We start from the raw sequence: 144,179 nt of genomic DNA, 5'->3' as shown, positions 1-144,179 counted from the left end.
TCAATGTTTTTCTATGAATGATATTTAGGTCAAATAGGTGAAATATGAGAATTCAAAGTACAAGACATAATACCTGCCTGAACGCTAGTCTTCACTATGTATTAGTGCTTAGATAGAACTCTGGTGTCTCTATATGTTCTAGGTGCTATGTGTACATACATTTCCTATTTTAAACCTGAGTTGTGTTGTTTTTCATTTACATATAACACTTGGTGACTTCCCATAAACGATATACACATTTTACTTTCACTGATCAAACATAGATACTTTAGGGAGCCACTCTGTACTACGTGCATGTGTCTAAATATGTGAATATGGATAATGTATACATGTACACACAACCCAAATGCAGCCGTAAATGACAGCACCATTACAGTAGGGGTGCACGCTTCTTAACCAGGCATAATTAGCCTTTACAAACATGCTATGCATTTTACTATACTCTTGAGCATTGCCTGGCAACACAAAATTACGGGAGGGATCATGTGTCCAAGCAGCAACCGTTGACTTTCCAATTCTAATTGGCTCATGTGGCCAACGCCCACCATTATCCAGATAATATACTCGAAATGCGCTCATAGAGTATGGAATTGTTAAATGCATTGTGATAAATGCTTAACGTGCTTGCGCCTTTAATACATTTAGAGCAGGTATATTATTTAACAGGCTTGCCCAACTGTCTACGTTTTAGACCAGCAACCTAGTGTTGCTATGCAACATGTGGTCACATGAACAATCACGTGACAAATATATTATGCTTGCCCTGAGTTATTATAGGTCTGTTCAGCCAACGCCCCTGTGGACAGCACTTACAATGCTACGGACTGCTACTCAGCAGAAATATCTGTGAACTCGCAACCTTGCGATTTTTTTGGTGAGTTCGTCTAAGGTGACACCTATTTGTTTAATACAACTAATCTGAATGCCCAAATGTATTAGATCACTCTATTTTTAATGTAATCAGCACTGCACTCACCCATAACGTTTATTTTCCAAACATCAATTTGTCAACTTGACTAATCAGCAGTATACGTTTTAGCTTGCACCTACTGAAACGTCCATTCCTCTTTTTCAGAGACCATACACTCAATCCACAAACCTACAGGTACATTTCAACAAATGTTCGGGCGCGACTATTTGTGGCATTTTACTTGCATACTACACAAAAATACGATTAGCATACCAACAGGCTGGTAAGCCAATAAATTGTTTGCTTGGCTATATATATAGATTATGGTAATAGCCACATGACATTTATGAAACATATACATGCTGGCCCCTAAACAACCCGTTTCTGTTTTCAGGAACCCCAAATTATTGATTTCGTAACTCCAAAGAGAACATGCTCTTAACTTTTGTGTTGGAACATACTCTAACGTACTACCTCACCTAAATGTGCCCGGTAAATCTCTTTTCCGTTTCACTAAAGGTATATAAAATATGGGTATGTCTACCAAGTGTTATGCACTTTGGGTATTTTGCTGGAATCATGAGTGTTCAATTCAAGTGCAAATTAGGCAAAAATGTATTCATCTGGGGTACCCTCTCATAGGGTTATATGTCACCCAGGTTTATTAAGTGTTACCTTACGCACTTTGGGTACTTTGCTAGAACTATGTGTATTCAACCTAAGCCAAAGTTAGGCAACCATGTATTGACCTGTGGAAACTTTACTTTAGGCTTATATGTGTTACTTATGACTACAACGGCACACAAAATTATTAATGATATTCATTCATTTGTTTTCTCTACCCCCCCTACTTTCCTTTTTTCTTCTTTTTACTTACCGTGTTCCTCCCTTTATTAATTGCACAACCATCATGTTATTTGGTATTATTGAATTTGCTTCATGTTTCACGCTCTTACTGGCCCTATATTAAAAAAAAAAATGCGATAGGTATAGAGCTTTCAGGTAACTTATATGCCCTGAGGACGACCCAGCACGTCTTTTCGGTCATTTTAGACCTTCAGGAATTTGTACATGTGATTGTATATACTATCATTAAAATTTGAAAGTCAAATGCTGGCCAATAACAGCACCGAATACCATAAGTTATTATGTCTGTTAGTTTCCTTAAAGTTGATCACGACTCGACATTTGTTGGAAGCACAGCTAATGAGGATATTTTGATCAATGAGGGGCTTGTGCTTAAGCTCCCGACCGGAACGGACGCATCCTGCAGAGCTCCTGCCGACGGGGATCAAGCGAGGGGCCACGCCCCAAGGAACCAGCATTCCGGCCCCTCGCTCACAACAGATAAGTGCATGGGAATCAGAAGCGCAGCAGCGGGGGAGAGCGCAAATCAAGCAGAGGAGCATTGGGATATCCAGTCCGTTGAGGGGCTCGCGCAGGGGGCACCGCCCAGACATATTACGTCCCCTGCAAGGGACAAAAGCTAAGTGCCAATCAGCGCTCCCCAGCGTATACCCAGCACCGATTTTGGTTACCAAGACCCATTACCATTAACGCGTGCAGCGTTTAACTCCTAACATGTTTTCGGCCACGTGCGGCAAACTTTGGCAGCACGGAGAGCATTTCGGACCACAGCCACGTGCGGCAAAACTTTGGCAGCAGGTAGTGCTTAATATGAGCCAAGTGCGGCAAAACTTTGGCGGCACGAGGGATCTTGTTCCTTTTAAGCTTTAAGCCACGTGTGGCGAACTTGAGCCACATGTTCTGAACCACTCGCTATTGTTGGGAACTAAGAGGCTCAGAGAGCGTGTAATGTGCATGTGCTAGCACTGTATGTGTGTGTGATGTATTATGCCTATGTGAGTTAACACAGGTCACTAATACCAAAAACTCTCTTGCAGCATTGGAACTGCTCCGAGCTCCGGACCTGAGAGTGCGCAGGCAGGAGGCAGGCCAGCACTCAACCACAGAGCTAAGTGCCTTTTGCATCAAAAGCAATTGTAAACACTGTGTGTATGTTTGGACGGTAGTGTAAATGTTACTGTTGTTTTTTCCCATATGTTCCCTTGCCTGTCCACTTACCCACTCCTAACCCACACCGCAGTGGGGGTGGTTGGTTCCCGCCACTCCTGCACCTGGACTTTGGAGCCGTGACAGCAATTTTCAGAAGGTTGAAAGCGAACTAGTGATATGTCTGCAGCGTCACAATTTGGTTGTGAGAGTGGTTCCAAATGTACATAGATTTTCTAGGCCACACTAATCATCTAATATAGTAGCAGGTACAGTCTTATGAAGTGGATCAAGACAGGATGAATTACATGGGAAAAGCAGTACACATGCATAGTTTCGCCTGTCCTCAGGACAGCTACACCATTACACCAATTGCCTCCTGCTTTTAAACACTGGGAAGTTAACCAGTGTGTCTCAATCTCATCTACTTCCCCAGAAATCAACTACATCTCATATCTTGTCAAACCCTTCCATAAACAATGTGTAATGCTGGTGTTTGGCATCAGGTGGCTGCTCTCCTAGATTTAGCTGCTGAGTTGTATCAGGGAGGGTAACTCAGTGCCCAGTGACAGCAATGAAATCCACCCCTTAAGCACTGTTCTACATGTCCAGTGTCAGGTGGGATTGTTGCACTAAAAGTGTGCTTGTCACAGTCCCTCTTCTTCTAGTAGATTTTATTTATTTATTTATTACATGTATTACACGCCCAGACCCTCGGGTATCACGGCATAGTTACAGACATCTTTGGCATTAATATTACGCATATTTACTTACATATTTGATGTTAGAGACAGCTGCAGCATAAAAACATTATGTCATAGATAGTTACTGTACATAGGCGAAGGCAATACACATACATACATACATCTTATAAGCAGTAGATATATTGCAAACAATCATATTTATTTACAGTGATCATATCAGGCAACAAGCAGGAAATGTTGCTTTTTGGCCCTAAAGCAACTCGCAGGACCTATGGTGTCTGATTAATGGTTACTAATATTGGTTTAATAGCCACGTTTTTAAAGATTTTTTGAATCCCAGAAAGGATACTTCATTTTTGAGATTAGGTGGGAGCAAGTTCCAGTATTTGGGGGCCAAGACTTGAAAGCGGCTGCCTCGAGCTCTAGAGCATTTATGTAGCAGTATCTCGAGGAGTGATTTGTTGTTGGATCTGAGCGCCCTACTGGAAGTTTTCTTCTTGTTGGTATTGTTCATGTAGATAGGTGCTTTGGTGGCGAGACATTTGTGTATGATGCATAGAGTTTTGAATATGATTCTGGCCTTAATGGGGAGCCAGTGTGTTTCCTTCTTAATATTAGAGATATGATCAGATTTTTTTTATACCTAGGGCTGCCCTTAATGCTTTGTTCGGCATCAGTTGTAATTTGCTAATGTTGCCGTTGGAGGTTCCTAGTAATAAGGCATTCCAGTAGTCCAATTTTGATAATATCAGGGCTCTAGCCACGGTTATACAATTTGTGGGTGTGAGGAACTGGCGACTTAATGCAGTTAATTTAGATGTGTAGGAAGTGGAGAATGAGAGAGCTAATATGTGTTTAGCCATAATGAGGTTGGCATCTAAGTACACTCCTGGTGTTTTGACTTATTTAAGTACTGGAATCATTGTGCCATCAATGTTGATTAATGCATAAACTTGGTGAAGAGTACCTTTTTTGGTTTGGGATCCTACAATGAGAATCTCTGTCTTCTCATTGTTGAGGAAGAGGCTGTTCAGAGCCATCCAGTTTTGGATACTAGAATACACGTTATTGATGGTCAGAGTGTCCTGTACATAACTCCCTGTGATTGGTATGAGGATCTGGGTGTCATCTGCAAAGTTGGTGTAGATGACACCCATATCTTCTAGTGCCGAGAAGAGGAGCTTCGTGTATGCATTATAAAGGTTTGGTGAAAGGCATGAACCTTGGGGTACACCGATAGGGACTCCTATAGGGTCAGCCGCATCTTTGCCGATGGTTCTCTGGACATACGTTCAGAGAGAAAGGATTTAATCCTGTGAGTAGCATTATGGGAAAAGCTGAAATCATTGGCTAGCGTGGTGCAGAGTTTATCATGATCTACAAGGTCAAACGCTGCAGATAGGGCTAGCAGCAAAAGTATGCACAGTTTCCCTGAATCTATGATAGTATCCATTTGAATTTCAAAACAATGAGAGACGTTTTTGTACTATGGTTTGGCATGAAACCAGATTGTCTAGCTCCCAATAGCTGGTATTTTTTTAGGTGGGTTTGAATATTTGTGAGTAAGCTTTTTTGTCTATGATTGTGAATAGCAATGGGACTGTGGTTATAGGTCGGTAATTTGTAGCTACTGTCGGGTCTTTGATGGTAGCTGGGACCATATTAGTATTAAATGAAGCATTGACAAAGTTAGTAATGTTTGGGGTAAGGGTAGATGCGCAAGATTTAACTAATTCGGCGGGGAAGTTATCCCCCTTATAGTTAGAGGCTTTCATCTTGGCAATAGTGATGTTCACTAGTTCTTGTGTCTCTGGTGTGAAGTGGAATAGTGGAATCTTGCGGTTATTAGGGTTAGTGGGAGTGTTTAGTGGGGTGTTTTACCTGCTAGTATTTTTCTTTTGGTGACTATTCTTTTGTAGCAGCACAATTTTGGAGGCTGAAGCCTCTTGAATGGCAGCACACCATTCTTTACTAGTGTTGACTAGGGTGGCAGTTGGGATAGGGTTTTCCAACTCTTTGAGGATGGAGAACAGTTCTTTTGAGTCAGAGGAGGCGTTGCTAATGCAAGTATTATAAGCATTTGCTTTGTGATTAATAATAGCAGCTTTGTAAATTTTGTAAGAAGTATTAAAGGTATTGGCGGAGTCTATGGTGAGCAATTTTTTGTGGCTATGTTCCAACAAACATTTAGTACGCCTTAGCGAGACTAGCTCTTTATTGAACCAAATCAGCTGGATTGCAGGCATGTCTCACTCTGTCTAGTTGAGACTGGTTCTGGGCACTTGCAGGGGACAATGCAGGTTCTGTGTCGTATTCAGTAAACGGTCCTGATGCTGGCCCCTAGTTGCCGGAGAGGTCAATGATGCTGCGGTCAAGGAGGAGGGCACCGGCCCACTCCGCTGCTGGTGGAGGTGCTTCTATGGGGAACAGGAGGCAAAACGGGGCCTTTGGCCTTTACCTTGGCCTTCACCGCAGGCCAGCTACCGCCTTACGGTCAGGCTCATTGACTGATGTTAAATGTTAAAGGTATTTGTATCGCACACCGTCACCAACGGAATTGGTCCCCAGGCGCTCTGGCGGATCTGTAAATGATAAGGTGGGATGGGTTAGTAAGGGGAAGAGGGAGTAGGATTCTGAGAGGAGTGCTGTTCTGTTGGCAGCTTCAACTCGGTATACACTGGGTGCTGAGATTTGGTGCGGTTATTGGATCTGTGTCGGTCCGCGTGTGCTGTTGCTCTGGCTTATGTGTTGTTGCAGTGTTGTGAAGTGCATGCGGCTTGTGGTGCGAGAGATGGTTGTGTGAGTTTTTGAGTGCGATAAGTATGCAGAGTTTGAGGTTATATTGGTTAGTGGGTTACCTGACCTTTAGCATGCTAACATTCACAGTTTTCTCTAAGTGTGGCACTTGTTGGCCTTCACAATCCTATCTAGAAGTGGCGCAGGCCAATGTTCAGAATTCTATCTAGGTGTGGGCATGCTAACATTCACAATCCTATCTAGATGCGGCACAGGCTGGTGTTCACAGTTCTAAGTGTGGCACATGCTAACATTCAGGTTTCATTTAGGCGCGGGCATGCTATCCTTCAATCGTAGTCTAATGTTCACAATTCTATCTAAGTGTGGACATGCTAATATTTACAATTTCTATCTAAGTGTGGACATGCCAATATTTGCAATTCCATCTAGATGCAACGTAGGTTAATGTTCACAATTCTATCTAAGTGTGGACATGCTAATATTTACAATTCTATCTAAGTGTGGTCATGCCAATATTCACAATTCCATCTAGATGCGATGCAGGCTAATGCTCACAATTCTATCTAAGTGTGGACATGCTAATATTTACAATTCTATCTAAGTGTGGACATGCCTATATTCACAATTCCATCTAGATGCGACACAGGCTAATGTTCACAATTCTATCTAAGTGTGGACATGCCAATATTCACAATTCCATCTGGATGCGACGCAGGCTAATGTTCACAATTATATCTAAGTGTGGACCAGCTAATATGTACAATTCTATCTAAGTGTGGACATGCCAATATTTACAAATTCTATCTAAGTGTGGACATGCTCATATTTACAATTCTATTTAAGTGTGGACATGCTAATATTTGCAATTCTATCTAAGTGTGGACATGCCAATATTTACAAATTCTATCTAAGTGTGGACATGCTAATATTTACAAATTCTATCTAAGTGTGGACATGCCATCTTTCACAATTCCATCTAGATGCGACACAGGCTAATGTTCACAATTCTATCTAAGTATGGACATGCTAATATTTACAATTCTATCTAAGTGTGGACATGCCAATATTCACAATTCCATCTAGATGCGACGCAGGCTAATGTTCACAATTCTATCTAAGTGTGGACATGCTAATATTTACAAATTCTATCTAAGTGTGGACATGCCAACATTCACAATTCCATCTAGATGCGATGCAGGTAATTTGTTCACAATTCTATCTAAGTGTGGACCTGCTAATATTTACAATTCTATCTAAGTGTGGACATGCTAATATTTACAATTCTATCTAAGTGTGGACATGCTAATATTTACAATGCTATCTAAGTGTGGACATCCTAATATTATGGCACTCTATGTTATTGGGAGGTAAGATAGAGTGGCAGTGGTTTTCTAGAGTAGAGTAATTGCTCTACTCCCCACCCATGCCACACTCACATTTTTTGTTGATGTCTGTTAGCGGCAGACTTCCATGGCGTCCCCTGCGGACACCTGAAGACCCATCTTGGAGCCACCGATGTCGGCGCCGCCCTTGGCCTTTGGGCCCTTAGCCACAGGGGCTGCCGGGCAGAGGGCTGCCCTGGAAGGGTTCATGATATATGGCCAAGAGACCAATCAGGATGCCGGGGGAGGGTTGGGAGGCGGGATTGCGCTGGGGAAGGAGGGGAGAAGGAGGAAGGGGACTCGAGCGCCGAGCGTGCTGGATTGCTAATTTAAACACTTTTACAGTGTTTAAAATTGTACATGGGGCATCTGGGGGCAAACTCACCGTGTCCAGCCTCATAGAGAGTGATGGTGGTGGTGAGTACGCCACACTCCCAAGTTTGTTGCCTTTTTTTCTTTTTTTTCCCTTTGGCCAGGAGACCAATCAGGGTGCAGCGGGGAGGTTTGGGAGGCGGGATGGCGCAGGGGAAGGAGGGGGAAGGAGGAAGGGGACTCGAGCACCGAGCGCGCTAAATTGCTATTTTAAACACTTTTACAGTGTTTAAAATGGTACATGGGGCATCTGGGGGCAAACTCACCGTGTCCAGCGTCATGGAGAGTGATGGTGGTGGCGAGGACTCCACGCTCCCGAGTTTGTTGCCTTTTTTTCTTTTTTTTCCCCTTTGGCCAGGAGACCAATCAGGGAGCCGGGGGGAGGGTTGGGAGGCGTCATTGCGCTGGGGAAGGAGGGGGGGAAGGAGGAAGGGGACTCGAGCGGCGAGCGCGCTGGATTGCTATTTTAAACACATTTACAGTGTTTAAAATGGAACATGGGGCATCTGGGGGCAAACTCACCGTGTCCAGCCTCATGGAGAGGTAAGCACGCCTGCAACCTAGTAACCAATTACATGCCTATAGAGGCTTAGAACTGCAGCTTCTGACTCCGAATTTTCCAATGGTGGTCAACCATGCCAAGGAGCTACCTGCAGCTTGGGTTTTCCACAAAGAAATAAAGCAGCAAAAATATTGCCACTTTACAGAAAGGTTTTCATTTAAGAAACATAGCATTTCATGCTTTTGTTATAGTTCATAACATGAGCAAAAGCCCCAGGAACCCTCAGCTGGCGAATTAAGGGGAAAATAAGTTGTCAGGGTAGTGAAAGAACAGCTCGCAAAAATGGTGTTCCAAAAGAGCATCAGAAAATGTGTACATTTGCAAGATTGTTTACTTTTAATATAATTGAATGTTAAGTGGTATTACTCTACTGCCAATAATGTTGCCATTGGTGCACATTTCTCTGTAAGGAAGTATGGAAGTTTGTGTGTGTTTGTCGGATAGCATGAAGGCAGTACAGAACCCTTTGATGTTGATGGATTCAGGTCAAATGTACCTGTTAACTTTGTTCCGAGATGAAAATCTCTATGTTGTTTGTGGTTGGCACCAACATAGCTGCTAATCCATATGGGCAGCATACGAATTGTGTATTGCAAAAATGTACAACACGTTGTTGATAGAAGATGCTTATGTTCTAAATCTGTTTATTACAGTAGCCCGGGAGGTCGCCTGAAAGAGTGTGGGAGGTGTAAGGATGCAAGATGTTAGTGGTGAGGAGTTAGATTAGGTATGAATGGAGTGAAGAAAAGGGTAAGTGAGGGTATTGTTTCTTCCTATCTCGTTTGTTGATGTCACTGAGATTAATGTGCAGACCATTGTCATGCAGCAGAGGATCCATTGATCAAATTGGTTTCCCAGAGATGGCAGTGCGAAGAGTTTTGAAAAATCCTTCAGAAAAATTAGTCCAGGAAACTGGTGCACATTTTTTAGTCAGTTTCTATTTTATTTCATTTCTTTGAAGGTGGCTGGTTGAAAAGTCAAGTCTTGATCAGTTTAGAGAAAGTCAGGTGATTCAGAGGTTTGGGGAGGGTGTTCCATGGTTTTTTAAGCAAGAACTAAATACTTTCAGTTTCTTGTTGCAGTTGTGTACCTAAGTGTTCTGAAGGGAGTATTGTGTTGAAACTTACTTCTGAAGGAGGCAGGCCTCCTTCTGTGGTATAAATGATGGACAATGCACAACGTTTTGAAAGAAACCCTTGTTTCTGTTGATAGCCAGTGGATAATATGTTATTCTGGAGTGATATGTTCAAATAGTGTTGTTCTGAGAAGTAGCTGTGCTGCTGCATTTTTAACTCTTTGAGTTTCCTCATTATGTAATCTGTCAGTCTGAGATCGATTTTGATTTGATTTGATTTGAGAATTTCTAATGCGCACCAAACAGAATCAACTATATATGGGCGCTGATGTAAACTAATGGGTGGACTTTCAGAGTATCAGTTCAATATGCACTTTTTGTTTAATGAAAGCAGCATATCTGAAAAGAAACGTTTTCAGGCTCTTCCTAAAAAGTATTAGGGATTCAGAGGATCTAATCTCTAATGGGAGTTGGTGCCACAATTTTGGATCAAACACACCAAATCTTCTGTCTCCCCCGGGTATCAGGTTAGACCTTGGTGCCAACATCAAGAGCTAATCTCTAGACCGGAGATCTCTAATGGGACAGTAGTGAATGATCTTATTGGCAAGGTATCCCGGGGCAAGACCATTCAAACATTTATATACAAGGCATGCCATTTTAAATTTGATTCTATCCTCTATCTTAAGCCAGTGTATGGTTCTCCAGAAAGCAGATACATGATCCCTTCTATTCAGCTGTCTGACTAACCTAACTGCTGCATTTTGGGCTCTCTGTAGACTGGCTAGCTGCTTATCTGAAACTCCTGCCAACAGACTATTGCAGTAGTCCAGGTGGGGACTAGTCATGGCATCCACCACTACTGCATGGTCTTCAGCTGGGATGAAGGGGAGTACGTTACGCAGCACCTGAATTGCATAGAAAACTGCTTTAACTTTCACCCCACATAGGCCTCACTGCTGAGGTTCGATTGCCACACACATCCAAGGATATTGTAATTGTTCTCCCAGGATCAACGGGGTCATTTCTTTTTCCCTTTAGGACTAAACAGTATCAGCTCAGTCTTGGCGGCATTGAGCTGGAGCTGATTATCTGCCATCCACTCGCTAAACTCATCCATACATAGTTTAATCTTCTCAAAAGCTTCCTCCATATTTTTTATTTTGATGTAGACCTGCGTATCATCGGCGTAAGAATGGAATTGAAGACCATACTCTCGAAATCTCTATAACATTGGACGGAAATATAGATTAAAAATCAGCGGGGACAGGGATGACCCTTGGGGTACATCACAGTCCAAAGACATCCAATCTGAGCTAAAACCTTCCAGAACTACTCTTTGCATCCTGTCCTTTAAAAAGGAAACAAACCATTCTTTCACTAGCATAAATGCCTTTCCTATCTTCATAATCCGTTGTGTCATAATGTGATGATCCACTGTGTCAAAGGCCGCGGACAGGTCCAGCATTAATAAAATCATAGATACCCCTTTCTCCGCGGCCTCCAACAAATCATCGTGTACTGCCAAGAGTGCAGACTCCGTCCCATGATTGGGGCAAAATCCAGATTGAAGTTTATCTAACAGTTTTTCTTTATCCACAAATGTTTGGAACTGTGTGCAGACTATGTTTTTTGGGTCCAAATTAGACTTTTCTAACAACAGTCTTACTAGCACCTTTTTCAGCGCTTTAGGGACCTGACCCTCCTGTAAAGATTTATTTACAAAGATCGTCATAAATGGTGTTAAGTTAACAGCCAAGCGTTTAGCTTTGCAGGCTGGCATCGCACAAGACAAATCATTTGTAGGTTTCAATTGGAGCAATAGTAAGTGGATAGTCTCCTCATCTACTGATTGAAAATGGAAACTCTTTTCCATTGCCTCCCCTACTGTATCTATATCATACACAGAGTCCCCCCTCCCCAGCTTCATGGTCCTCCTCTTAGCAATATTCTCCTGAAAAGGCCATTTGCATATCATAGTTTGGAAGAAATATGGTCATGGCCTTGTGGTGTTAAGTAAGGTAAGATGTGACATAGAATGGTCATCTGGGAGAATCCACTTACAATGGATCTAACCTATGGCTCAAGAGTGAGGGTTTTTTCCATTTTCATTCAAAGATTCCTTACCATGGTTGACAGGTTTGGGCGAGGGCCACCTCGTCAGGCCCAGGGATTGCGGTGGAGTTAGAAGATGGAGGATTAGAGAATGACAGTTTTGTTTGCTATGATTGAGTTTTAGTCTGTTTACTGTTCACATGTACGTCTGGGGGTGTGCTGAGATGTGTTTCAGAAATTGGTAGATTATTTGTTGGACATCCACATAGTTGTCGTTTATAGATTATATCTTGTAGGGGGGTCATGCAGATGTTGAAAAGTAGAGGCAAAAGTGTGTATATTTGGGGTTCTTCACAGCTAAGTTAATGTGGCCGAAAATGGAAGGGGCCCAAGAAAGTTATTTCTGTTTTACCGGTGAGGAAAGAGGTAATTCAGTCTAGAGCTGTATCTTTAATTCCAATATCTTTCAATCTTTTTAGAAGGATCTCATGACTAATGGTGTCAAAAGTGGCTGGGAGGCCTAGCAGGATGAGCACACTCTCAGAGTTTTCATCTGAATTGTTCTTATGTGTATGGCAGATGGACTACACAGACGATTCTATACTCCTCGAATGTCTAAAACTGAGCCATGCCTCATTCAGGAGTTGGCTTGTTTTGATGAAATCTCGGAGTTAATGATATTCATTTTTCCAGACAGTTCCTGATTAAAGGGGTGTTTAGGATGGGATCAGCTCTGGCCTTTTTAATCAAAGGTCTGATGAATGCTGATTTCAACTGAGTTTGGTATCTTCCAGTGCTGATTGAGTCATTGAGGTGGGATAGGAAGATGGGTCATAAGTCTGGAGATTTCATTATTGACTTGTAAATATTGGGGGGACAAGGATCCTCAGGATATCCTGATGGGTTGCATGGGTCAAAGGTAACATGTAGGTCCTATGCAGACAGAAGGCAGTAAAACAATAAAGAGGAGGTAGCTGGAGATATATGAGGTGCGTAAGTGTCCATTGCATGTTGCAGAGGGACAGAAAGTGTTGATGATGCCATTGGATATGAACCCATAGGGAAATTGCACCCAAATTGTTTGTTGGCTTCTCTTGCACAATACTCTTTTGCATGTGTGGCAGGTGACAACATGTAGTTGTGGGTTTTCGGCTGTGAAATAACTGGACACACCAGACATTTATGAGAGCTCAGATAGGCACTAAGCTCATCTCCTTCTTGTGGTCTCATTAGTTAACGTTTCTGTGTATGCTGTATGAGTTCTGCTGATCATGTGTGCTTTCTAACTGTCTTTGTAAAAGACAATACATAGAATCAAAGGAAAGATCTGAAGGTTGTCTTCTGTGCACAATGCAAATCTGTGTGTTTGTAAATTCCTGCACGCACTTGCCATGTCTTCTTGTCTCTCTCCCTATCAGTATTATCAGAAAATGTGCCTGAATCAGAATGAGTAGAGCATAACTCTTGGCAAATTCCACACTGATTCCTAAAAACAGAGACAAGGAATCCATAGGAAATCCTTTCTTGTTCATCATCTGTGTGCAACTCTCTTTTCTCCAGAGGTGACATACCCTCTTCTCTCTCTTGCGCTTTGGATGGTGGGGCTCAACTTCCCCAATCTAAACGTCCTCCTTCATCCCTGATTGGCAGGGTAACAATGGTGCATTCATGATTTTATTCCTGACCAATGCTCCTGACTCCCTTGAGGCAGATGCCACTGTTCTTTCCAGAGAAAGAGATCTGTTCCGACATATCGATCAGTGTGGCTGGCTCACAGAACCGCCTCATCAGCAGTTAAAGGGTGGATAATGTCATTTTTAAAAATAGGACATCACGGGTTCACTGGGGAGACACATATTCGACAGAAAGAGAAATTCTTTGCGGGGCCCCACAGGGATCCAGCATGTCCCCCCTGCTGTTCAACCTATATCTTAGATTTCTCTGCCAGGTACTAGATCAGATAAACATCTTTTAAACCAACTACGCCTATGACACTCAGCTAGTGATGGAACTCAGCGGAGATCACAAAAAGGACAATGACAACTTACTCAATATCTATTCTAGTATAGAACAGTGGATGAACACAAACTGGATGTGCCTAAATGGAAAGAAGACAGAGTTAATGATCTTCGGCTCTCAGCAGGCTAGAAACTCTCTTTCTCCACAATACAGCATATTTCAGATCAACAATACACAGATCAAGGTTCTCAACAAAGTGAAAACAGTGGGCATGATGATGGAAGCATCATTAGGAGCTGAAGCGCAGACACAATATATAAAGAAAACTTGTAGCTATTATCTAAGACTTCTTAAAGCTATCAGACCATATATATCAGAGGACAATCCCGCTACCGTGGCTAGAGCAACCATTTTGTCCCATCTGGATTATGGTAATGCCCTGTTGGTAGGAGCTAATAACAAATGTCTCCAAGTTTACCAGAACATGCAGAACAACGCAGTTAGAATTATTAAGTGTATACCCACATTTGATCACATTAGCAACGCTACGAAAGAGCTGCATTGGCTTAAAGTGGAAAATAGTATTCAGTTTAAGGCCCTCACCATAACACACCGCTGTATTAAGGCCCTCAACATAGGACACCGCTGTATCTATGGCAAGGCACCAGGGTACCTGAAAACCAAAATATACACTTACGTACCTACCCGCACTCTAAGATCAACAGATCAAAACAACATTGCGGCAGCTAAGCATAAACGCATGCTAGGTCTAGGTAAATCCTTTCCGATTATTACAGCAGGATTATGGAATAACTTGGCCATTAATATAAGAAAAGAAACAAACAATTTACGATTCTGTAAGGAGGTGAAGACTCTCATTTTCATTTAAATGCCTACTCCAGCCAACTAGATGCATACTCCTGCGGTCTTGTTATTGTGTGTTTGTTTTATGTTGTTCATGTCCCTGCGCCCCGAGACTTGTGAGTTACCGGCGCATTAGAAATGAAATACAAATAGAAATAACGGACATTGTGAAAAGCATTAACCAATACCTATTGATAGGCCTAAAAGAGAAAATGTCTTTATATGAAATCTTAGGATTTGGGCAACGTACATGGTTTGATGCTCTAAGGTAACAACTGATTGTGAAAGTAAAAATGTGAGACTATACACCACATATGACTGAGGTGGACAAACACAATGACATTCAAGAAGGTATAACGGTTACTTATACTTATAACGAAGCACAACACTACTTAATTAAATTCCCATCAAGGAATCTGAGGAGGACGTTTCTTCTCCTACGTTTTAACTGATTACCTTGTTTTGTGACAATATGCCCCAGATGTAACATTCCTAGAGAATTACTATTTTACTCACTAATTAGGAACAAAGACATGATCGAATTAACTAGGCACTTATTAACACTTCTGCACTGACTTGATTAATTGATTAATAGGTTATTTATAATGTGCCTATGCACAAGTGTTTCAAGGCGCAACCAGGCAGTGAGGGGGAAAACAGGGGAGAATTAGACAAACAATCTTACTAGGCCTTGTATCATTCAGCTTGTTTAAGTGTGCAGACAAATAGTGCAGGGGAGGGGAAGGGGGAGAAGTGAACCCAGTAGAACAGTGCCCTGGGTTAAGTGCAGGAAGGCAGGCCTCAAATGGGAACATGCCCTGGAAGTGCAAGGAAGGCCCGAAGACAAATGCTAGGCACTGGGCGGGGGCCTTTGGGGGTGCAGGTGTCCTATATGACTCAGAGGGCAGGGGCCTGGGGGCTATATGACTCAGAGGTGCATCATGTATGCAGTCAACATAACAACGGGAGGAAGTGAAGGATAGCAGAGGGATGGCAGAGAGAAAATAAAGGTGGGGAAAGGTTATAAGGGGAAAGGCAGAGAGAAGGAAGAGGAGAAATTAAGGTCTTGAGGAGATTCCAGAAGGAGGTCCGGCTCAAGGCAGAAAGTGGCAGGAAGGCCATTCCAGAGGGAGGCACCAGCAGAGGAAAGTGATCTACCACCAAGTCTCTGCTTGGAGAAGCAACTCACCCATAGAAAATGGGTGGTAGATAAGCGAAGGGCTCTGGAAGGAAAGTACTTAGGAAGAGAGCGTTGGAGAAATTGTGGGCCCTGGACTCAGAAGGCTTGTGGAGGATGCAGGGGGTCTTGAACTTGATTCTTGCAGCCACCAGGAGCCAGTGTAGGATTTTCAGAGCCGGAGAGAGATGCAGTCCCGGGGCGTGAGGCCAATGATAAATCTTGCGGTCCTGTTTTGGATGAGATGCAGAGGGTAAAGGGTAGAGTTAGGTAGACTGAGAAAGAGTATGTTCCAATAGTCAAGCCTAGAGGGAACCATGGATCTGGAGACAGTGAACTTCTTTCTGAGGGAAGGTGAGAAAAGGTAGAATAACTCTGAGAAGGTGCACTTGTAAATGGGACTTTTTCAGGATGTCTGTGATATCTGGAGAGAAGGGGAGCGTGGAGTTGAAGATGAACCCAAGGTTGTTTGCCTCAAAGGAGGGTGAGGGCGCAGGGCTAAGGGAGGCCGGCCAGAGTGAAAGGGATAAAGCAGGAGCATGGATCCTGATGAGCAGGATCCCTGTCTTACTTGTGAAGATGGAAGGTTGAAATCTGGCCTGTTCCCTCGTGGGGCGTGAGGTGGTGGTCCGAACCTTAGGGCATATAAAGCTAAGGGTAGGCAGAATAGCCATCCTTTCTTCAGTGTTAACTTAAGCTTAGCAATCCTCTCTTTAAGAAGGCCGTTGAGTCCCTCACATATCCCATTCACTTGTGGGTGATAAGCAGAAAAAAACGTGTGTTTAATGCTCAACAATAATCCTATTTGTTCAAACACTTCATTAACAAAATGTGGCCCATTATCGGATCTCAGCACCTCACACACTCCCCATCTTGGAAAGATTTCACGTACTAAAATCTTCATTGCACAAGTGGCATCAGGGTGTGTACAAGGACCTGTTTCAATCCACCTAGAGAAGGGAAACACCACCACTATTAGATACATGTATCCAGTACATACTTGCAGCATATCAACATAATCAATATGTAAATGCTGAAAAGACCATTCGGTTGAGAGATTAATCCTCTAATTGTTTGCAGTGTAAGCCCAGTGGTAATCCTTTGACATACAATGCAGTTTACTACATAAAATGCAACATGTTCTAACAAATGTGGCACAAACCAGTCTTCTACAATTGTTGCAGCAAGACTTTCTCTAGTTACATGCACAGGGTAATGCAGCTGTTCAAGCTCTGCCTTCAACAATGCAACTGGCATCACTGGCTTTCCAGTACTGTCCTGTCGCTATAACGCTACTGTGGGGGATTAACAACACCCCCTTCATTTCCATAATTCCTGCTCTTCCTGTGGTGCACTGCCTTAAATCTCCATTAGCTAGGCTCTTGGTAAATGATAACATCCTTCATTCATTACCATAACCATAACTAATTTCTCCTTGACATCTGGAGCATCAGCACTTGAAATAGCTGGTGAATATGCAACCTGCTGCACATTTAACTATCACTATGGCTACTGAGAGTTGTAATGCCTTGATAAGCCTGTCTAATAATGATGCATGTTGTACTGGAGGGCAGTTCGCTGGAAGGTAAACCCTCCTTTTCCAACGTGCTAGTCCTGCGTGCACAGTTGATGTCACGTAGGCGGAGTCACTTCCGGGCCTGCATGATTTTTGAGCGCAACAATAAGCGCTACCAATTCTGCCAGTTATGCTGAAAAGTGAGACAGTAGTCTTGCACTTGCTGCAACTTCAAATTCGCCACTTGCTCTATGCCTCACTACAGCTGCACCAGAATGCCTTTCTCCACTTGTTTGATCAATTTATGAACAATCACCAATAAAAAACAATCTCCCCTCCTGAAAACGCATTCTCCTTTACACATGGTATTTAATCACAACATTATGTGTAATTTGCACAGTTATGCACATGCTTACCCACGGCCACTGGCTCAGCTACAAAGGTGGCAGAGTTCATGATTTTACATCTGACCATTTTAATTGCTGGATTTGATGTTATTATTTCATTTCATATGCAGAATCTCTCAGAGATGTCAAACTACCCCCTGAAATGGCAAACAAAGCAGGCTCTACAGAAAACGCTACAGAGCAACCCATTACCATACTATAGATTTCTCATTTGTGAACACAGCAGCTGCCAATGACTGTTTGCAAGAGAAGTGTCCTTTCATTACTGCATCTAAAATCCCACTGTAATATGCCACAGGTTTATACCCTAATGTGGTCCTCTGTATAAGCACTACTGTCATAACTGTCCCATATGTGTGTGAAAACAAGAAAAACTCCTCAGCATAATTGGGAATTCTTAAATCAGGAGCTGTACAAATTGCTTTCTTCAACTCTTCAAATCCTCCCTCCATTTCCTCAGTCCATTCTATTTTCTACTTATTGACATGTGCTTTCTTTAGAGCCTGCATAAGGGGTCTTATGTATGAAAAATAGTCAAACACCCATTCTCTCAGATAATTATATAGACCCAAAAACTGTTGCATCTGCTTCACCGTATGTGGTTTTGCAGTTTTCTTGATTGCCTCAGCTCTTTCTGGGGTTACCCTCTTTCCCTCATGTGAGATCAACTGGCCTGTGTACAACACCTATTATTGACAACATTGTAACGTCTCTTTGTCTATTTTGTATGCCTTGTCTGCTAGAACAGTCATTAACTGAATCGAGTCTTGCCTACACTCATTTTCTGTCGTGCTACAAATTAAAATGTCATCCATGTACTGTATCACAGTGCTCTTCAAATCAACATTGCCTAGGTCTATCTGTAGGACTCTGTTAAAGATTTAAGGGGACTCACAGTACACCTGAGGCAAATGAGTGTGTTTCAGAAGGATTTGGCAGAACGAAAAGGAAGTCAAGTCTGGTGAGTCCTTGTCAATGGAATTGAGAAAAACTCATTTTTCAAATCAATCAGCGTGAAATATTGCGCTTCTACTGGGATATTGCATAGTATCGTTGCTGGGTTAGGAACTAAAGGAAACTCTTCCTACACAATATGGTTAATTGGTCTCATATCTTGTATAAATCTCTATGACCCTCCCTTTGCTTTCTTGATTGGATACACTGCGGTATTGAACAATGATTCTGACGGTACCAGGATACCTTGTTCGATCAGTGCCGAGATAGTCTTAAAAATGCGCTCATCTGCCTCTCGAGACATGGGCTACAGTCTTGCTCGAGGTAAAATTGATCCTAGTTTCAGCTTTATTTTAACCTTCCCTACCCCCTTCAATTAACCTACATCATAAGGTCCGGTAGTCCATAAGGGTGCTTGCCACCTTCTCCAAGTCTTCATCAAGAAATGCTGGGCGCTGCCACATTATCACCATGCAATGTGGGATCTCTCGATTTTTAATCAATGCTACTTCATCATCTGATGGTTCTTCTCTAAACATATCATTGTCAGTGACATCAGTAATCTGCACCCTTACCCAATGGCAATCACTATTCTCCTTAGTCTACCCTCATCATCTGTTCCTTTGAGCATTGCCATTTCTCATCGTTCTATGGCTGCATCTGGTTCTAGGGGAATCGTCTGCCCCCCCTCTTTGACCGTAGGTATCTTTGCTCTAAATTAAAATTCATCAGGTATTCTCATAGTCTTTCCCACTAAGCCAGATATTCATGTTAACAGAATACTCACCTCATAAAGCAAAACCTCTGGTTGTATTGTCAGACCTCGCAGAGCCATTTTCCCTGTAAATGCCAATATAAACTCGCCCACATTCATATAATGTATCCCAGGATTGGAAACCACTATACCTTCATCACTAAAGAAATTGTCATGTTTGTTTTGTCATTAAATCTCTTCCCAAAATACTAAGTGGTATCTGCTGTGAATACACCAATGGACAGACATGTAACACTCTCCTATAGGGACTGGCAATTCTTCAGTAAAAGAAACTTTTGACTTTTAGCTCCAGAGAACCCTTGAGTATTCATGGCAATTCCTGACATTGGATATTTTCCCTCTCGTATACAGAAACGCGTTGCACAAGTGTCTACTAGAAACTAAATAGATTTACCTCCTATCGTCACATCAACCCTTGGTTCCTCTTGTTGTCACTGATAGTACTGAACACATCAAGTCACCCTGTGGGCTGTCCTATTGTGAATACATGCATAACCCTGTACCCGTGAAAGGATTCCTACCCACCACAGTGACTACCCCTATTCTAGGTGGCAATAGTTCTCCTGTATTTGCACTATGCTGTATCTGCATAGGTGCATGCTGTGACTGTCCTTGCGGTGGATTCAATGGTGCTTGCTGTGGCCATTGTGCCTGTTGCATTTGCAGCACTTGTGCCTGATACACCATCTGATCTTGGGTGAACCCTTCCCTAGCTTGTGAACTATATGCTGGAGGATAAGCTGTCCCACGTCTTGAGAATTGGCCATTCTGTACATACCCTTGGCTTCTGCATACACGCGCAATGTGCCCTGTCATCCCAAATATCCAACATATAGGGGGAGCCCGTCCACCTGTTTCTCCTTGGTTGAGCCCTTTTTGCATATTCTGATTCCCATTCTGTGCAATCTGGAACCCACCTTGATTGTTTTGAAAACCATTCCTTCCTCTGTAGCCCATGCCTCTACCTCGTGGTACAAACCCATTTCCTCCGTGGGCCATCGGGTGCTGATTATTCGCCTGTGATGTACCCATTGCTTGATGTACTCCCAATCCTTCTCCACTTGTCAATACTGCCCCTTCTATGGTGTATTTTGACAATTTGTTCTGAACTAACTTGGCTTCCTCAAGCCTTCTAGCATCATCTTTCTTCTTGTTTTTCTCCTGCAACAACCGACAATGATGCACTATAGTCAACTGTATTTCTGCCCATAGCTTTGCTTCAATTCCCACTAACTTCTTTAGTTGTCTCTGTACCTGCTCGGGCAATCCATGACATAAAATGTGATACAATTCTGCTACTGTTTATCCCTATGGGATGTGCATTTCAAGAGTCCAGCATTCCTGAATATCCTGAATATAAGCAAGGCATCCTCGTCCTTTTTCATTTTACGTGTCATGATTGTACCCATGTCCAATGTGTCAGGATACTGCACCCTGAGAGCTCTCCAGACATCTGCTCTACAATTATTAAATGGCGCTCCATCGTACTGCTGTGACACTTGAATAGCCTGATCTTGTCCAAATGTCACCAGCTCTTTCCCCAAGAATGGCTGCTAAGAGGCCCTTACTGTCCCCTATTGCCAATGTATTTCCTCGCGTCATTTTTTCTAATTCACATATCAATTTTCCCTCACCCGTCGTTAAACTAGGGAGCTTGCACCTTAAATTATTGTTATCCATCTTCGGCCATGGAATATTCTGTGGTGTCACTCCTCCGTTTTCCAATAAGGGAAACTGCATAAATGCCTATCTGCAATCAGTTCCTATTGGCTGCCTATTCATGGTGGGGGAAATGGTTCCTGATCGCCTTCACTTTTACATAAAACCTTTACATGTTATCTGATGCACACCTCACAAGGAAACCCCTCGGGATGCCCGCACTTATAAAATGCAGCAGCGCCAAGCTGCCTACTCAAGTCAAAAAGGAAGATCTTCCTGGAATCCTTGTGGAGTCATCCAATGACTCCTTCCTAAAGTCATCCCCAGCTAATTCTGGGAGATCGTCCAAAGTCATCCTAGAGTATGTGTATAGGTCAAATTATTTAAATGAGATGACTCTAGAGTAATTAAAATAACCACTCCAGGATGAGTTCCTGATTACTTGGCTGTAAACTTTGATGATCTTGTATTACTCTAGGATGTCTCAATGACAATTTCAGGATGGAGGCGATTACTCTAGGATTGCTCCATGACATTTTCAGAATGTGCTGGGATAACTCCAGGATGGCTCTATGACAATGTTGGGATTACTCCACAATGACTCCATGACAACTTCAGGATGAGCTGAGATTACTCAAGGATGGCGCTATGTCAACGTCAGGATGTATTGGGATTACTCTGGGAAAATGCCATGACAACCACAGGATGTATATTTATTACCAAAGGATCACTTCATGAAAACCTTAGATGTGGATTACTAAGGACACCATTGCAATGAAGGGTTGCAATCACTCCAGGATGACTCTAAGACAACTTCTGAATTGGTTAATCAGAAATATACACTTAATGTACTCCACGGCACACTGTAATAATTGTGAGAAACCTCAAGGTTTCTCACCGCTAGTCCCTGGGGATCACTCATCCAGGTGGCCAGGACATGGTCATTGCTTTTGGATCCATTTCCTGGGGTGGACCAGTGCGGGAGGATCACCTGGATGAGGGGTCTTTTGGAGTGGGAGAGGTGCGGTATTGCCTTCCCTGTAACACCTTTTTCCCATCCTACCAGGTAGGACACTTAGTAACTCAACTCCCCACCTGTTTTTCCTGACAGGAACACTTTCTCACTTAAAGCTCACCTTTAGAGAAAACAGACTAACACCCAAGCTGTATACCTGGCATGTCCCAACACAATGGTCAGGCAATTACTGATCATTACACACCCCTGACTTCCATTACACTTCCCCACATGGATAAAAGGCAGAGCATGAAAACACACTCTGAGCAAGGCAAAGTACATGAGGAAGCAGCAGTTTCAAGATAGCAGTTAAATATGAGGAGAAAGACGGCAAGACCAGAGAGGGTAACAAGGACGGAATCGCAAAATTGCAAAAAGGAATTGTGAAATCGTAGTGGTCCTGCAACGTGTCAAGCCAAACCATGTGCACATTTGAAAGTCTTCAATAGTTAATACGAACTGAAATTGGACCGAGCCCAGCTGAGGGAGACTAATTGTGTAAGAGGAAGGTTCTGAGTCCGACTGAGGGGATCTGGCGTGTACCGTGAGTAACCCGAGAAAGAATATTATCTGAACATTGGAATGATCTGAGCCAGTAAGAGGGGGATCCAAAATAATGATCTATGTAAAAAGGGATCTGAGCCCAGCTGAAGGTTTCCAGGGTGAAAAGTGAATCAACGGAATTGAGTGCTTGTAAGAGGAAAGGGGCATTTAGTTTGTTTTGGCACATCAGGCCCTCTGAATCAATATACTTTGATCAGAAAAGAGATTTGGGCACAGAAGGCCCCGATGCTGGTAATGGAACTGTATCCTTGTGCCAAAGAAACCAGAGAGTGTGCTATGCTGGAGTGAACCGCATTGTCCCATGCTGAAAACCTGGGGAAGGGAGACAAACGGCCAGCACATCCGGACATATCATTTTTTATGAACACTTCTTTCTTTTTCATAAACACTACCTCACACAGTTTGTACTTAGAGGGAAGGAATGGCAATGTTTTTTATTCTAGGCCATTTTATTTTTATGAGCCTGCACTAGGACTGCATTATTATTATTAGATTGTTTTAGCTTGCTCCCATCTGTAGATTTAGGATTAGATAGGCGTTCATCACACCCTTGTTGAAGTTCATTAAACACCCTTGAACTGTGGTCACATGTGCCTGTTTTACTGTTGATACCATGCCTTCATTACATGCGGTGTGAGAAGTGGGATGTGATTCCATTGATAACATTGAGAGGTTATGCACGCTCAACTACACATCCCAACTGGTCAACAAGACTTTTTTTAAACTCAAGCATATTTAAACACCCTCTCACTCTCTCATTATAAAATGAAACAGTTGGATCGAATCATTTTGAAAATACGACCAGCGTATACCTTCATTAGACCTAGTGTCCTAAATCCCCCCGCTCCCGAAAAAAATGTTTGGTACTCAATTACCATCAATTGTGGAGCCATCATGGTTAGAGACCAACCTACCTAAATCATTCCGTTTGGCAGAATCAGACTCAGAACGATCAGACAACTTTCAAACTTTATCCGAAGGAGTCGAAACCTGTTTCTTTTCCTATTCAGAAAAAAAACACAGAAGGAACCCTTACCCCACTGGAATGAATGGCCGAAGTAGCAGCTGCCATAGCCCAGTTGGCTTCCCATCGAATGAAGGCCGAAGCTAGGCTTCAAGAAAACTTGATAAAATTGGTTTAGTTGCAAGCCAGACCGTGACTACCACAGGGGATATTTCAACCATACCTAGAAGTCGAAGATGTAGGGAACTTCTTTCTGAATTTCAAATGATTAACCAAACAGTTAGGATGGGAAGAAAATCTAAAAATATGTTATTTGGGGCCCTTGTTGACAAATCCATGGAAGAATAGATAGAAATGGTCACTTTAGAACAGTTCACAAATTCCTTACCCTCTTTTCTGTAAAAGGCTGTGTTACAATTAAATTGACCTACCCTAGCAAGACCATTGAAACTTCACAAAACCACTTGAATGCAGACAAACACTTCCACTCTGCATATTGAGGTGAGGAACGGAAAGATTACACACCTTCCCACCGGCCCCAACCTCAGGAAGTAGATAAACAAGGAGGGCCATAGAAAATCAAGGAATGAATACCAAAGGAAAGAATAGAAGCCAACAGATCTGACCCTAAACATAGAGAAAAATGTTAAAGGAAGGAACCTAAAGGAAGCAGACCCCCCCCTTATCTGCTTTTCATGTAGAGGCACTGGCCATTTAGCCAGGCACTAGCTGAAAAATGTAAAAGACGAACCTATTGAAATAGGCTGTTTAAAGGGAGAAGAGTGGGAAGAACCCAAAGAAGATCTAGAGGCCTTCAGCATATGTTCATATCAGTCTTCTCCTGACTTCACATATCAAAAAACTTAAAAACTTGTGTAAATGGGAAGCAAGGGAAGGTGTAAATTGGCTCAGGTAGCAAGCAAACCGCTATAAGAGCCAACTTGGTGGCAACAACGGACCCGAGAATGCCACCTTAGATAGAGTTACCTTTGTACATAGGAACAATTAAATGTACCCCAAAATACTGTGTATATTAACATCGGGGTGAGTCATGTTTAATATTTTCAGCTATTATTCCTGAGCTTCCTGAGGAAGTCATTGTGCATCAGGCGTTCCCTACATGTTCTACTCTTTTACTGGAACCCGCACATTCCTATAGAGAGGTTTCACCCGAGCACTTCTGGCTCTATATTTATTATTCCCAAAACCCTCCAATTTGGGACTGGGAAAACACAGAATCCCATGAACCTCTCACAAGATATAACAACATTATATAACCAATGTCAACCCCTAGAGACCAGTTTGTTGGTTACTTTCGAGAGAACAACAAAACCTCCTGCCTCTACCTACACAGTCAAAATAAAATCTGTAGAATATTTATTTATTTATTTATTTATTTGCATTTGTTAAGCGCACTTGCACACCATACCATAAGGCATTGAGGCGCTGTTGCAGAGGATACACAGATTCAAGATTACATACAGGTGCCAGATGGCTCTTAGTTACAGTTTGGCAGGCATATAAGCAGTGGAGGATACAAATTTAATTTACACAAAAAGTCTGGTTTTGATAGCCTTATGAAAGGCTAGGTGGGACTCAATGAGTCTTAGGTGAGGAGGCAAACCAAATATTTGAGAGTCCTTGGATATATCTCATCCCTGTTCTTTCCCAGGTCTTAACATTGGCGGACCTGGACAAAGACCAATCAATATACACCTCGCATAGGGGAAGGGTATGTGAGAAACCTAAAGGGGTCTCACTCGCTAGCCACCGGTGATCTGTCATCCAGGTGACCAGGACAAGGCCATCACTTTTGGATCCAGTTCCTGTGGGTGGACAAATGCGGGAATATCACCTGGTTGAGGGGTCTTTGGGGAGTGTGAGTGGGACACCGGATTGTGAGGTGCAGTATCCCCTTCCCTCTAACACCTTTTCCCCATCATACCAGATAGGATACTTAGGAATTGAACCCTTCGCCCCTTTGTTGACACAAACACTTTGTCACAGACAGCTCACTGTGAGAGAAAACATAGTAACACCCAAGCGTATCTCTGACATGTCCCAACAAAATGGTCAGGCAGAGTCAGGCAATTATTGATCATTACAGACACACCTGAATTCCAAAACAAAAACCTAGATGGATGAAAAGCTGAGCATGAAAGTACACTCTGAGCAAGGCAAAGCACACAAGGAAGCAGCAGTTCCAAGATGGCAGTTTAATACGAGGAGAAAGACTGCAGGACCAGAGAGGGTTGCAAGGAGTGACGTGCCTTGACCTTTTCATAGGATAACCATTACTTTCAAAAGCTTTTGAGAATAAGAAACATAAGACCTGGAATTAAAGCTGAGGAATCCTTCATTGTGTGCCAGAGGTACCTGGGGCTCTCCCGCGTTGTTAGAAAAGGTGGGGAAGAGCGTTTGCAGCTGTGGTACTGTCCTTGGGTCCTCCAGCAAAGCAGCACCAGTAAAAGTCAGCCCAGATGGTGAGTCAGGGAGACTGATAGCAGACCAGTCTGTGTTAGAACGTAGGTTGCAAGTGGCAACATTGTATGGAGTAATCTGAAGAGAACAGTGTGTGAAGCGTATGTGATGAGCGATGGGAATATACTTGTACATCAAAGGAGTGACTGAACTTTTGAAGCTAAAATAGATACTGTATACATAGTGGTCTTGTGCCATGCGGGTGCTCATTCGAAGGTCTCTGTTAGGTATCCAATTGAGAGTGGCAAATGTAAAAAGGAATTGTGAAAGTAAAGTGGTCCTGCAACAGGTCAAGCTAAACCCCATGCACTTCGAAAGTCTTTGATATTTAATACAGACTGAAATTTGTCCAAGCCCAGCTGAGGAAGACTAATTGTGTAAGAGGAAGGATCTTAGCCTGGCTCAGAGAGATCCACAGTGAACCGTGAGTCACCTGAGAAAGAACACTGGAATAAGGGATCTGAGCCCAGAAGAGGGGCATCCAAAGTAACGATCATTGTGTTAAAGGGATCTGTACCCCGCTGAGGGGTATTCAGGGTGAACAGTGAATCACCAGGATTGAGTGCCTGTAAGTGGAAAGGGATCTGAAACTGGCTAAGGGGGATCCAGGGTGAAGAGTGAATCACCAGATTTGAGTGTTTGTAATAGGAAAGGAACTTTTAGTTTGTTTTGGTACATCAGGCCCTCTGAATCAAACGACTTTGATAAGTAAAGAGATTTGGGCAAAGAAGGCCCTAATGCTGCTAATTGAAATGTATCCTCATGCCGAAGAAGCCAGAGAGTGTGCTATGCTCGAGTGAACCGCTTCATTCCATGCTAAAAACATGAGGAAGGGAAGCTAATGGCCTGAACATCCTGACATATCATTTTTGAGAAAACTTCTTTCTTTTTCATAAACACTATTTCTACTTTGAGGTAAGGATTGGCAATCATTTTTTTAGTATAGGCCCTTCTATTTTGACTCCACTAGTACTGCATTATTATTATTTCATGGTTGTAGCTTGCAGATTTAGGATCAGATATGCATTAATCACACCCTTGTTGAAGTTCAATAAACACCCTTGAACTGTGGTCACATGTGTCTCTCTTACTGTTAATACCGTGCCTTCCTTACATAATTGACACAAATATGTACAAAAAATTCAATTGTTTAAAGTTTTATTTTATATATAGTAAAGACTATTCATTTAAATGGTCATTTGTTTAAAATACCCACTAAATATTGTGTGACACTCACCCCACAACCTACTCGCCTCCTCTGCCAACCCACCCCTATATCTACTTTTCTGCAAATCCCTTCTGGTGCAGCCAGTCAAGTTGTTCCTACAACTGAGAACTCAGCAAAGACTCCTCACTCTCAGCCACAATGACCACAGCCTTAGGCAATGACTCCCCACCTCCCTCTGTTCCCACCACACTACAATATGGCAGGAACACCACCAACACTCAACCCCAATACCTTAGAGAAGAACGACTCATTCAGCTCCAAAATCCTGTGAACACAGTCTGCTCCAGGACCCACCAAACCCAAACAGCACCCAGTGCCCATCCCCTGACACTCCATTCAGAAACCAAGCCCTCACACAGCCCCAACATACAAGCCCAGTAGCCACCCCCCACAATTTCAACAAGGACATGTCCTCCCCACACACACACACACACACAGCACCCAGGGCCCAATGCCAAGGGCCATTCCCCCAAAACACACTGAGCACCCAGGAACCCCTATGAACATACTAATCACCCAGCCCCTGCCCCTGCTACATGTACACAATCACACTGAGCACCCAGGGCTCTCCCCATGCCCACACACTCAGCAGCCAGTGACCCCACTCAATAGAAGCCAGCCATCTACCACCCACACCATACCCCAGAACCCCCCCCACATACACACACATGCAACTCACGACTCCCCCTCACACACATTACCTCCTCTTACACACACACCTACATGACCCCAACACACAAGGACCACCACAACACACACACACAAATTCCCCCCCACACACACATACACATGACCGCCACACAAGACCTTCCTCCACACACAGGAACCCCCTCACACATGCACACTTTCAATCCCCCACACACAGAATCCTCCACACAAACAGCACACAACTCCCAACTGCCCATACCAACTTCTCCACCAACCCTATTTCCCCAAATACCCCTGCTGAAAGGCACCTGGCCCCTTTTTTCCCCAGCTGCCCTCAACTGCCCCACTTTCGTCTCACCAACTGCCACCCTTCAGCCCCAATCGACCGCCTCCTCTCCTTTCTCCCCAACTGCCCTCCCCCAACTTCACACATTGCCTCATTCTCCCCAACTACCCCTTCTAATCAACTGCCCCCTTCACCCCAACAGATTTTCTCCTCCACCAACTGTCCTCCTTGCCTCCTTCTCAAATGCACTCCTTCTCCCAAACTGCCCCTCTCACAAAATGCCCTTCTTCCAAAATACTCTTTCTCCCAAACTGCAGTCTGCCCTGCTTCCCCAACTACCCTCCTTCTCTCCAATTGCCATCTATCACACCTGCCCCCTTGCTCCCCCAACCTGCCATGCCTCCTTCTTCTCCAACTGCTCCCACCCTTTCTATATCACCCCTGCCACTCATACAAGGACTCCCCCCACTAGTACTTACCCAACGACTCTCCGAGCACCAGACCCTCTGCTTAGTAAAATACAATTTATGTAGCCATTCACTCTAGTCTCTCAACCAAACGATCTTGCAAAAGGAATCTCAAGCCCCAACAGCTCGCCACCCTATTGGCTTTCACAATTCATTCACATCCTCAGCCCCCTTACCAATTTACGAGTGCCACACACTCCGATCTCTTTAAAACATCACTGTTGCAAAGTTTCTGAAAAGCACTCTGCATTTTCAGCCCCTACCGATTCCAAATATTTTGCCCTTGTGTTCCCCCAAGAGCACTGCACTTCCAGTTTTCTTTGACTAACTCAGTTCTTAGGTGTAGACTCTCTCGGGTTGGAGGCTGTGCTTTCTCGGTGGCTGCAGCACAGGTTTGGAATTCTCTTCCTCCTCACCTGCATGCCATTGAGGCTTATTTTCCTTTTCAGCAGGCCTTGAAAACATTTATTTTTTAGTTTGTTGTGGGTATTCAGCCGGAGAGTACATTGCTTAGGGGTGGACTGGGAACAAAAAGAGGCCCTGGAAATAATGTTAAAAGTCACCCCATATTATACATGTTCAGCCAACCGAACCCTTTCCCTATGATATCATTGAGAAATAAAGTAAGTTACCACACAAACGAGGCAAAGGGTGCATAGGCCTACCGCGAAATCTCCAGAGATCTCTATCGGCCAGTCCTACCCTGAGAGCGCCATGATGCCTTTGGGCGACTGATGCGCTTTACAAGTGTCGATAACATAACAAAAGGACATGCTAATGTAGCACGAAGACACATCTTCCGATTTGGCGTCATTACCTGCAATGCGGCCAGGACCCAGGAATCAAAAATCCAGTGAAGTGTATACCGGAAACTGCTGGAAACGCTTTGGTATGCTGGGAGCTACAGGAATTAGATGGGACATGGGGCAAATGGTGCTGCCATCTTTAACATTTGCAAGTTTACGGACAATTAGAGGATGTTTGCTTTGCATGCAGTTTATTTAGCTGCATGGCATTCAAAACTACATTTGAAAACACATTTGGAAAAACTGTTCAGACAATGTATCCATTTACCTTTATGATCACGTCTACTTGCAGAGAAAACATAAAGTGTAACTGGGCATGTTTTATGGAAATGGCAATTATCTATGGCATTAAAAGCGGACATTTGAAAACAAAGGTTTTTCTTTTTTTCTTTCAAGTCACTAAAGAATTTTGATATACAATTATCTCCTGATCACGACCTACAGATGGAAAATAAAGCTCAGCAGGTTGAGGGAATGTAAGTGAGATTGAGTGCACATTGCATGGCTTTTGTGTAGTTTCCCCTGAAAGATGTGCTCTAACTAGCTTCCAGCATGCCCCATTACAATTGGGAGATGCTTGTTCACACCTGAATTTAACTTTGCATTATGGGATTTGTAGTCCTGGATTTATTATTGAGAAATCTGGGACTACAAGTACCAGCATGCAAAGTTTAAACCAGGACTGGACATGCATCTGCCTAATGGAATAGGGTATGTTGGCATGTATGTGTAATTATGAAAATGAAAAACTCTTTGAGAGATAACTCCAGACCCCATGCTCTCTCGGGAGGGATACATAGCATACCCACCACTGAACCTACAAATACCACCCCAAAATCAACCCACCACCCAGTGTCACCACTCAATCTAAACCCAGCACATACAACTTCCCCTCTTTTTATAGTGAGACCTACCGTGGGCACCTTTTCACTCTCCTTACACTCCACATGCCTTCCATAAACTTGAATGGACTGACCCTCCAAGGAAATGCTTTACCAATGGTAAACCATGCATTAGCTTCCATTGACTTTAATGTAATCACCCATTCCACACTCAGACGTCTTGTAGAGTCAACTTCACCCCAACTCCCCAATCTCACATCAACACTACCACAACCCATTCTCACTGCAGCATGCCCAGTACCAAACCTCTCCCAGGAAACTCTCCCTGGAACCTCGCAGCACCCATCCACAAGCCAGCTCGATATGGGTTGCTAGCATGTATTTGGCCACCCCTACTTACCTTGATATTGGCTAAAAAACACACACTCATTCTATTCTCATCGGAATAATCTCCCATTCCACGGACTTCAATCCTCTAAGGCCATTCACCTACAGCGCTTTGAGACCATACCAATGAGAATAGGCCCTATACAAATGCCATATTAGATCACATCACATTACATAAAGCACACTTTATACATATTATTACATGTCTAGACTGGTCTACATTTCTGCCATTTTTTTTATTGTGGTGTAGCATTTTTAATGGCCAAGCCAGTAGGAGTATATTCTTACATGGGGTACTGGCATATATTGGCAGAGCCAACTTGGAAATGTTTTCTTACAGTGTTATTACTGACATGCGCAAAGAAAACATGAGCATGCTCTTCCATGGGAATGTTGGCATATATTGGTGCACCCAGCATGGAATTGTCTAGGCACAGCCAGTGGGAACGCATTTGTTTTACTGGCATATGTTGTGGGGAAAGTCATGAAAATGCGCTGGGAAATGCTCCTGTGCGCTCTTGATGACTTGCATCTATTGGCTTTTTTCATGGGTTACCCTAAAAAACCAAATTGCAAACTCTCTGGATTTTTACTGAATGTGTGTTGTATAATTCCCCCAATGTAAATGACTATTTATTTATGCTAATTACCAATCCAAAAAAAATCCTCATAAAACTAAAAGAGTATGACTGGATATTGACTCTGGAAGCTGCAGAAAAAAACAAATTAACTACACACCTGCCGCCAAATGTCAAAAGAGTAAATGAACTCCAAGAATACATCAAAAAATTCCCTTGCAGGAAGGGGAGAGACAGGCTGCTACGTGCTCGACTAAACCTTCTGCCTACAAATGAGATCTTGGCTATAAGAGGCAAAGCTTCATCAAACTTGTGCCGCTTCTGTAACACACAAGGAATAGAATCGATTCATTTACTGCTGAAATGTGCCGCAAACCAACAAGTTAGAGACCGTTAAAATCTATCTTCTAGATTTTATCATTGCAGACGAAGAAACTTGTTGGACTTGTTTAATTGGCGGAGACAAGACAAATGGCAAATAGCAACATACAAAATATTGGAAGCAGTAAATCTGCCGCGGCCATAGTCTAAAACGAGGGCACATTTTAGCGAGACTGGTTTCTTCATGTGAAATTCACGACAAAATGCACTTTTGTAAAAAATCTCTTTTTGATTAAACACAAATAAAATAAATAAATACATAAATAAATGACTATTTAAAAAAATATATGTTCTCTGATAGAACACACCCGAATCTCTTTTGATTGGTTTGAGCTCCATCACTATGCTTGGCTGCTCTCACATATTAGTGGCAAATATCTCTCCAACTGACAAATTCACCAGCCGCCACTGGTGACTGCTGCATTTGGCATCACCCCCTTGTTTCTATGCACAGTAGAAGACTTAAGCTTTGAGTAAAAAAGCATAATTACATATTTTACTTAGTGCAGTGCATGGTGTGCCCCTGCCTCAGCATGGTTATCATGGGTATTGCACATGGGTGGTGGTACAGGCTGGCCCAGAGTGTGGCACATCCCCTGCTTTGAAGGGGAGCTTGGTGGGGAGAGGGGAGGGCTTCATCATGACTCGCAGGGGGGCCCCGAATTATGTGACCACTGACGCAAATTCACCACAGCACTCCTTCACCATCAAATATCACCCCAGCACCCAACATTTTCACCTAACCTGGCCCCAAATTCTCTTCCCAAAACCCCTTCACCACCCCAGCCCATCACCCTAACCACCCAACCCTCACTAGCCTGACCATCCAACCAGACAGCAGTACATCACCACAGTGCCTCACAACCCAACCATTCGACCTCCCATGCTGCTTCCACCATTGGAATCATAGCCAGGAAGACCTGTTTGATGCTTGTCATTACACAGTCATCTGCAGGGGTCTAAGGAGATCCCACCCCTTGTGCTTTTTCTGCATGTGTCCAACATGTGCAGCAGTGTCTGTGAAGACGATGGTGGCTGGCTACACGCCTAAAAGGACTGTCTCCCTACATCAGGGTCAAACTGGCCTACAGGGCAATGGGCCCCGGACCGAAGCAAAAACACAAAATGCTAGTGTGCGCCAGTTCGTTTGGTCAAAATGGGGCACTTTTTTGACCATTTTGGACTAGTTTGATGAATTACTTCACTATGCGGCTAGTAGTTTTGACCAGTGTTGCTGAATAAATATTTCTTAAAATGCACAATTTGCATCACATTTTATCAAAAATAGTACCCTGTGGGTACTATTCAAACAGTGTGACAAAAGGAATGCATAGCCATTTGCAACTGTGGGCCACTTTTACATTGGTGCCCGAGACAATTTTGTGGCCCAGTCCAACCGAGCGCTACTTGATGGAGGCGATAGTGACCAGGGCCAGTTTAAGGGGCGATGCGGTGTGCCCCGATGCACCGTTGATTTTGTGCAGCCCTGTGCGAGCCCACCGCTCGATCGTGCCTTGAGCTGGCCTTGGTTCAGACTCTGCCTCGTTGATCTTTGATTGGGCGACTTCCATTAGTAACATTCTTAGCTCCCTTAGAGGGATAATGATAAATAAATATAATGTTGCAAATACATCTTTTTTGCACCTTAAAAAGCAGTGAGTATGGGGATAGGGCGTTCATGGAAAATCGTGGCAGGTGGGAAAGCGTATTCTCAAGACTGAGATCCTGCGGAATGTTGACTTTCCGTGTTCATGTTTAGAGTCAGGTGTCAAACGTTTGCTTTTCCCTCGTGACAGTGATGCGATATGTATTCATGAATTTCAAATACTTGATGTTTGCCTAAAAGGTCTGCCAATGCCACCTGGTCTGCCACGTCATGGTGGGCATGGGCTGTGGGCATCTCGCTCCAGAATAAATGCAGGCCCTCTGATCACAGAGCTTCACCGGTAGCAACCACACACTCGGGCTCAGGATCGATTAGTATCTCTCTACGCCATGATGCTCCCCATCATCGCCCTCGTGCTGGTCGCAGTCTGCTGCTCTCCAGGTCAGTAGATTGCAGGTTCCTTTATGTGCCGGGCCGCCCTGCTGAGGATGCATATACGCTGCTCACGGGGGAGTCATTTAGGGTTAACTAAGGGGGACCAACGCCATAGAATGGTCTGCAATACCTGTGCTTTGATGAGCCTGGCTATAGATTATTTTTTTTAAGTACGTGTACCATTAGCCTTTTTTCTATTATGGTAACTGTTTGTGTGTTCCTGAGGCCAGTCATTTTTAATTAACGTTTCAGCCTGTAGTTGCCATTAGAAATCAAAAGGTCTGTGATCAGGGTCCAATGGCATTTTTTTTATGAGATCTTGAAACAAATTGTCTGTGATGGCAATTACTCCATCTTTACGATTTTGTTAAAACGCTGATAATCTTTAAACAGGCATTGGCAAGGCCAACATATCTTGTCTATTAAACGCCAGGTCGACACCATTGCAAGTAATAACAATAATTAAAGTGACACAAACAGGCTCACAATTAATTAAAGAGTTAGAGCAGGACCAATAAAGTTCTGTAAAGAGTGGAACATCTGGGGTGCTTTCAATTTAATTGCAAGTGGAGGAAACCAATTGCACAAACAGAAAGACAGAATGTTCAGCTTTCAGCAAATCTCAATGTCAGAAGCATACAAAAAGGCGTCATCATGGCACATCACTAACGTGCTGGTGTGTTCAAAATATGTTGTGGCTAGCCCTTTACATACCAATAGCTTTCACTATGAGCCAGCACCTAGTGATGGAATCCCGTCCCTTCATCCGTCACCAAATTTTAAAACAGAGGCAACCACTCACAGAACAGTCACCATCCTCCAAGCTCAATCACCCACAGAATAGTCACCATCCTCCAAGCTCCACCACCCACTGAACAGTCACCATCTTTCAAGCTCAACCACCCACAGAACAGTCACCATCCTCCATGCTCAACCACCCACAGAACAGTCACCATCCTCCAAGCTCAACCACTGACAGAACAGTCACCATCCTCCAAGCTCACCCACCCACAGAACAGTCACCATCTTCCAAGCTCAACCACCCACAGAACAGTCACCATCCTTCAAGCTCAACCACCCACAAAACAGTCACCATCCTCCAAGCTCAACCACCCACAAAACAGTCACCATCCTCCAAGCTCAACCACCCACAGAACAGTCACCATCTTCCAAGCTCAACCACCCACAGAACAGTCACCATCCTCCAAGCTCAACCACCCACAGAACAGTCACCATCCTCCAAGCTCCACCACCCACAGAACAGTCACCATCTTCCAAGCTCAACCACCCACAGAACAGTCACCATCCTCCAAGCTCAACCACCCACAGAACAGTCACCATCCTCCAAGCTCAACCACCTACAGAACAGTCACCATCCTCCAAGCTCAACCACCCACATAACAGTCACCATCCTCCAAGCTCATATCCTACAATTGGACATACCCAGACTCATCCACCTTCACTACAAACATTGCACATTGTGGTAGCCTGGAAGCTCTGCTGTGTCATTTGGGGGAAGAGATGGTGAAGTCAATGCATTTGTCAGTGGCAAAGTGCCCATTCACCAAAATCACCATTATGGCAGTTTTACATGGCCTGTTCAAGGACAGATTATGTTGAAAGGTCATGGATAGTTTGGATGGGAAGTGTCAAAAACTAAAAGTGTGTTTCCTTGGGGCCGAGGGGAGAGTCATCACAGAGGGAATCTCAACCACCGTCCAAGAAGTACACAAAAGGACAGCCACTACTTCTTCAGATGGTTTGGAAACAGTGGGAATTATATAGAACACACCAACCATGTGTTTCCACTTATCCCAGACAGATATAATCCTGGGACAATGTGGGATTGTCATGTATGCACACATGTCCATGGAATTTGTTTTCTTTACACATTGTAGACCTTTTGGTGGGGTGCCTTTTGAATGAGCATAGATGTTATGACTGCTGTAAAAACATGATGTAATTGTTTATTGATTAATAGAGACTCATGTGGTCCCTCTGGAAGCCAGAGTTGTGCCTGTGCAACCTTTTTGCAAAGGTCTGGGTCTTCCGACGACATTTTCTGCACTCGGTCTTTGTGCCATGCATAGTGGGGCATTGCTCTCTAGCTGTCCATATGCAGCCATGTCCCTAACACTGTTGGAAAAGGTAGCCGCTTGGACAAAAATGGTAGATAAGGACGGCCCATCAAGCCTGCCCCGGCTCATCAGACATTTATAAAGAAATATATAAATAAACCTTAGGCTAGTGCACAGGCCCAGTGCACAACATAGAACGGTATAATCCAAATTGACCTTTTACAATTGACCTTTTGTCCTAATTGACCTAATTATGGTGCTCCTAATTGACCTTCTGCACAATTGACCTTTGTATTATTTTAATTATTTTATGTATGTATTGGGTTGGTTTTGGATTATAAATAATATAATGGGATCGGGTGCGGTGTTGCGGGGGGTTCCCCCTATAGATGTCCTAGTTAACCTTTTAAATTAGGTCAATTCTCCCAAGGTCAATTCTCCCGAGATCAATTGTGAAAAGGTCAATTAGTTTACATCCTGTAGAAACACATGCACATGATGGACGTGCCCTTCGAGACACTGCAGTAAGCCAGCCTACGTCGACCTCACATCATTCCGTATCATGCATCTGCCACACAGATTTCCAGGCATTCTCACACAGCTTCACGTTCTGTCTACCCTTGAAACATAGGTTCAGGAGCCCCAGCATCTGCTTTTATGACAGCAGATACACAGGCTTCTCCCTTTAGATGTGTTCTGGGCCACATTACTTGTTGTGTAGTAATGGTGAAATAGAGGCACTTTAAGTGGCACTTATTTTCAAAACACCCACTTGTTACGGGTTGGGATTGCATGGGATGGTCACTGCATTTGGTCCAAATAAAATATTGCCTGCAGTAAATCTGTGCTTTTTAGCCGAAGCAGCACTTTCTATTAACCCTTTTAGGTACAGATCTCATGCAATCTCAGCTCATCATTAGATGGTATTTAGAAAGCATTTGGTAGTAAATATGCCATATTTTTGTGAGCATAAACTCCTTTTCTGTTAATAATCCGTAATAGGAAATGCCATACAACCTACCACAAAAACTATTGTAGGGACATATTGAGCGGTCCTATAGGAACTTAGAATGGCTTGCCTAAAATCTGCAACGACGCTGCAGACTACGTTGTTTTTGTGTGTGTTTTTTGTTCTTCCATTGGACAAACTAGTAATTGTGTCACCGTTGCTAGAGCATTGAGGCTGATCATGTAAAAGGAGCGTGAGTGATATTCCTAGAAAGTGTGGATGACAAAACCCGGTTTCTCACGCTAATGGCATGCATTTATGCGCCGCTGAGATGCGTTTCATAATCACCTGTCTAAATGTTTTGCACAGGTGCTGGGGCCCCCGACATCAGACGCCAAAGAGACGTGCAGTACACCTACTACCAAGCAGGCGGAGGCGGCGGCTCAGGTACACACCTTGCATCTCCCAATGGCTTCATGAATCAACGTCACTTTACATTCTGGAACACACGCTTTCCCACATCCTGTCAGACCCAACATGGTGCACAATGTACTGTAAAAACACCCTTTCCTGAAACTCTCTACGGTGCACAGGTGGAATGCATACATGTCCTGGCTTCGGGGTTTAGTTGAGCAGAACGGCTTAGAGGAGGCGGGGAAGGCGGGTGAGGGACGAACAGGTGATTTGGGGCACCAGGCACATGCCCTCTTCATGACGTATACTTTCAAAGGGGGCACAATTATACCAAGTGGTGTGAAGTACTTGTTTTGTGTGAACATGCCTTTAATTTGAAGTCTGATGAGCATTTACTATAAGAGAAATACTTCAGAAAGTATACATAGGAAAGAAAATACACACAATAGAAAAAAAATAGGGTTTGTGTGTGTTTATAATAATAATAATAATAATTTGACATTTATATAGCGCTACGAACCCTCAGGTATCTGAGCGCTGCTTATTATTACCCAGGGTGTGTGGTGCTCATGTATATCCCTGGAATCTCATCTCCAGTTCAGAACTACTGAACAATGTATTTCTGATAGGGGTCTACAGAACTGCAGCTTCGAGTAAGTATTAAACCAAATTACGGCTGAAAAATAGCTATTCGGATCCTGCCAAACCACTCCTTGCTGTTTGTCTTGAGCAGAATATTTTGTCCTCAAATTTTAAAACAATGTAACAACTCAGAGAGACAAATCTGGAGTGCAGATTGCAAAAGGGAATAGAATTAAACATTTCTTGGCAAAATAACTACAGAGCACGTGTTGTTGCACCGGAGAGGAGTGTCTAAGGAGACACTTTAATTCATAACAGGTAGAGCAGACCACTTGCACTGAATGTGTCATTTTTTCAGGGAGAGTGTCATACCTCCACCTAACACAACTCAGAGGAACTTCACGTTGGGAACACTCTTCAGATCCCCTTGCGGGGGGTGGGGGGGCATCTGCTAGAAAGAGTATAGATGATAGTGGTGAAAGTAGTATCAGAGAAGACAGTTTTGAAATCAGAAACTTACCAACAGGAGCATCGCCTTCTGTGTCAATGGGGGCTGCTGAGAGTCCGATTCATTTCAGGCAGTGCAAGATGTGGTCGACATTTTACAAAACATATCAGCTTGTTAGGGTAATTTGCTTTTTGGAAAATTCAACGAATAACATTATGGGCCAGTCTGTCACAACAGTACATGTGTGAGAGAAGACAGGGTGGTTGAGAGCTTTGTATCTTCTGAGCTTGTGGGCTGAGACATAGAAGAAGCAAAGGAGCATGGCACCTCTAGTGTGGTGGGGTGGAGATAACGTCACTGGACATGCACTGAGATTTGGTGGAATTGAGTGATTGCCCAGCAAGCAGGTGCTTGTTTAGGGAATGTTGGGTTTGAGCAGATTAAGCCACAAGAATTCAGTTCCTACATGTGATTACCTCTGCTCCAACCACATCTGCCTCTCTGGGACAGTGCTCTTCCATATTTAGAGTCTCGGGAGGCTGTCCCCTCTTTAAAAAAGTAGAGAATTTGAGTCCATTTATCGCACATGTACCCTCAACTTGTGATGTGGAATGGTAGTTGCAAATTGCAACATCCGTTGTGTTGATTGCATCCTAGTACTTTGCATATGCAACTTCCTTCGATGCACACTGTCCCTGTTAATCTGTTCTTTTGTGGATAGTGTGTATTAAATAAGGATGACATACTGATTCAAATAAAGAAAACAAGGCTTCAACAACATTAGCCGGTAGCCATTCCTGGATGTTCACCTCCAGTTTAGAGCCAAATTAATATCCAAATGAGCCAAAAGACATACATTTCTATCTGAGAAAATAGTCTTTGTATTATATGTCAGATACTTTATTGTACAGCCTTACCAAACAAAGACAGGCAGCTCTTGCTAATGCAGACCACCACATAAGTATTTCACTCTCATTTCGACCCCTTACTGTGGTACAGCCTGACTTTCTTTTTGTTGGTATTTGCAAGGAGTACGTTCTATCAATCTTGTATTCTCACTCCCTTGTTCTGAGTGTTCTAAATGCACTCTGCTTTAGTGGCTGAGGGGGGCGGGGGGATATATTTAGTAATCCCCATAAAAGGTGGGTTTAAAAATGCATGAAAAGGCACGACATGAAAATGTGCGGGAGCAAAATAGGCAATTTCAGTTAAAAAGACACAGCCACACTTGCCAAATCACCACCCAGTAGCCATCCCTGCAGGTCCTCGTCCAATTCCGAGGCGCTGTGCAATGCATTGCAGGTATGCAAATGATCTGAAAGGCGTGCGTGTTTACTCCAGAACATTGCCTCTGTCTTGTATTGCAGCTGCTAATGTATGTCATCAAACCAAAGCAGACAGATGCCTGGGACACAAAAAAACACGTACACATTTCACCCTCAATAGAAATCCTCAGTGGCGTGCTGTCTGATGTATTTACATTTTGAGTATTTTTCTTGGTTGTAATAAACATCTTTAATTTGATGGTGGGTTGTAGAAAGGCATGAAAACACCCCTTCCCTTTGAGAGGAGAATACGTCTTTTCAGATGACCCCTATTAAGAGCGATAATTCATTAGTTGTTCTTTATTCTTGAGAGCTGTCTGACCTTGGTTGATAGAGCTAACGATAAAATAGCACTGATAGACCATCAGAAGGCTTTTTAGGTTACTCTGCACAACTGCATTGGGTAAAGGAAAATATTTAAAGTTATATCACCTGTTTTCCAACATTTCAGATAGGACTGGAGGGGGGGAACAAGTAAATGGGTAGGGGGAGGAGACAAACAGGATTGGTGTCATACTAGGTCCAAGGACAATTCGGATAGAGTAAGTGCATAGAAGAAAGCAAGGGGAGGAGGGGAGGAGATAGGGAAATGGAGAAAGGGAGAGAGGGAAAGAACAGAGAGTAAGCAGTGAAAAAGAGTGGAGAAGCAAGAGGGGATACCGAATACAATTTCAGAAGTCAGTACTGACACATAATGTTGCGAGAAAACAGCAAATGCAAGCCAGGATTCAAGAGGAAGATGGGAACAGCATGATTCAGGGCCACCATGAGTACAAGATGCAGTGGACGATCAGCATGAGTGTTGAGAAAGGGTGACACACTGTGAGTCAACAAAGTCTATAAAAGTCAAATCCAAGCATTGGCCACAAGACGATGATGGTGCAACCTGATGTATCAGGGCAGACTCCTGCAGAGGTAAGATGAAGGGGGGCAGGGGGTAGGAGAGGGTTGATGGGGGGAAAGGGAAGAAGGGAAGAAGAATCAAGCAAAACAGGCAACACCTGTATGCGAGAAGGGGGAACAACGGAATATCACAGGGGACAAGAGGGGGAATGGGGGCACAATAGAGCAAACAGGGGACAAGAGGGGGTGTGGGTGAACAAAGGAGAACACAGGGGACAAAAGGGGAAAGGGGCCACAACAGAGCAACACAGGAGACAAGAGGGAGTTTGGGGGCACAATGGAGCAACATGGGGGACAAGAGAGGGGTGGGGGGCACAATGGGGCAACACGGGGGACAAGAGAGGAGCAGGGGCAAACAGAGCAGCACAGGGTACTATAGGGGGTGTGGCCTCCCAATGGAGCAAGACAGGGGCAAGAGAGGGTGGGGACACAACAGAGCAACGCAGGAGACGAGAGGGGGTGGGAGCACAATGGAGCAACACGGGGGACAAAATGTGGGGGCACAATGGAGCAACACGGGGGACAATAGGGGTCGGGGCACAAAGGAGCAACACAGGGGACAAGAGGGGGAAGTGGGCACACGGGAGCAACACGGGCAACACAAAGGAGCAACACAGGGAACAAGAAAGTGGTGGGGGCACAATGGAGCAACACTGCCACTCATGACCCTACAGATTCAATTCTGTGGGGGCACAAATACTATTTCCCTCCTCTTCCGCCCTCTTATGTCAACTCACCCCATGCTCATGTAATCAAACTTTGAGTCATATCCTCTGAGTGTGTTTCTATAGCTCAGTGACGTTGTACATATATGCCTTGAGTTCCCCTATCCAGCTCTATGGGTATCACCCGTTTACTGCGCCTCAAAAATACTGAATGCAAAAATGCAGAATGGATTCTTTTCGGATTTCGACACACTTATATGTGGGATGTGGGTTAGGGTAATTAATTAGGCAAGGGCAGTATAGGTGGGGGCTTCAGGGGTCTCCCCTGCATATAACTGCGCACAAAAAGAACAAGAAAACGAAATGTTTGCATTCAGTATTTTATTTTCGCAACGATCACATTGATCTGCTCTCCGTGCAGCAGTTCTTAAAGAGGCTTAGATAGACAAGCCAAATCAATAATCAGCCACAATAAGATCAAACAGAGAAAGTGAGAAAGATAATAATAGCTTGTACCAGCCAAGAGTGCCCCTTTTCGACGGACATGAGTGTCACTAATGGAGAGAGGAAATACGATTATATCCCTAATTTACTCTCATTACAAGGCTCATCTATGTTTAATGTTTTATTTTTCTGCAGGTGGTTTTGCGGGTACTCAAGTTAAACAGGCTCAATATTCCGTAAGTATGAGAGGAGTCGTCAGCTAAGTGTACATGTGCACATAGTTTAATGGGAGAGAAGCTTATATGGTCGGGGACTGGGAGTGTATTGCTCTAGGTCTACAAGAAAGCGTAGACGCGTCCTGCTGTAGTAGGTTGATGTCCATTTGTTGGATTACTAGGCCGCATAAGGGTTCTAAGAACCTAGCACAGCATTTTTGTAGTGGCATTTGTTTAAAGGTTGCATAACTGGAAAACGGAGGATACAATTCTCAGCAAAGTGACGTTTTTTCACATTAGATATTTTGGAGACTTTTCATGGAGGCAGAATTTTAGAGGGCACAGTTTAACATACGCCTGCAAACGCTGTCTGTAACCCAGTTTTAGAGGTTAAATCAGTGACCACTTTCCCACTCTAGTTCATTTGGGTGCACTTCCTGGGTGGGGATCCCCGTTCACTGTGTATGGTCAATAGAGTAGTCGCTGTTATCCTTATTATGGCTGCAGGTGATTTCTTTGGAGATTGCTAACCTGTTCAGTTCCAACCACAAATACCTCTGGTATGTTTTATGAGTGAACTTTCCAAGTCTCCACATTAAGTCAATCTGTTTGCTTTGAGGGCACTATCATAGTTTAGGGTGAGGGGGGATAGCTCAGGGGCAGCGCGTTTGTCTTGGAGGCAAGGCAAGGCAGTGCAGCACAGGTTCGATCCTGTGCTTAGAAACCAATGGTTTTAAGCGCGTTTTCAAAGAACAATTATAATTACAGTATATATGTATGATGGGTGTTCGGAGTAACATTAGAGTGCTGAGATCCCCGTTCATCTGGAAGATGTGTAGAGCAGTATTTTTGCATTAGCTCAACTAGATTAATTCTTTCTAACAGCACCATTCCTGGTTGGCCTCTGAGATGTAGCCTAAAACTTCAACATTGGGCCTTTCCTAGTGAACACCAGTGGTTGGAGCATATCTTGTGAAGCCTCGACTGTGATGAAATTCGATGGCCAGACTTTAGTTAATAACACTCATACCTTCAGGTAGATTTTACAAGGGAAGCACTAATTTGTTCTAAATCTTTTGCAGAAAGATGAAGCTGAGATGTTCTCATTTCTTTTCCAAGCGTGTGTCTGCCTCTACAATGCAGTTCGGGTAAGAGTCAATGCAATTGGTTCATTGCGACTGCCACTGACCTTAGGAGAAATCTGATGTGTCCCTGTAATGAGCAGTAGCCCCGTGTGATTGGCTAATGCTTCAGTACTCTTGGGCCAACCTGATTGCTTCCCCAAAACACGTTTGCCAGTCATTGATGAAACAATAACAATAGATCAGCATGGATTTCCCTGAAGTAGACATGTCGGGATCTGTTATATGGTTCTGCCTCATCTGAAGTGTGCCAGGAACTCAGCAATGAAGGATTTGGATTCTCATTCCACACTCCATGCACTACGGGTTTAAGATCACACATGCCTTGCTGGGGATGTCCAATTAAACATTGGGAACATTTTATACCATCTTATTGAGTTGATCAAACGTGTGAAAATGTAAGGGACATACTTGTGACATACTGTGGTGAATAACAAGCCCCAGAAGCCTGTATGTCAGTGAGCTCTACTGAACGTGTGCGTGAGACACAGACCTAGTTATTTCATGAGAAAGGTAGTGAGTGTGAGAATGCGTGAATAAGTGATATGTCACCTCACCTAGAGAGGAGTGAGACGGGAGGCCATCTACATTAACACACACACTTCCTTCCTGATGAGAGAAGAAGTGGCAATGATGTGAGCGAGTTATTAAATGATAGTAAAATCATGGTGTATAGACATGAACAGAACGGACAGATTCTGCCTGGGCCACTTGGCCATCATCATGGAAGTGAAATCATTCAGAAGGCACTAACAACCACTCGTTGCTTCTTACCCTCAAGTGATGCCTCCTGGGGCGGGGGTCTGAGGACAAGCTCGTACAAGGGTGAGGGGAGGCGCTGCACTTGCCCCTCCTGTACCCTTCTCAAACAGACCGGTGCCGTTTGTTTTCATCACTAAACTAACAGATTGTGTACTGTTTGTTCCAGAATGCACCCGCCGAGAAGAAGGCAGAGCTGTACCAATATTTTGTGATAAATACAATCCGATTTGTGGTAATTATGAATATTTTAATATAGTACTCATATGCGCTGATCTTTTCACATTATCATTTTCTTTTTCTCTGTGTTTAGAAGGGTTCTCTGTATGCCAAACCAACTATTACATTTGCACAGTGGGAGACATCTATGTTTTGGGGCTAATGTGGCAACGGATCCATGAAGGTCATTAGCCATCTTGCCCGGATCATTCAATAGAGTCTGATGGGGATGGGCAGGGAAAGGGGAAACAGTGAAGTCAGTGATACATACAAAATCGTGCACTGATGCTCATGGTATGTCTCCTATTAAACTAAACTGGGGGGAGAATGTTACGTAAATATTTTAGTTGTGCAGTGTAGAAGTACCTTTAACATATATGTTTTGCAGCCATTGTGAGGGTGTAGAAAGAGGAGAATGACGAGGCGGTGTTATGTTGGGAGTTATACACTTTTATTGTTATCAAACCAAGCCTATATGGCCCTATTTCTAAGAGGGGTTTTCCTGACTCACCCTAGGAAAACGTGGGGCTATGTCATTCATTTCCCTGCAAAATAACATGTTCTCTGTCCTCTGTCAGAAACCTAGCATTCTAACCCTAACACTTAAACTAAAAAGGGTATAACCAAAGGAAAGTTCCTTCACCAGGAGAATTAATCTCTTCTCCTGGTGTCCAGCTTCCTTCTTTTTGTAATAGCATCTCCTTCAGTGTCCGTGCAATACAGGGCCAGGGGAATGACCCCCTTGACCTGGTTTCTTTCTCAAAGTTATGCAAGGTACTTCTTCTGGCCTTTTATAGAACTCTCGTATTAGTTCCTCCAACTCCTTCCAGTAGGTAGAAAAGCCACAGCCTTATATTTATGGCTGTACAACAACTATCGCTTGAATCTTTGTACGCCCTTCTCCAGGCTTCCTGAACAGTGGTAATGCTTGGCCCACGGTGATGAGAAACTTGATTCCTGTAGCACTCTCTCTGAATGTCTGCTTCAGTGGTGGTATATGGCTGACCTCTGTGACGAGGTAGATGACCCGCGATGCGCTCTCTATGAGGGTCTGCTTCAGCAGTGGTATAAGTCTCACCACTGCACCACGGGAGATGACTCCCGATGCACTCTCCCTAAAGGTGTACTTCAGCATGGTATAAGGCAAACCACTGCGTTGAGGGAGATGACTCCTGTTGCACTCTCTCTGAATGTCTGCTTCAACAGTGGTATATGGCTGACCTCTGCGATGAGGAAGATGACTCCTGCTGCGCTCTCTCTGAATCTCTAATTCAGCACTGGTATATGACTGACCACAAGGTCTATGGAGATGACTCCATTGCACTCTTTCTAAGTTTCTGCTTCAGCAGTGGTATATGGCTGACCACTGTGCCGAGGGAGATGACTCCCGATAAACTCTCTATGAATCTGTCCTTCAGCAGTGGTGTATGGCTGGTGACTGCATTGAGGGAAATGACTTCTGACATTCTCTGTTTCGTCAGTGGTATTGGGTGGACCACTGCAACGAGGGAGAATACCGCCTGAGTATTCTGCTTTTGGTGGACATCTTTCCAGACCCCTATTGGTGTTCTCGTCTTTCCTGTGATCTGCTGTGCCTTGGGGACACGGCTCAAGTGCTTCTCGGGTGAAACGTCATCACCACCTTCAACAGTGTTTTTGGAAATCTTCATGCCTCCAGTGAGTCATATCGTTACACTACTTAGCTGACTTTGCACCTGTGTTGTCCACATGCCTCTTATGTTCTTCTTCATCTCAGTAATTCTCATACTTGTCAGAGTCATGGGGTTACATTAGCACATGGTTCTGCTATCAATGGTGGGGGAGAGAGGTGACAGTGAGAGTAGGGCTTTAGATGTGGTGGTGGTTTTGTGTAGGATTTTTCCCAGGTAGACATCCACATCCCTAGGAGGGGAGTTCCTCCCTATGAGGTGCCCCCACACATTACCACCCCTAGGGAGACTACACAATAGTAGCCTCACCACCCTAGCCTCATAGGAAAGGGCTCCACCTGGGGAGAAGTGATGCAACCTGGCAAAACGTCAGACCATGCATTTGTATACTAAGACAATTTCCTGCAGATAAAACATGTTGCTGCAAGATTGCAAAATGTGTGTAATAGTACAATGGCTATAATATGTGAGTCTCTCAGATAGGCTCCAGAGCCAAGCCTTGGATCAAACCTATTTGCAATCCAATACTCCAACATGGTCTCTGTGAGGGCTCAGAAATGAAAAAAAGAGACACAACTTTGCCATATTTGGGCTATAGACTTCAATTCAAAAGAAACAGATTGGGAGGTGCCTCTCTGACCCTATTCTAAAGAGGAGTTTCCCTACATAAAAACCAAAACGAAGGATCTGTCTTTGTCAGCATGTCATAAATCAAAAACCATCCTTGTGCCCTAACAAACTTTCCTGACTCTCACACTAAAACAAAACAATAATGTGACAAGGGAAATGTGTATAAACTGATATTTGCATGGAGTGTTCTTAAACAAAAGTACAATAAGTCCGATGTAAATGTTCTCCAAAATGGAAAATACCTTTAATTCCAGAGGGTGATTCGCTTCTCTTGGATTCTTCACAGGCATCATAAAACATCTCTGGGACTAACAGTTCCTTTGTGTCTTTCGTGGCCCACTAGAACCCTGTGGGACAAACACTGTTCAGCCTTGTAAGTTCCTCTTTAAGAAAAAGTCCCTTTTTGTAATACACATTCCTTCCTTGTTTCTGCTTGACACTCTTTGTCGATTTGCAATTTTTCTGGTATACACCCCTGCCATGACTCTTGAAACACTTTCGACTGCCTGGTGTACTCTCCTGCCAGGACCCTTGATGCATGTTCAACTGCCTGGTGTATTCCCCTGCCAGTACTTCTCTTGCACTCACATTTGTCTGGTGTACTCCCTTACCAGGACTTCTCTTGTGTTCACAACTGCCTGGTGTATGCTTGCCAGGACTTCTCTTATAGTCACAATATCCTATTCAAGTAGCATATAGCCTTCTTGTTGACTTGGTATATTTACTTGAGAGTTACTTTACTTTGTGCAATTTCACAATTTTAAAAATTGTCTGCTCTCTTGATTTCCACACAATCTTCTTGTCATTTCACTTTTTACAACTTTACAACCTTCTATTTCTCTTTCGGGTGGTGCCCAAACACGCCAGTGTCCCCACTCTGCTCTGGCAGAGTCACTGGTTCGCTGTACCGTTTCAGGGCTTGCTTTGCCGCCAGGCTCCCTAATCTGGGCAGCTCTGATGTCTCTTCGGACTTCATCACCGATCTGGTCCTGCACACTGGCTTCTCCGGTAAGGACAATGCTACTTCTCTTGACTGCTGGATGCCCAGGGACCCTCTTGCATTTCCTGTTGTCTCCACAGCACATCTTGCTTGTACTTGTCTGATGGCAAGCTCTCTAGCTCTGCCACACCACTCGTTGTCTCCCGTTTCCACACACTGTGCTTGCCTCTCGCCTCTTTCAACCTTCATTGATTCAGTCGCGTCTTATGCCTTTCTACAACAACTAGTAAGCTCAATACGATTGTTGCTCTCTGTCAATTCCTTCATCCTCCTCAACTCAGTACTTAGTTGGTTGTGGGAATTTAAGTTCATTGATGGTTTCTGATGCATTTTAGTTGGAGGATCTTTCCCAAAGGTGTCACATGGAAGATCAGGTCTACTTAAAGGAGAACTGACATGACAATAGGCCATTAGGGTTTTGGGCAACAGGCGGACTCCCTCATGGGAAAGTGGGGGCTACTGCATCTCATCCAATGAAGCCATGAATTCTCCCTGGTGGTTACCTCCTCTCAAATGATCCTCCCTCATATAGCTGCCCCAAGCGTCAATATCAGGTAGTGGATGCCGTCACCTCTCTACATGGGAGGAGACCACCTCCGGGGAATCCGTGATGACTCCAGTGGATTCATCACATATCCCTATGGCACAGAATATGCATGAGACAGAGACATTTCACTGAAAACCTGTGTTGCATTGTGCTACTGATACATCTAATATGTGTACTATAATCCATGTGTTTCCATCGTCCTTCAGAATACATTTGCCAGCAGCTGTGGTACCACTCCAGAAGGACTCTTCCAGACCAAGGTAAGATTGAATTGGTCCATTCAGCTCAAGAGTTTCACGACTTTACCCAACTGTCAAACATATGAGAGCTATGAGGCTGAAATAGAGAATTGTTGTCTGGATATGTTGAAATCATTGAAGTGTAGGTACTAATAGATCACCTGCTACCACTACTTTTAGCTTGAGGGATTGTCCAGTATTTGAAACCTAGTAGTCAAAGGTTTAAATAAGGAAGAAAGACAGATGAATAATGTTGTATTACAGCTGTGCTGCGCCATGGCTGATTCGGGAGCTGGGGAGATGTAGTCAAAGAGTATATTAGCTCATGTTTATTTTATAGCATTATGGGCACATTTAAGTCAGGGGAAACCCACCAACCGCCTCATTCATACCAGCTAAGAACCCAACTGACACCCAAACACAGAACACTCAAAGCCTCCACGCAGCAATCCATCATTCTCTGAGGTGACAGGAATTCCTCATTCACCAGCACGTGATAGTTCATTCGCTGTAGCTAGCAGGGCAAGCAGGCTGGCACAACACTTCTTCTCGCACACAACACATCCATAAAGTCTAACATTCATCCACCCACTCACACAACCTGTAAGTGATCGACTCTCATTATAAGAGGAGCAATTTAGCCAAGGACATCACACATGTATACAATAAAGGCAACAGAGTCGAAGAGCCTTATGACCAAGGTGCAAGGACCTGTGTTATCATGCCAGTGTTATATTTCACAGCTAAGTTCCTTCTACTTGAAGCAGCTGACAGAGGCATCAATATAGAATAGTGCAGGGACGTTATTTCACAAGTTTCACAGCCACAGCCTTAACCCCTTTAAGTAGCTTTTAAGACAGGGGCACCATTTTCAAATGCAGCACCACTCACCTTGGTGGCACAGGTACCGGGTGGTTTTCTAATTGTTTCTTGTTTTATCCCATCTTAGTAACCGGTGTTGGATTGCATGTTTGCTGCTTTATGGATGTTGCAGGAAGTCAGATAAACATAGTCAAAAGGTTCATTATATCAAGTTCATGTTAGAGGCGTATAGCTATAACAAAGACAGGAGGCACTTAAAGGCCACCAGATTCATAGCAGCTCTGCTCACAACTGCCACGCCACACAATACATTAATTTAAAACATTGACAAAGCATTCCAACATTCTCACAGCTGACAGTCATTCATTATTTTCCAACATTCTGTCTCTCATTCATTGTAGCAGATAACGCTCACAGATAGGGTCAAACAAAAGAAAGTTTGAATACCTATACTTAGTGAGAATGAGAGAAGAAAGAGTGAGATTGAAAGAGAGAATGAAAGCAAGATATTGAGGGAGAGGGGGAAAGAGGGAGAGAGAGGGAGATAGAGAAGTAGAGAGAAGTAATGTCATTGAATGACATAGAATTGTTAGGCAGAATCATATGCAGTACCCTTTGGGAACACCACGCACAATTGAGACTACAAGTGATGGTACAAATTCACCTTTGGTACAAGCCTGTACTACACAGTAAAGTGGTAGCGATGGCTGAGCAGCCAGACTTATCTCAAGAGCAAGTGAGCAGTATCAATAGTTCCACAAAGGACAGCAATTACTATGATTCAAACAAACACTGACTCAAGGTTTCTGAGTAAAAGTATATACATTTATTAACAGTTGTAAAACAATTCACTAAAGTAACACAGTAGAAAAATCACACTCTTAATATACTAACACCACCCAATAGATTCTGGACAAGTTACGCTCAAAATGAAGTGTGAGCAAAATGGCACTCCAGCAATTTAAAAAGGGAGGGAAAGACAAGGTTAGACAAAAGTTGAGCAGCACCAACAAGTAAGTAAGCAGGGCAATCTAGAAAAAGCAACTACGATGAAGAAATCAAATCAAGAGGCCTTTGCCAAAGTCAATGGACCAAACAATTTGCAGAGGATCACACAGTTCAGAGTAGTTTGCGGTTAAGTCTTTGCCAAGAGTTCGAAAAGAAGTTGGTCGGAAGAAACGTTACTTTAAAGAACAGAGAAGGACAAGCCCTCGTATTGGCAAATGATTTCAAACACTTTCATCGCGGTCGGACGGAACAAACAACCGGGTTTGAGCAGTACCTTAAATGAAAAAGAAGGCTGTAGCTGAGGCAGATGTTCCTGGCAGTTCCTACAGGCTCACGGTTGCTGAAATGACTATCGGACTGACACGAAGTAGGAAGAATGGAGGGTCCTGCACTGCCCAGGGAATAAAGCAGCAGCAGAGCAAAACAATGAATAAAAGGTGCATTCCTTAAAACCCAAGCAGTAGAACCCTCCTGGCTATCCGGTTCACCGTAGCTGTGCACAGCAAATTCATTCGACCAGAGGATGGAGGCCTGGCTTGCAGTTTGGCAAACTGGTTGGTCCCACCAGCTCAAGGGGAGAAGATTCCTTGCAGATCTTCCCTCTCGTCGAAGTTTGGAGATTCATAACCCGCAGAAGGGCTTCAACGGGAGTTTCAGTCATGGTAGAGGTCCTCTTCTGTCAGCTGCTCTTCGGATCTCTAGAACGAGTGGCGAATCTGCCTTCTCAGTCCCAGAGACCTGCTTTTTATGCAGTTTTCCCCCATTCACACAGCCTGGCTGTCAATCACACAGCACAGGTGGTGGGACAGTCACCAAAGCCAATCATACAGAGTGTGACATGGGTCTCCAAGGAGACCCTGTGCAGGGAGTCTCAAACCCCTCCCTCACATCCTGTACCCCTCAGACATTCAGGCGCTTAAGGAGGGCTCCTGTGCAGAAGCCCGTGAAAGGACAGTGAAAAAGGAACCAAACCTGGTTTGGCGCGCAGAGTAAAACACGAGGAAGACCTTTACAAAAAGAAATGGCGAATAAACCCAGCCGGGACCAGATAAAAGTAATTTAGCCTAAAACAGTACCAAGACCATTTAAATAGACTGCGGTAGGAAAAATAGGGTAGATACCACTGCCACCAGCCACATCTTAAAGAAAGGAGAACTAAATAATTTTCCATGAGAAGCAGACAAAAAGGGATTTCCATTAACCCTTTCCAGAACTCTATATAAGATAGTTTGTACTGGGTCTGTGAATTTAAAAAGAGTAATAAAGTCAATGGCAACTTTACATGTTCTAGGAGACAGTAGTCAGTCCCAGAAAATGGACTTTAAAGTGTGAAGTCTGAAAAAAAGACAACCCTGTGTCACTGCACGAAAGGTGCTGTGTAACACACAGTAAAAAGATAATGCGTATGGAGTAGGTGAAGCTCCACAGTCTATGAACACAAACATGTTAAACACACACAGCAAAACACATGTAAGTGTGGGAAAAAAAGGCTCACACTCTTACCAGGTGAAAAAAATAAATCCTAGAAATCTATCAAAGCTGCTGAGGGACTCAGTAGGTAAGGGAAATTAGCCATTCGGGAGAATTCTCCCTAACAAGAATGATGCACAATGAGAAAGAAACTAAGTGCACCAGGTGAAAAGCTAATGTGAATTTGTGTGTGTGTGTGTGCGCACACATGCTGGAGGGGTTTTCTAGTAGATTTCAATTATGCATAATATAAGTGCAATCAAAAAAGAAAATATAAATAAAAAATTAAACAGAGGTCTTAAGATGGTATATTGTGGTGTCACCTTGTGACCCTCATTCCCTTTAATCTATGTGTATGTGTTATTCTTATACCCAGTACTCTTTGGTTTGACATAGGTGTCACTCTGCTAACCAGAGTCATATTCACAGTAGGATGAAGACACCTGTGTGTACTTTCATGAGTAAACCCCTTAAACACTCTATTAGTAGAGAGTAATAGAGAGTACTTATCGCGTCATCCCTTCCTGTTGCCCGCAAGGGGGTCTTACAAAAACATTGCATAAATGTCACAATTCAGGACTGATGATGTCGGAGGAGCCATCTGCATTGCTAGGCCACGGGTTACCAAAGAGGCAGATGTATAGATGGATGCCTTAGAGAAGCAATACTAAAGACTAAGACAACTTCTAAAATGGACAGCAAATTAGTAACCAGTCAATGGATAACTTGCAGTGGATGATATATTTTGAAGGAACACAACATTTTTCACAAGATATCCTTTTCTACAACAATGTCCATGATGATGCCCCGAAAAAGGTCAAACTTTCATTATCTACAATCTTGACTCGGGCTCACAGTAATGGATTACATCAAAGGGAGTGTCCTGAGTTTAAAACATTTTCAGGCGAAAACACCCCAGCCAATTTCCTACAAGATTGTGTTGAATCCGTAGTAGATTTCAGTATTTTCCGTCAAGGAACCTGGGTCTGTTAGCAGCATTCTTTCACAAATTGGCTTCAACTAGAAACTACATCGACCTTCAATTTCACACTTTGACAGGTGGCAGAGCATGGTAGCCTATTTTATAATTAGTACAGTGCGTGTAACAACATCCCTCCACCTGCACTACATTTCCTAGAATAGTTTTTTATAGTCTTTCCTGTTTCTCAACTGTAATGCTTTACTCTTCTGTCAAAAGTTCCATCCCTCAAAACTCAGCATAGTTGTCCAAACACTTTTCAGTTCTTGCTATAAATCTCATTGGGCATTGTGAGGAGGCTGCCAACACATGCTCCTCTGCTCCTCACCTTGATATCTGCTTCGTTCTTCTCCCATGCTTTTTCACAATTCTTCTCTTTAATGCATTGGTGCTACTTCGTGTCTGCATTTCTAGATCATAGAGCCATCTAAGGTCTTTGTCAATGTCTGGTGATTTTCAATCAGACTTCCTTCTCTTACCTTCATTACTTGTAGAGTTTACTTAGTTTTATGGACATTACTGCATGGCTATCATACTTTAAATGTGGATTGTGATTCACTTTCAGCAGCCCTCCCACCAGTGCTTAATTTGTAAGAAAGTAAGTGTCAGGGAGCACATTTTTCCTAGCACGGGTGTGACCCATTGTGGCACATGGCTACTAATGGACTGCAGACACCACCCACGGCTGCTCCATACAGTTATAAGATATTTTGGTTTAAGGTTGCAGCTCTCACCGGTTCATTGAGGATGATTGATGCAATTTGTGATTTACAGATACCAATCGACATATTTGTTTTGAAAAATAAAATAAATGTTTAAGTATTTCTTTAAAATCCACCACCGTTAACATGTTGCTCTGATCCTATCAGTGCAAATGGAAGATGTTAACCAACTATTCGCAGAACAACCAAACAATCATTATTATCTCCATTGATAGGCAAATGCAAGCAAAATGATTACTAAATTGATGAGCATGCCAGTCACACACTGCATCAGCAACTACTTGTATAGTTTGACACTCATGAAAGGCATTCCCTCTTTGATATTGGCCTTTTAACAGACCTTGCCCCTGTTTTGGGGATTCTGGCATGTGATTGTTTCTGCTGTTGTCAACTCACCCCACTCGGTATTACAGTAGAGCAATTGATGCAATGCCCTACAGGCTGAGTGGAGTAGTGTACAGACATGGCCAGCATCAGTGCACAGCATTGTCACCTTCCAATTAAATGTTGTTCATGAAAATTGATTAATAACCCTGCCTTGCCTACCTGAGTCCTCAGGGTCTTGAATAACAATGAGACAGCTGAGGATACAAAAGACTCTGGCCGGTGCACTCTGTTGTTGATTTGTATATTAGTATGACTGACTGACAGTTAAAATAATAAAGTTGGCACAACACCACATCAGAATGAATCTGAGATCAGAAATAATGGCAAACTACCTCTAAAATTAAGCACTGCCTCCTCCACCTCAACACAGAGGATTATTATTCTGAGTCAACTTTCAATTTTCATACATGTCCATTAATTCTCCCCACCATACCTAACACCATTTCCAGCCAGGTGCTGAAAATTATGATGTCACATTATTCACAGAGCATGATTTGTTTCAACAAAGTGTGCAATATGGCTGATGTATCAACCAGATACGTTTTACTTAAGACAATCCTGCTGTGATCTACTTTACAATGCCTGGAACATTTTCCAAATTCTAACATTAAGAATGTCTACCCTTGACCAACTAGCTATTTACCCTCTCATTATTGAATGCAGTTCCTAACTTGTTAAGCTTTACGAGGTATAAGATCAGGACTTGCTCAATAATCACGCTCCATTTCTGATGTCCAGCCCAAGGAGTCCATGTCCATATCCATATCTGAGCTGATGTTCCCTAGTTCCACAATTAAAGAGTCAAACAAGGCAGTACACACAGTAGTACACACACAACAGCATCTCAATAAGTGTGGTGTACGAGAATCAGAACTAAGAGGTTTTTCATTATCCCCATCCAATTATTGAAGAACCTTGGCTTTCACAGCATCATCATTATGAGATAGCCTTAAATCGATGGTGACGAGAATGAAACACTAAATTCCCATTCTTGGTGATTTACTCTTTCCCTTCTGATCAGACAGATTTGTATTTGTGCAACAATCCCTCAATTGACATCAGTGATCTCCCATCTATGTGATATAAAGTGATGCCTGTGTTGACTTTTGCAGGGAAGTAAAGTCGTGTTGGTTTACCCACCTTGCTCGACTTTTTTATTCTCGGGGCACTGATCAGCCCCTAAGGTTACTAGTGCTTGGGGAATCTGTCTCCTTTGCAAGATTCCTGTATTACTTTACTGTAACATGCACTATCTTAGAGTGATGTGCTGCAGGGTTATTATGCACCTCCTGTTATTATTCTGTAATAGCATGTGTGTTACCTTTTTGATGTGCCAGTGCACTCATGTGTACGTTACTTCATAAAGCCATTGTAAGTACCATTTACTAAAAAGAGCTGTGTCATGTGGTTTTTGCCATGTCCTTTGGCTATATTTTTCTTTGTCTTTCTTCCTGCCTTATCAGGCCAGGAAGAGCCATGTAAAGCATGCACGTTTGCGGCACTCAGCTTGGAAGTAAAGTGGGGATGTATGTGACTTGGCCTGATATGGCGGCTGGGAATGTCTTGTCCCAATCCACATTCCAGGTGGGGATTCTCTTTTGCTGGGCAGATGTGGGGCAATAGTCTATCCATGATTGGACAGCCCATGTCAATTTGAATGGTGCAGATTCTTTCCATTGGTGGGATGGATATGGCCCAAATACGAATTTGGCATAAGGGGAGAGTCCTGCTGCCATTTCCCAGATCATCAATTGAAGCCAAGACCCTGAAGAACAGATTCACCAGGTGCTTGACTTGAGGACTAAATCCATAATTGCTGCTTTTGCAGCATGGAAACGGCCTTTTCCCCACCCTGGAACTAGTTCTTGATAACCACTGTTTGGGGTAAACTTTGCTGCAACACATATCTACTGTGTCCTGGAGGTCTCCTCTCATCATGGGACCAGCTATGGATGAAGTGCCAGGGTACATTGGCCATCCTGCTTGAGGGGTATATGTTCCGTTTTAGTAGAGCACAGAGAGCAGCTCTGAACATCCCACGCAGAGAACATATCTCCAAACACCGGATTGAAGCCCACTGGCTAAAGATAAAGGACAGAATCCTTCTTAAAACTATTTTCCTCACTTCTAAATGCCTCAACAATCAAGCACCCCCCTACCTAGCGGAAAGAATCAACTGGAGACCCTCTAACCGACTGACGAGATCTGCCAATACCTTCCTACTGGAAGTCCCCAGATTCAAACTTACCACAGCGGGCGGTGCAAGTTTCCCAGTTAGAGCTGCACAATCATGGAACACACTCCCACCCAACCTTAGATGCCCCTTACCCTACACAAGATTCAGATCCTACGCTCTCAAATGGCTGCACAACAACGACATGCAACGTCCCTCACCCTAGTGGAAACGGCACAACCTGTTATAATGCTGCTCTTTTTGCGTTTAAACTTGATATTTTATATGCATTGTATCACCTACTGTAACCAACCACTGTTTTTCTGTAATAGCCTGTGTCAGGCTTTGTAACTAAGTTTCGAGTCCTCTTGTACTGTTGCGCCCAGATGCCAACGGGCTCGGAGCGCATTACCAAATAAACAAACAAACAAACAAACTGCCTTTGAGCCCAAAGCAATCCGTGTTCCCAATTCAGCAACGGCTCCTGTAACCCCTAGACTTTCATCGGCATGACTAATGACAGCAGCAACTGTACAAAGTGACACTGAGTAACCTAGGGGTGGTCACTCAGAAAATAAGAGTAAAGGGTGTGAGTGAACTTACTTATTTTCAGTACACTTCCACCATAAGGATTGCCTGGAGAGAATGTCCACTCACTAAATCTCCCTTACTTGATTGTGATTGGTGGAGTTCTGACCTGAATTCCCCCAAAGGAAGCCTCTAGATTGGGGATTGGTAGAGTATCCCTAACAATGTTCTACTTACCGTTGAAACTCCCAAAGTGCTTTATAATGGAATTGCGTCCAACTGTTGGTTTTGCCAAATATTGTTCTAATGAGACTCTTTAGGACTTCTAGCAAACAACACAGGTGTTTACCTCAGACATTTTCTTTGTTGAGCCACTATGCCTATTTACTTGGTATGGAAGAACTGCAGACACGGTAGGGGATGTATAATTATAAAGCAGGCATATGGTTACAGTTATAAATGCACTTTTTTCTCACTAACTTTATAACATTTTTTCCTGCTTTATTTATGCGATCTGATTGTACTGTCTTTCTTTTCAAAATGTGGGTAAGAGAACTTTGGTAGGTAGGTACATTCTTTATTTGGAAAATACCCATTAACAAATTCATGAACAACACAATACAACACACCCATACACATCACATATGATCAAATTAGACATAACAAACATCAGATGTCTAGACGTCTTCAAAAAGCAGATATTACAAAATGGAAAAATCATACATACATTTGCCATTGTTATGATTCTTAAACAGGTGCATGGCATCCATGCAAGACCTAATATTGTTTTTAATAAAATGTGGCCTATGTCATCTCCTTCTAAAAACAATAAAAAGGGCATGATATCCTCGTCCTTGTCGATCCAGCCAGCAAATCACTTGTTTGTATTACTTTGAAATCACCAACTGTGTGCATATATGTGCTTATAGTTTGTTTTAGTGGTAGCTGCTTGACGTTTACTTGAAATGCTTTGAGATTGAAGGTCTTATATATTGGTACATTTGTGCACCCCTTTGTTGCTTGAGGAATGTGAACGCTCTATGTGTGGTTAACTATACCATTACACCACTCCTATATCTCTTTAAGTCTGCTTTAAGGATCAGTCTATGTTACATAGATTTAGTGTGGCTAAACTTAAGTGTCAATAACCATGTTCACTGACTATGGTTACCAATCAGAACCTTCCGGCAGCCTTGGTTCTGAAAGTAGATCTTAACACCGTTCCACACTGCCATGGTAGGACTATCATAAGAATTATTCTAACGTTCAAAATGTATCCTGCATAATTAACTGCTCATAATTTGTTATGTTTTTGTAGGAGTCCTATAATATGTATTTGGAACTGCTAAACATTCAGCAGGTAAGCGTGACCTTGTGTCGCATTGGCACATGATGTGATGAACTGTACAATAGTGTAAAGTTTCTGATTGCTTCTCAAAGTGCACCAGAGAACTGCGTAATTCATATCAAATTAAGAAGTAAGGTTTTCTGGGCTGGTATTGTGAATACCTCACATATTTTACATTCCAATTTCGCAAAACAATGAAAAGATTTGTGAGGTGTCTTTGGGTTCAGAAAGCTGTGTACCTTCTGTCATTTGCCCATATAGTTCCAAACTCAATCAATCATTCTGGCAAGTTTCAAGCTCATATCAATGTCACCATTCACATAGCATATACATAGGACAGTGAACAACGTCTTACACAGTACCTTATCACTTCGTCCATGACAAGCAACAAATCTAGTTTTATTTTTACTGCAATATCACATGCACTTTTATTTTTGTTGGTTCATACATCCACAAGGATGAACTGTATATCATTAAAGAATTGAATTAGTATATAATTCATTCCTATGTGAAGGCAATCCTTCATCAATGAGAATGACACTTCCCCAATGATCGCAATTATCACACATCTTTAATTAAAGGAAATTAATATTTAATTCAAAGCACAGCATGAATAGAAATACCATCAAATAAAGTGTGGTGTTAGTAAGTGCAGTACCCGCTGTTAACAATATATTTACATCAAAATACAAATAACATGTGAGGGATGTGACTCAGAATTACAGCATAACATCAACTTTCACAAGGAGGTTAAGTAAAAACCCACTTCCTCCTGAATATTGTGTCACAAATTCGAATGGCCTAGAAATATAATGTCAAACCCTCAGCCAAACACATTGGTGTACCCTATTGAAAAATACACAGCCATAAGAACATAGTTGACACCACAAGGTTTTGACCTCTTGGGAGGTTGCATATGATGGCTCTCAGCAAATAAATAATACCAGCCTTTGTCAGGAAAATATATTTCACATAAATCAATTTGTATATAAATGTCCTTTTAATCAATGTGCTCCCTCTTCTGAAACATCATAGGGAGACCTTATGCAAGGTAGGAATACATCCTTCCGCAGTAGATAGGACTTCAACATGATCTGTAACCTCATATTAGGTCGCTTTTTCATCCTAGGGATATGACTTTATCATGACATGCTTACACACAAATCCACAAGCTTTGTCCATATTGTCATGCTGTTTTGTTCATTATATAAAGGCCCTCTTTTATGGGATATAAACCCACCAAAATGTTCTGCTGTTGTTTACATTCTCCACTGCTCCAACCACAACACAGTCAGATTATACTGCACTGATTATCCCTCATAAGGGTGAATATGGTATGCAGGTGTATTCATCCTCAAGAGCAGTCTGTCTTGGGATGAAGAAGCTATGTATGAAATATCACTACCCAGTGTTTTCCTGCAGATAATGGCTTGCATTTGAGCTAATCTGCATGCCCACAATGCTTTGCTCATGTGGGTTTGAACTTGAGGTGAATATCCAGTGATTGCTGGTGGCACTGTGACATGTGCGTCTTGGCTCATATAGTTTATTCTACTTTCACAGTTCAGGTGGAAGGCTTTTTTTAAGTCCTCTTAACCCCACCATAACTTTGCTGTGTTGCAGTACAATGGAAACATAATTAGTTACATTCCTTCTGCAGCATTAATGATGATCAGGTCTCTCAGAATGTGAACCAATTGCCACAATGTATGGTTCACTTGTGGTACATAGATGGAGTAGAGAGCAAAACATATAACAACGATCTTGATCCATAACAGAGGAATGACTTTCATAGGTTAAAATTGCATTTTGCACTGACATACAATCCATCCTTATTGTGGATTTAAGCTAAGAATATCAACACTACAAAGGATGTTGCAGTAAACTAAACACAATCCTGATCATTGTTGTTGTATGCATGATACCTGTATGACCAGGATTGTTGTGACAAGTTCCCAATGTTCTATTTAATTAGGAGGCAACTGCTTTGGTCACATATGAATACTTTTGAAACATTTACTGACAATTCTAAAACGTTTTCATTTAAAATAAGCACTGCTGAAAAAGGTATTTTAGTTGTTAAAGGACGTTATGGTTAAGTTGCACTAGTAAAAACCCATGAAATTCAGTAAAACAAACATTGTTTAAAGGCTGTTATGGTTACAAGTTGAAAATTCACTAGTTATGGTAATTTAAGCAACCATAACTCACACCACCACTGTGCACTGCTAAGACTAACACTCAGGACATCAAAGATGACATCACCAATATCATTGATGACATAAAATATGCATTTACTTTTCATACAAGACGTTCTGAATGTAATGTTGGCAAAAAAGGTATCAGGATTTATTGGGAGATGTGTAATAAACTACATACTTCATTACGCAATGTAGTGTTCTAAAGAACATTCCATTGCAGTGACCTTTCTAGTACAGGAACCTACTCATACAGAAATGTAAGTATTGTCTGCAGCATACACCACAGAGGTGCTATATTTGTAATTTTCCAAAGTTATATTAAAAGAAAACAGTCAATGCTTCTGTATCAGACTATTCCGTACACACTGAAACATGTACTAAGTAGCTAATAAAGCATCACTTACTATATATTTCTACAAATACTCACAAACCATAGACTACAATGCATACATATATGGGGCTTATATATGGAGAGTAAAGTAAGCAAACAAGAAGCAGTATCATTAGCAACTGTGTATAATCTACATGATTGTATTCACACACAAAAATGATTGCTGTGTTTCAGGCCTGCTTCTTCCACTATATATGTACATCATAAGATGCGATTAAATTCGAAGGAAAGTAGTGTAAGAACATGTGAGAATAGCAATATTTATAAATGTTATACCTTTTGAAAGTTAGGTTTCTGACTGTCAGTAAATAAAACCAACTGGCCTAGATATGGCAGTGAACAAAAAAGAAGGGGCTAGACATGTGATGTCATCAGTGATATCCTCAATGATATTTGTGATGTCACCTTTGATGTCCTGGGTGTTAATCTTAGCAGTGCACGATGGTGGTGCGAGTTGTGGTGAGGATTTGTCCAGGGGGAGCGAAGTGATAAGCCACCCAAAAAGTGCTCTTCCTATGGGTTTAGCAACTTAACCATAACTACATGGCTGCTACTGCAGGCCATGTAATATATATATCTCACTGAAGAGACGTTATTAAAGGGATGTTATGATTAAGTTGCACAAATAAAAACTCATGAAATTCAAAATTTTTTTTTTTTTAATGGAACGTTATGGTTAAGTTCAGTTCATATATATGTTCAGTATGTACTGTTCAATATTCAGTATGTTTCCAACGCATATTTCGGGATCTGTGTAATATTATGGTATCATTTGCCTATGTCCTCTTTGAAAGTTTCTTCTGACTGCATATTTCCTGACACTTCATTTAGAATGGGCGATATGGCGATATTCCACATGTTGAACATACCTGTGATAATCTCTTTGCTAATCTCGGCGCAGTAGTGGTAAGTCATTTTTTTTTTCTATATAAAAATTATATTTCACTATAATGAAATCAAAGTATCGATAGTTATACACACACATAATTCACCAAATATCCAAGACTCGCAACGTGTAGCAGCTTTTAAAGTTTGGCTGTGAGATATCACCGCTGGTGCACAGAATCTATAAATAAAGGGGGGCTATGTCCACTCCATATTGGGGTTTCATTTCTTAACATATGACATGAAAGCAATGTTTGACTACCACTGGCTTCCAGCTTACCTGGTAATGCATAAATAGTGACATAAGTAAATGTACTCTTACATTTTGTGGCTGCATGGTACAATATAACTCTAGTGGGTATAATTACGCCCCAAAATACAAAAATACCCAATGGAATTCAACTGAAAATTTTGGATTAACCCTCCCAAAACAACCTGAAAATAGCCTATCACAGTGCAACCCACCTGCACATCCAGGTCAACTACCTTTAGCAAGTTTTGAAATGTGGACTAATCTCTTGAAGCACATGAGAAAATGCAGTATTTGTCTAATACAAGTCTGCTGTCACTGTCACAGAGGCCACCTGCTTAGAGTGGGTCTTCCCCATTGAAGTTTATGGGCGCTCAACTGGCTGTTTAAAGAAATAAAGAGAACTAGGAAATATACTGCGATCAATTAAACATACAATCTTCATCATGTTGAAGCTTTCTCCCTGATATTGTCTTGCTCAAGCCATATCCGCTCTCAGCTGAGTTCCAAAATGCGATGCCGCATGTTCCCGCCACACATTGATACTGGAGAAAGTATTATCAATACATTGTTATTGTTATTGTTATTGTTATTTTGCATTTATATAGCGCCTTATATACCATTGGTATGGTCTGAAGGTGCTGGTAGGTTGGACACCCTTGGGAACCGAAGTTCGGGTCAGTAGAGAGAGTAGAGAGTCCTATGGTGCGTGTGCGCACCCGGTATGTGTGAAGCTGGTGCGGAATTCGTGTGGTAGCTGCTTCTTAGCGGTAGGTGTGGTGGTTGAGAGATCAGGAGTACGTGTTTGCTCTGGCAGGATTTATCCAGACCGAGTGTGGCTGCGTTAGGCCTGAGGAGAGCGCCTGGCTGGAGGTGTGAAACCAGCAGTGATTACTTAGAGTGATGGGGAGTGAGCGGGAGATGTTGATATGAGAACAGTTATACCGAATGGTGTCATAGTATCTCTGTGTTCTATTTGAGTGGTGGTGTAAAGAAGAGAGTAAGCGTGGGGCTCTTTCAGATGTTCCCTGCATTCCAAAACATATTATGTAAGTCACGCAATTCTATGCGAACAGGTCCGTTCTATGCATTATTATTCATTTCAGGCGTTCAAGATTGCCCTACACACTCCTGTCTGCTCGACACACTCACGTACTCAAGTTCACCTTGCATGCTCTAGTCTATCCCTCATTCTCCAGTGTGCCCCACGCATGCTCTCATGTATTCCATACGCATGCACTCTTGTCCTCCCCGCGCATGCACTCCAGTCTACCCCGCGCATGTACTCCTGTCTGCCTATGCACTCATCCGCTCTGTATACTCGTCCGCTCTGAAAACTCATCCGTTCTGTACGCTCATCCACTCTGTACGCTCATCCGATCTACACACTCATCTGGTCCACATATTCATCCGGTCCACACACTCATCCGGTCCACACACTCATCCGGTCCACACACTCATCCACTCAACATACTCATCCGATCTACATAGCTGTCCGCTTCATACACTCATTAGTTCCATGAGATCATCCGCTTCACAGACTCATCCGCTCCACACACTCATCCGCTCCACACACTCGTCCGCTCCACACACTCGTCCAATCCACACATTCGTCCAATCCGCACACTCATCCAATCTACACGCTCATCCTGTCCACACACTCATCCGGTCCACCCACTCATCGGCACAACATACTACTCGTCCGCTTGACATACTACTCGTCCGCTCTATGTATTCATCCGTTACCCACACTCATCCACTCTATGTATTTATCCGCTCCACACACTCATCTGCTCCACACACTCATCCGCACTACACATTCATCCGCTCCACATTGTCTCCAATCCAACATCAAAACGTGGCAGACAAAGTCTTGTGATTTTGCAAGAGATGTGTTACTTGAAGCAACATATTTGGCCTAAGTCTCAGGAGCTTAGCAAGCAGAAGACCATGACTTGATTTATAAATATCCAATACACGGTGCCACAATTGGTTGGTGCACAGCTGGTGCATCCCCAGACTAACCTGGTTAGGATTAATTATAGATGTGGCTGATTCATTGTCGTTGAAAGAAATTCAGTGGCTGTAAGTCATTATGAGGTGCTGTTTACAGGTTGTTTGCAGATGATATGTGTCTTACTTTCTTATCTTTCAGGGTACAACCTTGCAAAGTGTTGGCTTTACTGTTTCTCAAATTGCCAACTCATTGACTGGAATATTGGTAAGATCACATTTGTATGCGATATTCTGATGAAAGCACTTATACCAATGTAAATATGCATAGAAAGATGGACAGGCAATGATGTGCAGGTCCAATCTCTGTTCAGAGGGGCAAAAAGGGGCATGAAGCCTCATGTTTGACATTGCTCCTACACATAAGAGGTGCATTTGTCCAGCATGTGGATATTAAGGACATAGGACTTGCCTGCTACACACAAAGCAAATGCCCCCTTTTATCCCTTCCCGGAATTAAATGTTCTGGAAAGATTAAAGGTCCTAACCCTATGAGTATTTGGTGACAAATATGGCCCCATCCGGGGCAGCCCAATTTCTAAAGCATGTACTTACTCCACAAATAACAAGAGTCTTCCCTCTCATCTATACACACGCCTAGGAAATTCCACTGTGGAAACACAGTGCACTTTTGGGAGCAATCAATGCAACCTAACTTTAAAGTCAAAGAGCCTGATTCAGAAGAAGTGTTTTATAATGGTGCAATCTCTTTGGAAAACGCTCTGTAAATCAGGCCCAAAGACTGCAGAATAGAAACTAGGTAACACTCTAAACACATTTCTGCACAAATATACCCATACACGTACCCATGTGCATAACCAGGAGAAACTCCAAAACACCTCTCTAAATCCATACAATTATACAGAATACTTGAGCCCCCTTTCATGCATATCCATTAGCATAAGTGCCTTACCTTAGAGGCCTGCATACAACGTATGGAAAACTCTGGTAGGTACCTTCAAGTATTGTGCCACTTGAACTCATCAGTTGCTTCTAGCAAACGGTGACTGTTTACACTAATATTTACAAGTTGCTACTCCAGCAATTGACATTCCTCATAAAAGAACTTCCCTGATATAAATCTTTCTATACAAACACGGGGTACCCTCAGACAACAATATTTATTACTACTAAACAAATACAGACATCTTGCTTCAAAGAGTACTTGGGGCGCCCCTGTACCTTTCTTCTGAAACAAATGGGACCTGTGTAAATCAGCTGACAAGCAGGGGTCTAATTAAAAAAACAATATAAACAACAGCAAAAAACACACATAGAACTATGTAACTTTGCTATCATATTATTTAGTCCAATTTGATTACCATCTTAGAAATGTTAGTTTGTCTTTCCTTCCCATACTCTTTTTTTTAACTCATCTAAAATATGTTTTATACAATCCTCTTTAATTAATACATATGCATTCTCCAAAATGCATTGAGAACCTGAGTTATCTTCTTCTAGGCCGCTGTGATGATAGATACAACAAGCTCCAAGTGTGTTTGCTGAAATTAATACGTTTTGAAACAAACAACAAATCATTTTCTTAAACCATGTGGGCAAAGGATGATGATACCAGAACTGTATTTACCACCATGTCGCCTTCCCTGTTGGCCTCTTTTCCCTCCAAATCTGGTTAAGATTCCTTTTGTAATCAAAGTCTGCCAGCCTGCACTGCAGTGTAACTGCACCTTATTAAGAGAGGGACACGTGCTAGAGTCCCTTTCTGCTTGAGACCTCTGCCCCTCTGCTATGTGTTCATATATTTCCTGACCGTGGCTTGCTTCCCACAAAATAGTCTGCAAGGAACTTCTCTAGCCCATTGTAGCGCGCCTGAATTTCCATTTTCTTTTTTTCCACTGGGTGGACCTTTTAGTTAATTAGTCTACTTTCCATTGTCCTCATCGGCAGTGTTTCAGTTCTACTCTACTAAAAGTTAAAAAAAATATTTGTTTGTAGAATGTTGCTCACTGTCCTCTACTACATCTGTCATGAATGACAATTACAACAATATTCAAATCGTGCATACATTTTTAGGGGAGAGTTCCTGTGGAAGGCATTCACAGTTCCTCATTTGTTCATCTTCTTAACCCCATACTCATTTTCTGCTGAAATTACACCAGAATATCGTCTTCTCTAATATTTTGCTTCAGGTATTGAACTGGTCCTTCATTTTCAATCGGGTACATCTTTAGTACAATTATTAAGTGGGTCCTCTCGGTAGCCTGTGAAGCCTGTTATCCCCTCTAGAGATCCGACACAATATGTCCACATCCATTAGTTGATTCCTCCTTAAATTAAAACACCTCAATACATGATTGAGAAGCCTGCACAAATCCTGTTGGTTTCATGCATATACATGTAATGATAGTGAAATTGAGCAGAGCAGAGACGTTCACAGTGAAAGCTAAAGATCAAAAGAATATTGGATTTGATCAAGCTTTGACTTAAAACACCCAGCTACTTCGCTAAAATGATGGATTCAGCCTGAATGGGTTGTGATACCCTTCTAGATGCTTCCTCGATGAAGACACAGGAAAATTAATCAAACCGGACATTTTCATGGATATGTCTCCTGTAATCATGAGGGTCAAGAGCATGGTAGTTACACCATTTGAAAAACTCGAGCACAAAACCCAGTACTGATACCTTCCACTGCTCTGCCAGACTCCTGAGCATTCAAAAAGTAAAATAGATCATAGATTGTCAAGGAGCGCACAGGCTCTGCCAGACAGCATAACTATCAGAGGTTCGAGTAATGAGTCCACCTTTGGCGTCAACCAGTACTTCAGACATTACATTCAGGATTTTTAATAGGAGTGATCAGCTTATTCAAAACTGATCTCAATTCAATGGAGACTCAAGTGGTTCAGCGCTTATATAACCATTCATCTTCACGTTCAGCAAATATTATGAGCCAACTGCTGATGCATTCAAAAAGGACTTTTTTTTTAACTAAGTATCAACTTCAAATTCTAGGTGTCTCTTTCCTCTAGGCTTATGCCTCTTTGGTCAATCTTCACATGTAACACTACTGTTTTACTCAGCTGCAGTGCTTGAATTTTAATTTTTAATATTTCTAACCCTGAAGCGACATATTTGGCATGTGGCATGATACAAAACTTCTAAAATTAAATAAAAATGGAACATGAAGCCTCAGGGTCCATCCACGGCCATAAACCTTCCCTAGATCCTAATAGGTTCCTTCCTTCAGCACGTTTGGGGTTCTCCTATTTGGCCCGTTTAGGGAGTGTGCTGTAGCGTTGTCCAGGACTCTTCTACACTGGTGATAAGGCTCCTCTGAGTAGAAGGAATGCATCACAGAGCTTCCACGCCTTTTTTAAGTCTGACACATCAGCAGAGCTCTTAAGTGGCTGAATGCTGATAAACCTCTCCACAGTGACTGTCTATCAATGTAGCTCTGGGTCGTCTTCTTTTAGTTGAAACAGCTATTTCTTCATTACCTTCTATTGTTTCACATATTCACTTTCCTCCCAAAAGAACTATCAAACAGATCAGCGATGAAGACAAGTCAGCTTGCGCTGATAAAATGGTTGACATCATTCATTTTAGTTGCACTGCTCCTTATTGGCCAAAGTAATGGAAGCATTCACCTTAAAACATCGAGCAAAACCTGCAAGTTGAGTTTTTTGTAGTCTTATTGAGTTATGTTTTGTTATGATTTGAATACTCATACACGCACTATAGTCTACCTAGTTTAGGGACTGTCACACATTTTAGCTGGTAACGAATAAGGTTGTGGTTTAAATTGTGGGAACTCTAACTGTATTTGCCGTTCATATTTTTAAATATATTAACACAACATATTTAATAAGCGGATTAACAAAAAACGTGTTTAGATTTTGCGTTTAAAAAATATCAGTAATTGTGATTTTCGGTATATTATTTTTAACATGTAAATGTGCCCCATTCAAATTAATGATACACATTTAGAATGTGTGTTTTTTTCATCCGAGATCAATGCTACTCAGTGCTCTAAATATGAGTACCAGAATTGTGTTTTACTAATGAAACCTGTGTACTGGAATGAAGAAATGTCAGCACTAAAACACTACAGGGCTAGTTAACAAAAGTGACAGGGTGCTAAGATTCAGGAGCAATACGCCTACCAGATGCCGCACCATGTCACACTCATGAAAGACCCTGATTCACAAAAGTCTTTTGTGTGCAGGAAATGAACATGACTGTGGGTGCAGAGGACCACAGACAACCCCATCTTTGCATATACATGTTTGGGCTTTTTTCTTACGATCGCATATGCATTGGTTATCGCCACCTAGTTAGGTGGGGGGGGGGGCTGTGGTATAACCCCACCCAGATGGATGCAGGGTGAATTTGTGCAGTGAGGAGCCTTAAATAACCATTCACTGCAAATACCAGGTTTGCATTTACTCCCAGTATGAGGCGTGGACATGTCAGAATTCTTAAGAAATGTCACAGAGGATGAGAAGTTAGCCTTAAGCGATTTTCTGTCATTCTGCCATCTCTTTGCACTGACCTGAGTTACACACCCAGATTCAAATCTTTCCCTAATGAAAGGTTTTCTCTCTCATTCAGGGTTGTCTTGGAGGAGAAGGTATTGGATCTCTTTTGGTAAGCGACATATTCAATTAATTGTCTTTTCCAAACTATGTTGAATGCGTGGTTATGTTGTGTTATGCTAATCTTCAGAGATCACCCTTACAGACTGACCCCTAAACAATGAATTGAACATCAAACTGTATTTGCGGCGCAAGTGTTTCACGCAGTTAAATGCATACACAGCATCTCAAGGCACTAGACCAGTGATAACTGTGAACTCCAGGACCACCTCATCTACCTCTTGGCAAAAGAATATATTGTAAATTGGTCCTGACATAGAATTGGGTTTCGCTCACATTTGTGAAATACGGCGGCAATGAACTCTCAAAGTGATTCGCTTTATTTTTTGATCTTTGGAAAGCAAATGATGAAGCAGATAGCCAACGGACGGGTTGCCTTAAGAAGCTTCATTAAAATCATGTTTCAGGAGCGCTACTAACTTTGATGATATATGACCTATCGGCATGAAAGGTTCTGAAGAAATCCACACTCATCGCTCGATTCATTTGAGAGGATGTCACTTATCTGCTCAACAAGTCACTTCTCCATCACTGCCATAGGGACACTTTGGGGTACAGAAAAACAAAAAAAACGTTGTACGAGGGTCCATACAGCTTGGACCATGGTTACAACTCGACACCCTTTTTTGCTAGTATCTAAATCTATAACGTATTCCCCCAAGAGGGATGTATGATTTTTGGCATTGCAAGCCATCACAAACCACAATTTCAATGGAAACAGTGGAATCAGTTTTTCCTTCATAGGGCCCTATTCATGGAATTTTTTTGCAGGAAATATCAGGACTTTGCAGTCCATTATGCGTGCAAAACCCCCTACGGCGATTAATGGAATCGACTTTGCATGACTTTTCTGGGACTAACGTGTAATGCTCACAGGTCTTGCAGGAAAAATTCCATGAATATGCAAAGTGTGCACAAGAACTTCTGTGCAGGAACCCGCAAAGTCGAGCTCTCTGCGTGAACTTTGCGGGATCTATGCGCACTTTTCCATGAGTCCTATTGTTTTTCTCTGCTGTAACTAAGTTTACAACGCACATTCTAAATACAATTGGTGGGAAATGAGGACTTTGAACCGCGCCTATAACATTTTCTGACCCCCAGCATGGCATTGGCTATAACAAGGGATATGGAATTTAGCATAGTTTGGAAATAATCTATCAAATTTGACCTTAACATTTGTGGGCACTGGGATGCATGTACATAGGAATGAATCCCTGGACAGGCAAAACACCTCTTCACTGCATTCTCATGTGATGTGGCAAGAAGATTGCAGACAAAACTGGTCATAACCATGATCAAATATCAATTCATAGCTGAGGAGCAAGTGTAAAGTGTTACAAGAAGACTGTCAATATGGACAGGTATTTTGCGGATTCAGTGCTGGCATCCTGACATGTAAGCACACTGCATTCCGTTTAAGAGCATGAAAACTGTGTGTGATGTTGTTCTAATTGAACAGATAGAAATTAACACTGTGTTGTTCTTAGGGCACTTGAGAGACTGATCCTGTCTGCAGTATTGGCTTGAGGCAAATAATCTTAGTGCAAATCTTGCCCTGAGATAGGGACATTTGTCCTCATTACAAGTTTGTCATTGAATTGGTGGTCATCTGCCGATTTTTTGTCAAAACACTTTTCCATTTCAGTCACTCAGTCCAGTGGGTTAACCACGGAATTATGAGTGGTTGTATGGAGGTGTATATCTCCCTTTTCCGAGTCCATAGGACTCCATGAGGATTTTTGGAAGATGTATCTCGATCAGTAATGCTGCGCTGTAAATCTACAACTGTTTGGAGGTAAAGTGGAGGAATTACCACTGCCATTTTCCTGGAGGTGGACCATCCACTCGACCTCCAAACTTGGAATTTGGCAGTGCATTAAAAATGGCAGTAATTCCATTACTGGCAAAGAAAGTGATTGTAACAGCACTACTGCCAATTGTTTACCGCACTGTATAACTTGTAATGAGGTATTCCAGTGAACAGCATCTGTATAACATTCTCACATGGCAATGCAGTTTGTGGTATTGGGTGTAGGGTCACTGTGTCCAGTCAAGGTCTCCTTGGATGCCATGCTCACAGTGCATGACTGCAGGCCACGTCCTGTTGACCCTACAGTAAAAGGCATTGTATCCAAAGAAACAGAGATGTATGAATTATGTAATTTATGTTATCCGTGATTGCACGTGGGAGAACCTGATGAGTGCATGGTGGGAAGCATGCTATGGTTTATGCTAATTCATTACTGTTTGATGTCAGTATGAGTTTGGTTGTGCTTCGTGACCATGACACCCATTAAATGGAATTTCTTTTTTTATAGGGTTTTAAGAGGTTTTCTTTTAACATTGTGCCCTTTGGTCAACTTCAGATCACTTACACCATTAACGCGATGAACCACATAAATAGGTGGGTTCACAGGGGGTGGAATGAGACATTTTGTCCCTTGTAGCTCATGAGTGAGGAAGGGCAGGAGGAGGCTTACTAGATTCTTAAGCTTATTCTAAAGAAAGCGTTTCTTAGTTCTTTCCTGAAGGTATGCATTTAGGATAGGTTAAGCATTTAGCGACTGGAAAAAAAGGGCTCAGGACTCTGGGGGCGTCATTTACAAAGAGGATGGAGTGGCGCAAAGTGACTTTGTGCTATAATAGTACACTTTGTGACATGCAAAAACCCAATTACCGATTGACAGATCTGACTTTTCGTTGGCACTTCCCACCTTGCGCTGTACAGTGCTTTATGGAACAAAGAGCACAATGCTGGGGAAGGGACAGCACAAAGAACTAAATGGAACATGCAATATCCACATTCAAGGAGGAAAGTGCCCACCCGCTGTCAATATTACTGCTGACACCCATCAGGAATCCATACACCTGCTTTATGGAACAAAGAGCACAATGCTGGGGAAGGGACAGCACAAAGAACTAAATGGAACATGCAATATCCACATTCAAGGAGGAAAGTGCCCACCCGCTGTCAATATTACTGCTGACACCCATCAGGAATCCATACACCTGAGGTGAGGCGGGCACAGTGGAGCATAAATTCAGAGTGCTCAAGTCACACTTCCGCTCCCTTGACCACTTAGGTGGGGTATTGCTATATGCACCCCATGAAGTATACAAAACATTGTGGAACATTGTGTTCAACATAATATTGTCACATAATATTGCCACATGCCATGACATAACAGCAGAGATGCAGGAGGGTGTCTGCCCTCATCCACAGGCACAACCCATTCCCTTAGCAGGCCCAAAGGCACAGTGACAGGACACATGCAACCAGGTATTACAAACCTAATTACATGAATACCAACTGTGGAACACACACAGTAACGCTACATCCATGATGACCTTCAATGATTCAATCAGGCGAAAATAACTTGCCCATAACAACACCCTGAGAATGCACCTCTTGGACTGCCAAAGTTTGTGTGCCCCATATCACAAACAGTACAATGCTACTCCATCAACATCCATCAAATGAAGTGCACAAACCACTGCCATAGTCATTTCATGTGGAATTAAATGGTACAATTTCACAGCCCCAAAAAGCCAGGCATGGTGAAGCCAGCCCCCGGCACAATGTCTCCATACCATGTGCCCCCTTGAGTGACATGTATCAAGTGCAAAAAAGGGCACACTTAACTGCCATCATGAGGATGTGTCCATCCACACCATTGCTGCTGGTCCGGCCCACCTGCACTCACCACTGGTCAAAATGCCAAACATAGTGAGCCAGTCCCTGGCATAATGTCTCCATACAATGTGCCCCCTTGTGTGGCATGCACAAAGTGCAAAATAGGGCTCTCCTGACTGCAATTGTGATGATGTGTCCCTCCACACCATTGTTGCTGGCCCTGGCCACCTTCACACACCACTGCCATGTACAGTACATGCTTCTGTGATTGGGAAAATCAACATCTGCCCATCTCTGAGACCCTCAATATATCCTCTGCACATCCATCAAATAATTTTATTCGGCCATCAGGCCATCAAAGTACATCCAACCATAACAGATTTTTTATTTTTATTTACAATGGCATTGTAGACAAAAAAAAAACAAACAACTGTGACGATTACTATGGCCTCCCGTATCCTGCTAATTGCAGATTGGCTCAAAAGTTAAATCGCCTTTTTTTCGCAAGTCTATCAGAAGACTCTCAGTTGCTCGACTGCACTAGTTACCCATGGTCCTTTCCCCCAATGATATTGTATTGTCACTGGATAATACAGAACCATGAGGATTAGTTCCAGAGGAGTAAGGCGTGTTGTGATGGAGATAGGGACTGATTACACTAGCGCTCTTTATAGTCCGGCTGCAGCTCATGCTTGTACCCAAAATGCCGTTAGCCACTCTTAGTACCCTGAATTCCATTTGCACAAAGTCACAATTACTGTCACCCTCATGGTGCAATCTGGAGCAGTTCATTATTGCCTCCAGGGTTACGAAAAGGCAGCCCCTGAAGTGCGGGGCCAGTGCATGCATTTATTTATGAGTGTGTTTCTTGGTTCACGTTGTTTGGGGGATAATTTGGGTACCTTATGTAAAAATACTGTGCCCCTCCTAAGCCCCCCGTGTTGTTTGCTATTGGGCATTCCCTCCCTAGAATGTGATGTGGGCAACATTGGGGCTTTGGCTTCCTACTGTGTTAGCAATTCTGCCATCCCGAGTTGCATACGTTGTGTTTGCACTATTTTTCTAGCTTGTTATGTTGTGGGCTGCTGAAAGGATTGCTTGTCTCGGATCTGTGACCTTACAGTTTGTACATGGGATTCACAGTGGGTGGGAACCTGAGGCACTTCATTGATCATGGCACTGTACGGACCAATATTTTCTTCATGCTCGGGTGTGAGCATACTGGTGCTTATAGCATGTGCGTGGCGTTTCGTGATGTGTTTTCCTGACTCTTCAGGTGGTTTGCAAAGCCATGTTGTGACTGCGAGACGAGGAGATGGTCCCCCATCATTCCCCCTCCCCCTCTCTCTTGGCCTTCTGACACAACCAATCGCAGCTTCCTTATGTCTTTCATCTCAGATAATAATTCCTTAGATTTACAGCCATGACCAGTGGGTTCCTTCTTGGCAGCTGGGACAGCAGTGGGCAGAATATATGGGCCAGGGGATTTAGGAGACTTTTGGAGGGTAGGGCTAGACACGGAGGTACTCTCAGGGCACTTATCTGACACATTCTTGTTCCAAGTAATACTAATAAGAGGGAGCATGACTTCTGGCACATCTACAAACTCAAATTCCATCCGTTCCATAAATTCCTGGGGTCTGTTTGCGTCTACAGGCTGGGTCAAGTTCTTGGTTTCTTGGTTCAGACCCAAAGGGGTAAGATTCTCATAGTCCATACTATTGCTCCTTGAGCTTTTCTTGGTGTACATTCCCCCCTCCGGTGACTGATATACAGGTAGACTAGTAATGTGGGCTCGGCCTATACTTCCCAGCACTAGTACAGGCCCTGACTCTAATTCAGGACTAATCAAGTCAGGTGTGCTTTGGGGGCTGTCTGCACTAATGGAAACAGGAAGGGTAGGTAGGAACTTGTTTGGGAGCAGGCTCTCAGAGGCCAGAGTTGTTGAAAGAAATCCGATGCTGCTCACTCGCCCTTAACAGAACAGTTGTAGGTAACTGGGGTATTGGATCGGCCCACATTCATTAGTACATTTGCTGATTGTTTAGCAGAGAGATTGACTTGAAACTCTCTAGCCAGGCCCGCCAAACTACAGGTGACTACTCTGCTATCACTGCTGGTTTGATATTATTCTCTTGAGCTGCTGGCTGGGCCCCCCAAATATCCTGATTGGTCCCTAGGAACTGGTGGTCATTGTGCATCTGGGCTCTGCACTGACTTGCATGGTTGGAGCTGAAGAATATTGAGGATTTAGAAATGTGGGGAGGTTGACTAGGCTCGGTTTGGGTTGGGTTAAACTGGCCTGGGGACAGCAATCTATTGAACAGTCACAGCACTCTGGCCCCCCTGCTGCCCCCAACGAGGCCAGTGACCATCAACCAATCATCTCCAAAACACATCATCCATGCAAACCTAATGTGTGCCACATCATGCCACAATTGTGGTGCATATGTCACTAGCCATGAAAATTAATGGCAGTGCACAACCTTACCTGGTAATACAGATGTGGTGCTTGGAATCCCTCACCACCTTTGCCTAACACTAGGCCTCCACATTGGTGCTAGGTAGGCAAGTGCCCAGCTGAAGGATTGGGACTTGGGTGCAAATAGTGTGCTGGGGGGGGGGTTATCTCAGGGAATGTGGGCACTGCATGAGACAACACACCTGAAATAACATTGGGCATTTGTTTGAGCCAGCGAAAGGTGTATGCCTGACACATCAATGTATATATGGAAAGCTCACCTTTATGTGGGAGACTGTAGCAGTCTACAACACCACATCAGTTGACTCCACTGAGCATGGTTGCATGTCCTGTCCCTCAATCTGAAATTCTGCCCACTACAATGAGCAGTTGAATCACTGCCCATGTGAGCCCAATATCCATGACATGAGGACTCAAAAAATAATACAGTCCACTTGGATGGTGGTAAGAAACAAATACTGTCTACCTTAGAAAGGGGTCAAAAACAAATACAGTCCTCCTTGGACCAAGGAAAAACAAGTTTCCAAAAAGAAATGTCTACCCTGAAGGGGATGAAGGGGTAAGAAAAAAATACATGCTCCCTCCACAGTCTCATGGACACCAGGGTACACAAAGAATGTGTGGTGGTGACAAGAGGAGTTGTGTGTGTGGGGACATGGGCAATGGCACCACCTGCATTGTTCAACTGGAAGCCTCATCCTGTGGTGGATGCTGAGATGGTGCACTCTGACCAAGCAATGCCAAAGCCTGGTATTCATTGGCTATGGCCACCTATGCAAGGAATTCATCCATGAAGCCCACAATAGCTACAAGGTCTTGGTGATACATGTCATGAGTAGTCAAAGAGCCATCATGCACAGTGACCATTGACATCTACAACTGCATGTTCAGAGATTGGGCCTCATTCCAAGTCCGGCCGTAAATGTGCCGGAAAAGCGGCAGGTTGCCGCTGGACCTGGAATTAATTACCGGCTCCGGACTTGCTGGAATTACCAGGACATTTACAGCCTCTGTGATCCGGTAATTCCGGATCCGGCATTCTGTAATTCCCCATTCCCATGGAGTTCTACTACAGAGAGTAACACCACCCGCCTGCAGAACTTGTAGTTTGCCGGTCTGGAAACAATGGTGGCAGCGGGTTTACCCCCACTGTGGCTTCCGGACCGGCAAACTCTGAATGAGGCCCATTGTCTCAAGGAATCCATCTCTTGGTGGAGGTTTTCCCTTATGGGAAAAATTTCGTCATGCAGAGAGTGCATCAAGGAATTTGTGTCTTGACAGCAGGACTCCTTTAAAGCCAGATGACAATATCCAGAGGCCTACATATCTGGCTGAACACGCATATGTGTATCCACATGCATATAGACACAACAGGGCAAGCCCCACATACATCAGATGTTGACACTGGGAACTCTGAAAGCTGAAAGGCACAGCTGACTGACCTTAAATGCTCTGTGCAATCATGGCAGTACATATCAGGCCCTGCAGCAAGCCACGGATTGTGGGATGATGCCTATACAGACATGTATAAGAGTGGAAAACCTGACAGTAGATCAATGGAGCTACATGCCTTTTTGCTTCTCTACGTCAACCAAGCCTACTTGTGGAAGTATCATGTTAACTCCGACTGACCACACCTGCTTGCGGCATTAACATTGCCAACATCCCCATCCCCTTCCCCACATTGCCCACAGCCAGATTCTCAGTTACAAATGCACACACACATGCGTTGCAACTATGTGTGAGGAGAGAGTAACATGGACTTGGCTCGTGTACACTGCAAGACCACTGAACAAATGACACTCCAAATGTGGAATGAACATTGCTCAAGTTTCAATGGGTCAGAAGTGCTCTGGACAACTGTACACAACGAAGGTGTACATGACATGCACAAACCTGATGAGGCTGCATAGGTATCCATGCCTCCCATGCCAACCATCAGCTCACTGCTGGTGAGTCGACAGATGACCTCTTCAAATGGAGTCAGCTCTTCCACATGTGGGGCCACCTACACAAACCTCAGCAGAGGACACATTGCTGCCAAGCTGCTTTTTGGTCCGTCTCATGAGGTCCCATATCTTCTTGTGGACCTTTTCCACAGCGGGCCTCTCCACACCACGAGCATTTATCTGATCTGTGACCTCCTCCTAAATCCTCCACTGCTGGTTCAAAGGAAGGGTATTGCCATTCCAAGTGTAGAGGTTGTCATGGTGTTCACCATTGTAATCTATAAGGATTGTCAGTGTCTCATCTGTAAAGTGTCTGTTCCTTGGTAGCCCCTTCTCCTTCACCCTTGTTTCCTCATAGAGGGCTGCCTGTTCCTGCTCTGCAGTGTGTCTCCTCTTGCCCCTAGTGGTCCTTGGTAGTAAGAGGACACGTGTAGGCTCACCACTACTTATAGAAGGTAGACCATTCTTCTGCCCTATTCCTTCTCCTTGTCTGCAGAGCATTCCCATGCATGGTGTGACAGAGTTTACATCACTGTACCCTCAGATCTCAGTGCTGATTCTGCCTTGCACCCCCCTAACAATCTTCAGCTCTGTGCATGCTAGGAAATGCATGTTGCACCGCCTAACAATCTCGGACACCATGCATGCCAGGAAAAGCAGGCGGTGGGGCGAGATATTTAGGAGTTGTAAAGCAAATTTCCTGGTGTGAACAGAGCCGGAGATATTTAGGGAGTACCTCTAATGAACTCTGTATCTGTGCATGGCAGGAAATACGTGTTGCAACCCCTAACTGTCTCTGCCTCAGTGGATGCAATGGAGCACATGTCACATACAGCATTAAGTGTGTAGGCACGCTGCACAATGTCTGTGAATTAGACAAATAGCCCCCTTCCGTTGATATTCACACTACTGCCTTGTGCATGTATGAGAAACACTTGTTCCTCCTGCCTCATACCATATTTCGCCTCCTCCTACTCTAAATTGCCCTCAAACCTCACCATCTGCTGTTGCCTGCTAGTGCGTCACTGGCTGCTGACCACTAGCACTTCCTTGGAGCGCCTGTTATTCTCTCATAGCCCTTTCTCCCGTGGCTCTCTTGTCAGGAACTGTGACCACCTCATCTGCTATTTTGGGACTTCCACACCTCAGAACCACAACCACAGCTCCACAGCATGCATCGTCTGGGGCCAGAGTCACCCCACCAGCCTCATGGAGAGCCAAGTCTGGAAACATTGACCAGCACTCCCATGGTGGAGCTGAGGGCTGTCAACTTCACTGTTTCAAAAATTGGCTTCCTGAGTGAGCAGGTCTTGGCCCATTGTAGTGTTGTTTTCAATCTGCAGAATGAGCATGGGATGTGTGGGCACGAGAAGACCTGGGCACACATCACAGCTGCCATCAATGCAGAGGGGGTTGAGGTCCATACCCTGGGCCAAGCCAAGAAGCACAGGGACACCCCCAGGATCCAAACCAGTCGAAGGCTGCCTTGAGGCAGGTGCGTCCATGGAAGTGCACTGTGAAGACAACCATCAAGTGTCACTGTTTCACCTTCGGGTACTGGAGAGCGTTAACCAAGCTGTCCATGCCAATGTCCTTGACCTGCAGGCACGGATCTAAGCTCCTGGTGAGTACTCACTAGGTGAACTATTCAACAGAGTTTCTGTGTCCTGCATTGGTGTGCATGATTTGAGCAAGTCGGTTCTTTTCCTCGACATGTTCATGCACAATTCTCAACTGGCATGCAGCCTCATGCCGATGCTGGGAGTAGGTGATGACAGACATCTGTGAAGTGGCTAGGTGATGGGATGAGCTCTGTCAGATCTTAGTGACAAAGTATACTCGTGTGCATGCAATGTGATATGCTGACAGCAAAGTCACAGACAGGCACAGTTTCCAGAGTGAGATGTTGCAAGCTTGTGAGGTATATTTATGGATACTTCATCTATTGGTTGTCCAAATGCGTATGACTGCATCATCCCCACGCAGCAGCATGCACATGTGTATGGATGTGTGTTAATGGCAATTTAGCGAATTTGACTGGGACGGCATTGAGCTCTGTCAGGCCATTGTATGAGTGGCCTTACATGGTATATCATCATGGCGTGTGTTGGGGTTGGGAGTGACTGCCTTGCTGCTTGATCCTCAGCAAAAGGTCCATGTATGTGATGCATGCTTTCATGTTGGACTGTCAGGGATGCATGTTGCTAGATGTGGTTGGATGGAGATATGCCTATGTTGCTACAGACATATGTGGTCAGGTGCCCATCCCATGGCCCTGGCTAAGGATGCACTTGGGTCATTGCATATTTGGTGTTGTGATGTGAAATGAGTTGTTTCCATGCGTATGTGTCCACATATCAATATGCTGAGTTCACATGTGCATGTCTCATCATTGGGACATTTCCTTTTGCCAAAACCTGTGTGACTGTCTTCCTTCTGATTTCAGGGCATGGGCTGGTGTGTGTGAGGCAGTTGCTGGGTGACTCGTGCTGACTTCATGCGTCTGTTACTATTGTGTGGACAACATATATATTGGCACTGTTGATTGAATCCTATGTTCTTTGTTCAATTTTCTAAAGTTTCTGTGGCTGGGGAAAGGGGCAAAGATGTGCTGTGGAGCTTAAGCCCCGGGGCAAGGCCCCCAAACCAAGTTGCAGACCCCCCAACACCCAATCGTTTTCCACCACTTCCAAGGTCGTTGTGGCTGGGGGAGCATCCCATACATCGGGCAATGCTGCTTAGGGTGTGTCCCAGGCTTCCATCATTGTCGTGGACATATTGGCAGCAATGGGACAGGGTGGTGGTGACGTTGCCACATAGGGGACCCAAACCATGGAAACCTCATTGGAGGAATCTGGGTTGATGGAGAAGGGGAAGGAGGAGGAGGACATTGCAGTCCTGCCCACAGTGTCAGGTTGGGGTACAGATGGGGGCATGCAGGCTGCACACCTGGCCCTGAGACAGGAGGGTGTGCAGTTGAGGCCATTTCAGGTATGCCTACTGTGTCAGGTAGGGTACCGGTGGGTGTGTGCAGGCTGCACACCTGGCCCTGACACATGAGGATGTGCAGTCCACCTTGGAGGGGTCAGCACAACCTACTCTCCCAGGGCTATCTGCTGGAGGAATACTCACCTTCACCGATGCCACCACGCAGACAGAGACCACAATTCCAGTCAATGGGGCCATCTGGGATGAGGTGCTTCCCCTGCTAATGGGTGGCCGGAGGAGGTAGGCTGCTATGAGTGATGCTATGCAAGTATCTTGTGAGCTGATTGTAGAGTATCATGTGCAGATGGGCTGCCTCTTCTCACAATTAGCAGCAGCACTTCTTTCCGGCAATCCTTCTGGAAAGGCCACTACAATGTCTCAATCCTCCTCCTCCTCCTTCTCATTTGTGCCCCAGTCACCGTCCTCTGAGGCCTCCATGCCAGCTACCACCATGGCCTCCTGTGCACCTGTCCCACCATTGCCCAGTCTGCATGTGCCTAGGTCCCTGGTAAAGGTAGACATCCACTCAATGGCAGATGAGTTGGTCACTGAGCCTGCCCAGCAGCCTACAGGGGAACAGGCTGTGGAGGGACACCATCAGGTTGGAGCGAGTAACTGCACCACAGACACAATGCAAGAAAGCAGGAGATGTTGCTTATGAGGAGGAAAATCCTGGAGGGCATTGCTAGTAGAAGGAGGCAAGTAGTAATACACAAGGTGCGAGTGAGGCAGGAGGCACAGCGGCATGCACAGTCTCTGGTGGCAGCCCAGATGCAGTTAATGAGGCAGCAGGAGGAGGAGAGGCAGCGGACCTGTGATGCGGCAATAGCCAGGGCCAGGGACGAGTTGGAAGAGAGGTTGGTGCGGGCACAGGCTACCATCATGCGAGAGTCTTGCAGGGTCGTGTAGGAGATAGAATCTCAGATGAGGAAAGCCCTACAAGCCCTCCAGGAAACAACAGAGGTGCGCCTGCAAGCGGCAGAGGTGGCGGAGGGAATCAGCATTGGCTGAGGCATTGTCAGAGTTCACAATGGACTAGCTCACTGACTCATTTACATAGTTCATTAGTTGTAGGTTTCCTTTTTGTGTTATTTGTTTTTTCAAGGACAAGTATTCCCCTCCCCTTTTTGTACACAGATTGTATTCAATACATTTTAATTTCATGATTCAATCACACCACTTGCTGTCTTTGTATCCATTTGCACATTTGGTTTGGTTGTGTTCTCCAAGGCATTATTTTCTATGGCTGTCATGTGGGCTTTGTGCACACTCTGTGGATCATGTTGTTACTTTGCTGTTTGCTGGGGGACATGTGTGCATGCTTCGTATGTGCAATGCTTAGTATGTTGGATCCATGTTGGATGAAGATATTTAGTCTATTGTAGATTTGGGGAGGCGACAGGTTTTGGGAGTAACATGTTTCATATCTTTGTCAAGCACATCTATTGCTTGCCTACTTCCGTACTTTGCAGTACAGGCATGTTGCCCAATTGTATCCTTGGTGTGCATGATATGTGATACATGTTTGCTGTTGCTGATATGTTGTGTTTATATGTTCATGGGTGGTGGGTATTGTTGTGGGTTGGTTGTATTTGCATTGGTCACATTATTTTGACTGAGTTTGAAATGTGTTTTACCTACTGGAGAGGGACCATCAGATGGCTGGATGTGGCAAATGCTGGTTGTCTGATGCTGTTTCTTGTGCAGGGGTACTGCATATTTGGTGTTGTTGTATCAGTGTTGCTTGAATTCGGTTTTCATTGTGTGTCGAATGGTGTGAATTTGCAGATGCATTTGTTGATGAGTGAGATGTTTTATGATGGTGTTTGTACCCATTTCTTCATGTGTCTGACCGGATGTTCCGCTGGGTGTGGATGTTTGTGGTATCTGATGCCAGCTCATTCACCTTCACACATGCACTATGCAGGGTTCAGTTTATTGTGTGTTGTGTTCCGTTCTGGTCCACTGATGTTTTGGTGTCCCTTTGTCACTTGATTGTCAATGTGGATGTGCTCACACTTCATTCACAGTTATGACTTATTGGCATTGGGGGTGTTGAGAAGAGATGTGACATCACTCTGGATCACTGGGTTACACATATTACATGTCACATGCACATCAAGAGGCCAAAGTGTAGATGCAGTAACAATATGGTAAGGTGTTGTTGTGCAGCTGAGTTTGATCCAATGGGGAGCCATGGAAGAGGGACTGTCCTGGATGCAATGGCACTGCTCCGGGTGTTCATGTTGGAGATGGATGCCTAACATGTGTACTTAGTAGTGGGCACAGGACAGAGAAGTTGAGGTAGGTTGGTGATCCACATTGGACTGGGACAAGGGAGGCCTTGTGGTGCTGTCTTGAGATAGGGGGTTGATGCACGGATCAGTGGGAGTACTGGCACGTGGGAGGATTTGTGGGTGCTACCTTTGGTTAGGGGTTGGTGCACAGATCAGTCGGGGTACCGGGAGGAGAGTGGAATTGTGGGTGCTGCCTTGCGTTAGGGGGTTGGTGCTCAGATATGTGGGGCTACTGGGTTGAGGTTTTACTTGTGGGTGCTGCCTTGATTTAGGGTGCTGGGGAGCAGTTTAGTGGTGTTACGTGTTTGTTCTCTGAAGTTAGGGGTCTGGGACGCAGTTTAGTGGGGATGCTGGGATGAGGACTAGTCAGTCGCTGGAGGGGATGAGCAATGGGTATTGCTGGTAAGTAAGCCTCAATTACTTTTTTTCATGGGCCCAGTGCAAAGGTTGTTCGACACCGCTGTGTTGTGTTAATTATTCGGGCGTGTTGGAATGTTCCGGGTGCTACTTGTTTTTCTTTGTGCGGCAGGTGTCTACACATATTTGATTCCAAGAATCGTCTTTCAGCGCTATACTTTTCGTCTATGCAATGTTCTTTGTCACGCGAACCCCTTTGCACACACTTAAAGCTTTTTTTTATAAATCCGGTTCCGGGGCTCTTCAGGAGCCAAGAGGAAAGAGATGGTAAGGGCACAATACACTTAAGTGGATAGGGGGTCCTGCACACTCAGTCAACTTGAATAATGAGGCAGATGTAGAGGAGCCTACTTAATTCAAGTGTCCAAACTGACAGCCAGGCCCTCTCTCCCTTCATTCCTTATCAGATAGCATGGAACTTTGCCATTTCCATTTACCTTGGTTATTTAAAGAGGAAGGGCTGGAAGGGCTGGGTTTACAAAAACTGATTTCGAATGGGAAAAATCCCATTGAAAAATGCTTTGTAAATCAGAGCCTGAGCCTATTCACTGAGGATCAATAACCCTTTGATGCTGGGCAGTGTGCATAGGCACGCCTTAGCCCATGCCGAGATTCTGGATGTGGCATCATTCTAATAGTAAGGGACTGATTCATAAAGAGTTTTTGAGTGGGACTTTTCCATTTAAAACGCTTTTGTAAATCAGGCCCTAAGTGTCCTGATGGTGTGCTGCACATATTGGCACTAGAGACGTTTCTTGTCATCCCATGTGCAATGGCGATCGCGGGGAAAAAAGATGGAAAGGGGATTTACATGTGTGCATCACTTAGTGGTCCAAGAAGAAGTTAAAAGGTGGAAGGTGGATAATATCCGCCGGACATGACGTAGAGGATGTGAGGAATCTCACTTAGTTTGCATACTGTTATCCCAGGCGATGAGTAAGACACGTGGATGCAGTAAAAACATGCAATGTGTGCCTGCAGGCGCCTCCACAACACTGGTACCAGGTAAATGATTTCTACACGTACCACACACATTAAGAAGAACGATGCCTTTGTGTTTGCTAAATACTAGCATATTGCTGCAATGATGCAGAGTGTCCAAAGTTACTGCATCCATTCAAGAGAATGTAAGATCGGAGTCCATTATCCAGCGCACTCCAGTACCAATGCCATTGTCAGGACGGCATGACAAGAGTGAAAGCACGTATACCCGTCACAATGCCCCACAACTCTGAGTGTAGTAAAGGGCATTTCATAGATTGAGTAGGAACTGCCTGAGGTAGTCATCCAATGAGCTGGATGGGATGGCCGGAATCACACACCAGAAGGCTTTATAGCCCAGCTTATCGAGTATATGTGTCGTATGGCTTTCTCTGAAGTTTTCTTTTCTTTAAATGCTCTGTCTGTTTCTCCTGCAGGGCGGGATTGTTCAAGCAGCCGGGGGAGTTGTGGTAAGGCCGCCTCTGATGTCAACATGCCTTTCTACAAATGATTGCTTCTAGTGTAGGGAACCCTGTGGGGATTGACAAGAGAAGGCAGTTTGAGGGGTTAAGTACAATTTGATGACAAGTTCCAGAAACAGTGATAGCTAAATGGAAATGAACATCGTTCCACACGAGGAATCATTGGGTTTTTCATTGCATGTATACATGGAAAAAATCAACTCATATCTAAGTGGAAAATGCATTGAAGGGAACCAGTTACTGATTCTGTATGAACACAACTTGTAATATTGTGCATGCGCTGAGAGCAGGGGTGTTGCTAGGTCTGGAAAAGACCCGGGGCTACGCTAATGTTGGAACTGTCGGGACTGGGGGCTAGCCAGCCTTTTGGTTGTAGCTCCAGAGATTCTATCCGGGGCTACAACCAAAAGACCCGGGGCTATAGCCCCTTTAGCCCCCCCCTAGCAACGCCTCTGGCTGAGAGAATGCCATTATCAGACCATGCCCCAATGCGATTGGTCTGTGTGATTTCACTTTTCGGAAGACACCTTCCCTAATATTTCTTGCTCTGCTCTGCACATAAATATTCTATTTCTGCAACCCTGATTCAGTGGGCCCAGAGCCCAGGTAAAGATAAGTGATTGTTGTGGGAATAGAGAACATTACCCTTTTAAAATGTGTGACAGACGAATGTGCAGTGTGTCCCATTCTTCCTGCTAATACAGATTTCTCTTTCTCCTCAAGAACGGCCTTACACAAGCAGTTAGCGGAATTTTGGTAAAACATCAATTACAATTCTCTACTGTTGTGGGTAAGGGGTACGGGACAGGGGATTCTGCTGGAGCAGAAAGCCTTACAGACACGTTCAAGCAGATGTTGATGCACAGCCTTCTTTACCGTGTGCCAAAGTTCCCTGCTCTTACACTGCTCCCCACGCCCCCTCGAAGGGGGTAGCTTTATTACAGTAGGCTTTGCCAGTGCCGAGATTCACAAACAAGATCAGGTTTCATGAACTAGTGATTTCCAGCTGCAATCCGAGCAGCACAGCGAAGGGATGGAGTCTTCATTAAAACTAGAAATAAAAAAGGGTTGGTAATGTTGAAATGCAAATGTGTTATAAGTAAAGTGTTTTCAGAGTGTCGTAATATCCTAATAAGTAAATAAATATATGTAGAGAGAATGCAGTTATGAGACTATGCCCCAATCGGATTGGTCTGTGTGATTTCCATTTTCTGAAGACTCCTTCCCTAATTTTTCTTGCTCTGCTCTGCGCATGCATATTCTATTTCTGCAACCCTGATTCGGTGTGCCCAGACAGCGTCCAGGTAATGATAAGTGATTCTTTATGGGTTTAGGGAACTTTACCATTTTAAAATTTGTGACAGACGAATTTGCAGTGTGTCGCATTTCTCCTGCTAATGCAGATCTCTCTTTCTCCTCAAGGGCGGCGTTACAGGCCTAGTTGGCGGAGTTCTGGTAAAACATCAATTACAATTCTCTACTGTTGGGGTGAGGGGTACGGGGCAGGGGATTCCGCAGGAGCAGAAAGCCTCACAAACACGTTCAAGCAGATGTTGATGCACAGCCTTCTTTGCAGTGTGTCACCACTCCCTAGTCTTACACTGCTCCCCACGTCTCCTCGAAGGGGGGTAGCTTTATTACAGTAAGCTTTGTCAGTGCCGAGATTCCCAAAGAAGATCGGGTTTCATGAACTAGTGATTTCCAACTACAATCCTAGTAGCACAGCGAAGGGTTGGAGTCTTCATTAAAAAAAGAAATCAAAAAGTTGTTGTATTATTGAAATTCAAATCTATTATAAGTAAAGTGTTTTCAGAATGTCGTAATATTCTAAAAAGTAAGTAAATATATGGAGAGAGAATGCAGTTATGAGACTATGCTGCAGTCTGCAAGGTCTGTTTCTGAGACTTTCCTTACTCTTCCTGCAATAAGAATCTCTCTTATGATCCGGGGGTACTCATTAGGTGGTTTGCTGCTGCAACCATGACCGGATTGGTTGCCATGCCTGGGTAAAAGGAAGTGATTTGTGGTGGGCTGAGGAAATGTCAATCTTTCAATATCTCCAGCTCTGTGTTATAATGTACAATATCTTCTCTGATCATGTACCGCTTCATTCTTCCTAAAGACTACTGCTTTGGGTACTGTCGGAGGTCTTACGTAAAATCTACATTATTTTTCCTACTGTTGGGAGTAAAGAGGGAGAGGGGATTCTTCTGAGATTCCAAACCCTCACTCAAAGATCCACTAAGCTAAGGCCTGTGTTTACAGCAGGCTTTGTGATGTGTCATGATCCCCGCTGCTAATGGAGTCTTCTACTTTTTTATGTTCATAATAACTTCGGGCATACTTGCCATTCCTTACAGCAGGTTTTGCAGTGTTTGAGTCCTCCCCTAATACTGATCACTGTTACTCTTACAAAGCACTATTGTGAACAAACTTAGGCACACTGTGGTAACATATTTTTCCAAGATGCTTTATGGTTTGAGAGTGGTGGAAGAGGGATTTCTGTTCAGACCAGCCTAACAATCTATTCGTCTTCCAGGGTAGCGTTACCGGCGATATTCTCGGTGGGTTAAGAGATTACCATTACCATAAAAACAATACTCGCTTTGTTATGGAATGACACTCATAAAGTTAATTTAGCCTATTAGCACAGGCCATCCGGAGTCTTCTCCTGCCATGTCATTTGACAATTCTTACAGCAGGTGGTGCAGTAAGCCACAATCCCCTCTATTAACACAAATTTGTGTTACTCATTCAAGCGTAGCAGGAGGAATGTTGTTGGATTTTAAAAAAATCAGGCCCTTTTGCGAATGGATCTGGTGATCTCAGACACAATCTACCGTTACCAAATACTGAGAGCTGTCATCACACAGTTGAGGAGCCAGAAACTGCTTCAGAAGTTGGAAACAAAAGTCATTTGTTTTGATTTGACAGTAGGCCACATACTTCTTCAAACAGAAATGCTTTACAAACTGAGAAGCAGTAGGCACACCAATGTTATGTACAGCAGAGGGCAGGGAAGATGGCCGATGGTGGAGGTTACGACGGTGGGATAAGGAGATGGGTCCGTGGAAATGCTAACTTTAGGAGTGAGGAGGTGCTGCTTAAGTGCCTATGAGAATGCTAGAATAGTAGATATCGGGCCTCATTACACGGAAGGCGGTAAACAACATGGCAAAGGGACCTCGTAGTAAGGCGTTAAGGGTTTAGCGGTACCGGTGCCCTTACTGGTACCGGTAAACCCTTACTGCCTACCGTGTAATGAGGCCCATCATCTTGATAAAGAGCCCCCCTAGTAGGAGGCAATGAGGGGGTTGGAATGGAAGTGAGGGCAGCCCATTGTGATTGGGTGACAGTAAGGTTAAGCAGGACATTAGAAGAAAGCGTGCATGGTAGTGAGCAGCGGGAAATGGAGGTAGCAAGATGGGGAAGCAAGACCATGTATAGAGTTAAAGACTAAGAGGAGTAGTCTGAAGAGTGTGAAGGGCTTGATGCTGCATTGAGAGCCAGCGGACATGCATGCGGTGGGCAGAGGTGTGGGGGGAATGGGGAAAGTTATAGAGAATGCAAGTCAAAAAGTTAAGATCTTTGTTTTTGGAGCCCAAGGAGTAGAGCCAGAGGCCAATGGGGAGGTTGCAACAGTGATGTAGTCTGTTGAAAGCAAAAATATCAATGACAGTTTTGGCCGAGCAGCAGCTGAGGAGAGAACATATGTTTCTAGTGTTTGCTAGGCTCCGTTTTGCAGCCGTGTTGCTGGACAGTATGAAGTGTTGAAGTCTGAGTCCCTTGCAAAGAGTAATCTCAGGTTGCAAGCCTTGCAGGTAGATCTGAGGAGGTCAGCTGCTTTTGGGGGAGGGATGCAGATGTAGGCCATTACAGGCTGGGAGTTAAATAACTTCCATCTTTGAGAAGCTCAACATGACACAGTGAAGTTCCATGCAGTTGTGGATAGCAGAGAGACAGAAATGCATGTAAATAGTACAGTGGTATGGGAGGGCAAGAAGAAGACAATGGGAGTGCTTTCTGTAAAAAGTAGTCATAGATGTGAGCTCATAAAAAGAGGAGGGTTAGAGTGTCGCCAAGAGCCGTGGGGGCTCCCACTTGAGAGGGGTGTGTTTGGAGGTGTGTGGGTAACATTACTCAGCAAAGCAACAATCATAAAAGCAGAAGATGGTCAAGGAATGCGCAGAGTTGCTGATGTCGGAGACTAAGTGGATATAAGAAGGGAGGGGTGATTAACAGTGTGAAATGCTGCTGAAATATTCATTAGGAAAGTCCTTAAAACATTCCTTTTCTCCTCCTTCTCTCTCTCCCTCTGCCCTGCTATCCTCTCTCTCTGCTCTATCCCTCTCCCCCTCCTTTCCCACACAGCTAGCTGACTGGCCACCTGGCGTACCTCTGAGTTTTACTGCTCCCCGGCACCCTCGCAAGTCCTCACGCACTTGCCTCTGGTCCTGCACTTGCCTCATCACTACTGCAGTGGTCAATGACCCATGAGAGTGGCATCTCTCAGCAGTTACCCAGATTCTGACGGACTGGGCGCACTTGGAGTCCCCCCCTGCACTTGTTCTCCTCCCCAGCCCGACCCCCCTCTCCTGTACCGTCTGTGCACTTGCACGATCTAAACGTACCATGCCTTGAAGATCGTCTATTTTCCCTGTCTCCCCTCCTTGCATGGTTGCGCCTAAATGCTCTTGGAAAAACTGCAGAATCGTTGTCAGACCTACTTGCTGTTATCTAAACTGTTAACTGTATTATATGCACTTCTCTGCCTTTGCATACTTGTATCATTCAGAAATTCAAGAACTCTGAATGACTGTTGTTTTTTTCCCCTTGTTCCCGCCCTGCTTGAGTGCTTTGAAACACTGGCCTTGTGTAGAGGTGCTTTACAAATAAACATTACCATTACCATAGAAAAAGAATGAAGAAAGTTGGATTCATAGTCTGAGTGCATTTCGGTGCGTGTCTGATGGGGAACCTGGATACATGTGGACAGAGTTGATTTCTATGCTTGTAGGAGACAACCCTTCAAAACCCACACATTCCAGAACTGTGGAGACTTGTGAGGAACGTGTGACAGGCTGGCAGTTTGTAGGCTTCTTGGGTTCAGCAGTGGGACTGTTTAGGATGAGTAGTAGATAAGCTACATCCAAGCAGCCAGGTAAGGACCTAGTGGTGAGAGATGTTAAAGATGGTGAAGCGGTAGGAGTTGGTGAGAGGCGCAAGTTCCATAGTTGATTCTGGTGCAATGGTATCTATAGGAACAAAGGCTGGATTAGCTGCCTGGAGGATGGGTGTACGTGTTCCTGGTGTGGATTGGAAGAAAGAATAAAGGAATGAAAAGGGTCATATAATAATTGTATAATTGGTCATTAATAACATGCTTACTACTGAAGAGTTTTCTAAGTGCGACCAGGGATTCAAGCATGCTTTGCTCTGTGTCCCAAGACAAGCGCATTGCCACTGAGCTATACTACCCATGCAAGGTATGGATATGTGCAATGGGCGAAGGAGGCGAGACAGAGAGATAGAGAGGGGGGAATAGAGAGCAAGTGGGGCATCTAAGATGTCTTTGATCTTAGCATAGTTCCTGGCTATGGAGTACGTTGCAAAGGACGCTGGCGGTCTGTATGAGCGACAGCATGGCCTGAAGAGTAGGGGTGATTTTGTGAACGGACAAGCATATATAATTATAACCTCATTCATGAGTTCATGCAGCTTTACCTCCTCCATCGACCATGCTCTGCAATCACCTCATGTCCTCTTATTAACGAGTCAGGGGTAGACATACAATAATTTGCGAAGTTTGTTTTATTATTTACGTGTTTGTTTTAACGTGTTATAATGTGAAAACATTGGTGTGCAAAGAGATGGTAGATGGTGGAAGGTAGAATGTTAGAGGTTAGAGGTTGTTAATAGCAGCCAGAGTAGGACTAGGAAAGCAGGAGACACTAAAAAGCTGCACTTGTATTTACATTTACCTCTTGATAGCAATAGATGGGAAATGTAAGGGCAGGGGGAATGGAAGATATCCTTGTATAGACATGCTGCTGACAAACATGATCTAACAACCTTCTTGACTACATTAAGCTGTACTGTAATAAGTGACTAGACTAGCTGTAAACAATTAGTTCCTCCATGATGTGTGTGTTGCTACCGGCACAACCCACGTGCCTGCCTGTAAAGCCATAGCAGATACCGGCCGAGAAAGATCTGCATGTTGTCTCAACTTTCTGAGAGTGTGCACAGATTGCTCAGGACGTGTAGCTTTGCAATGCTTGGAGCAATATAGAAAACAGAAGACTCTCCATCTTACAAGAGTAGCTTTCACTGCAGCACTGCATCACCTGACCCACAGTAAATAATGATGGAATGATAAAGGCTCTATGAGAAATGCCATGTTCGCATGTGGGACAAACAACAAGGTGTTCATGACAGCAACACTTTGGTGGTGCAGAGGCACTGCGCTCATAACCACATACAGGCCAAACATAACAATTCTGCCAACATTCAAACAGGTGTGATTGTGCCGCACACCCAGGGACAGTTATACCAACTCATAGCCAGAAGTAGCAGCGCCCCCTCAAAACAAAAAAACTTTTGTGGAGAGCTGTTGAGCCTCACAGGTGGTTTTCCTGGGTGATCAGGAATGCCGAGGAATGCTGTACGGATTGGTTGACCAATAGAAAAACCTTTTATTCAGCATGCTGGCACTGGGCACCACAGAATAAGAAATAAATATATACATACCGATGCAGCGAACTTCACGAAATAGCCCCTTTAGGGCTCCTTTGAGAGGATCATCACATGTGGTGAGTGAATACCCTTGCTGAATCTGTGGGGAGTCTGAACAGCATCTGCTGTGAATGGTCAGACCCACAGATCGACAAGTGGTAGGGCAGTTTCCAGGAGGTTTTCCTTCAGCAGGACTATCAGGGACTTGCTCTAATTGCTAACTTGGGCCCTTTCTGTGCAATCCTCACACTACCACGATTTAAATTGATATACCCATCTCTCTTTCAGAAATAATTGCAAACGTGTTGGTGCCAAGACAAATCTTTGTTTTGGACCCGCCGTAGCAATGCCAACATGACTGCTTTGGGTACTGTTCTACCTTTGGCACGCATCAAGAATTGTTTATATTTGTTATGTTATTTTATGTCATAGTTATCAGAATTGGAGAGTGTAGACCATGTAACATTACAGCTTCTTGGTTCTTTGAAATATGTTTTTTTCCAGCTACTCCCCTGATTATATTTCATATGTTTATCTGATTGGTACAATGCCTGTCTTCTCACAGTTCTTATGAGAGCAAGCCTCACCGGTGTGGGCAATAGACTGGTAGCTGGAAGAAAGCAGTTTTAGTCAGCCATGTTTTATTTCTGTTTTTTTTAGGTGTGTTGCTTGCATAGGGATATCATTGCTTGCAAGTGAGATGTGCTGCAATTTACGTGGAGGACCCTACAGGAAAGAGAAAGGATCCATTAGCAAGTGCTAGAGAACCTTCAATGAAACTATGCAGAAGATGACAGCAGCAGAGCTATGCATGACAGTGCTTACAGTGATGCTTGCACAGGTTTAGTGACGTCATTGCTTGTGGGGATGCCTGCAGAGGGAGTCTGGCCTCTATGCTTACAGTAGTGACAGTGATTTGCATTGATGTTGCACTATTTAATCATGAGGTTCTTATAAAATTGAGCAGCTCCCACTTGCAGTCCGTGGTTAGGAGGTGTACAGGGTGGGGAAGAGATTCTGCTGGTGCACCAGTTTTGCTTTACTAAAGATTTATTTCACTTCTTCTGCAGGGCGGTGGTGGCAGTGGTGGTTCTTCTGGTGGATTATTGGTAAGGCCAACTTTAATTCAAGCTCTTGTCAGTTTTATTTGCATGGTGTTAGCGCTGCATATATAACATACATACTCTATGCAAACTTTAAACATCTTTGTTCACAGTGATGCTTGTACAGGTAGTTGGTCATCATTGGTTGCATTGGCTCTGGGAGATGGCAAGTCATCTCATTGCTCAGAGTAATTTAAGGGTCTGCCACGGATGTCGTAAATGCCACCTTTACATCACTGCAGAGCATGAGAGAATGCACGCCGGGCTGTGGAAAGTGCGGGCACATAGGCTATCACGCCTTTTAGTCTGTGCTGAACTGGACCACTGTATGGGATAAACCACACAGTGGTATCAGTTTGCAGGTGATGACTCCAGGTACAGCTGGGTAATGATAAGAGATTCTTTATGGGTTTAGGGAACTTTACCATTTTAAAATTTGTGACAGACGAATTTGCAGTGTGTCGCATTTCTCCTGCTAATGCAGATCTCTCTTTCTCCTCAAGGGCGGCGTTACAAACCTAGCTGGCGGAATTGTGGTAAAACATCAATTACAATTCTCTACTGTTGGGGTGAGGGGTACAGGGCAGGGGATTCCGCAGGAGCAGAAAGCCTCACAGACACGTTCAAGCAGATGTTGATGCACAGCCTTCTTTGCAGTGTGTCATCACTCCCTAGTCTTACACTGCTCCCCACGTCTCCTCGAAGGGGGGTAGCTTTATTACAGTAGGCTTTGTCAGTGCCGAGATTCCCAAAGAAGATCGGGTTTCATGAACTAGTGATTTCCAGCTACAATCCTAGTAGCACAGCGAAGGGATGGAGTCTTCATTAAAAATAGAAATCAAAAATTTGTTGTAATATTGAAATTCAAATCTATTATAAGTAAAGTTTTTTCAGAATGTCGTAATATCCTAAAAAGTAAGTAAATATATGGAGAGAGAATGCAGTTATGAGACTATGCTGCAGTCTGCAAGGTCTGGTTCTGAGACTTTCCTTACTCTTCCTGCAATAAGAATCTCTCTTATGATCCGGGGGTACTCATTAGGTGGTTTGCTGCTGCAACCATGACCGGATTGGTTGCCATGCCTGGGTAAAAGGAAGTGATTTGTGGTGGGCTGAGGAAATGTCAATCTTTCAATATCTCCAGCTCTGTGTTATAATGTACAATATCTTCTCTGATCATGTACCGCTTCATTCTTCCTAAAGACTACTGCTTTGGGTACTGTCGGAGGTCTTACGTAAAACCTACATTATTTTTGCTACTGTTGGGAGTAAAGAGGGAGAGGGGATTCTTCTGAGATTCCAAACCCTCACTCAAAGATCCACTAAGCTAAGGCCTGTGTTTACAGCAGGCTTTGTGATGTGTCATGATCCCCGCTGCTAATGGAGTCTTCTACTTTTTTATGTTCATAATAACTTTGGGCATACTTGCCATTCCTTACAGCAGGTTTTGCAGTGTTTGAGTCCTCCCCTAATACTGATCACTGTTCCTCTTACAAAGCAGTATTGTGAACAAACTTAGGCACACTGTGGTAACATATTTTTCCATGATGCCTTATGGTTTGAGAGCGGTGGAAGAGGGATTTCTGTTCAGACCAGCCTAACAATCTATTTGTCTTCCAGAGTGGCGTTACCGGCGGTCTTCTCGGTGGGGTAAGAGATTTTCTAACTAAAAACAATACTCGCTTTGTTATGGACTGATACTCATAAAGTTAATTTAGCCTATTAGCACAGGCCATCCGGAGTCTTCTCCTGCCATGTCATTTGACAATTCTTACAGCAGGTGGTGCAGTAAACCACAATCCCCTGTATTAACACAAATTTGTGTTACTCATTCAAGCGTAGCAGAAGGAATGTTGTTGGATTTTAAAAAAATCAGGCCCTTTTGCGAATGGATCTGGTGATCTCAGACACAATCTACCGTTACCAAATACTGAGAGCTGTCATCACACAGTTGAAGAGCCAGAAACTGCTTCAGAAGTTGGAAACAAAAGTCATTTGTTTGTTTTGATTTGACAGTAGGCCACATACTTCTTCAAACAGAAATGCTTCACAAACTGAGAAGCAGTAGGCACACCAATGTTGTGTAGAGCAGAGGGCAGGGAAGATGGCCGATGGTGGAGGTTATGACGGTGGGATAAGGAGATGGGTCCGTGGAAATGCTAACTTTAGGAGTGAGGAGGTGCTGCTTAAGTGCCTATGAGAATGCTAGAATAGTAGATATCGGGCCTCATACACGGAAGGCGGTAAACCCTGGTGCTATTAGCACCATGGTTGCTGCCGGTACCATACCGGTACCACCATGGAGGAAAGGGGAATTACCACCCCATTCCAAGCTTGGTGGGGCGTTAATTCCCCTTCCTCCATGGCCCTTCCCCATTCCCATTTTTTCCCCATAGGGCATAATAGGAATCGGGAAGGTGCTAATTACAGTACCGCAAATTGCGGTACCCTAATTAGCACCAAGGTCCCTTTGCGGGTCCCAACTTTAACGGCTGGTCTAGACCAGCCGTTAAGGTCGGGTCCCGCAAAGGGACCTCGTAGTAAGGCGTTAAGGGTTTAGCGGTACCAGTGCCCTTACTGGTACCGGTAAACCCTTACTGCCTACCGTGTAATGAGGCCCATCATCTTGATAAAGAGCCCCCCTAGTAGGAGGCAATGAGGGGGTTGGAATGGAAGTGAGGGCAGGCCATTGTGATTGGGTGACAGTAAGGTTAAGCAAGACATTAGAAGAAAGCGTGCATGGTAGTGAGCAGCGGGAAATGGAGGTAGCAAGATGGGGAAGCAAGACCATGTATAGAGTTAAAGACTAAGAGGAGTAGTCTGAAGAGTGTGAAGGGCTTGATGATGCATAGAGAGCCAGCGGACATGCATGCGGTGGGCAGTAGTGTGGGGGGAATGGGGAAAGTTATAGAGAATGCAAGTCAAAAAGTTAAGATCTTTGTTTTTGGAGCCCAAGGAGTAGAGCCAGAGGCCAATGGGGAGGTTGCAACAGTGATGTAGTCTGTTGAAAGCAAAAATATCAATGACAGTTTAGGCCCATCATCTTGATAAAGAGCCCCCCTAGTAGGAGGCAATGAGGGGGTTGGAATGGAAGTGAGGGCAGGCCATTGTGATTGGGTGACAGTAAGGTTAAGCAAGACATTAGAAGAAAGCGTGCATGGTAGTGAGCAGCGGGAAATGGAGGTAGCAAGATGGGGAAGCAAGACCATGTATAGAGTTAAAGACTAAGAGGAGTAGTCTGAAGAGTGTGAAGGGCTTGATGATGCATAGAGAGCCAGCGGACATGCATGCGGTGGGCAGTAGTGTGGGGGGAATGGGGAAAGTTATAGAGAATGCAAGTCAAAAAGTTAAGATCTTTGTTTTTGGAGCCCAAGGAGTAGAGCCAGAGGCCAATGGGGAGGTTGCAACAGTGATGTAGTCTGTTGAAAGCAAAAATATCAATGACAGTTTAGGCCGAGCAGCAGCTGAGGAGAGAAAATATGTTTCTAGTGTTTGCTAGGCTCCGTTTTGCAGCCGTGTTGCTGGACAGTATGAAGTGTTGAAGTTTGAGTCCCTTGCAAAGAGTAATCTCAGGTTGCAAGCCTTGCAGGTAGATCTGAGGAGGTCAGCTGCTTTTGAGGGAGGGATGCAGATGTAGGCCATTACAGGCTGGGAGTTAAATAACTTCCATCTTTGAGAAGCTCAACATGACACAGTGAAGTTCCATGCAGTTGTGGATAGCAGAGAGACAGAAATGCATGTAAATAGTACAGTGGTAAGGGAGGGCAAGAAGAAGAAAATGGGAGTGCTTTCTGTAAAAAGTAGTCATAGATGTGAGCTCTTAAAAAGAGGAGGGTTAGAGTGTCGCCAAGAGCCGTGGGGGCTCCCACTTGAGAGGGGTGTGTTTGGAGGTGTGTGGGTAACATTACTCAGCAAAGCAACAATCATAAAAGCAGAAGATGGTCAAGGAATGTGCAGAGTTGCTGATGTCGGAGACTAAGTGGATATAAGAAGGGAGGGGTGATTAACAGTGTGAAATGCTGCTGAAATATTCACTAGGAAAGTCCTTAAGACATTCCTTTTCTCCTCCTTCTCTCTCTCCCTCTGCCCTGCTATCCTCTCTCTCTGCTCTATCCCTCTCCCCCTCCTTTCCCACACAGCTAGCTGACTGGCCACCTGGCGTACCTCTGAGTTTTACTGCTCCCCGGCACCCTCGCAAGTCCTCACGCACTTGCCTCTGGTCCTGCACTTGCCTCATCACTACTGCAATGGTCAATGACTCATGAGAGTGGCATCTCTCAGCAGTTACCCAGATTCTGACGGACTGGGCGCACTTGGAGTCCCCCCCTGCACTTGTTCTCCTCCCCAGCCCGGCCCCCCCTCTCCTGTACCGTCTGTGCACTTGCACGATCTAAACGTACCATGCCTTGAAGATCGTCTATTTTCCCTGTCTCCCCTCCTTGCATGGTTGCGCCTAAATGCTCTTGGAAAAACTGCAGAATCGTTGACAGACCTACTTGCTGTTATCTAAACTGTTAACTGTATTATATTCACTTCTCTGCCTTTGCATACTTGTATCATTCAGAAATTCAAGGTCTCTGAATGACTGTTGTTTTTTTCCCCTTGTTCCCGCCCTGCTTGAGTGCTTTGAAACACTGGCCTTGTGTAGAAGTGCTTTACAAATAAACATTACCATTACCATAGGAAAAGAATGAAGAAAGTTGGATTCATAGTCTGAGTGCATTTCGGTGCGTGTCTGATGGGGAACCTGGATTCATGTGGACAGAGTTGATTTCTATGCTTCTAGGAGACAACCCTTCAAAACCCACACATTCCAGAACTGTGGAGACTTGTTAGGAACGTGTGACATGCTGGCAGTTTGAGGCTTCTTGGGTTCAGCAGTGGGACTGTTTAGGATGAGTAGTAGATAAGCTACATCCAAGCAGCCAGGTAAGGACCTAGTGGTGAGAGATGTTAAAGATGATGAAGCGGTAGGAGTTGGTGAGAGGCGCAAGTTCCATAGTTGATTGTGGTGCAATGGTATCCATAGGAACAATGGCTGGATTAGCTGCCTGGAGGATGGGTGTAGGTTTCCCTGGTGTGGATGGGAAGAAAGAATAAAGGAATGAAAAGGGTCATATAATAATTGTATAATTGGTCATTAATAACACGCTTACTACTGAAGAGTTTTCTAAGTGCGACCAGGGATTCAAGCATGCTTTGCTCTGTGTCCCAAGACAAGCGCATTGCCACTGAGCTATACTACCCATGCAAGGTATGGATGTGTGCAATGGGCGAAGGAGGCGAGACAGAGAGATAGAGAGGGGGGAATAGTGAGCAAGTGGGGCATCTAAGATGTCTTTGATCTTAGCATAGTTCCTGGCTATGGAGTACGTTGCAAAGGACACTGGCGGTCTGTATGAGCGACAGCATGGCCTGAAGAGTAGGGGTGATTTTGTGAACGGACAAGCATATATAATTATAACCTCATTCATGAGTTCATGCAGCTTTACCTCCTCCCTCGACCATGCTCTGCAATCACCTCATGTCCTCTTATTAACGAGTCAGGGGTAGACATACAATAATTTGCGAAGTTTGTTTTATTATTTACGTGTTTGTTTTAACGTGTTATAATGTGAAAACATTGGTGTGCAAAGAGATGGTAGATGGTGGAAGGTAGAATGTTAGAGGTTAGAGGTTGTTAATAGCAGCCAGAGTAGGACTAGGAAAGCAGGAGACACTAAAAAGCTGCACTTGTATTTACATTTACCTCTTGATATCAATAGATGGGAAATGTAAGGGCAGGGGGAATGGAAGATATCCTTGTATAGACATGCTGCTGACAAACATGATCTAACAACCTTCTTGACTACATTAAGCTGTACTGTAATAAGTGACTAGACTAGGTGTAAACAATTAGTTCCTCCATGATGTGTGTGTTGCTACCGGCACAACCCACGTGCCTGCCTGTAAAGCCATAGCAGATGCCGGCCGAGAAAGATCTGCATGTTGTCTCAACTTTCTGAGAGTGTGCACAGATTGCTCAGGACGTGTAGCTTTGCAATGCTTGGTGCAATATAGAAAACAGAAGACTCTCCATTTTACAAGAGTAGCTTTCACTGCAGCACTGCATCACCTGACCCACAGTAAATAATGATGGAATGATAAAGGCTCTATGAGAAATGCCATGTTCGCATGTGGGACAAACAACAAGGTGTTCATGACAGCAACACTTTGGTGGTGCAGAGGCACTGCGTTCATAACCACATACAGGCCAAACATAACAATTCTGCCAACATTCAAACAGGTGTGATTGTGCCGCACACCCAGGGACAGTTATACCAACTCATAGCCAGAAGTAGCAGCGCCCCGTCAAAACAAAAAAACTTTTGTGGAGAGCTGTTGAGCCTCACAGGTGGTTTTCCTGGGTGATCAGGAATGCTGAGGAATGCTGTACGGATTGGTTGACCAATAGAAAAACCTTTTATTCAGCATGCTGGCACTGGGCACCACAGAATAAGAAATAAATATATACATACCGATGCAGCGAACTTCACGAAATAGCCCCTTTAGGGCACCTTTGAGAGGATCACCACATGTGGTGAGTGAATACCCTTGCTGAATCTGTGGGGAGTCTGAACAGCATCTGCTGTGAATGGTCAGACCCACAGATCGACAAGTGGTAGGGCAGTTTCCAGGAGGTTTTCCTCCAGCAGGACAATCAGGCAGGGCTGTCAGAAGATGTGGTGAGGCCCGGGGCAAAACATTTGGTGAGACCCCCTTACAATTTTTTGCACTCGGACAGTGGTGGCACATCTGCAAACAGGAGACTCGAGAAATGTACCCTTGAGTTTGTCTGCAGGATCCCAAATATGTTTTATTACTACAATTCCAAATCAACTACAGCAAAGTTAGATTTCTCTACCGAAGAAAGGGTCATGCCAGACTAACTTTTTTATCATATGAATAAATATATATAAGATGGCATGAGCTCTCCACTGCGCCACCTCCAATTCTCTGAGGGTCAGTCACTTTTCCAAGCAAAGAGTTGAGGGCAGATCTTTTTCTTCGGCTGGGGCCTCCCTCTGGAAACAGCCTCCCTGCCTCGCTGAAACTGTTCCGGAAGCACCTCAAGACCTGTTTCTTTGCTTCTTTCTTCTCTCTTCCTCTCCCTTGCTGATCACGTGCCTGATCCATGCACTGGTCACCTGGTGAAGCTCTGAATTCGGGCCCAGGTCCCTGCCTGTCCTGTTGCAATCCTGCACTGCCTCTTGGCTCCCCTGCACTTGTGGTCTGTATCTGTAACCCTACAGTCCCCGCTCTTGCTCTTATTCTCCACCCGTTGGCTGCACTCTTGTTTCTCCTTTGTTACTGCACTTCTGCATCCTACCACACCCTCAGCACTCGCCCCTCCCCCCTTCCCTGCTCTTGCGCGATCTGAATGACACAAGGACTAGTAAGATCTGTGTTTTGTCCTACTCTTTTGTTTCTCCCTCCTTGCCTTGTCGCACCTAGAAACACTTGTGTACAGGCACGATATAAATGCCATATCATATCATTAAGGAGCACCCTACTCCTGTGTGCGCATTAAAACACACATCATGCAGAGTAACAAATGATGTACAGTGGAGGCCGGTACATTTCTGAACTTAAGAGGCTTAAATGTTTGTGCCAATTAGGCAAGATCAACAGAGCACAGTGAGGGAGCCCAAACAAAACAAGGGTTGCTTGAGGGGGGTTCTCACTCCCCCCAAGAAAATGTTTGAAACATTGGGTTAAAAGTATGCATTTTACAGCACTTTCTTTGCAAAATTGGGTAGAAATCCATACAGTTTGCAATTGGTTTTGTATGGAAACACATGAAAATTCCCAATAGTTGCAAGTCACAAATTGTGCATAGGAACATTTTCCAATACATTTCATGCCGCCTTTCCACGTGAGATATGCTAGTATAAAAATATATTCATGCTGGTTGTTCTAATTATATCGATGCAGGCTGCATCAATATATGCCATTATTACCATGTACGGGCTCCCAGCCAGTAAAAATGCTATGCCACAGAAAGTATATCCAGGCTGACTGTGTACCATAAGGGTTATTACTGGCTAGATTGGCCTACATTCAATGTGGGCCAATTTAGCCAAGTAGTATGTTTGCTTTAACCTTGATGCATAGTCATGTGCATCAAGGGTAAAGCAAAAAGAGCACTGGCAATGCTAACAGTTTGGGCATTCGTGTTGGCATGGGAAAGGCACTTCTGTATTGGTATTAGCTGGCCATTGATAGTGCCAGTGCAAAATGGTTTGAGTACCTGAGCAGCTAATAGCAGTGCCTGGTAAATGCCTAATACTTATACACAAGCCACAACTGTTGGATTTGCCAATGCTTATTTTTAAAAGAACTTCAGTGAAAGATACGCAGGGTGTTTTTAAATTGAGTGGCCAAAGGCAGACCTGATTAAGACATTTTTATTACACCAGTTACGTGTTTACAACTCCAATGAAATCATGAATTCTCAGAAGACTCCTTTGAGGAAACACTTGCAGGCACATTGAGGGCAACGTTTGATGGCAAGGCATGTTTAAAGCTAGCTCAAAGAGTTCCAGTGAGGAGGTGTTTTGGGTGGGGAGGGCAGGAACTGGGTGAGAATTGCCATAGGGATTAGCATGGCCATGAAAAGGCATTTCACTGTTAGCACCTGCATTCATATCCATACATTTTTAGGTCATTGAAATCGTGATGTGGGGTTAGCACTTGCATGCTAGGGGAGTGATTAGAAGGGAAGTGGTGACATGAGATATCTGATTATCACAACAGTCCTTAAGTGTGACGTTTCAGAAATGAAGGCAAGAGGTAGCTGCTTGTAACATTGAAGCTTCACCAGAATAGTCTCATTCGAAAATGTGGAAAGATGTTAGGTGCCCCCACACAAGGAAATCTGCCCCTTTCTCACAGCCTCTGACGTTAGCGCCTCTCCCAACATTCGAAGTGTTCGTCCCCTTTCCCCCCTGACATTTTAGCCTAGGTGCACCTCTGATGCCATGAACCCACCCCTTAATGAAGTGGTCCCCAGAGTGGCTTCATTTAGGGGTGGTGCTGAACACACACTCACAAAAACACTTTCACCCATGCATTCATCCACCAGTTACACAACTCCATACATGCATGTATACATAAAACCAAACACAGCATTGACACAAACACCAACATGCACGCATGTATTCATACATTCACATATACTTACAAATTTAAATACACATATACACTTTTAATTTAAACTAAAAAACACTTACCTTACCTCCATGCACCCGTAAAAAGCATCCACGCAGCCGACACGTAGACGACATTCCTGACAAGAGAGAACTCCTCTCCCATCAGTCAGCATGATCACGCTGACAACATGAACACACTGGCTGACAGGAGAGGAGTCCTCTCCTATCAGTCAGCGTGGTCATGCTGAGCAACATGAACACATTGACTGACAAGAGAGAACTCCTCTCCCATCAGTCAGCGTGGTCACGCTGAGCAACCTGAACACACTGGCTGACAAGAGAGAACTCCTCTTCAATCAGTCAGCGTGATCACGCTGACAACATGAACACACTTTTTGACAGGAGAGGAGTCCTCTCCTGTCAGTCAGTGTGGTCATGCTGAGCAACGTGAACACACTGACAAGGGAGAACTCCTCTCCCATCAGTTAGCATGATCACACTGACAACATGAACACACTGATTGACAAGAGAGAACTCCTCTCCTGTCAGTCACTGACTGACAAGAGAGAACTCCTCTCCCATCAGTCAGTGTGGTTATGCTGAGCAACGTGAACACACTGACAAGGGAGAACTCCTCTCCCATCAGTTAGTGTGATCACACTGACAACATGAACACACTGACTGACAAGAGAGAACTCCTCTCCTGTCAGTCAGCGTGGTCATGCAGAGCAACGTGGACACACTGACTGACAAGAGAGAACTCCTCTCCCACCAGTCAGCATGGTCACGCTGAGCAACGTGAACTCACTGACTGACAAGAGAGAACTCCTCTCCCATCAGTCAGCGTGATCACACTGACAACATGAACACACTGACTGACAGGCGGGGAGTCCTCTTCTGTCAGTCAATGTGGTCACGCTGAGCAACGTGAACACATTGACTGACAGGAGAGGAGTCCTCTCTTGTCATTCAGCATGTCCAAGTTGTCAGCTGAATGATGGGAGGCAGCAGAGCCCACTTCTGAGCCCTGCTGTCTCCCATTATGTTGCTGTTTGTTGTGGAGCATCCACGCAGCTGACACGTAGACGACATGCCTGACAAGAGAGAACTCCTCTCCCATCAGTCAGCATGATCACGCTGACAACATGAACACACTGGCTGACAGGAGAGGAGTCCTCTCCTATCAGTCAGCGTGGTCATGCTGAGCAACATGAACACATTGACTGACAAGAGAGAACTCCTCTCCCATCAGTCAGCGTGGTCACGCTGAGCAACCTGAACACACTGACTGACAAGAGAGAACTCCTCTTCAATCAGTCAGCGTGATCACGCTGACAACATGAACACACTTTTTGACAGGAGAGGAGTCCTCTCCTGTCAGTCAGTGTGGTCATGCTGAGCAACGTGAACACACTGACAAGGGAGAAATCCTCTCCCATCAGTTAGCATGATCACACTGACAACATGAACACACTGATTGACAAGAGAGAACTCCTCTCCTGTCAGTCACTGACTGACAAGAGAGAACTCCTCTCCCATCAGTCAGTGTGGTTATGCTGAGCAACGTGAACACACTGACAAGGGAGAACTCCTCTCCCATCAGTTAGTGTGATCACACTGACAACATGAACACACTGACTGACAAGAGAGAACTCCTCTCCTGTCAGTCAGCGTGGTCATGCTGAGCAACGTGGACACACTGACTGACAAGAGACAACTCCTCTCCCACCAGTCAGCATGGTCACGCTGAGCAACGTGAACTCACTGACTGACAAGAGAGAACTCCTCTCCCATCAGTCAGCGTGATCACGCTGACAACATGAACACACTGACTGACAGGCGAGGAGTCCTCTCCTGTCAGTCAGCGTGGTCATGCTGAGCAACGTAAACACACTGACTGACAAGAGAGAACTCCTCTCCCATCAGTAAGCGTGGTCACGCTGAGCAACGTGAACACACTGACTGACAAGAGAGAACTCCTCTCCCATCAGTCAGCATGGTCTCGCTGAGCAACGTGAACACACTGACTGACACGAGAGGAGTCCTCTGCTGTCAGTCAGCATGGTTACGCTGAGTAACGTGAACACACTGATTGACACGTAGACATGCTGCCTTACAAGAGAGAACTCCTCTCCCATCAGTCAGCATGATCACGCTGACAACATGAACACACTGACTGACAGGAGAGGAGTCCTCTGCTGTCAGTCAGCGTGGTCACGCTGAGCAACGTGAACACACGGATTGACAAGCGAGAACTCCTCTCCTGTCAGTCAATGTGGTCACTCTGAGCAACGTGAACACATTGACTGACAGGAGAGGAGTCCTCTCTTGTCATTCAGCATGTCCAAGTTGTCAGCTGAATGACGGGAGGCAGCAGAGCCCACTTCTGAGCCCTGCTGTCTCCCATTATGTTGCTGTTTGTTGTGGAGCCAAACTCTTCACAAGAACCAGCAAAATCATTGCGGGGGCAGCACAGTCCCCCGTGTGAATAAAGGACACGGGAGACTGTGCTGCCTTCCACTTAGGAGAAGGGGCCGCGAGGCCCCCAGCAAGCGCGAGGCCTGGGGCAGTTTGCCCCCGCTGCACTCCCCTCGTGACAGCCCTGCTATCAGGGACTTGCTCTAATTGCTAACTTGGGCCCTTTCTATGCAATCCTCACACTACCACGATTTAAATTGATATACCCATCTCTCTTTCAGAAATAAGTGCAAACGTGTTGGTGCCAAGACAAATCTTTGTTCTGGACCCGCCGTAGCAATGCCAACATGACTGCTTTGGGTACTGTTCTACCTATCTGGCACGCATCAAGAATTGTTTATATTTGTTATGTTATTTTATGTCATAGTTGTCAGAATTGGAGAGTGTAGACCATGTAACATTACAGCTTCTTGGTTCTTTGAAATATGTTTTTTTTCCAGCTACTCCCCTCATTATATTTCATATATTTATCTGATTGGTACAATGCCTGTCTTCTCACAGTTCTTATGAGAGCAAGCCTCACTGGTGAGGGTAATAGACTGGTAGCTGGAAGAAAGCAGTTTTAGTCAGCCATGTTTTATTTCTGTTTTTTTTGTGAGGTGTTGCTTGCATAGGGATATCATTGCTTGCAAGCGAGATGTCTTGCAATACCCTTGGAAGACACTACAGGAAAGAGAAAGGATCCAGTAGCAAGTGCTAGAGAACCTTCAATGAAACTATGCAGAAGATGACAGCAGCAGAGCTATGCATGACAGTGCTTACAGTGATGCTTGCACAGGTTTAGTGACGTCATTGCTTGTGGGGATGCCTGCAGAGGGAGTCTGGCCTCTTTGCTTACAGTAGTGACAGTGATTTGCACTGATGTTGCACTATTTAATCATGAGGTTCTTATAAAATTGAGCAGCTCCCACTTGTAGTCCGTGGTTGGGAGGTGTACAGGGTGGGGAAGAGATTCTGCTGGTGCACCAGTTTTGCTTTACTAAAGATTTATTTCACTTCTTCTGCAGGGTGGTGGTGGCAGTGGTGGTTCTTCTGGTGGATTATTGGTAAGGTCAACTTTAATTCAAGCTCATGTCAGTTTTATTTGCATGGTGTTAGCACTGCATATATAACATACATACTCTATGCAAACTTTAAACATCTTTGTTCACAGTGATGCTTGTAGAGGTAGTTGGTCATCATTGGTTGCATTGGCTCTGGGAGATGGCAAGTCATCTCATTGCTCAGAGTAATTTAAGGGTCTGCCACGGATGTCGTAAATGCCACCTTTACATCACTGCAGAGCATGAGAGAATGCAAGCCGGGCTGTGGAAAGTGCGGGCACATAGGCTATCACGCCTTTTAGTCTGTGCTGAACTGGACCACCTGTATGGGATAAACCACACAGTGGTATCAGTTTGCAGGTGATGACTCCAGGTACAGCTTAATGCTCATCGGAAGAAAGTGAAGTAACCCCGGTGTGATCTGGCTAAGTCCTGCTGAGGTTGCAGCCTGGCCCTCACAGTGGCAAACCCGTAAGAACTGCACTCCTGACTCATGGTCTAAACTGGATAAATAAGGTAGCCAGAGCAGGTGGTGTGCAGCTGAGACATTATAAGACACTAGCAATGCACCGCAAGTTGACTACCTCCAGAAGTCTACACTATCGCCTGTGTTTCATAGTCTTTTGGTTAGATACCTGTCGCACCTGGCAGCCAAATCTCACATGCCATTGGATAAATGGCCTTCAAACCGTGGGTCAAGGTTGTTTTAGAGTGTTCCAACTGAGCGCCAATCTCATGTTGCTTGCAAAGTGTACTGCTAGGTAAACATATCAACATTTTCTAACTCTTTAACGTTATCCCTAAATCCTTCCATCAGTGATCGCTTTGGTCCTCTTAGCAAGATTCTTGCCTCGAACTCTTGTTCTGGTTTGTGCCAATGCATTGAAATAAACACAACAATGCTTGCCTTATATGTTCACTAATGTCCTATGCGGTGGGTGTCCATGTCATGTTCTCCAAGCTCTAGCAAAACGAAAGGTGATGGTTGGAAGGTTTTGAATAAATCATAACCACGGGCAAAGCTCTGGGCAACCCTCCAGACCATCGTTCTTCAGTCTGCCAAGCCATTACAGAAGGGGAAAAACCATATGCAAATCAGGCATGGTCCTACCCCAAAAGGGGCAGTCCAGCCCGAACTGCTAGGCCACATCCCTTCTGCACAAGACCACAAGCATCCCCAGACATGTTTCAGCGTTGTTGGGCGTCATCAGTGAGGAGTAGCTTGGGTCTCTAGGCCCGGCAGACTCGGGACCCACGTCTGGGCATACCCGTCCCACTCGGGGTGACTTTAGCAAAACGAAAGGTGATGGCTGGAAGGTTTTGAATAAATCATAACCACGGGCAAAGCTCTGGGCAACCCTCCAGACCATCGTTCTTCAGTCTGCCAAGCCATTACAGAAGGGGAAAAACCATATGCAAATCAGGCATGGTCCTACCCCAAAAGGGGCAGTCCAGCCCGAACTGCTAGGCCACATCCCTTCTGCACGAGACCACAAGCATCCCCAGACATGTTTCAGCCTTGTTGGGCGTCATCAGTGAGGAGTAGCTTGGGTCTCTAGGACCGGCAGACTCGGGACCCACGTCTGGGCATACCCGTCCCACTCGGGGTGACTTTAGCAAAACGAAAGGTGATGGCTGGAAGGTTTTGAATAAATCATAACCACGGGCAAAGCTCTGGGCAACCCTCCAGACCATCGTTCTTCAGTCTGCCAAGCCATTACAGAAGGGGAAAAACCATATGCAAATCAGGCATGGTCCTACCCCAAAAGGGGCAGTCCAGCCCGAACTGCTAGGCCACATCCCTTCTGCACGAGACCACAAGCATCCCCAGACATGTTTCAGCCTTGTTGGGCGTCATCAGTGAGGAGTAGCTTGGGTCTCTAGGCCCGGCAGACTCGGGACCCACGTCTGGGCATACCCGTCCCACTCGGGGTGACTTTAGCAAAACGAAAGGTGATGGCTGGAATGTTTTGAATAAATCATAACCATGGGCAAAGCTCTGGGCAACCCTCCAGACCATCGTTCTTCAGTCTGCCAAGCCATTACAGAAGGGGAAAAACCATATGCAAATCAGGCATGGTCCTACCCCAAAAGGGGCAGTCCAGCCCGAACTGCTAGGCCACATCCCTTCTGCACGAGACCACAAGCATCCCCAGACATGTTTCAGCCTTGTTGGGCGTCATCAGTGAGGAGTAGCTTGGGTCTCTAGGCCCGGCAGACTCGGGACCCACGTCTGGGCATACCCGTCCCACTCGGGGTGACTTTAGCAAAACGAAAGGTGATGGCTGGAAGGTTTTGAATAAATCATAACCACGGGCAAAGCTCTGGGCAACCCTCCAGACCATCGTTCTTCAGTCTGCCAAGCCATTACAGAAGGGGAAAAACCATATGCAAATCAGGCATGGTCCTACCCCAAAAGGGGCAGTCCAGCCCTAACTGCTAGGCCACATCCCTTCTGCACGAGACCACAAGCATCCCCAGACATGTTTCAGCCTTGTTGGGCGTCATCAGTGAGGAGTAGCTTGGGTCTCTAGGCTCGGCAGACTCGGGACCCACGTCTGGGCATACCCGTCCCACTCGGGGTGACTTTAGCAAAACGAAAGGTGATGGCTGGAAGGTTTTGAATAAATCATAACCACGGGCAAAGCTCTGGGCAACCCTCCAGACCATCGTTCTTCAGTCTGCCAAGCCATTACAGAAGGGGAAAAACCATATGCAAATCAGGCATGGTCCTACCCCAAAAGGGGCAGTCCAGCCCGAACTGCTAGACCACATCCCTTCTGCACGAGACCACAAGCATCCCCAGACATGTTTCAGCCTTGTTGGGCGTCATCAGTGAGGAGTAGCTTGGGTCTCTAGGCCCTTTTGGGGTGGGGCCAAGCCTGATTTGCATATGGTCTTTCCCTTCTGTAATGGCTTGGCAGGCGAAGAACGGTGGTCTGGAGGGTTGCCCAGAGCATTGCCAGTGGTTAAGATTAAGTCTAAACCTTCCAGCCATCACCTCTTTGTTTTTGCTATGTTCTCCAAGCTCTTCAGTGCTTAGGGGACAATACATTCAGATCCATATATCGACCAATCATGGCAATACTGCTAATATTTACACGGTTGTGCAGGTGTCAAAGTGTAGGGACTAAAAGTAGTCGAAGTATTCTCTCTAATGGCCAGCGTCTCCCGTCCCTCTGCTCCCCACCAATCCCATACTCCTGCCCCTCCTGTAATACAAACCCCATACATGGATCCTGCCTTTCCTCCACTCCATTCCCACCACTGTACTTCAAAAAGTGAAGGAAACACTGAGATAAAGTGCATCTTAAATGACCACGGTTACTCCCAGTCTTCTCCTCCAACACATGCAGCTTCATACACCCACTCCTTCTAATCACACACCATTCACATCTCTTAAAGGAGATGCCAAAGACTGAAGCCACGGTTACCTAAACACACACAGTTGTGCCTGCAGCAATCTCAGATTAATTGGTTGCTTAAATACGGAAGACGCACACTAATCACGGTGGCGCCTTGGCTATATGTGGGCTTGGGAATGTTCTTTATGTACCAAGCAGGCTACGAAATAAACAACATTAAGCCAGCGGATGCAAGGTAGCTCAACTGTATGTACAATTAGAGCAGATCCACCAGGTCCAAAGAATGAAAGTCCCAGTAAAAGGGCAACACAAAAAGAAAGAATGGTGCCCTTTGCCTGCCTCCCAGGAATGGTCATCAGATGACCAAACATGAGAGAACAATGGCTGCTTTTACCAAAAAGGAGGGGAAGAACGTAAGCTTTAGTTCTTCCCACTCACACTATGTAGTTGTGATTGCGCTACATACCCAGGGACATTTGAGGCAGCATATAACTGGACTTGTCCCCCCAGAAAAAACTCATCTGTGACTCATTGTTGAGCCTCACAGATGGTTTCCTTGGTGATCGGGGATGCCAAGGGGTGCTGCAGATGTGTCTTGAAATGGGTAGCCAAGGGAGATTAGGGAATGCGCCTTATTTGTAATTAACTTTCAGGCATTGTGCTCTGCAGAACAAAACAAATATTTACAGCACGCATTCCGTGATGTTCATGCGATATCCCCCAGGGTTTCTTCCAGAGCATCACTAGTTGTGTAGAGTTGGACGTCTGGTTGAATCCATCGGGTGCAGATTTTAAGGTGTATCCGCTGTGAACAGCCAGACCCACAGAGGCAGAAGTATTCATCTGTTCGTGGGAGATTTCCCTGCAGCGGGAGAATCCAGCACTGCTCATCTGTAAAATATTACAGGGGGAAACAACACACTCTTCATCATCAGACTAGCATGATTTAAATTGCAATATAATTATCGAGACCTTTCAGGAACACATTGAAAATAGTTGGTGTCAAGAAAAGTCCATGTTGTCCATCCTTAGACGTTCGAAAATGTCTGTTTTGTCTATTGCTCTGCTCAAATTGCGTACACCAAGAATGATGTGCATAGGTTATGTTATGTATATCTTATTTTATTGTAATGAGTCTTGTAGATCATAGACCCCTTACCATAATTGTTTCTTGGCTCTTAGCACTGAAACTCTCCATGACTGTGGTTACAGTGATGCTTGCAGTGGTTTAGTGACATCATTGCTTGTGGGGAGGCCTCCAAGGGGAGACCGGCGTCGTTGCCTACAGTAGTGACAGTGATTTGCATTGATGCCAGACTATGTATTTATGTTTTTATTTATTTATCTAACGTTCTTGTAAAATTGGGCACCTCTGGCTTGTGGGCCGGTGATAGGAGGTGCACAGGGTGGGGAAGAGCTCCTGCTGTTGCATTTGTTATGTCTTTGCTAAAGCTGTTCTTTCACTTCTTCTGCAGGGTGGTGGACTATTGGTAAGTTCATATCATTTCTATTTGCACGGTCGAAGCAGCACACATGGGACATTCCCTCTATTCAAACTTTCAAAGTCTGTGTTTACAGTTCTGCTTGAAGAGGTTTATCTTCATGGTTGATTCTTGAAGATGGCAAGTGGGCTCACTGGTTACAGTAGTGCAAGGGTCTTCCATGGATGCCGTACTTCGTATTTTTGTATTAAAGGTTCTTGATATACACTGAAATGTCACCTTTGCATCACTATAGAGCATGAGAGAATGCAAGCCCGGGGTGTGGAAGGTGCGGGCACATAGGCCATCAAGCCTATTAGTCTGTGCTGAACTGGACCACCTGTATGGGATATAACACACAGTGGGAACGGTTTACAAGTGATGACTCCAAAATCAGCTTAATGCTCATTGGAAGAAAGTGAAGTAACCCCAGTGTGACTTGGATATGTCCTATTTAGGTGGCAACCCGTCCCTCACAGGGACAAACGAGTAAGAACCGCACTTCTGACTCATAGTCTAAACGGGATACATAGGGTAGACAGCGCAGGCGGGATGCAACTGAAACGGTTCCCTGAATGGGGAAATAGCGGGCCCGCCAAGGTTGGAATAGCCCGGTATTTCCCCATTCAGGGAACCCGGTACCCGGAATAGAGGAATCCATGCCGGAAAAAGCGGCATGGTTACCTCCTTCCTCTTAATGAGGCCCATTGTGTAAACGGGATACATAGGGTAGACAGCGCTGGCGGGATGCAACTGAGACGTTGTTATAAGAAGCTAACAAGGCACAACCTGTCTAGACAGATGTTTACGCTTTCTACTGTGGCACACACTGTTTTCGATTGATACCTGTGAAGTCAGATTGGCAGCCAGACCTGTATGAGATGGGTGTATATCCTGTGAATCGTGGGTTACCATTGTTTTAGAGTGTTGCCACTGGGTGGTCCATCTCATGTTGCTTACAAAGTGCACTGCTAGGCAATGAAACATCAACATATTACAACTCTTTATTGTCATTCCTAAGTCATATCGCCAGTGATCACTTGTGTCCCATTACTAGGATTTTAGCCTTGCCCTCTTTTTGTTGCTTCTGCCAATGCAGTGAAAAAAACATGGAAAATGCTGTCCTTGTTCTATCCCTAGATCCATTAATGCTCCCTGGTGCGGTCGTTGTCCATGTCATGTACTCAAGCACTTCATTGCTGCGGCAACACTGCATTCAGGTTCACATCCCGACCAATCAGCGGAACATCTAGCGTGGCAACAGTGGGGGCATGGGGTGGCGAACTATGTGAAAAGTGTTGATTTTTAATTTGGGCTATTAGGCAGCGCTTGTGCCACCTATAAGTCAAAACTATTGCATTGGAGTACAGACATGGAGAAATATCATATGAGGAGGGACACAAAGCTTGTAGATGTTGTTTGGTAATTTGTCCACCATAGACTGCCCATGGTCATGCTAAACCCTATGGTCATTCTCACCCAGCTCCTGCAACTCTCAGCCCAAAACACCTCCTCATAGGACCTCTTTGAGCTTACTTTATTCCAGCCTTAGCATCCAACTTTGCACTTCAAGTGTTTGACAGTGTTGTCTCAAAGCAGTCCTCTGAGATATAATAACTTAGATGGAGTTGTTCCCTGGCTACTGGTGTAATAACAATGCCTTAGCCAAGATGGCCTTCAGCCACACGATTTATAATCACTATGCATTCCCCTCACTGAAGTCCTGTTCAAAGTATGCATTGACAAAACCAACAGTTTAGGCTTTGTCATAAGTATTGGGCATTTGCCAGACACTGCTATTAGATGCCCAGGTATTCACACTATTGTGCACCTGCTACCATCAAAACCTACCAGGGACGTAGACAGGGTAGGGCCTGAGCGGGCAAGGGCCACCCAAAACCTGTAAATGCCCACTTAGCAGCGCTGTGTGGGCATTTCCAGATGTTAATGTAAATGCGGTGGGTCCAATTGCATTAGCTTTAGGCCCCACTTGTTAGTCCATCCTGGCTACGCCTCTAGATAACACTACAGCGGCAGGGCCTGGCAAGTGCCTTTTCCATGCATACACAAAAGCTGAAACTGAAACTGTTGGCATGGCCAATGCTTATTTTTATTATGGCGGAGATCGAGGTACTCTCAATGTGTGGTCAGAGGGTGGCAAGACCTAACTCACCATCTTCATGGATTTCCATAGCAGAACCTATCATTCCAGCACAGCTTTGAGCAGTTGCAGCTAGTGAATTTGCAAAATTGAGGTATAGAAATATTTTTCTTGAATTGAACCAAGTGAGCATGCCTACACAGTAAGGCTGTGGACGGTGCGTCTGCTTGGAATCTTTTTTTTTTTTTTAAATCATGGGTTGCAACCATGCATTTCACAGCAAAACATTAAAACAATTGGGAAACAATGTAGATTAACACGCCGTTCTGCAGGACAACACATGGAACACCCCAACATTACACAGATATTTTTATTTTTATAACAGGTGTAGCTGCTGGTTGTCCTGAAAGAAAAACGACAAGGTATCACAACAATCTCTGCCAGCAATGCACCACTTTCAAGCAGCTTCTTCCCAGACTAGACCATGAGGCATCCCTCCCCTTCTTGATTTTTGTGCCCAAACAAATTAAATAGACTGTTCTTGGTTAATTACATGACAGCATTGCCCCAGTGAATTACATTTGCATGATGCTATTGAAAACGCAAAGGCCTGTCTCAACAATATATGCCTGCAGTGGTCACCTTTCATGCTGCTAGTGCCTAAACCATATCCCTCAATCGGTCTCAAAATATGCCACCATTGCACCACGATTGCACCCTGTTGTGCATCATGAGACTGTCTGTAGCCACAAACTGCACCTTTTCCCCAGACACATACAAATATATATATATATATATACACACAAGCACAAACGCATTCCGCAAACATGTTAAAAACATTATTAAACATAGAGTTATTTATTTATTTTTTTCCATGCGGCTAAAAGGCAAAAATGGTTACTTATTTCAAAATGAGATTGGAAAACATGAGATCCCTTTCAGTAGTCTGCAACCTGTGGCTCTCCAGATCCTTCACCATTAATTATTCTAGCAAGGACTAATGGAAGTGGCAGTCCAAAACAGTCTGAGAGGCAAAGTCTGCAGATCCCTGATGTAAACTGCCCTAAATGTATTAAGAAGTCCAAGCCTTATACACCACAAAGGAACCTTTGTGATAAACCCATCTGCTTGTAGTCATCATTTGACAAAGTTATTCATCATGTTCACAAGCTTTGCACATCAAACAAACATCTGTAACATATTAGGAGATCTGTTGAAAGGAAATAGCTCACCCTGTATTGTTTGCATGGCTGCCAGGGCACAACTAGGCATAAACGTCAAGGGGGGTGAGAAGACTAACACTTTCACATTGTCAGTTGCTAGTCCATGGTGCATGTCCATCTGCATTTTTTTATAATCCAATGTAAGACTGAGCAACACTCCAGTTGGAATATCCTTGAGGTATCAGTAGGCTGTCAGAAGTGAGGTCCTGGGCAACAACTCCAACTAAGTTATTAACTCAGAGAAGAATACTTGAGAAAACACTGTCAGGCACTTGAAGTGCAAAGTTAGATGGTAAGGCTTTATTAAAGAGTTCCCATGAGGAGGTGTTTTGGGTGGGGAGAGGTGGGGATGGCCATAAGGAGAAATTGATTTTGATCCAAGGAAGCCTGTGATAGGCTTAAGACTAGTTTCTGTAGAGGTTTAGCAAGGATGGGAAGATTCATGAGAGGTCTGTAGATCCACAAACATTTTTTGTTTTTTTTTGTTTTTTAGTGGGAGTGTAATAATGCCAGTTTTCCATTAAAATGGAATAGACCCTTAGTTGAAGCTGTTGTGGTGTAGGCGGCACTTGACATCAGCAGAATGTGTCGCGTGTTGCAACAACAGCAGCCTGTCTCAGGGTCAAATTCATTATCTGTTGGTTTAAGGCCTTGCATTTTCTTTAAAATTGCAGCTGGTCCAGCCTCTTGGAATGAAAGCCCACCTGCTTATGGGTAAATTGCGTTTTGGGATAAAGAGATGCATTGCCAGCGTGGGTATTTAGCAGGCAGTGATTTGCAGATACATTGCATTCTGTTTATGAAAAACGTGTTGATGATTTCACAGGGCTCTTTAGAGGAGTGAGCCCGATATTGCACACACCTTGGGATTAGTCATGTTTGCCAAAGATACACATATTGTTGGACGCATTCGCAGCTAATGCAGCCTTATCAGCCCAGTGTGGTTTCCGCTTTGATTGTGATAATGACCCTTCTATAGCTTAAATAAGGCAAGGTAAAATGGTGCCTTCTAAACGAAAAAAATATTCAGCGCCTATGCAATGCAATGAAAAGCAATATGCTGGCGCTATTATAGTAGCTCTAAAGCCTACAGGCACTGAAGACATAATAGAATGTGTATCCATCCGCACCTGTAGGCCATTGAAGGGCATTTTCCCCAAAAGCTTGACTTTCACAACCAGGAGCGAGATATTTCTCGTATTAGATGGATCAACTTTGACCCTCCTTTATGGAAAGGTACAACAATAAAAGCGCTCCAGGAAGTAGACATGTCGCTTTTCTCCACACTAGGCTGAGGGGCCATGGAGTGACCTATGACCTAATTAAGTCTAAAGGTGTGCCTGGTCCATAGCTTTGCTTAACTTCCCTTATTTGATAGCACGAATCACCTCCTTCGCCACAAATGGACGCGACTTGCAACTTGGAATAATCTCTGTTCTGACCGAGTCAGGCGCGAGCAACTCGGATGCTACGTGTTGCATTGTGCTCTGGCTGTAGGAAAACACATTCTCCAAGCAGCTGCACTCATGCCACTAGCGAACTCCACTGCATTGCTGCTTATTTGCAAACATCCACATTCCAGAAAGTCTTTACTAACTTGGACGTTGGAGTCTGCACACGATCATGCCTCACGTGTCCCGAAGCTTAACATGCCTTACTCATAGCTATGTGTTTATTCGCCTTCATAGTCACTTGGAAAGATTCCTCCTGCTGAACAAAGTCAGGGGAAGTCGCCAGCATGAAGGCGCGCATGCGCACTGCTAGCTGCAGGCAGCTTTGAGTATGAAGACCCCACATGAAGGAAGATACACTTCTGCTTTTTATTCAAGGGTGTGGGTGGATGTTTCCCCTGAGGCTCTAGATGGAAGGCGGTCTCCCTTAATCGGGATCTCTTAAGGGACCTTATATATAGCGAATTGTGCTTGTAACCTTTCTGTAAGTTTGTGAAATGATAATAGCAAAGCATCATCTGTTTGATTTGGTGTCCAGGGAGGCTCATTTTAGCGTTATTGATATCCTGACAATTCATTGCACCAAGGTGGGTGAGGTACCCTCGGTGAAGAGCACCTCGGCTTCCTTTTAATTTCTTCAGGACTGCCAGCCCTGTGAAAGTGTGTTTTCATTCTCTGCTCTCGGGCAGTAGTAACAAGCTCCAGCTGCCAGTAGGGGGCTCCTGCTTGACCACTACAGCAAGAGCAGACAATAGAAATAACATATAGGAGTGTTTCTGCTTAGAAAACGGATGCCTTCAAGTCCAATAAAAGCAGGACTTGGAGCCATATTTGCAGCAATTTTTTCCTGGGAACTTTTTTTTAACAAAAATATAAATATATCCTTTTCATTCTGACCAATATTTTTAGATGATAACATTTTTGAGTGAACTTCCCCTTTAATTACACTTGTTTCCTTGGTTGGAAATGGGGGTGGCTCTCAGATAAAGAAAACATCTTGTTTTCGAGGCATTTAAAATCTGACTGACTGAGGAGCCAATAGCAATATAATGAATACAATGATTGTAACTATGTCCTTATTTCTCTTCCCTTACAGGGTTAATGAACACGGGTGAGACACCTTTTCTTTCAATGTTTGTTAAACAATTGGCTGTTATTATTAGAACTCAGTTTACAAACGGAGAACCCTCTCCTACATCCGCGCGCGGCCCCCAAGGGGTTTCCCTCCAAGTCCACATCACCACTTCTGTAATGAGCTCTCCATCGATACGCACTCTTGTTCTTGAGGAACCCAGGGGATAATGTGATGTGGTGTTAATGGGCCCTGGCAGAGCTACAAGGAAACTTCAACACATTCTAATCCTTATGGTATTGGTATCCATCTGGGTAGGAACCGGCTGAACCTCAGCTGGCTTAGATCAATTGCAAACCCATCTTCAGAGTGTCGACATGTATAGATAGCGGTAGAACCACAGCGTTGTTTTTTTTATAATTACAGAGACCTTTCTGTAACCTCCATTATTTAAAACCAATAAAAATAGTTTTAGCTACTTTAATAAAGCTCCCTATGCGTGGCATTTAGTGCTCAGAGAGATGCTTCATGGTGAGGACTACGATTCCTAATTCACCTGTAAAAATACAGTGCATGCAGTTTCCCTCTCCAGCCCTGAGTTTGCAATTGCAAGCTTTCAGCAAAAGGGGTAATGCAAAGGGACATGGGGCACATTTGTGTGGGACAATTGCGGTAGCTGATGAGCATAGTAGCTTCTAGTGCTTGCACTGTATTTATAAATATCTCAGTTCTAAGGATCTGTGACTTGAAAGATGCTTAGGATTCAGAGGTGGGACGTCGACAATAATACTTAAGCAATATGCCATGAGCGGCGGGGGCATTTCCGACTCAGGTAATGCCCCGGGGCCCATAGTTATAGGCACGATAATGCCCCCGTCGCAAGGGGCACATTGCTATTAGTATCCCGGCCCGCAATATCTGCATGACCGAGGTACTAAAAGCATTTATTTTTGTTCTGAAACGCTGCTGCGCTTCGGGACAAAAAAAACGACCAAGAAAATGCCTTCAAGGAAAGGGAAAACAGAGTACGTTTTCCCTTTCCATGGCGGCCATCGGGAGTGGACACGCTGGGAACAGAAGTGTTGCCAGCACGTCCGTTCCCGAAAGAAGACAGAGAAGAAGGTAAGTAAGGTTGGGAGGGAGGGAGAAAAAAAAGGAAAAAAAGAACGCACCTGGGACCCCGCCGGGGGATGATGGACGCCTCCAGCTGTGTGGAGGCGCAGAGCAGGGATGGCCCTACTCCGAGTCTCCACATGGTTCCAGGCGGCCATCGCCCCCCGGGACAAAGGAGCAAGAAGGTAAGTGGGGTGGGGAGGGCAGGGAGGAGGGACGAAAGGGGAAGGGAAAAAAAAAGCCTTACCTGAGTCCCCAGTGAAGGAGCGAAGGCAGCCTCTCAGCCATGGGGAGACTCGAAGCGGAGATGGCCTTATCTGATAGCACTTCATAAGAACACGAGCAGGGAAATGGCACATCTTCGGACAAGAGGATGCACTCATCTCTGTGCATCCAAAGAGGCATTCACCCCTAATGGGAAAAGTACTTCAGGAAGTCAGACAGACTGCATGTTGTTAGAAAGGCAGGGTTATATCATTATATGTGTATATTCATGAAATATTTTCTAATAGAATAACGATGTACCAATAGTGTGCTTGTGTGTCGGAAAAATGTACATCACCCCTGAACCAAGATTAGTTAGTGTTGTTGCCTTGTACAAGTATCGGAATGTTTGACTGCCTGACACAATAAATGGCAAACACGTCACTTAATTGTGTCAAACGTGGCTGCTGCAGCCGCGGTCGCTACTTGGTATTTAAATATGTGATATTTCGTTATTATGGAGAACAATGCATACAGTATTAAGTGCATTATATTGTATTGTTTTCCCTCAGACACTGCTCTAGGGTGCCACCAGTTGGCACTTCCATGACATTTATTCAGAGCGCTGCCCTGAGGGGCTAGCAGCGGGCACATACTTGAGATGTTGCTTTATGAATGGATGTTTGAGTTCTGATATCTTCTAAGGGAAGATCCGTTCATTATTGTCTGGGTTTCTCTTTTTTTTAGGAATCCCCAGCCCCGGTGCTTCTGCTTACTGGAAGATCCCACAGATAGAGGAATGTTATGGACTCGCTCTTCCCCGCGTCTCCTCTCCGCATCGTCTACCATTCTGGCACCCACACAGATCTTGTTATTGTCTAGCAGCTTCCTGTGATCTTGCAGTTTCTTCAAATCTTTTTGCAATAAAGTGGCCAAAGCATCACACATCTTGCTTTGTCTTTTTTATTCATTGGGTGTGTGGTTTGGCGATGGTGTACAGGGCTAGGAATCGAGGGGTGCAAATAGTGGTGGCAGGTACAGATAAATTGGCTTTCCGTGTGAGAATAGGGCAAATACTGTGGGACGCCATAGTACTGGAGGGTGAGGAATGCGATTTGTAACTGGAAGGACGAGTCCAACTTTGTGTACTATTGGGCTGATGCACAGGGTGGTATAGCAGATCATAGGATGAACACCCAGCTAAGGATTTAATCCAAGTTCCATAAAAGTACATTCAGAACACATACATCATCAGCATAAATAATGCATTAAAATCATCAAGCAAATGAATCTCACTTCTTAACGTAATTCATCATTAATTGATTTTGGGTGTGTTTACATAGCTTTATTCAGCTGTAAAAACCAGAAAAGCAACAACAACATACACCATTTCAAAAAAATTTAAACTGAATTAGTTTTTACAAGACGGTCAGAAGTCATACTAAAGTCAGAGAGTCTTGGACTTTCCTAGCCTTAACAAATCGTTTAAAGCACATGTAAAACATGATTCATCTTCTTAATATAAAGATAATAAATTACTTGAGATATCTCGCTCTTCTTATCCATGCCCTATGGAGATACTTATTTTATTAAAAACACCACATCCAAATCAACTTTTTTTGTTGTTGTAACAATCCACAGCCTCAACAGCCTGTCTAATGTTCTTCAACCGGAAACATGGCAGCAGGTGTATTTTCCTCAGATCTGAATAGCCGTGGCAAAATATACTGGCCCTCATTAGGACCCTGGCGGAGAGGGTTTTACGCCGGCGTAGTGCATGGCGTACCTCTCCGCCAGACTACGAGTTCCCGTAGCGCCATTGATGATTTTTACACCTGCTTTTTGCAGGCGGAAAAATCCATGGCGCTACGGGACTTGTTGTTAATTACGCCACCGTAATTTACGGTGGCGTAATTAACGCCTTCCCCACTCCCATTATGCCCTATGGGGCAAGAATGGGAATGGGGAAGGGCAAAATGGGGATTGGGGACTTACCGCCCCGCCAAGGTCGGGATGGGGCGGTAAGTCCGCCAACCACCATGGCGGAATTGGCAGCTTAGCGCCATGGACCATGGTGCAAATTGCACCATGGTTCTCCGCCAAGGTCCTAATGAGGGCCACAAAGATGGCTTAATGGCTCTACTCTACTGAGTTGCCACTGACTTTACACTTTGAATCTACAGGAAAATACCAGTGTGCTGGGAATTGTGCCAGCTTCAATGTGTTTGTGCACAGTTGAATAAATAAAGCACAAGCACATTTAGGTACCAAACAATCTAAGTAAGACTCAAAGCCGATTGCAATTGTTCACTCTAAATATAAAGAGCAGCACAGGCCCTTTCCATGTTCCCAAAGGTACGTTCATTGCACCTTTCTTTAATCAACTATTTAGAGCTCCGAGACAGACCTACAGGACTGGAACAGATATCTAACACAATCAGTTCTACAAACCCGTTTGGAATGAACTTAAGCCAAGGCAAGGAACCTAAGCCAGATATTACCTGCAAAACTGGTTAATGCTTCTGTATATTTGCCAAGTTCCGGATAACTGCATATTATGGACCAATATAGCAATGGTTTGTTTACAATAACTTCAGAAATCTGTCTAAGATTAAATTCCAGGTGTGAACTAGCCATCGGAGCACCCTTGGACTGCGAAAGTACAGGTCTCAAAAATATGTTATCAGCCACTTTGAGGTTAGTAAGTGTACAATGACCCCACAACCCTGCCCCATAGAAGGTTGCCGCCCAGCCCTGGACTCTGTACAGTTTAAGGGCGGGCCAAATTTTACCCCTACCATGGATGTTATGGAAACAACTAATTCCACCACTGTATTTTTCAAGCGTCGTAGTCGCCTTAACAAGGTGGGGTGACCATGAGAGATCCTTAACATGATTTTCTTATTACACTTTGGGGCAAATACCATCACCTTTGTTTTGTCTGTATTCAACACCCTCGATAATTCTTGACCTTTGCCAATAAAGGGTTGCAAGTTCTTCCTAAGTCCCATTGGTGTGGGATAGAGTAACACTGCATCAACGGCGTAGAAAAGTGCCGGAAACTTATCCTTACCCAATTTGGGAGAATCATAGTTATAAACAAGTAATTCCTCAATAACGTTGTTAAGATACAAACAACGCAGCCCTGGCGAACCCCACTCTCCACCTCAAAATACTCTATATGCAACTAAATTTTGCATATAATTTACCGATTTAGCAATATGGATTTAGTACTTCATTGTTAGGAATTGACTTTCATAATGTCTTCTCTGATTTTAAAAGCCTTAAGAAAGAATGGCCCTCATTACGACCCTGGCGGAAAGGGCTTTACGCCGGCGTACAGCATGGCGTACCTTTCCACCTGACTACGAGTTCCCGTAGCGCCATGGTGATTTTTACGCCTGCTTTTTGCAGGCGGAAAAATCCATGGCGCTACGGGACTTGTTGTTAATTACGCCACCGTAATTTACGGTGGCGTAATTAACGCCTTCCCCACTCCCATTATACCCTATGGGGCAAAAATGGGAATGGGGAAGGGTAAATGGGGATTGGGGACTTACCGCCCCGCCAAGGTCGGAATGGGGCGGTAAGTCCGCCAACCACCATGGCGGAGTTGGCAGCTTAGCGCCATGGACCATGGTGCAAATTGCACCATGGTTCTCCGCCAGGGTCGTAATGAGGGCCATGTCTTTAGTGCCCATGCCGTTTCTTCAATGTTGGCGCTTAAAAGAAAAATGAAAGCTCATTGACAATGGCGAAAATGTTCTTTTAACAAAAGAGGACTAATATAGTGGGCCTCATTACAACTCAGGCGTTAAGGGTTAACGCCACCGTTAACCCTTAACGCCTGATTCTGATTTTAACGCCTGCTTTTAGCAGGCGTTAAAATCCATGGCGCTAACCTGCCATGGTGCTAATTACGCCGCCGTAATTTACGGCAGCGTAATTAGCGCCTTCCCCACTCCCATTATGCCCTATGGGGCAAAAATGGGAATGGGGAAGGGAAAATGGGAAATGGGGATTTACCGCCCCACTCACCTTGGAATGGGGCGGTAAATCCGCCATCCACCATGGTGTAAACGGAGTTTACACCATGGTGGTAAAGTTGGTGCACTTAGCACCAAGGTTGTAATGAGGCACAATGTTTCTTGGGAATTGAATATGTGGAACATAGCAACAGAAAATGGCATACCTGACGATTCCACAGTTTATACATACATGCTCAGACTATTTTAGAAGTAATACAGAAATTATAAACACATTTGATACAGTGAATGCGGCAGAAATATTTGAAAAAGAAGGGAACGCCTAATAGAAGAAATTCGTCTTGCAGGTGGGGGCAGGCGAGTTGAAGTCTCAGTTTCCATGTGAGGAAGGATGGGATCTACTTTCTCGTGTTTTTCTTAATGCATTTAAGTGCAAATGCTACATTTTCGTTTTGTGCAATGTTTGCATTTCCATAAAATATTTCCTATATCACCTATACTTTACTTAGTATTTTTTTAATGTATTTGTTTGTTTATAATATATATTTTTTTATTTTTAAATTGTTTTTTATTGGCATTTGTTGAAACAAGAGCAGGGGGCTAATTGGCCAACAATATGGGGTGAAATACCCCGTAACATTTCAAACAACAATAAACCCCTCCATTATTCAACCCCCTCCTCCCCACACCCTAACCCCCTGTCAGGGGAGCAGACGCAGGAAGGACGGACCGGGAAAATCTATAAGTAATTGAATCTCATGGGGCAGTGTCTGGGCGCTTCAACCACCAATTACCTCCAGTGTGCTCCCAATTACCTCCAGTGTGCTCCCAATTACCTCCAGTGTGCTCCCAATTACCTCCAGTGTGCTCCGCATATGAACACAGAGTCAAAATAAAATGTCTGATGGGGCTGGATCCGAATGTCCATTCAAAGCCCGCTTCAGGGTTCTGTTGTAGTGAAGACGTCCAAAAATTGGGACCATTCTGCCTCCACGGGCAGGCTGCTACCCTGGATGGCTGCTGTAATTTCCATCAAATATATTTCTTTGGCCGTGCCCACCCATTCCCTCAGCGATGGGAGCGCCAATCGCTTCCAATGTCTGGCCCGGGGGGCTCCCGCCACTAGAAGTAAGAAATGTGCCAGGGGTGGGAGTTTTCTCCATTGTTCCTCTCTTCTCTCTAGGCCAAAGAGTACTAGGATTGGATCCAGACTATAGGAACCCCCCTCCTCAACTCGGATCCACCCCAAAACCTCTGTCCAGTACTCTATACCTGACCGGCATGACCACCACATATGCCAATAATTGGCCCTCTCCCCGCACCCATGCCAACAGTGGGGGTCAACTGCTGTAAATATCCTAGCAAGCGAGACTGTGTAAACATTTTATGGTGTGCATCTTATATTGGCAAGCTATCGATGTCTTGAAGGCCCTCCCACAAATCCAAGCCCAGAGTCTATCTCTCAAATCCAGGCCCAGGTGACTTCCCCATTTCATTCTAAGACTTCTAGTTGCATCTTCTCTCGGTACCAGTAATGCCCTATAAAGTACTGAAATAAGACCCCTCATATCAGTGTGGGTGTCTAGGACTTTCTCCACTGGGTGAGGTCTCTCCGAATCCGGGTTTTCAACTTTGCGGACATGAGTACACCTTTGAGTGGAAGATAAAGTAGGGGGGAGAGGGTACCAATGCCCATTGCTTCCTCTAGGTCCTGGATGCCTATAAACCAATCACCCCGAATCAGTTGGCCCACTCTAGCGAGCCCCGCCTCAAACCAAGCCCATTATTGCCCCACTTCAGGGATAGCGTCTCTCACTGGTGGGGACTAGATATGGCTCAATGGTGAGGGCCAGGTCGTTATCTGACCCGTTCTACCTCCTTCCCCTAGGATCTCCCACATAGTCCTCAGGTAAGGGTGTTCTCTGATGCACTTCGGAAGCTTGGGGAGAGGGACCCACAACCATTCCCCAAACGTAACAGGACGCATATGGACATTTTCAAGGTAGGCCCATTGCTTGTCCTTGTCTTCTCTAAGATGAGGGACCAGTGTTCTGAGCTGTGAGGTCCTATAATACGCCTGTAGGTCTGGGAGGCCTACACCTCCCTTTTCCTTAGGGAGCGTTAGTATCTCATAACGCACCCTGGGTTTTTTGCCCTGCCATATAAATCTCACTATGCTGTGTTTGGCTTCTTTTAAATAGGGAACCATCTGGAAAAGGTAAAGCACTCTGGGAGAAAGTTCATTTTGACGGCGTTGAGTCTACCATCCACAATATCTGACCTCTGCCCCAGTGTTCCATCTCGAAAAATAATCTATCAAACATCTGGGGGTAATTGGCTTGGCCTATATCCCTATCGGGTCGTACTATGTTCATGCCCAAATACTTTAACTCCTCTGTTTGGATGCAAGGCCTAAGGGTTCCAATTTCTTCATATCCCTGGCTGAATTGGGGGCGAAGGGAAAAATCACTGATTTGTTCACATTGACCTTAAACCCAGAGAAACCACCAAATGTACTGATTACCTGGAGGGCCGCCGGGACGGACCGTGCCGGGTGGCGCAGGTGGAGCAATATGTCATCCGCGTAAAGGCCAATTTTGAAAGTTCTGTCTCACACTTCAATACCTCTCACCACTATCGCCCTCCTAAGTTCCTCCGCCAACAATTCCAAGGTCAAGGCGAAAAGAAGTGGGGATAAGGGACAGCCTTGTCTAGTCCCCCAATGGAGTTGTATGAATGGGAAAAGTGCCCATTAACCAAGACCCTAGATGACAGGTCCTTATAGAGGGCCCCGATGGCCTGGCGAAGTCCCAACCCAAATCCAACTTTCTCAAGAACCCTATGCAGGATGTCCCAGGCTACCCGATCGAAGGCCTTCTCTGCGTCTATGGCCACCAGGACTGGGTTACCCCCGCAACCCCAGACTCCCGCATGAGAGGCAGGGTCTTTTGCATTGTGTCGGCCCCTTGCCTCCTTCTTATCAAACCAACCTGATCCGAATGAATGAGCTTTGGCATCCAGACATTCAGTCTTGTGGCAATTATCCTGGTAAACAACTTTGCATCTACGTTAAGGAGGGAGATAGGTCTATAGGACCGGCAGTCAGTGGAATCCTTCCCTACTTTAGGAATTAGTGATTAAAGCTTTACCAACCGAAGGGGGAGCCCTCCCAGTCACCATTATATGGGTGAATAATCCCGCCAAGAATCCCGCCAGTTGCCCGGAGAAGGCTTTATAAAATCCTGGTGTAAAACCATCCTCACCCGGGACTTTTCCCAACTTCAAACCCACTATCGCTACAAGGACCTCCTCTGCTGTGATTGGGGCATCCAACACGAGGGCCTCACCATTCCCCAGCCTAGGCAGGGGTATCTCCTCCAAATAGTCATCCATTGTCGCTCCGTCAGGTCCGCCTTCTGCAGCATAGAGAGATTCATAGAAATTGGTGAATTCGCCAGCTATTGCATTTGGTTCTGACTCTGACCTGCCTCCCTCCACCTGGACCCTATCAACCCATCTATCTGCCCGTTGACCATGAAGCCTAGCTGCTAGCATAGCATTAGCCTTATCCCTTTTCTAGTAATATCGTTGTCTCAAATACTGGAGGCTAGAGACTGCTTTCCCCATCTCTAATTCCTTCAGCTTGAGTCTCTTACTAGTGGCAGTCTCCTGATCCCTCTTTCTCTTCTCCAGCCCCTTCCCCTCTGCTCTGCTCTTTACAGGAGGTGTATCTCTCCCATCAGGTTCTGTGCTATAACTGACCTAATTCTCTTTTTCGCCGTCCCTTCTCTTATTGGTGTGCCCAGCCAGGATGCTTTGGCCTCATCCCATACCATCCCCTTCTCAACTGCCCCTATCATTAATGGCAAAGTATTCCCTGACATTACCTTCCATCTCCTCCTTAAAGAGTGGGTCCCTCAGAAGGAGATCATTGCAGCGCCAGAGTGACTCCCTGGATTTTAGCCCAGACATTATAATATCTACCCACACCAAATCGTGATCTGACCAGCTAACTAGTCAGATCTCTGATCTATTCACCCTACTGGCCTGTTGGTGTTCCATGAACAAATAATCTATCCTCGTGTTGGAAACATGGGGTGCGGAATAAAAAGTAAATCCCCTGGTCGTCGGGTGGATATCTCTCCAGACACCCAACAGGCCCTGGTTCCACATGAAATAGGCAAAATCCTGCTTCGCCCGCCCTTCTCTAAAACCTGGTAAGGTGAGTCCATCACTATGGTCTATCCCCCAGTCTGCCCACATGTTAAAATCACCTCCCAATACAAGAAACCCCTCCACTCTATCCAGAATCTCCCTCAGTGTCTCCTTCAGAAATTGCATCTGGCCTATGTTAGGACAGTATAGGGCTGCGAAAGTTATCCTGATGTTGACCAGGTTCCCTGAAACCACCAGCGCCCTCCCATCTGCTCTCCTCCAGGTCGACACCTCTGAGAGTCTATGCTTCCGCCAGATCAAGATCCCACCCCCGCTCTTAGTAGGGCCTGAAGCCCAGAATGTCTGGCCCACGTGGGGGCCCAGAATATGCCTCTCCTCCCCCACCACCAACCTAGTCTCCTGGAAGAAGAGGGTGTCCAGGTCTGCATTTCTCATTCCCCTAACCAGCATGGTGCGTTTCGTGGGAGAGTTGAGGCCCTTAATATTAAGAGTCCCAACCTTAAACATTTCAGCCCAGCCATCTTTCTCATAAACAGCCATCACGGAGCGCTAGGTTATACAAGTCTGCGCCAGCCATATGTTGCCACTCCTTTTTAGGCTCAGTCCCTTGTCCGTCGAATGTCCTGTTCCAGATTCCCTCCGCCTCCAAACCCACCTCCCTCCCTCCCCCCCTGTTTGAGACGCCTGTCCAAGAGCAGGCCACCATGGGTCTCGGAACGGTGGTCCTCTGTCGTTCTCTCTTTCTCCACTTCTCCCCCGGCAGGGGTCCATCTTTTCTGGCTGTGACTATGGGAAACTTTCTGGGCTGCCATCCATACCTCTTAGTCCATTCCATCTCCATGTGTCGGTGTGTTAGGTTTCTTGAATCTCCTCTTCCCCTTCATCTTCTTTTTGTAGGTGCAGGGACCTTCCGGGGCCCTGGAAGGATTGGGGGGATGGGGCATTGCCCCGGTCTCCCCCGAGGTGGTCTCATCACCCCTAAGGACCTCGAGCACTTGCATTGCTTCCTTCCCACTCATTACCCTGTAGTTGAATCCATTTCTTTCAAAGGACAGATCGAACAGATATGACCACCGATACCTGATCTCCTGTCCGGTGAGCCAAAGCATGAGGGGGTGTCATTCTCTGTGGTGGGTGAGAATTAGGGTCGAAAGGTCCTGATATGTCTTGATCGTATCCCCTTCGTAGGCAAAGCTCTCCAGCCTCCTTGCCTTCTCAAGTACCTCAATTTTTTCTCTGTAGCGGAGGAACTGCACTACTATGGAGCGTGGGGCACCCCTACCCCCACCTCCGGCCCTGTGGGCCCTCTCCAGCTGGACTTATTTGCCCCCCTCCAGGGTAAACAGTTGGTTTATTAGCCCTTGAACCTTCCTTCCGACGTCTGCTGCTGTCTCTCCCCTCTGTTGCGTAACCCCAAGGATGCAGAGATTATTACGGCGTTCCCTATTTTCAAGGTCATCCATTTTTAGGAGCATGTCCTCCTCTCTCATTTCTAAATCAGTCAACCTTGCCTCATATTTCATGTCCAAGAGGTCTGTCGGGAGGTGGTTGTTCTCCATTCCCTCCATATTTTCTTAAAGGGTATCCACCCTCCCCCTCAAGTCGCATATGGAGGCTTGTATATCGGTCCCGATTGCATCGATTTCCTGTAGAATGTCCTTAAGGTCATCTCTGGTAAGGGCAGGGGCCATGGGAGCGTCTTCTTCAGACATATTGGTAGATTCCTCCCTAGGCAGGGTACCGAGGTCAAGTGGAGTCCACCTAAACGCTGTAAGGACAGGAGTGCTTGGGTGGGGGCCTTATAGGCTGAAGAGATTGTGGGCCCCTGCGTCAGATTCACCGGATGCATTGCCAGGTTCCTCCAATGGCTTGGACCAGGTTCTGGATCCCTCTGTTTGGGGTATCTAACCCCACGTCAGGCGGCTGTCGCCTTGTTAGATCATATGAAAGCTCAGTGAGGCCACGTAGGGGGCGGCAGACTCCCCTGCACCAGAGGTTCCTGGGGAAGTGTGCTGGGGACGGGGCCCCCCCATGGAGTCAATGGGCTTGACCCGCTCAGCCTTAGGGGTGGTACCCTCTCTCGTCTGTCCTAATCCACTGGTTCAAGGTTCAGGAGCGTTGAGAGTCCCCCCCTCCATGTAGAGCTGTGGCACAAGAATATCAGCAGGGTATTACGGCTCTCCCTACGTTTGTGCCCTAGATTTTGCCACAGGGGGCCGATTCAATTATAGGAGGTTGTGTGTGGGGTCTAGGCCAGTTCACATCCAACAGGAAACCGGGGCTGAGCGCAGACCGCCCCGGCCCGCGAGTGGTCCCGTGTCAGGGGAAGCTTTCGTACTTGTAAGTCTCCAATCACCCCCTCACAGGCAGTCCGGTGGCCCAGAGGACGCCTCGAGTAGCGACTGATTCCAGCTTCCCACCTCTCCGTACCTTCTCATGCTGATGTGGTGCCCACTCTGCGGGGAGGGGGGGAGTGCGTCCACTCCAGAGATCCCTTCAGCGGATCTCCCTGTCCGCACGGGAAGATGTGCCCACAAGGGAGAACCGAGCTATGCTCCTCTCCACGAACTCCGTGATGTTCACAGTCGATGAGGCCGCAGCACCCCCGCTCACTGTGGGATGCACACGGTTCAGGTCTTTGTTGGCCAGGGGCCCTCAGGCAAGCACAGAACCCCCAATGTCGCAGATCCGAATGACAGGACCCTCGTTCCTCACAGTGTGCTGGGGTGTTCGGGGACACACTCACGTCACGCCGGTGATGCAGAAACAGCCCCGGGTGCTCCAAAAGCCCAGGGGGGAGGTCTGCTCTGGCTCTCCCTGGGCCCCCTCCACCAGGGCACGGGCCGTGGAGCAGGGTCCACGCGCTCCTCGTGGCCCGCAAGGAACCTGATTGGGCCCAGTCACCACTCTTGTATCTGTAGACTCTGGCCATGATTTGGGCTTCTTCTCCCCAAAACTTGCTTATCCCTATGCACCCCAAGAACATATGTACTAATTCCGCATTTACCTTTGCGGGCAAGTCTGGATTCCTGCTAGGTGGAACTTAGCTATTTTGTTCGGGGTCAGATATGCACTGTGGGTCACATATAATTGTATTTGTTGCAGGTGCACATTTCTGGATGCCATTTTGTGATAACCCAACACTCTACTCCACATTCCAACAGACATTGGTTCTTGCAAGTCTGTCTCCCAGTCCTGCCTCGTACGCGCTACCCCATTCCCACCTTGGACATCAATAATTCATATATCTGTGATACCTCATATCCCCTTTCTGACACATCATAAAATGTTTCTATAGTCTCATCCAACTGTGGGGGTATCTCTGGGTTCGGCCATCTGCCCTGCATGACCTTTAGGAGTCTGGAGTGCATGATGAATTGTCCCCTGTGTAACCTAGTCTCTTCCATCAGCTCTTCGAAGGTTTTGAGCTTACCTTCTTTAACCACATCACCACCGTCGATATCCCCACTGGTTCCCAACTTCCCCTGATGTTAGGCCTAACCTGTTCATCCAACCCACCCAATACCACCAGCGGTATCTGCGGGGAATACGGTGCAGGACTATCTATAATAAGGCATGCCTTGCACCACATTGTACTCCCAGGCGTAACAATAGGTGCTCTTTTCTTACGCCCGCATTGTACAACCATATTACTTCATTCAGGAATAACGGGGTCGCTCTCTGCATGTAGTAGTCTAAATGTAGATGATTGTTCCTCAGACAGCCACCTGGCCACTAATTGCAGTTGGCTATCTAAATAATAATATACTATATAATACATGATAATATACTACAAAATTGGGTAGTTTTATAACTCCCAGTTCATGTGGGTTCTGCAACTTCCACAATACCATTCTACACCTAGTCTTGTGCCATATGAAGCTCCTACAAATGGTGTGTAATTTTGTAAAGAACCTCCCTGGTATCACGAACGGGACATTAGCAAAGCAGTGTAGCAACCTTGGCAACACCACCATCTTTAGTAACGTTGAATGCCCCATCATGGACAATGGTAATCTAATCCAGAATGTCATGCATTTCTCAATTTTGTACACCACCTTTTCGCACTCTACTTTAGGGTCATGATATATATCTATCCCCAAATACCGAAATGTTTCGGTTTCTCTCCTGATCGGTAACAGCGGCAATCTGTGTATAGGTCTCCCTACGTACGCTCCCAAGGGGGAACAGCTTCGACTTCTGAGGATTAACCGTTACACCTGACAATGCAGCATAACATGCCATCACTCCAACACGTATTGTAGGTTCTCTTCGGGGTATTGCAAATACAGGAGCATGTCATCTGCATAGAGCAAAATCAAATGTCGTCGTCCCCAGTACTGATTCCGGGTATTACCCATATTGACCTTTTACAATTTACCTAATTATAGTGGTCCTAATTGACCTTCTGCACAATTGACCTTTATATTATTTTAGTTATTTTATATATGTATTGGGTTTTTTTTGAATGATAAATAATATAAGGGTATTGGGTGGGAGGTTGCAGGGTTTTTAGGATTCGGTGGAGGGATTGCGGGGGGTTTCCCCACCATAAATGTCATAATTGAGCTTCTAAATTAGGTCAATTCTCCCGAGGTCAATTCTCCCGAGGTCAATTGTGAAAAGGTCAATTAGTATACAACCCTGATTCCCACCTCTCCATATTCTGCCCGCAAATACACGGCTAAAGGTTCCAGCACCAAAATGAAGAGCATCAGCTGCCACGGGCAGCCCTGTCTCGTACCCTCACTTAACTGCCATCGCTCAGAGATGGTGGAACACGTCTTGACTTGCGCTGCTGGCTCAGTGTATAGCAGCTACATCCAATTAATGAACGTGGGCCACATACCATATTCTTTCAGGACCGCCAGCTGCCAAGGCCATTAGACTGAGTCAAACACTTTCATTGCGTCCAGCGTAACTACTGTCACCTCTTGTGTCCCTTCCTTTGTATAATCAATTATGTGGTGTAATCTCTGCTGGTTATTAGTGATGTTCCTGTTTGAAACATAACCTGTCTGGTCAACATGTATTAGATCACCAATGACTGATCGAAGTATATTTGCCATAACTGCTGTTAAAATCTTACTGTTTTGGTTTAGCAAAGAGAGGGGTCTGTAAGAACCACACTCTGTTTCCGGCTTATTGGGCTTGAGTAGTAGGACAATTATTGACTCTCACCGGGACTCCTGTAGCTTGCCTACTTCTAACGCTTCATTCAGCATTGCTGCCAATGGAGGCAATATTTCCAGCATATATACTTTATAACATTCTCCAGGGAGCCCGTGCGCACCTGGGGCTTTGCTGCTCAGGAGTTTTCTGACCACATACTCAAGTTCTTCTAGCTTAATGGAAAGCTCAAGACTTTCACTTTCCTCCATATTGAGTTTGGACAGACTAATCTCTGACAATGCCGTTTGTATATCCAACCCTTCTTTGTCCCCAAATTCTATATATAAATTATTATAATTGTCCTAGAAACATGGATTCACACTTTCCTGGGTCTCCTGCAGTTTCTCATCCATTCCCTTCACCGCCCTGATAGTCTGCGTAGCGGTTTCACTCTTATATAGCCATGCCAGTAACCTGCCTAACTTATCTCCCTCTGCATGCTGCCACTCAATGTATTTCTTATAACTGAGTTTACCCAACCTTTCCCAGTGTTCCTGGATTCCCTTTGCAGGCTGGCCACCACTTCAGCTTCCTCCAGGGATCTACTCCCTACTTTCATGATTGTTTCTAATTTCTTCTCAGCTTTTTGTAAGTCTCTCATTATAATGTCTTGCATACCTTTTGATTTAGCTATGGCGGCTCCCCTAACCACAACCTTGAAGGCCTCCCACTGTGTATCAACTGATTGGAAGCTGCCCGTGTTATTCTCAAAATACTCTTTTACTTTGTTTCTTAGGCTTTCCCTGAACCCTGTATCCCTCAATGCTTCGACTCTCAGTTTCCATGTTGGGATTCAAGCTCGAGGAGAGAGAATTTTCCACAACACCACAAGGGAGTATGATCTGAAAGCACCCTTGCCTTATACTCAGCCCGTAAAACCTCACTAATAGCCTCACTTCCCATGAATACATAGTCTAACCTGGTGTGTAGGTACTGCGGGCTGAGTAATGGGAGTATACTTGGTCTAGTGGATGCTTTGTCCGCCATACATCTACCAACTTGAACGTATGCAGCAGTGTGTTTAAGGCTTTGGCAGACAGGGTTGGGCAGGTAAGTTTGCCGTCTGATCTGTCTAATGTTGGGTCTAGGGTACAGTTAAAATCCTCTTCCCATATCACTGCCACATCTCTATATGGACTGATCCTGGGGTACAGGGATCTAAAGTAGGCAGCAGTGTTTTGGTTTGGTGCATATACATTAATAATACACATTTCCTTATTTTCCACAAGACCTCAAATGATTACTATCCTGCCGTTATTGTCCCTGCAGTGGTTTGGTTTGAAGTTTGCTGCATTTGCAGGCATATATTCCCCACCTCCGTCACTTTCCACAGCTCCTTAGCAAGGCCTCCCTCCAGCCTATGATTCGTAACGGCTTAACACTGTCTCTAATTTGCTGCACTGCTGCCAACCCTGTTGTACTCATGTGTGTGGCAGTCTTATTGATTCCCCTCCTCTCCACAGTGCTTCTTCTCCAGGCTATGCCAAAATATGTATGGGACTCAGTATGTCAATGGCCACTTAGTCGTATTGTTCAAGCGAGGGGTGGGCCTTCATCTCCAGTGGCCGCTTCAGTATGCAAGCAAGTGCAGTGCTGGGGGTGTATTAGAAAACCCTGTCAAGACTGGGTGTCTGCCGTGTACCTCTTCCGTAGTATCAGCCACTCCGGGTTACAGCCTGTGTTGCTCCTCTCACCGTTATTCACCACTCGGATCTTTATCTTCCTCCGAGGCCTTGTGTGCAGTATAACACAGTGATCAGCTTTATATACTGCTATTGCTCAACCGACTGCAAGTATGGGGATCCACCTCCACGGCATGGAATCCCCTGTATCACGTTCGCTACAGCGTACCGTACAGCTGTTCGTGTCTTGCTGATCCCTCCTATGAGGATATGAGTCCCTGAGCAAAGAGCTGCCTGATTTCTTCCACCAGCGTGCCCTCACGCTGATCTGCTGCCTATGCTCGCATTCGAAGCACCAGTTCTTTCAGCACTCTGCAATACTATGTATCTACTGTTTCAGCTGACCGCCGTGTATCTGTCGGCTCCTGGGGCTCGCCAGCTGCAGGTGCTGCCTCCGCACACCGGCACTCCAGCCCTGGGCAGGATTCACATGGCAAGCCAGCGACGCTGCTCCTCGCTATCAAAGTTTTTTCCTTTGTTCCATTCAGACGCCATTTTGTATCTCCTCTCGACATGCTTACAGTAACTTCTCCAGATCACCCTACAGTATTTCATGCACAGATTTGACCGGCGTTTCGACCGCAGCATGCCTTCCATTTTCATAGAGCTGTAGCTTCAAAATAGCGGGTCTCTGCAGGCTTTAAGTGCATTTTCTTTTGTCCAGATCGATGCAGGATCAGCAGGAGCACATATAGAACACGTCTTAGCCCGTGACCATGAAGCCACGTCCCCCCACTTTACTTAGTATTGATGACCGCAATGGCTCCTTATCCCAGAATCCATTGTGCTTCATGCAGTACAGATGCCCCCTCCTCCACATGACTAGACATCCCATACTTCACTCTGCCTTATTCACTGTAGACACTGTTACTGTGCACTAGATATCCTAGAATCCCTTCTTCTCCCTATTAACGGCAGGCTTCTTAGGACAGCATGCCCAAAAGTCCACGTGGCATCACTCAGAGACAAACCACCTCAATAGACTCCCTCTTGCATAATGATCTCTTTCCTCCTCAGGGTATGAAATCAAAGGGCTCATTCCGAGTTTTGCAGTAACTTGAATAAATGCCAAAATCGGTTACCATTATTGTCACTTGGGTTTGCGCAAGGATTACAAGGATTACAAGTGATGGTAAGGCGGTGCTAGTCCCCATTTTCGGGAGTCCATAAAACTCCATGGGCTTTTTGACAGGATTACCGCTCACAGTCATTTTGCTGTGGTAATGCTGCTGATTTTCAGCCTTAAAGTGGAGGATTTTCCTACAGCTTGATGGTGGAGGTAAATCTGTCACTTTAAGGTAAGAAATCGGAATCTGGCGGTGCAGTAAATATGGCAGTAATTCTGCCAATAAACTGTTGGTAATGGAATTACCACCACTTTTTAACTGCACCACCAAACTTGTGATGAAGCCCAAATTGCACTAGATATCGTAGAATAGCGCTTGTGTTGATGGGCCAAGGAATAAGCACCATGGCACGATCTGGAAATGCCAATAAGTGTTTTTCAATTGTAACTAATTCGCTGGATGAGCATTAGTTGGGTGTCACTGACCGGGCTGCATTATATCCTAGAATGCATGGATGGCCCCCGGTGGTTGTTGAAATCCACCCTTGTCTCCTCAGGGGTTTGACAGTGACAGGTGTGTAATTCTCCTCCTGCCCTTGGGCTCTCCATGACTTGACTCTGCTGCCAGCACAATTTGGGTTGATATTCTTAACCGGGTTTGTAATTCCAGGTGGGACTTCCTCCCTGGTAACTGGGTCCGTACTTTAGGTACTTGCAGAAGCACTAATGGCATCTCCCGGCACGCTTATGACTGAACCCCACCCTGAGTTTCTGGTATTGTTGGTGCCAAGGTTATAGCACCCTTCGTGTTCTGCCACTTTTTCTAGGGTGAACCCTGTATCAGATTTTGTAGATCCTACTTTTCACACCATTTGTTAGCAAGGAGTTTACAGAGCAAACAACTACCTGGCATGCAGTTCAATATTTAAAGAAAGTTAAGGGAAGAGCAGATATGCCTATCAGAGTAGGCAGGGCAAACGCAGGGTCATACTAAGATCAGAAAACAGTGTCAGAATAGGTCAAACAATGTGGTGTATTCTTGCTCAAGTCACACCAACACTTCCATTTAGTCCAAGTGTACGAACGGACAGTCGTGATTCTATTGATGGCACAGGTTTTAATGAAATAGCAGCAAGAAAAATGAAACATGCAGAACAATCGCTCCCATAGTTAACCCTGCGTAACCCTCCATCCACATGCGCTCCAAACAGTGTGCATTCTCTCAGTATAAGGCCTTCCAGGCAGCCATCTTCTTCATCTTTTCTTGACTGCGGCAACACCAGGGAACTATGCATGGAAAGCAATACTTTCCGAACCCTGAGGACCATTATGAACACCTCAACACCACACTGGCAGCCACTTAAGAATAAAGACTTGCAATCATTACCCACTGAACAGTTAAAAGAAAGATAGAAAGGGCTCGCCTTGGAGGGAAAAAGAGGGATAATATTGCCCTCTGTGTCATTACTGGAAGCACGGATGTTTGTTGTATATCGGACTAATCGGAATTGTAGGGCATGGCATGGAACTCTCATCATCCACACTTCAAAGCCTCAAGAGAACCTCAGCGGAAGCATGCACAATAGGTTTCCAATAAAATGCATCAAAGGTTGATGTATTATCCCTGTCAGCTGGCCTGTCAATATACTGGCGGTCATTACGACCCTGGCGCTATGGGATTACCAGTACCGGTAAGGGTACCGGTACCGGTAATCCCTTAGCGCCCAATTCCCATAACGGCGGCTGGAACCAGCCGTTATTGCAGGGACCCGAAAAGGGACCCTGGTGATAATTACGGTACTGCAATTTGCGGTACCGTAATTACCGCCTTTCCCCATTCCCATTATGCCCTATGGGGAATAAATGGGAATGGGGAAGGGCCATGGTGAAATGGGGAAGTACCGCCCCGCCAACCTTGGAATGGGGTGGTACTTCCCCATTTCACCATGGCGGACCTGTTACAATTCCGGCAGCAACCATGGTGCTAATAGCGCCATGGTTTAGCGCCGGTGTTGTAATGAGGGCCACTGTGTACTATCTCCTGGACAAAATGATTTTGAAGACATGTTCCCTCTAACGCAAAGGACTGCAAATCATTCAATATACACACTTGCCACACTCAAGAAACCCTTGACCCACCAGGCCAATAAGGGTGAGGGGGAGAAACGGTGCTCCAGAGCAGTTTCTCATGGCGTCAGTAGCCAACTCATACTGCTTTAGACATTGAAGGATACATAATTGCAGGGTGTTAGGAAAAGCTGGGAAATCAATGACTTCCGATGCAGTCTTTGTGTGATGATAGAAATAAAATAGGACACCTGAACAAGTAAGCAATCGACATTTAAGCTCCAGGGCATGGCCATCTGCCAACCGTCGAAAAGTGACCAGAAAAATCAGCATGGCTAATTTGGCCGAAAGCTGCTTAAGGATAATTGAGCATTGACAATGGATGAGAGTAATATTCCATAGAGGTTAATAATGGAGGGTCGAAGGTAATTTGAACAAAATACCTTATGTTTGTTCCCCTACAGGGAATCCATCCACCAAGACATTGTGAGTGGATATCGCTGATCGATACAATTTCACAGTCTGATAGGATGTGGAGCCAGCCAACTACACCAAGAAATTGATGACAGCTACCACTCATGCAAGACAGTATCCAGGTTCCAGCATACCCAGGCTGCCCATGCTTATTTTTAAGATTGGATGGTGCTCGGGGCTCATGAACTGCTGATGAAGAATGAAGGCAAGCTAGAAATGCCTTTTGGGCCCAACTTTCCACAATATGAGCAAAGTGATCAGTCATAGGGACAATTTGAGAACAAAATTATGGGCTTCATCTTGTCGGCCTTGAAGGACATCAGAGTGCTTAGGTATCAGGAATGGAACTGCTATGATGAGCAGAAGGACCAGCAGGTACCAATCCAGTGACGGCCACCAAGGGGTCACCCGAACTAACATGGCATTCTGGGCCTGAACCTGTAAAAGAACTCTGGGAATCAAGTCCAACAGTGGAAATGCTTAAACCATATCCCAAAAGCAGTACTGGGTGAAAGCTTCTATTGCCAGGGCTTCCGGGATAAGTTTCCAAATGAAAAACATCTAAAGTTGGGAGTTGAAGCTGAACGCAAAAAGATTGATCCTGGAGGGGACCCCAGATACCATGCAGAGACCATGCATTCTGTGAAACAGATGCCAATTCACTAGTCTCGCTAATGGTGAGAGCACCGGTCCCCAATGGCATTGGAGACCCCGGGAATGAAGACCTCCCGCACCTTCAGATGACAAGGAATACAGAAATCCCAAAACTTATTAGACATATCCGAAAGCTCCCTGGACATTTTGCCCCTTTCCCCCACAGCTTGTTGACATAATGGAATGCCGCCTAATTGTCTATGTGAAGGGTGATGGCACAGCACCATCTGTCTTTGGCAAAGGATCGGACTGCAAAGAATCCAGAAAGAATCTAAACACTTTTGATGTACCATTGAGACTTTGCATTTGACCATCAAACACCAGTAGAAATGCACCACAATGTACGAACAAACAGATGAGGCTTGCACCTGGCTACAAGAGAAGACAATATCGAAAAATGCACACCCATTCTATGCATCTGTTTGATGTAGCCACCAACTTAACCCACTGCAACCTTCTGAAGAAAGCTACAGTAAATTGGCATACACAGAGCCTTCACAGAGCATCTCAATAGTCAACCTCTGCAGGGTCCTGAAATGGTGGCGGGGGCTAAAAATCTCCTGAATTTAAGCTGACAAAAGAACTGCCAAAATAACCAGTTCTTAGTTTTCAGCACTGCCCTGATGATGGCAGTGATGAAAATGTGATGAGAGCAGTGATGAAAAATGGAATAGCCACTGCATCCAGTGAAAGCAAAGACATTGCCTGTGCGATGGGGACCAATAGTTATTCATCCTTAAGATCCAAATGTGGCAAACAATCGCCTGCCCTCAATATGTAGTGTAATAACACAACATATTCATCTTGAGATGTTGCTAGGTCACAAACTGATTCAATGCACGTAGTTTGCAGACTGGGTGAAATTAACAATCCTTTTTTCAAACTAAAACAACATTGCTGAGTACACTGGATGACCGTGGTCTCCATGATTCTGTCATCTTTTTCTTTAACAACTGAGCCACTTGAGCCTACTGAGTCAAGGCCTGCCCCTGTGCCTGGTTGAATCTGAAGGCGACTGGTGGAGGTACCTGTTGAGGAGACCTGAGCATTTCTCTGTTATAACCCCTGACTGCACCTAGAACCTAGGGATCTGTAGCAACCAAGACCACATTTGTGAGAAATACTGTATCTGACACCTACTGGAATGTACTACTTGGGAACTGAGACATACTCACATACATAGAATGGCTGTGCTGCCTAAAGCCTGCGGCTGAGGCCACTTTCACCTCTCTATGGAAAGAATGGCGTCATACAGGTCTCTTGTGGCTGCAAACTTTAGGGACTTGAAGGATTGCTGGAAAGATTGTTGGACGTATGTACCTTTTCTGCTTCACCCAGCCTGGTCCCAGCTGACCATATGTGTGAGGAACTGCTATCCGGCAAGGGTGCAAAGCCCTGGCTTTTTTTATTGAATAATAAAATGATGCTGGAAGTACCCTCTCCAAAAGGTTCATTTGCTGATCTGATTTCCCTTTCTCCAGGTCCATGCCAAAAGTATAGCATGTATATGTGGCCTGCTGCATCAGTATCCTGATTCACAGTGCCTGCTCTACACGTTGCAACAAGCAGGTCCCGTGGTCACAGTTGCCCATGTGACAGCAGCAGTGACAGGAAATTCCCTGCCGTGCAGGGCAGCATTTAAGATATACACCCCTGTACCCAAGCGACGATGTTCATAATAGGTACCACATGGTGGGGGCAGGATAATCTCTAAAATAAAGCTATGCCTGAGTTTAGGCATAGTGTATGGTAATACTTATGATCACGGCCACTATATTCCAATTGATAATGCACATGTGTCAGCTCCTGTGAGTCAGCTCTGCTGTGAATGGTGATGTGTATTCTAGTCTGCTGGTTGTTGCCCTATGAATAGCAGGACAGGAACCAGGAGGGCCGGGCCTCCTCTTTGATCCATTTGTGAGGGAAGCTAACACACTCCACCCAAAACAGCTGCCCAGCAAGCCAATGTCCTGAGCCCGAGGGTCAAAGGAGCACACCAATTTAAAAGGAGTAGCCTCATACCAGGGTGCAGCATCTCTAAAGGTCTTTGTTCTCAGTGAGAAGGGACGGGGGAGGATTAGGCAGGAGGACTCTGGTCAATGGCAGAAGACTTCCACCATCTTGATTCTCACTTTCCCTCCCTCTTTCCTTTCCCTTCCACCTCAACTCCACTTGCTCTGGAGCAAAGCATTTGCAGTGTGAAATCAGTACAAGGGGCCTCATTACAACCCTGGCGTTAAGGGGTTAACGGTGCCGTAAAAGGCTGCGGCGCCGTTAAACCCTTAACGCCAGATTCACATTTTAACACCTGCTTTTTGCAGGCGTCAAAGTACAAACCGCTAAGGGACCTTGGTGCTAATTACGGCACTGTAATTTACGGTGCCGTAATTAGCTCCTTCCCCATTCCCATTGAGCCCTATGGGCCAAAAATGGGAATGGGGGAGGGGCCATGGTGAATGGGGATTTACCGCCCCTCCAACCTTGGAATGGGGCGGTAAATCCGCCATCCACCATGGCGGAATCCGGCATGGAGCATGGTGCTAATAGCACCATGGTCCAATGCCAGGGTTGTAATGAGGCCCAAGGACAGAGATTGGACCAGTAAAGAAGGCTAGCTTTAGCCCAATCAACTGAAGAATTGTGACCTTAAACGAAAGGGTCTCCCACACCTTCTTCTGATTCACTCCAAATCCTCTTGGACCCTTTAAGGTTGCAGATTCATTCTGAAGATCTCACTGGACTTATTTTGGGAAAGTTGCACTTTCCAAAGCCCTCAGCCTGAGGTGAAGAAGTAATCATCCAAGACAGAATAAATATCTGTTCCCTACCACTCCCATAGCCCATCGGAAGTAACCTCTGCTGTGGATCAGGACCTACCACTCTGCACGAGAATCTCCTGCACTGGGAGACTAGACCCTGAATTGATCCATGGTATCCTTAAGTCCCCTGAGTGGGCCTCACTGCAACCGGTTGACTAGAGCAGCTGATGCTCCCTGTACATCACACCTGGAACAAGAAGGAAGTCACTGGTGCTGGTTGCTCTCGAACTTGCTTGCACTTTCAACCAGCTCAACACTGTACTGTGTCCTAGATGAAGCTCATCACCTGCTAGGCCCGAAACGAATACTCAATGTGGTGACCCAAACAAAATCACTGGAGAGTCACATGCCAACTCTTACCAGGGTTACAACCACAGCTTAACCCTTCTAGCTCTTGAACTGCTGTCTCATTGATTGCACCTCAACACACACAAATATTCACTTTGAAGACCGTTACATGCTAACTGAAACCACTGGATCATCACTCATTGATCTTATCGGCCAACTGTGTAGTGTTCATTTGACTTCCCCAATGTGTATCTTTGAGAGCTGCCCTTCTAACGCACTGAGCTCCAACATTAGCCCCTGTTTGACTCACTGCTTGGGTCCACACGTTCTGATGTGCCTGAACTGAGCTTGATCTGCTTGGATATACATTCGACACCTGGTCTGACTTCATCAGCCCACCACAAACTGAATTCAGGTACTGTTGGCTCTGAACTGCCCCCTCCATCCACTTATTAGGCCACGATCACTCCTGTTTTTAGCCAAGATATCCTTTTTGTGGCTCGTGAATTACCTACCACCACTGGAAGTACGTTGAGAGTGCTACTTTCTCCAATCGTGTGTGTCTTCTCTTTTCTTTCTTTGGGGTCGGTTTTTGTACAGTAATCTCTATTGGTTCTATTGTGTTTTATTGTACAACGCCCTTTCATTGACAGTCTATTTTTCCATATTTTTTTTATGAATATTTTTTGCTGAAAAAACTAATCGAAAAATATATGGGGGGAGTGTATACAAGAATGAAAAGAAATCATTTTTGATGAGTTTTTCAGTAAAGAATATTTGTTATAAAATCCATCGAAATATGGACTGTTGATGAAATGACATAGCACCGTTTCATTAAAATACTTATACATTTTCATGAAAACTTGACTGTTCCTTCACTTTATTTTGGACAGTAATACTGTGTTGTTTGGGTCCATTCTGGTTCACCTTCACCCCCCTTTTAAGAGCATAGCCTTGCACCAGCACACATTACCACAAAAGGCAAAGGAGGTATATCTCTTAACTATCCCTCTTTTACTTGATTGTGCTGTGTTTTGGTCTCTTGAAGTGCGGGGGCTGAGTGGGCCATTTTACCCCTACTCATCCTCGTACTCACAGTATGATCCCTTGAACGACCAGCCCCTCTAGAGACCTGTGCTTCAAGAACCAACCTAAGGGAGGTCTGGTCTTTTTCAAGGGAAGTACAGTTTGACACAAACTGAACATGCTCCTTGACAGAGCTATCACCAAATGGGACATCTTCTAATTACTGAGGGTGAGGCTTCTGCTAATCCAATCATTTTTATTGTTGACCCTCATTAGGATGACTTTACAGCTTTCCTAAATCATAGAGCCATGTTGATGCCCTGAGAAACATATTGCCCTCTTGGCTGACCCAGACATCACACGATTCACTCGTGATCCAGACCTCTTCCTTGAGATACAGTATATCCAAGACTGGGCCAATGATGTTTAACAGTCTTTCCTAGAAGGTAGACCAGCTCCTTTCTGCACTCTCTGAAACATTACTGCCATAACAGAAGAAAAAGATAGTCAACTTGAGATCAAGGCATGACATCATATGTTGTTTGCCTGACATGGAGGTTTTTGGACATTTCGCCCTCATTTTTCTTCGGAGAAACTGTCCAATTTCTTATGTAGGGTAAAAATATAATAAGACATACCAATCAGAAGAACTAGGGTGTATTAAACAAAGCGGGTTAAACATCAGCTCACCCATGTGATCTGTCACTCTAAATGCACAGTGGCCTTCCCTTGACAAACCCACCCACTCTCCTACAGATGGACATCAGGAAAATCAAATAATGGTGGGTAATTACAGTCATCACAATCTGGGATCCAATTGTCTCTCCCTGAAGACAAGCCTAGAGCTGTGAATCTAGCCCTCTTTGGCAGACATAGGTTGTCCGTTCCACCAGCTGGCCTGTACAGTTAACCTGAGTCACCCACCCAAGGTGCTCCCGATAGTGCATCATTCCTGGGGATACTACACTGCTTAGACATACTCATGTACAATTCCTTGCAAGCCAGTGAATGTTGCCATTTCTGTATAGAATTGTGTGACATGGAAGACATGCCCATGTCACCATGTGCCTTGCCAGGGTTGGTACACTTATGGTCAGCCAAATCCTCCTTTACTGCTAGGGTGACTGATTCATCAAAACTAATATCCAGGGAGGCCATAGACTCTTTGATGGCTGTGCCCACATGTTGTGGTCCCAGGCTTGGGCCACCGACTCATGAATTAATGAGGCCATTTTATTCTGCCTCTCCAAAGAGCCTACAGACTCAGACTCTAAAGAAGGTTTGCCTGACTTCTTATGCTTTCTATGCATATTCCTCAGATTTGCTCAATCGGAAAGACCCAAACATGGAGGAGAGGACTGGCGGTACACTTCCTATGCCAGCCCTCTTTCTATGCCCCTCTAGCCGAACCAGTCCTACATTTGGCAATGTCCTAGATGTGAAGGAAACATTGTGATGCTGCTTGAACCTTGGCATTGCACTGGGAAGGAACCCAGGGATGGGAGGGAAAGTAGGAGTGAGGTGGACCGAAACCCCAAAAGAGAAAAACTAAAGAGGCAGAGGGAAGGCTGCACTGAAAACACTGGGGAGCTCCCCCAACAATGCGATGCCATTGCCCTGGCCATGAAAAAACCTGCACCGACGTGAGCAAATAAATGCTCAGCACCTTCACACTGTCTAATAAGAACGCCACTCTTCTACCATATGGTAAGTACAGTACCTGATACCAAATGAAGTAAGCGTAAGCAGCTAGTAATATACTTACCTATAGTTGTAGGAGCCACAAGGAAATAATAATAAGATGGGATCCTCGGAGGCCTTATACAGATAGACTGGACCCTTGTTGGAAGACAGAAGGTATGAGTGTGAATTTGGGAGTAGTAGTTTTGTATGTTTCACTTTAGTTTCATGATGCCATTTGATTAAATGAAAAGAAAAGTGCATAAAAAGAGCCTCCATGTTATGTTCTTACAAATGTGGTTTCTGAGTTCCCTCGGGAAAATTTCCAACAAAGTAACTCATGATGTCAGGAAGTTAGTCTGTCCCTGATCACTTCTGGTAGTCTCGGTGGGCCAGGTCCTCCAAGACCCCGGTCAGGGTTTGTACTTGTTCCATTGGCCACTTTCTCTCCTGGGACCAGTAGATTGCCACTGCTGGTGGGTAGACGCTTTTTGTCACACATCTCTGAGATGAGCATGCATTTTGTTCCCCCTCCTGACCTAGAGGTCTCATTGGCTCTGCTACGCCCCTAGGACAACCCAGGCTATTATTTACCACTACATAGGTAAGTGGATCCACCCCACCCGTTGAACTATGCACTGCACAAGGGAATTGCCAAAGTCAGCTTCTTGTCCCTGTCCTTGTCTGAATCTAACCCTTTCTTTCTAGTATTGCTCGTGCTTGGGCAATAGCACCCCACTTGTTTTTGCCAACCATACCTTTTTTTATTTTTACTTAGGCATTTTGTAGAGAGGCACATGATATGATTAAAGCTTCAAAACTCAAACAATGGAAAACATTTGAAAAATAGATGAAGAGGTGACAGCGATTGGGGTGACGTTACCAACCGAAAACATTAGTTTGGCATGTACCATGTGAAAGAGTCATGTGCAGACACCCCTTGGTTATAATGACAAAACAAAGCATTAAATGGCAGATGATTGGGGTTAGGTTACTACCCTAAGCCTGAGGACATTACTTTACTTATCAGTTAACAGGCTAGTAACAATTCCATGTCCTAATACAGTAATACTTAAATTAGGTCTGATCAGGTAGTTCATAAAGTGGGGTAACCAACTGACTGACTAGGTAAAAGGACATAACAACAGTTAGCAACCATAAGAGGTTCAGTACAATGACTTGTAAAGGAGAATCAAAAAGAATAAAGAACTCTGGAATCGCTCTAGAGATGTTCCTACCACTCTATAGATGACCCACTGATAGAGCTGGATATGGATGAACACCAACTGTTTTAAACGCGTTTTGGAGACACGTGAATATCATTAGGTTTCCAAATGTATTTCAATATAACCTATGACTGGAGAATTCTATCCTGCATTTTTGCCACCTGAAGAATGTTTCACATATAGTGTTTGAAGGAACAGAAACATGACATTTTGGGCATGATAGACAAGTATTCATAACATGTTAAAAAGATATATTAAGCAGAATTTGCCGTTTTACTGTGAACGGCCACAATTATTCTTTTTTGAGCCTTACATTTCAGGATTGGGTTCCAATAATACAAGAAATCTTATGAAGCGCCACAGGTTTACAATGTTTTGTATTCAGTAATGGCGTTGCACGTGCATTGTGCGAAACAATACTGGGCTGCACGAATCCTTTGAAAGTGTATGGTATATATTGTTGCGGGATGGATCTGAGCTGAAGCTGCCCTACAGGATGGAACTAGTCCCAGGAGCCTTTCTTTTGGTAAGTAAGTGTATGAATTCATAGCATACCATCTTTAGTATGCACATGCTCTTTAGGTTTCTTTTACCAACCTTGGGATGGCTGGGGTAGTTCTGCGGGGATCTCCCAGTTAATGCTTTCAGGGGGTGGCACCACAGATTTGGTGACTTCCTGCAGTTTCCAGAGTTCCCCACTCTCCCTTTGTTGGTGTGGCCACAATGACATAGTAAACACTGCCCATTAATAGAACTCAGTCGAGTGAATTTTGTTTCTGGATAAAATCCGCACTAATGGCAACAGCAACAGTTCTCTCAAATTGTCCTATGTCAGGTATGAAGTAGTCAATCAGTCATGCTTTTCCTGGCATTTTAGGACTCATGGTACTGCATGTAGGATGGAAAAATGCAACTTGCAAATCAGAATGTAAAATAAACAGGACTGAAAGAGCTACTCCCCCGTGTCATGGGGTACAGTGAGAACTCGGTGTCAGGAAGCTGACAGTGAACAATCTGTGAAAAAATGCACTATATTAAAGAAAATACTCAAGACTTTATCTAATCAAAGACAATGGAGGGGATTTCTCCGTACAACAACATCTATATAGACACAATTGAGGAAAAGAAAGCACACTCAATAGGGCACTGGGTGCTTTGTTACAAGTTTGCCAGTGTGGGAAATAAAGTGGCAGTAATTCTATTACTGCCACTTTTTGCAGTAACAGAATTACCACTATTTTAACTGCACTGCTAAATTCTGAACCTGGAGGAAAAGTGGCGTATTCACCTCCAGTAAAAAGCTCGAGCTAAAGCCTCCCCTTTCCCTAATTCAGTGGAATTACTGTTGCGGAATGTGGGGATTTACACCACCTTCCGCCAATCGTAGTCTCGTGCTAAGCCCAGAGGACTGATTAGTGCTAACAGTAAAAATGTTTGGAGGTAAGTGAAAATCACGTGCTGTAAGCGTGCAGTATACTTTAAGAAAAATCACTGACTGCAATGTGGGAGCATCAGTCGTTAGAATTGTTAAAATAGTGTTGATACATGAAGTTCTGTGCATCAAATGCTTCTTCCAATGCCGCCACTCGTGGTGAACGTTGTACACACAATACAAAGATAGCTCCTTCTTAAGGAGCAGTTATCTATAAATGCTGTTTATCAATGAAACAGTATTCAGTAGCATCTACGTTGTTCAGAAAATGACAGAGAGTTGCAGCATGAATCATAGTTGCTCTTTTGTAATTACTGGTCATGAGGAAAAAATATGTCTTATTTATTGTAGAATTATCCTAAATACCTTTTTCATTTCCAATCTTTCTTTGAAAGGTGCTGGAGTCATAAACATAGCCGAAAGACAAGATTGGCTGCATCAAAAAGTTTTAATAAAAATTAGCTGGGGGGGGGGTCTTGCAGCCAATCAGGTTCCTTGGATTGCGGGCTGAAACTGCCAATTTCAGCCCATGTTCCATGGAACCTGAAGGCTGCTTCCCCCGCCCCACAGCGCCATCTTCCCACCACCCTCCCTTATTTTATTTTTTTATTGTTACCTCCACCCCCACTGCACTTACCTTTCATCTGCGGCCCCTCTGCTGCCGATGTGCATCTGCTGCTGCTTCAAGACAGCCATGGAAATGGAAGATAGACTGCGTATGGAGTCCCACCTTCCATATTCATGAGGGCCGTATGTTCACTCTTTGAACGGGATGCGCTTACACAGC

At 44.6% G+C, this 144,179-nt stretch overlaps 1 protein-coding gene across 1 annotated transcript; it reads left to right on the top strand.

The window, feature by feature from the left end:
- Nucleotides 1-33,719: 33,719 nt before the first annotated feature.
- On the top strand, nt 33,720-116,589 carry LOC138580697 (uncharacterized). Its single transcript, XM_069651441.1, has 19 exons — nt 33,720-33,835; nt 37,226-37,303; nt 41,833-41,873; nt 42,935-43,000; nt 43,923-43,988; nt 48,026-48,079; nt 57,466-57,507; nt 60,919-60,993; nt 63,378-63,443; nt 67,811-67,846; nt 83,040-83,072; nt 83,808-83,840; nt 84,507-84,539; nt 90,890-90,928; nt 91,426-91,458; nt 92,543-92,572; nt 103,599-103,637; nt 108,475-114,366; nt 116,392-116,589. Exons 1-18 carry the CDS (start codon nt 33,784-33,786, stop codon nt 108,607-108,609), a joined length of 951 nt encoding a protein of 316 aa, XP_069507542.1. The 5' UTR covers nt 33,720-33,783; the 3' UTR covers nt 108,610-114,366; nt 116,392-116,589.
- Nucleotides 116,590-144,179: the final 27,590 nt, after the last annotated feature.

Source organism: Ambystoma mexicanum, chromosome 3p, assembly GCF_040938575.1.
Source record: "Ambystoma mexicanum isolate Mex_15411 chromosome 3p, UKY_AmexF1_1, whole genome shotgun sequence".
NCBI lineage: Eukaryota > Metazoa > Chordata > Amphibia > Caudata > Ambystomatidae > Ambystoma > Ambystoma mexicanum.
Note: the sequence above shows the minus strand (reverse complement) of the source record. Positions and strands in the feature narration are given on the sequence as shown.

Bases quoted from the DNA above. Each gene is read 5' to 3' on its own strand.
- LOC138580697 (XM_069651441.1), top strand. From the start codon at position 33,784: ATGATGCTCCCCATCATCGCCCTCGTGCTGGTCGCAGTCTGCTGCTCT. The intron at 63,444-67,810 runs GTAAGATCACAT...TCTCTCATTCAG, and splicing joins ACTCATTGACTGGAATATTG to GGTTGTCTTGGAGGAGAAGG. The intron at 92,573-103,598 runs GTAAGAGATTTT...CTTCTTCTGCAG, and splicing joins CCGGCGGTCTTCTCGGTGGG to GGTGGTGGTGGCAGTGGTGG.